Raw genomic sequence first — 119,724 nt, forward strand, 5'->3', positions numbered from 1 at the left:
CAAAATTAACATAAATCTGCGTTAATTTATGATTAATGTGATAATTTTTTGGGATTAATTAATCAGTTAACGCTTTAACTTTGACAGCACAAAAAAAACACACCCAAACAGAGCATTTTCTATTCCTTGAGTTACGAGCATGGACTAGGAACAAACTATAGGCCTTTTGGTTTGTTAGCAATTATAAAACCTCGCTAAATTATCATGGGAACAGGCTGCAATTTATTTTCGCAAGTGTGCCGCCGTACCTTTTGCCGACGATGTGAGTCGGGTTCAGGCATTTGGTATTACTTGTCTCATACCAAGACTTTCCATATGTGCACGTGGTTCGGTCGCCGCGCCCATAATGGGCCCCAAAGACAAAAATAACTTGTCCCGGATCTGGCATCAAGACGAGAGAAAGAATGTTGGTGATGGAAATTAGGTGAGTCAACGCATCAAAATAAGTATTCAAGAGCATTGATAGTGTTAGAGTAGACAATATTAAGTATTGTACTCTTTGCGTGTTCAATTAACTGAATGGTGAGATCCTGGTGAAGAAGTCCCTTTGCAAAGGTAAATAATTATCAGAAGCTTCTGATTGACAAAAGGCTGATGACACTGAAGCCGTGTTCTATCAGGTTGTCTGTCTCGTCCAACGTGGGGCATCAATACTTATTCAAAAGTGGGAGAATAGAAATCTCCGCCCATCAGCCCACAGTACATTTGTTTACAACTCAGTAAAAACAAGAGAATTCCTCTCTCCTCCCTTCTGCAGGTTCCCACAGCTATAAATCAGATTAGAGAAAAACAATCATACATCAGCCTGTCTCTTCCGACAGAGACAGGCACCAGACACATACTCCCTTATTTTCTCAGGAGTGTGAGACAGATAAGAATGCAATTCTATTCATTGAGCCATACTGCTATAACTAAATCCAAAACGGCTAAAATATAAATTGAAACTGAAAAACAATGTTAATAACTTAACATTCCCTCATTTGAGCTCATGAGAGCTCAACACATTAAAACATTTTTTTTCAATGGTTGTGTGGTAAAAATAATTATCCTTAAAACATCCCTTTAGCAGAAGAGGAGGTAGTTTAGCAATCATATGACATTAAAAAACAATGTGATACATTTAAAAGATTTTTAGTGGAATAAGCATAGCATATGTGAGGCTTAACATAAAATGTTGTTCATTAAAAAGTGTCGCAATGTATCGGCAGACGAATATGTGTTCTTTGAAGCCATCTTGTGATAAAGTTCTTTGTTGAATGAAAAAAGTGACGCAATAGTTTTTCTTTTCTTTAAGAATCTGGGGTAGACTACCCAAATTCTTCGATTTGTCACCGGGATTATTCTGCCCGAAAATGTGACTCTTCGTGGAATGATTGCCCAAGAAAAGGCACTTGACTTGATCCGTTGAATGATGTCAAAACGATGTCGAATGATGTCGAAACGGCCGCTCCAGAACCGAACACTGGGTCAGCTGACGTGGCTCCCAGGTCGGAGGTGATAAGATTGATGATCATCAGTTGATGAGATAGCTGAGCCTGGCACGTCTCCGGAAGCCTTGTAGACCAGATGTGGAATGTCCTCTCCAACCCCCTGGGGCCGTTCTCCTGAGTGCAGAAACTTTTCATTTTTAGTTTCTCATAAACTCACATAAATTTTATTTGGAGGAAAAACTCTGATAGTTTTTGTTAGTTGGGATTAGTAAATGTTATTTGGTTAAGATCCGTAGGTCCTGTGCTGTTGGAACAGGAAAATATCTATTTTTGTGACATTAAAATAGAACCCAGCCTTTGATTGAGTTGAATGACATTCGCTCATTCATTAATATAAGACAGAGCTTGTAAATATTTATTTTTCAAATAGGTTTTGTCCAATAATAGGATTTTTTTTTTTTTTTACGACTAAATTTGTTCTAAATTTGCATAACTGTGCCTTTCATATCTCTTATTCTCTTCCCAGAATCCCATGACCGGCCGAATCATGGCATGCTGGGAAAAACTCACATATATTCATATTATCTATACTCTTTTGCAAACACTGGGCTCCAAACATTACATTTTTCAAATGTGATTCTGAGATAAAAGATATAATATAATATAATTACCTTCATTCGGCGAATATGCATTATTGTCCTTGCTTGCTTCAGACTTACTTTGCGATCGATTTCCTCTGGTAGATTTCTTCATATTCAAACTGTGGATTATCACTTCAACACCTTTTCATATTCAAACTGTGGATTATCACTTCAAAACCTTTTCATTTTTTAATCTACTAATTCGTCTACATTGGTTAATTTCTTAAACATAAACTCCCTCATTTGACAAAGATCCACTGATTTTTTCAAACACGTCATGATAAAGGGAGGATAAAATAGAGGCCTCATAACTCAAAAGACGTCGTAAATAACACAACCCTCTAAATCAGGCTATGAGGTAAACAAAAGAGCACAAAACACTATAAAAAAGAGCACAAGCAGATACAATTTAAGACACTAATATATGATGACTTTAGGACCATAAAAATAGAGGTAACCATATTAATCTAATTCTCCTAGAGTTAAGCAAACTAAAAATTATTTAAACTGCTAATCAACCTCACCTCTTTTACAGATTAGTGGGGCTGAGGATAAAATTACACAAAATTTACAAATATCTACCATTACCTTGATTTAATCAAACTAAAAATTATCTTCAAACTGCTAATCTTTTACATATTAGCGGGGCTCATAAAAAAACACAGCACACAAAATATTTCTGGGATTTATAAATCACAGTGCTGTAAAAAAAAATCAAACTTAGCCATCAAACTCTTAGTTAGTCTTTTACTTGTTACTACTCATTTTATTCTATTATTTATTTTATACTGTAGCTGCAGCTGGACGAAGTCCAAAAAAGTTCCTCACGGAAAATAAAAGTATATCGTATCATATCATATTAATAAAATTCCCATTGTACCAATTCAGAAACTGATTCTCCCAAAAATATAGGCAAAAATTTAGTAGGCTATAGATTGAAATAAATTTTCTCAATCCCTCATTTCAAATTTACATATGTCGTTTTCAATTTCCTGAAATATCTTGCTATAGATCACAGTTCCCCACTCAACACATTAAAAATGCCCTGCATACACCGTGCAGCATTTTACTGATTGGGGGTCGCATCCCAGTCAGACCACCAACTTTCTTAGTCCAGTCCCCCAGCAGAAGGCAGGACGGCAGCTGTTGTTAATGTTCAGGGCGGGGCTGTGTCAGACAAAGTTCGATGAGAGGAGACATCTCTGTAATGAGGCTTGTACACAGTCACTGGGCATTGTGGAAGTTGAACATCATGTTTTTTTAGGCACAGGACGAGAAGACTGTTGCTCTGGGCTTTTGACCTTTGATCTCTGCCCCATCCATTCAGACGCTGTCTGCAATGTGGATCCGAAGACACACAGTCTTTCTGAGAGCTCACCTGACCAAAAAATGCACACTCGTTGATACAATGCATTAAAAATGCCAGATTGAGGATATGGGACCATAGCAAGACAGTTCACTTCCTGCTTTCTCAAAAATGTTTCGTAAAAAAAACAGACAGCCTCTTTTTTTTTTTTTCCAATACCCCTTCCAAATAGCTACTAGCCATACTTGCAAATACAACGTATAAGCAGCTGGGGCGCATCCCGTTCGCAGTTTGTAATCAGTGAAGGCCATCAAACCCTCATCTGCCTTGGAACTCAAACATCAGTTTCTGAAATGACACACTCAGAGAAAAAACAAATATTAAAAATCATTATCATTATGTCAATTTCAAAAACATTTATAACTTCTTATTCAACTATCTTACTTCTAGCCACAGCTGTACAGATGTAGGCATAATCATGTCAACTCAACACAACTCAAACAAAATGCCATTATTTTATCATTATTCTTTATACATTTGTCCCGAAAAGGGAAAGTTAACAAATTAACCATCTTCATCAATCATTAAAGTGTAAAGACTATTGGCTCAGTCACTAAAAAAAAAAAACTAAAAAAAAAAAAAAAAACACTAATATAATATTCTTCTACAAAAACTCAACAATATCTTTCAAATACTATTACTTATTTTTATTGTTTATCATTCCTCTCTTACCATTTTGACAAAGAAAAAGTCCCATTACGAGGACACATTATGCTCTAACGCACAGCCCCCTCCTTTTTTTCTAACCTAGAAACGAGGGGGGGGGGATCTTAACATTATAAATCGCAAAACCTATTTTATCCCATTCCCATTAATAAAACAAACGCCACTATCACAACAGTCTCATCTCACACAAAACAACACCAAACTTAGTTAAAATATTGAAGAAAAACAAACAAAATCCCCATATGCACATTTCTCACTCACAAACCCCCACCTTTTTTAAAAGCCAGGTCACACACTCAAATGCATACGCACACACTCTTTAATCATTAGAAAATAATAAACGGTTTTATTCTATAAATTCGTTGTCTACAAATCTTATGGCATTTAAACCGCAGTTTTATACGGTGATTTCAGTAAACGGGTTAACTTCGAACAAACCACCCGTAAACTGCTCCACAAATGCTGGAGTCATTTTAGCATCAAATTCAGCCACTACATCATTACCAACAAAGAAAATACGCTTTTTATACAATCGATCCATAGTTTGTTCGACGCTTTTTTTAAATTTATTTTTTCTTCTCCGCATGGCTGCGACTCACACGTCTATAAACCGGAAGCGCATTCAGGACAAACCATTCTGTATCCGGGTCGAAATCGCCTCCATTTTGTCTGTAGGCTATTTTTTACTTTCGGTTTCAATACAGTGACGTCTCACTTTTAATATAATAGTACAATAGGTTAACACATATGGCCACACAACAGACACACATAAGAATCACGTGACCTCTCGTTTATACACAGCGGTTATCCAATCCCGCTGAGCTAAACTGTTCTCCATATATTGCAAAATTTTTTACAAGGCGCTCATTTTCAAAATAAATTGTCACGCGCTCACGAATCTACCGTAGAACAAAAGGAATTCATACGGTAATCCTGACCCCAAAACTACAATTTGTAGGAGCGCCAAAATTTCAACTAAATCTTTCACGTAATCTCTCGATTGCAAATACAGTGATACAAAATCCAATCATCGCTGTAATCAACCTGGACCCCTCAATACTGTTCAATTTCAAACAGGCGCTTTTTCAAAAAACATATTACGTGATACGAGGACTTTCACACCAAGAGCCATGAACAATTATGATACTCGTCCTCCAATTCGGCCAAAACTGCTTAAAAAACAGAAGCGCATACCATAATCTTCGCGATCCCTAGTAAAAAGAAAGACTTTTTACGTCATCCGGCAAACCCTTTTATTCAATATATATTATGGTCTAAGGATTCTTCATAGCGTTGACGAGAAACAAAACAAATCAAAAAATTAACCGCTATTTCTTCCTGTACAAAAAAAGCTTCATCTCTTTGAGTCTGCATTCACATCACTTCTAAATGCACCACCCCACGACGTGTTTAGTTCAATATCGTCGGAATTATCAACTCTCTAACGACATCAAACTATAACTTGTTCACACAGATCTCATTTAAAATTTAGACAATTTGGAAGACGAAAAACCAGTTGCAGCGGACCCAAACAGACAGAACCTCTCTACGTGGATAAAAGTCTCCACTTACCGTACTTTATTTATTTAGGCCTAGAAGTTCCGCCTGTCCGTAAACGCCGCAGCTTGTTCTACGTCAGAATACCACCATCCGTTAGAATTCAGCGGAGGAGACCATTCGTTATAATTCAGCGTCGGAGGTCACCATTTGTTAGAGTAGACAATATTAAGTATTGTACTCTTTGCGTGTTCAATTAACTGAATGGTGAGATCCTGGTGAAGAAGTCCCTTTGCAAAGGTAAATAATTATCAGAAGCTTCTGATTGACAAAAGGCTGATGACACTGAAGCCGTGTTCTATCAGGTTGTCTGTCTCGTCCAACGTGGGGCATCAATACTTATTCAAAAGTGGGAGAATAGAAATCTCCGCCCATCAGCCCACAGTACATTTGTTTACAACTCAGTAAAAACAAGAGAATTCCTCTCTCCTCCCTTCTGCAAGTTCCCACAGCTATAAATCAGATTAGAGAAAAACAATCATACATCAGCCTGTCTCTTCCGACAGAGACAGGCACCAGACACATACTCCCTTATTTTCTCAGGAGTGTGAGACAGATAAGAATGCAATTCTATTCATTGAGCCATACTGCTATAACTAAATCCAAAACGGCTAAAATATAAATTGAAACTGAAAAACAATGTTAATAACTTAACAATAGCAAAAGCATAATAAAATGTAACCTATATCCGAATGCTTGCAATATACATGAATTCCTCTTTTGAAAGAAGTTGAATCTTACCACAATGCAAATGAGCCAAGGATGCATCACACGCCCCCACAGTAACTGTTTGAGTACGGTAAATCATAAAAGAAAGTAATAAATGCATGACTCAGCAAAATAAATTATGCCATTTATAATAACAATAACACATAAGTTTGAATTTCAGAGTGCTCAAAGTTGCTCTACTTGTATGACTTTTGGTTTAGTCCCTATTTAGTCAGGGGCTGCCACACCGCGTTACTCACATTATATGCCTAATAATGAAAATAACGAGTTCCAGCGGCTTTTCACTGCACTTTCAACAGAGATGGCGTTACCAGCGGGAACTCCGTGGATTGTTGTCGGGTCTGGCACGCGCCTTATGTGGCAGAGGCAATGTAAACGAGCCGATGGTTAAGCTAATGGCTAATATTGAGGATAAGTGGTTCAGAAAATGGATGTTTGGATGGATGGATGGCAAACTCTATGACACTGCACTGTGTCCTATTGTATACAAACGGGGTTAAAGTGCAGCTGTGTTGAGTTATATTTCAAATCATTTATTTTTGTTTTGGTCCTTGAAAACGGATGTGTGTGTGCGTGTATGTGTGCGTGCGTGTGCGCGCGCAATGTGCCTTGTTGAAATGTCACTGCTAGTTAAAATTAATTAATTTAAGCCTATTTCTATTTATTTTACTGTCATTTAGCTTTTAGCTCCTTTTATTGTTGTCTTTTAGCTTTTTTTTTATGATGTACCTTGGATGTATTAATTGCACAACTTAGAGTTATATGAAAATTGCTACAAAGTTTGAATAATAATAAGGTGAGTGATTTATTTTTTAAATCATCCATCCATTTACTGCCAATCAATCATTTATATTAAATATATATAAAACACTATATTAAATACGAAAATATGAACCTAAATCTAAACTAACTAAACGAAGCAAAAATGCTATGAATCGTCACCCAAATTCATATGCAATTGCCACAGTATTTTGGATTTTATGGGCATTAAGCCTTTCTCACCATACAGCGCGCTCATTATGTAAACTTCGTATTTGCTATTATAATCATTACCAGTTGAAATTGTCCATATTTTGACTCACACAGGCTTTTGTAAACAATTCATTAAGTATGTTAGATAGATCCCCCCCTCATTCATGAATCAGCAATTAACTTGGAAAATATTAATTTCAAAAGTGAATACTCACACTGCTGAGATGAGCCTGAAGCAGGAGGGCATGTTTCCCACAAAGGTGTGTAGCACTAATGATGCTAAGAGAAGGATCTGTATTTATACAGTAATGACCCAAAGACTTCAATCCAAATTGAACCACCTATTTCTCTGTTTTCCCCCACATCGAATGTTACAAAGGCATTTATTGTGATCTAAATATATATATCAGTAGGTTACATTGTGAGATTATATGAGATCTCACCCCAAGGAGACATCACTGAACACTTGATGACATCAGTCCAAGTCAGACCAGTTTGTGATGCACAAATAGTTATGTTTATTTGAAGATTTTCAAGAAATGGACATGTATTATATTACACCATCTAAAATAACCTGTAATAGTCTCATGATGGGGAACGGTACTTTTTAATGAGCTGATTCTAAAGATTCAGTTCACCTAAAAGAACTGTCATGCCATTTGCAAACACAAGCTGTAGGTTGCTATTTACATACGTGGGGGGGGGGGGGTCTGACACTCACAGTAACAAAAATATTTGACATTTGGTTTTAAACCATAAAAACGTGTTTACTGTACATGAAAAGCACCTGGTTCTGCAGAGATGGTGACACAGAAATGCAGATGTCACTTATAAATAACAACATAAGTGGTTGATTAAAAAGATCACCCTCTACCAAATTGTAAAAATGACACCCAGTCTAAAAAAATATTCATAAAAGCCTAAAAAGAAATGATACAAACAATGTACAAATTCACAAAAATTCCCGGTATTTATAAATTTATAGCAAGACACAAGGAATTACTGTCACTGTTGAAACATACCAGTATAAAAAACACAAGACACAATTATTTTTCAAATTCCAAAATGTTAAAGAAAATACATTACAATGAATTGCTGTCCTATAATTTATATATATATATATAAAAAAGAGATTGTACAGTAACATTTAATTTTGTCCCAGTGTTGAGGTTTGAAAGTAAAGAAGTTTGCGAAGGAAGTTAAACGACCCTGGCATTTGCTTGTAGATGCCTTTTGCAGAGTTCTGGGAAACGTCATTGTTAACCTACAAACAAAAAAACAAATAAATAAATGAATTAAAAATAAATAAATAAATATATATATATTTATATTATTTATGTGTATTAATGTGTGTGTGTGTGTGTGTGTGTGTGTAAATAATTAAACACAGTATGTGTTTACTTTTACATTGAGCAGAGCAGCTCACCATCATTAACATTGTGACCAAATCATCAGTGGCAGCATTTTCCTCAAGGATGCGATCCAGCGTCTCGATGTACCAGGAGCCTGACTGAGGGTCCCTCCAAGATACGTAACCTGTGTGGTGTCAATCGGTCACAAAATCATGAGGATGGCGTGGCCTTTGAGTTACATGTCAACAATTCATGCCTGCTTCTTCATACATGCCTTTGACGTGCACTACTGCCACCTGGTGGACCACAACGGCTACACACAATTCATTCAGAGATCATTCTGAACTCGGTTAATGGAGCATACCTGGAAAAGTAGAGTAGGACACAAGAATGTCACTAGGGGTGGGCAGTGAGGCGCCGGCGTCAGGTTCATCAGACGTGCTCAGTGAGTCGCTGCTGGAGGATGCGGGGATAGCGTCCGTCTGGTCGTCGGCTCCGCCGCTGCACGGTTCCGCCTCGTCAGACGGCACCTCGAAGCCTCGGTCTTTTTCATCTTAATGACGGGGGAAAATAACGGATATTACTACAAATTGTATCAAAGGAGTTAACAATCACCATTAGTTACCTCCTCCACAGGCCTGGATGAAGAAAAGTTTTGGTTTCCCTTGCAGGGAGGGGCAGTGTTTCCCGTTGAGGTAGTTTGTGATGTACTGCACAGGAACATACTGGCCGTCGACGCCATAAACAGCACCGGGGAAGCGGTTGTGACTCACCTGCAATTGGGGCACATTACGTGAGATTTATTGCACTCATTTGGGTGTGACAGGGGCACAACTGAAATGATTGGGCGGCGGCACAACTACTGTATTGACTGTAATATTAAAAAAAAATTACATCACTAAATTATCATTTTTAAAATCCCCCAAAATGTTAGCGATTTAATGAATACATCAGACAAATCCTCAATTAATCAACTTAGAGTTGCAGATGAGATACTTAAGGATCCACAATCCATTGCTTCTGCGTTTAATAAGCATTTTTCATCTGTTTGTTCTAATTTAATTACTAACACTACATATTTAAATTCATTTTGTGCTGGTTCTGGGCTAGATGGAATTGAGTCAAAGTTTATTAAATTAGCTTCTCATATTATATGTTATCCATTATCAGACTTGTTTAATCTTTCACTGTGCACATATGAAATACTTACTATTTGGAAATGTTCACGTGTTACTCATCTATACAAGGGTGGTGAAAAGTGAGAGCCTAATAATTATAGACCTATTTCAAGCTTATGTTCTATTGTGAAAGTATTTGAAAAAAATATCTTTAATCAACTTAATCACTATCTGAATACATTTTTTTTTCTCAATATCAATTTGGTTTCAGATCTAACCACTCCACAACCACTGCTCTCTTAAAGTTTTCTAATGATGTACTTTCAGCATCTGATCAGGGTTTACTTACTGGGTCAATTTTTGTTGATCTTAAAAAAAACGTTTGATCTTGTAGATCGTTACTTGTTGTTAGATAAGTGGTATGCTATTGGTTTATCTAAATTTCAATATTGTGGTTTAATTGTTATTTACATTGTAGAAAACAGTGTTGTTGTTTTTTGAAAGGATGTAAATCTGACTTATTAGTGCAACCTAGAGGTGTTCCTCAAGGATCTACCCTCGGTCCACTTCTTTTTTTCTATTTTTATCAATGATCTTCCCTGTATTTTTTCTGACTGTTTTGTTCAATTATTTGCCGACGATACTATTATAGAGTATATACGTCAAAGTCTTCTTCATTGGAAATTCAAGAATTGTTACAGCATGACTTTTACATTTTTCAGACTTGGCTTTTTGAAAATAGACTGCTTCCTAACCAAACTAAAACATGTGTTTATGCTCTTTGGTGTAAGAAAAAAATGAGTTCTGGTGCTAATGATTTGTTTTTGACATATAATGATGGTAGACCTCTTCAAAAAGTTGATAAATGTAAATATTTAGGAGTTTGGGTAGACTCAACACTAACTTTCAAATATCACATTGAACATATTTCAAACAAAGGAAATTTTGGTTTGGGTGTTTTGTTTCGTTCGAGGCATTGTTTTACATTTAATGTTAGGAAAAAAATGATTGTTCAACTTATTTTGCCCATTATTGATTATGCAGATATTGTTGATCAGATTGCATCAAAAAACGTTTTACAGCCCCTTAATGTGCTTTATAATAAACTATGTAGGTTTATTTTAGGTTATTCTTTTTCTACTCATCATTGTTTAATGTATGATAATTTGGGGTGGCTTTCTTTAGATCATTGACGGCAATTTCATTGGTTTCAGTTTCTTTTTAAATGTATTCATTTTAATTTCCCTTATTGTATGAAACAATATTTTGTTCCACAGTCAACCAGCTATACATTACAAAGTTCAAACCAGTTTTATTTTTCATAGTCCCCTCTGTCACTAAAGAAATAGGAAAGAAAGCCTTTAAGTCACTTGCCCCATCTAATTGGAATAGTCTACCTGTTAATATTCGTGTGTGTTGTCTTCGCTCCATATTTTTTTTTAAATATCTTAAAAACAGATTGTCAATGTTTTCAATAATGTATTGTCACGCTATATTTTTACTTTATTATTATGAAACAATTAGAAATTTGCTGTGTTGAGATTAAGGTTGTCTCTGTTAAGTGTTATTGTATTCTATATGTTTGTCTTTTGTTTTTGTATTTTTTTTCTTTTATTTTGTACTGCCTTTAATGTCTGGTGTGTCATTTTGATTGCCTTGTTGTATTTTTTTGTGCGGGACCCCCTCGTAAAAGAGATGTTGCATCTCAAGGAGCACGATAATTAAAAAAAAATCAACATACCATTGTCATAACGTAAATAAAGTGCTGAATAACCAAAGAGGCTAGTGACACCTTCTTTTACGGGGTGAACGTTATTGTCAATTGGTCTTAAGGCATCTTACCTCTGTCCCATGAGACAGAATGATAACCACACAGCAGTCAAATGGCGAATGGTCCTTCTTCGATAAATCGGACAGCTCGTGTTTGATCCGCTGTGACGTGGAGAGAACGGTTAGCATCACGTCCGCTACTTCAGCCTCACGCGAGAACAAAAAGTGATTCTTACTCGTTGTTTAAGGTTTGTCCTCACTTCCACCAGAAAGCCGAGTGCTTGGAATCGTCTCTCCAACCTGTCGCAGTCGATGTTGGACCCCGCACGATTATTCAGCTCGGTCTGTGGCTCAAAATCCACGTTGTTGATAATGAGGCAGTGTCCGCACGGGTTGGCATCCATTTTGTAGCTCTGGCATGCAAAGGGGAATTATGTAAGCCATGACATCAATGTGTTTACGCTCACAAAACAAAATATAAAAAAAGGAATTTGCAAATTTGAAGGTTGGTTCCTAATAGAGAAATTAAATATAAATAGAGATTTTTTTTTTTTTAATCCAAACAAAAACAACCACATTTCATGCAGTTACAGTGGTAGCTTGATTGACAAGTGTGTCCTAATGAGCGAGCAATTGCTTGGTTAATTTTTGTCTTTTTTTTGCCAGCCGAATTCTCTACTTTGCATGGATATCTGCTCACGACAAAACAAAATTAGTCCTCATTATTACCATTATTACATTATTACCATGGAAAGTTTCCATCCATCCATTTTCTTTACCGCTTGTCCTCACAAGGGTCGCGGGGGTGCTGGAGCCTATCCCAGCTGGCTTCGGGCAGTAGGCGGGGTACACCCTGAACTGTTTGCCAGCCAATCGCAGGGCACACAGAGACAAACAACCATAAACACTTATGGACAATTTGGAGTGTTCAATTAACCTGACATGCATGTCTTTGGAAAGTTTCCAATTTGGAATATTTCCAAATTCCCATGAAAATTTACCGGAACCTTTCCATAAAATTCAGATGAACTTTTCCACCCCATAATCTAATAAACAATACCCAAACTGTATTAAGCATTAAGGTGGATTTTTGCTTGCTTTTCAATACACACACTCATATTTTTTACAACGGACAGATGGACCATATAATTTGCAGGTGTGGTGATTTTTTATTTTATTTTTTAATGTGGTGCTACCAAGAGTGTAAAATAAGAAATGGCAGCTCCCTTACTCCATTGAACTACACAACAACTGCGGGTAAACGATGCTTACCTGAATGCTGTCTCGCCGTGTCCTGCCTTGCACGCGGATTCTGACCTGCGTCTGCGCTTGCAGGTTCTCCGAATCAGGTGCTGTGGCAGAAGCATCCGTTCATGTTCAATTAATAAGTCAATCACGCAAACTTCAGATCCAACACACATACGGTAACTTACATGGAGTGGGAGTCTGTATTGGATGGATAGGGGCAGCCTTTATTTGATTCTGGAAATTCACTGCAGAGGCTGTACAAGAGACAAGTTGAAGTTTTTAAACACATCCATTCACCATAAACATGATTATTCGTAATTACCGGTAAATGTACCGGAGTAATGTGCACTTACAAACTGGAAGAGTCCGGACAACAGGGTGAATGATGCGGTTGGACATTGACCCCTGAACCGCAGGTGCTCCACTTTGGAGGAGCTCTGCCAAACTGTGCTGCTCTGAATCTTTAAGACATTCCAGAAAGAGAGGGAAGGCCCGACTCCCACGGGTCGCCAGGTCCCGCGCCAGCTGCCTGGCTTGGTCCCGTCTAGTTCCTGAGCTCTGTTAAGATATATTGATTAACTAATTTCTGAATGCATATGTATATAACAGTGTGTATAAAACACTCATCCTTTTTTCTTTCATTCACCCATTTTCTTAGATTGTTGTTTTTAAAGGTGAGCCACGCCTATCGCAGCTGACATTGGGCGAGAAGTGGGGCACACCTTGGACTAGTTGGCAGTCAATCACAGGGCACATATAAGCCATTAAAAAGTTAAGGGGGCAAATTCCATTTTTGTCATTTTACAGCAGAGTGATTTCACGTTTTATGGCTGCAATAACATCTAGGAAAGTTATATATTGGTGATTTACTGTATATTGCCATGGTTATTACTGGAAATTCGTTTTAAAATACATTTTGGTTTTGGTTTCCATTCCAAACAACAATCAAGAGCTTGCAATATTTAATGAACGATGTAAAACAAGACTCAATTTCTCAGTGGCTTAAACAGACAATTACAACGTGAACGACGACTTATATTCACACTTGTGAGTCATCAAGTAACTTACAAACATATATGTTTAGAAAGTCTACGCAAGCATGTCCAGGACATTCACAAGACAGTAAGACGCCGATCCAAAATTATTTTAAATGGAAGAATCACAACTGTTTATCACTACTCTTTAAACTACAATACCCAAATGTCATCCTACCTTTATTTTCTCGATCATGTCTGGAGTGAAGACCCCTTTCTGAAGGAGACGGTCATACATACTTGATGGTTCCAAACTCGTGACAATATTTATCCTGTAGCGCTGAAGAATCTTCTGGTGTCCTTCCTCCATTTTCCATTAAATACTTTCAGACGGTCACAAACGCTATAATAAAACAAACAAAATAAGTAATTGTGGTTTTGGTGGGGTTTGACAACGCGTTGTGTTGACGAGAGCATCTACTTCCTGGTCTGGTTTCTCGATTGTTTTTGTGAATGACGTCACCATCTGGTTGGCACCGCCTTTTTTCTTATTCTACGACGTATTTCCAGGCAGACTTCGTACGGTTTGGTACGTCTTCTGCCTTTAATCGGCGACTTGCTGTCATTGTTTTAAGTATTTTCCATTTTAATCCTATTTATTAACGTTTTCTTTAACAAGTCTATCTCAGCAGCTTTCCACATCATGTCGGATTTCATGTCCAAATTCAAACCATTGGGTATGCAATGGTTTTCTCCTTAACCAGCTTTTGTCTCTGTCGTGCATTTAACGCTTCAAAACACAAACTCATTTTCAGCATATCTAGCTGACATGTGGATTCTCGCTCAAATATGTTAAAATTATAACCTAATATTGTAAAATACACGCTCTTTTAATTCATCTTATTTATGGTCGATTACAAGCGTTACTTCCTTGTTTACATCACTCTTGTTTGTGATTGGCCAACTCGCAGCATACATAAAATAAAAAGGTGCGTTTGATTTGTTTGACACCCAGCGAACTGTAGTCAACCACAGTTCAGCAAGCAACACATTGCGGTTACAGTAAAAGTCGGGGCGCGACGGCGTATAAAACCAATCAAAAATACATAAACGCGGATGGGTTTCTATGAAATACTCAACCTCCAAACAGTACTTTGGATTTATTGCATATTCGTAGATGTATCCGTGCCCTGGAGGAGCGAGGAATTGCTGCCGAACACACCTTGTGATTGTCGTCGTCCAGCATCCACCAAGACCCCGACGACCATCAACACCTGCCGTAAAAATGTGGCGTAGTGCTGGTTGACTGCAGCTGCTTAAGGTGCATTAGAAATTGACCCCTTTTTTTGTAGCAACGTGATTTAAATACTCTCAGTATCAAATTAAATGATGTACACTATATTTTACATCCGGTAGTAAACCGGTAAGAATGTAGCATGGTGACATAGTGGCACCGCATAACGGTGACATATTGTTTCTATTTTTGCTGTCTTGCCTCCTTTTATTCTGATCACGGCCATTGGTTCTATTCGCGTGAGATCAGTAATTCATTTTTTAAGATTTGAAAGTGTGTGAATAATCTGCGAACCCTACTGTATATGTCAAACGCCTGTTTGGCCTCTTGAATGCAAATGCATGGACAATTATTTAATACGACCAAGCAATTATTGGGGTTCCCAACCCACATCTGTTGTATATACAACAAATTACTAGGTAAGAGGTAGGAAGTGCAATAATTCACTTTTCAACCTTAAACTGTGACTGTTGCACTCATCCGTATCGTTCATTTCGTAAAAACAAGACGAACTTTTGATTTTCACCTGTGAAGCTGTTGATGTTGCATTTTAAATGCTACAAAATGTGTTCCAATGTGCTCAAAAGATAAACAGGTTTTTGCATTTTGTTACTTTAATTGTACCGATGTGAACCAAACTGTGACCTCATAAATAAGGCACATACAAAACCGTGATTTTTTGGTATACTACACCCTAGCAATAAAACATTTACACCTGTTAAAACCAGCCCTCTGAGATGGAGCAGTTGATGATGACAGATTCTCTTATGTTGTTAAGGTAACAGTGATGGCAGAAATAAAGATGTCACTGCCATTGGCTGTCATGGTGGTCATCTATGTGCTGGAGCTAGGAGCGACCCACGCTGGACCGGAGCTGGACCCATACAAAACCTTGGGTGTCACTAGAAGCGCAAGTCTGGCTGAGATTAAGAAAGTTTACAAGCGACTTGCTCGAGAATGGTGAGTATCTTTAAAACAAAAGTGGCTTAGGCTTGCTAACAGCTATGTAATAAATATGTTCTTTTGAAGGCATCCTGACAAAAATAAAAATCCGGGATCTGAAGACATGTTTATCAGGATTACCAAATCGTACGAGGTAAGTAAAGTTAATTGTCAGACAGGTCTTCCGATTGTCACAGAAACAAACACCTATGTTTTCCCCACTATCTAGATTCTATCCAGTGAGGACAAACGTGTCAACTATGACCGCTACGGACAGACAGATGACACCCAGCCGTATGGCAGGGGCCGCTATAGTGGTTACCGCCATGATAACTTCAACTTCGAAGAGTCCTTCTTTAACTTCCCATTCAACAGCAAAAACCAACGGGACTTTTCCGACAGCAAGTACTCGCTGCACTTTAACCAATATGTCAACGACGTGGTGCCTGACAGCTTCAGGAGACCGTACCTGATCAAGATCACCTCTGACTGGTGCTTCAACTGCATCCACATCGAGCCTGTGTGGAAAGAGGTGGTGCAAGAAATGGAGACGCTAGGTTCGGAATCAACACATTTTTTTTACAGGGTTTCTGTGGGCCATTAAAGCATTAAATGTTGTTAAATAGATTTTGCTCAAAATAAGGCCTTAAATATTAAAATATACATAAAATATATTAAAAAGCATTAACTATGATGTCAAGAGGCATTAAACGTAAAACGTAAAGCTTTATTTTACATCAAATGTGCAAAGGTGTCGCTATAACACAATTTACTAGAAATAATAAATGTGATAAATATCTATGTATTTGTAGAGACTGGTGACTAGTTGTAATTTACAGGGTTCATAATGGCCTGAAGTCCATAAGTTGCTTCATGTTCTGAATACCAGTTGCTCTGAACTTGAAAAGCAAAATGTACTATTCCTGTCCCCAATGTCCAACATGAAACACTAATGCGACCTAGTGGCAGAAAATTACCCCAACACAAATCTGACTCAGTGTTTCACACTCCTTTTAACTGTTTAGTGTATTTAAACCTTCAAATAACTTTATGAATGACTTACTTTAAATGGTGAAAGTCACAGGGCGTACATCTCCTCATCACAGGTGTCGGAGTCGGTGTGGTCGATGTTGGCTACGAGAGACGGTTAGCCAATCACCTCGGCGCCCATCGCACGCCATCTATACTCGGAGTCATAAATGGCAAAGTGACGTTCTTCCATTACGCTGTGGCAAAGGAGCACCTGAGGCAGTTTGTGGAAGACCTTCTTCCTCAAAGACTCGTGGAGTGGGTACGAAGCTCAGTTTTGACTACTCATGGATAACAAAGTAAATGCGGATGGCAGCGTTCATATCAAATCATAATTGTATCTTTTCAGGTCAGCGACAAGAACAACAGGCAGTTCTTGAACAGTTGGCATGAAGTCAACAAGCCACACGTGCTCCTGTTCGACCAAGTGCCGGTCGTTCCCTTACTTTATAAAGTGAGCCTGGGACTGACGTCACGATTGCTCAAATGTGTTTATTGGTTTTAATCTCTCGCTTTTTATAGTTGGCAGCTTTTGCGTACAAGGACTACATGCAGTTTGGCTATGTGGACCAGGGCCTATCGGAGACGGTCAATCTGCAGAGGCAGTTTAATATCAACACCTACGCCCCGACCATGCTGGTTTTCAAAGAGAACACAGAGAACCCCGCTGACATTATACAGGTGAGTCACTAAGGGAGAAAGGAGGCGAGACTTTTTTTGTAACCAAGCAAGGATACAATATGGCTGTCATTGTTCTTTGCAGACCAAAGGAATGAAAAAGCAGATTATTGACGAGTTCATGTCAAACAACAAATTTCTCCTGGCTCCCAGGCTGGTGAATCAGAAGCTCTTTGATGAGCTCTGTCCCGTCAAGCAGTTCCACAGACGAAGGAAGTAAGAGAGTGTGCGTTTGTCTGCACCTTCAAATCCCTCAAACGATGTGTTCATACTGCGTTTTTTTCCTCTCGTCTCAGGTACTGCGTGCTGCTGATTACACGCGACGACGAGAGCTTTTCTTCAGGGAACCAAGCCTTTCTGTCTTTTGCCTCGGGCAACACGAAGGACGTTGTGAGATTTGCTTACGTTTACCAACAGCTACAGCAGCCGCTTTGTAACATCCTGACGAGCAGTAAGGACAGCACTCAGACACCGCCACCGCAGGTGTGTCAGTCTACTCCGTCCGTCCATCCATCCATTCATCCAGAAAGTCCACCAAATGACCCACCTACCAATTTTTGTCTCTAAACCGACACAGCTAACAGCTAACGAACCCAATTAGCCACCTTCTCAATCAACCATCTATTCCACGTACACAACCCACCCACCCATTCATCTCTTCAGCTAGTCCATCAAATCGCCCACCCGCCGATCTGTACATTCGTCCAGATAACCAACCCAGCTTTCCACCCAACTGTTCCTTCCACCTCAGTTAATTAAAAAATCCTTTTAACTTTTTTTTACGCATGATTAATGACCACCCCTTACTTGGAAAGCCTGTACTGGGGGAATTCCAGTCGCAACGCAGCAGACACGCCCACGCCAAAATTTAGCAGTGCATATTTTTGTGGAGACTGGAGTCAAGTTGTATTTTACAATTTAAAAAATGTGTAGAATCTCACAAGTTACTTCATTTTCAAGATTAGATAACTCTTAATATGAAAATAAATATGCACTGAGCTGTCACTAATATCTTACAACTGCAATTATGCCATCTAGTGGCAGAAAAATGACCTAGAAACAAAACAATATCACACTCGTTTGTTACAGTACAGTACATTGTTTTAATTTTTACTCAATTTTATTGATTGTTATGAAATTACTTTAAAAGACACAGCCATATTTCTATCAGTTTAACATTTTTACTCTTTTATGTTTACAAGAGTATGAAAACTTATATAAAATATATTTTATTGTACATTTAGAACAGATATAAAATTTGTGATTAATTGTGAGTTAACTATTGAAGTCATGAGATTAATTACAATTAAAAAAAATAGCCTAACACCCTATATATATATATATATATATATATATATATATATATATATATATATATATATATATATATATATATATATATATATATATATATATATATATATATGAAAATAGGTCTTGCCAAATGAAAGCAGGATTGTACTAAAACAAGATCAAATTCTTATCCGCAAATGCTGAAGCCTGCAAGGTATTACTTTGAGATTGACTTTTGTATATGTACCCGCGCGTGCACCTTTTCCGCAGGTGGTGATCCTGGAGAGGCGCAATGCTGCCGGGAAGGCCTTTTTCAAGCCAGTAACTCCTTGGAATGGCAGTGAGGAAGACAAGCAGCTCCTTGTGGAGGAGTTGGAGCGACTCCAGAAGGACCCGTCCATTCTGATCCATGATGCCATGCTGCCTGAGCTCAACAACGAGTTTGCATCGGTATGCTATTTGACTGAAGAATATGATCTTTTTGGGGGTAATGAAATGAACTGAGCACTGACGAATGTTGTCTCTGTAGATGTTTGTTATCCAATGGATCTATGCGTCTTATGATTACCTCTCTGAAGTCATTGATGACATTCTGCACAACAACTGGTGAGTGGGAGTTTTTACAAACGTACAAAAATGATGCATTTCAGCGGTTGTAGAAACTAAACTAAAAAGTGTGAAAATGACACATTTGGGTAATTTAAGTCTTTGGTGATTTGCAGGCGTGAGATGATGCCTTTGCTGTCCCTCATCTTTTCTGCCTTATTCATCCTGTTTGGAACGGTGGTCGTCCAAGCGTTCAGGTGAACTTTTTTTTGTGCGCCAAAATCTGCTTTACCGCTGCACCTCCCTAAAGAATCACACCTTAACAGGTTAAATGCTAGACTTTGTAATCTCATCCCGCTACTACACGTGTCATCTCGCCAAGGCACAAATTACTTTTGATAGGAAAAAAATAGGACATTAAAATGCAGCAGTTTTAGTCTAACTTCTAGAGGCCCTGACCTATGGAATAAGCGGGATAGCAATATCAAACTATCTGCTGCCCTATCAATATTCAAAAGAAAACTAAAGACTCAACTTCTGGAGAAATATATTGTTGATTGATTTGTGGTACGGTGTTTGCTTTCTCTCCTCGCATGGAATCGAATTAAATCTTTCATTTATTCCAATCGATCTGAAATTATACCCATATATCACATTGTTTGACCACACGACAAGCTATTTAGTATTTTATAGATATATCTATAGAATGACCACTAGTCATTATGACATACATTATTTGTTAGTTAATATACTGCACTTTGTCATGTAAATTAATTCTTGCTCAGGGTGGTGGCCTGGACCCTCGTTTAATAAGCTCATAGCTTCCTGGGGTGTCCCTTTTCGCAATTCAAAATGCATATTCCGATGTGAGAAGACTTTGTTGAACGCACGGATATGTGATTGTACTCATGGCTTGTGTGATTTTGTGAAATTGTGAAATAAACAAACAAACAAACCTTAGATCATGTTGACTCTTTTGTGTGTGTCTTCAGTGACTCAAGTGACGAAAACTCCCCAAAACCAAAAGCAAAAGATGGAAGTAAAACAGAAAATGGATCGCCGGGTGGTCCATCAAGGTAGTATTTATTGTTTTTGATTCATTTGGAGTTAACATTCCAGGCGAGTGCAAGATGACTATCAACTTGATTACTGTCTTAGTCGGCCTCCCAAGAAGAACTTTGTGGAGGTGACGGAGTTGACAGACATCACCTACATAAGCAACCTGGTGAGGCTGAGACCAGGACACATGAACATTGTTCTCGCGCTCACGGATGCCTCCAAGAACATTCTGCTTAGCAAGTTTGCTAAAGAGGTCTACTCTTTCACCGGGTATGTTGAAATGGTCCCTTTTGGAACTTGATTTAGTCCATTTATCGCGCATGTCTTCCTTTCGTTCTTTTATTCGTTCCAGACATGTCAAGAACAACATAAACAAAACATAGGTATACACACATATGTTCTTTTCAACTGATATCGAACTGATAGTTACAGGGCGGTCATTTGTGCATGAATCAAATATTCCACTAAAAGTCAAGCTCACATGAGATCACACACTGAAATTAGACAACCAAGAAAATCTGTATGAATTTTGCTACATTGTGTCCATGACTTGTCAGTTAAGTGACAAGTGACAGCCTGACTAACAGTCTGCTACTACTTCTAGTAGCTAGGGCTAGTGCGAGAAGCTAACGTAGCATCTTCATCTTCACTCGGTGTTTCTTGTCAGATGTTACTTACCTGCATGAGTCACGGAAGATTCTAGTAAAAGTCTTTAGTTCACATATGTAAATGATAGTTTGAACTTTGGCTCATATTTTTCAGTAGGGCACGCGGTAGTCTAAGTAGTTGTTCATTTAATCCGCCATTTTTAAATTTAGTCTGAGATTTAGTCCAGTTTCAATCACACTTAATTTTTTATCATAGTCAGTCAACCTCATCCCATTTTTATGTAGTCCATTTTTAGTCGACTATAAATCAAGCATTTTAGTCTTTATCTTAGTACAAGAAAACAAAAAAAAAAAAACTTGACACACAACTACAGTAAATCAACAAGTGGCTACTATGGCTCCATGCTACGAGCTAGTAAATTAACCAGCATTAGTTAGCGGTCGAATTAACATTACTATTGGAACGTTATAGACGTTGGAATAATGTTATGTTATAACTATCTTCTTCTTCTTTTCCTTTCGGCTCTTCCCTTCAGGGGTCGTCACAGCGAATCAGTTGCCTCCATCTAAGCCTGTCCTCTGCATCCTCTGCTCTCACACCAACTACCTTCATGTCCTTTTTAACTCCATCCATAAACCTCCTCTTTGGTCTTCCTCTAGACCTCCTGCCTGGCATTTGGAATCTATAATTTACTTCTTTATTTTTATTTTTTTTTATAAACCTTTCACCTTGAATCCACCTCCTGTCTGTCCCATGTTTGTGCATGTTGCACTCGCTAGCTGCAGGTTTGAAAGGGGGGTGTGTGTCACATGACAGTGTCACACTGATTAGCAGAGACAAGATTTTACAAAATCATAGTCCAGTTTTTATTAAGTGAATTACATTTTCGTCCCGTCTTCATTAGTCGACAAAAATGCATACTGATTTAGTCGTTATTGTTTGTTAATGAGGGTTTTACGCCAGTGAAAAATGTGTGTTGACAAAATTATTTTTCTTAACACTATCTCCAAGAACCACACGAGTAGTCCGCAGGTCTGTTTTAAAAATAGCTGGGACATCATAATTTCCTCAGAATGTTGTAGAAGTGATCATTTGAAAATGTACACATTTGAAGACATTTTTTGAAACGAAAAGTGTTGCTGATAAATGTTGGTTATTTTAGTTTCATACCATGTTAAATCATTGCTGTTAAATAGTTTGTGAAATGATTAACATGATTATCTTTTGCACACAAATTCATTTTATTATTTTTTTAATAATAATATAATTTAAGGTACTTTGAGGAAACATGTTCTTCCAGATGTGTTTATTATCAGTACCAAATAGCAAAATAGAGTAACTACAAACTCATAATATGGACTGAAATTAATAATATAGAATGTAAATCCAATACTAGTTCCATCCGAAGACTAAAACAAAAAGATTAAAACAAAATGTATTGATTTAAAAATGTTATTTCTAAATCACATTCCACAGTGGGATAGTGAGATCAATGTTGAAGAAGCTGTGACATGTTCTTCTTCTCTGATGCACAGCTTTGAGGTGCTAGTGAGCGATGCATGCCATCTTCTGGTTAACACTGGTATTACACATTTTAATGGCTCACCACAAGTAAATATTCTTACAGCATTTTCAATAATTGAGGGCCACGCCGAGCTGCATACGTATAATGACAAAGGTTCTGCTGGGATGTGTGTGTGTGTTTGCTCACTTTATTGATTTGCAATAACTTTATTTATAATATCTTTGACTAGTGTCTTTCTATCAAGTGAAATTCAATCATCTTGAAATTTGATTCTTTGAAATGTTCTAGGAGCCTGACACTGCATTTCTCCTTCCTGAATACGGACAAGCACAGCGAGTGGATGCGCACGCTGCTGGCAAGCGCGCAGGACGCCGCGCAGATCTACGCATGCGAGCACAACGAAGCCAACAGCAATATGGACTACACCGGCTACGTGCTGGCACTCAATGGCCACAAAAAGTACTTCTGTCTGTTTAAGCCCGTCTACACCGGAGAAGACCCGGACGGTAAAACACCGGAGGACGAATCGGCCGCGCCGGTGAGGAGGTCGAGGGCGGCTTCGCGTGACGATCACCCTCCACGCAAATCGTCTCGCTGTCGCAGCACGTCCACACTCCAGATCCATCACAAGCTGGACCGCTTGGGGTTGTGGATGGAAAGGCTCATGGAGGGCACCTTGCCTCGCTACTACATCCCCGCCTGGCCAGGACTCCACAAGATCACCCCCAGTAAAAAGATGAGGGCGGCTTAGGAGGAGTTGAAGAGTTCACGTTGAAAAGGCTGCTTTCATGTTTTGTTTTGCACTTTTTTTGCAGCAGGGGTGTCCAAACTTTTTCTTCAAAGAAAAATCTAAAGTTGTGAGGGACACTATTTATTTATTTATTTATTAACACACACAAAAAAAAATCAGTGCAGGTGAAGATAGGCAATATAATATATATTATTTGATGTGTATACCCCTGTTCAAATGCCATGTTTTTGTGGTATAAAAAAAATGACATCAAGATAAATCATTTCAAAACCTGTACACTGATTTATGTTTTTCCTTTTCTTTTATGGAGTAGAAGCGTGGCATTTGAACAGGGGTGTGAAGACTTTTGATATCCGTTTGAGCCTGATGATGAAGCAAAAAAAGTCACGTTTTTAGTTGTCTTCATCTTTGTCGTATTCATATATCTAATCAACTTTTCCAATTGAAATGCAATTAATCCATTCCAACCCATACATCCATCTGTTTACCCCCCCCCCCCCCAAAAGTGCCTTTTTATAAGAAGAGCAGCAATGCACAGTATTGCACTATATAAAGACATTATAAAATAAAAAGTAAAAATAATGTGCCAAAATACCTGCTAAAAAAAACTAAAACAAATGCAAACCCACGTGAGCGCAAAGCTCAACCTTATTTGTGCTTTTTTTTTTCATGTCTTTTTCTATTTATTTTTTTAATTCTTGATAAGACAAACCTGGGGTTGAAGCCCAATTTCGTTTTATCTGTCCTATTAAATTTATTTTACATAACCAGCCAATGACAGCGGTCTTTCTCAGAACGTACAGGAAAAAACAATAAATAAAAAAAATGAATTGGCCATGCACCAGCTTGTAACGTGGAGAAACTCATCACTTGTGCCATTGGTAAGTCAAGTTGCCACACTCTATTTTGCAGAGTGCAAAAAAACCGGACAAATGGGCCATCTGCCGTAGTTTGGACACCCCTGCATGTCAGGTGTGTTGTTTTATTCAGCCACATGCTGCTGCTGCTGCTGCTGTGGCATTCCTTGTGAATCTTCCGTCTTCGCCGGTCATCTTAAATAGTTATGCTGGCACGTGAATATTAATGCATGTTTCGTCTTCTGTTCAAAGATTATTACTCTGGATACTGACTGACTCGTGAAATACTGCGTACTACTGTTGTGTTGTGACCTTTCTATTGGACCTCAGCGTAATTTTCCTTTGAGATAGAAACACTGGTTTTATTTTTTAGAGTGTAAATTGTGCAGGATTTAGCTGTGTTTGTCCAAGTAGCAACCATAACCCACAAGTAGCTTCATGTAGTCCAATTACAGAACTTTTTTTTTGTTCCATTTTGCTTGCTTGTTTGATTTGTCTTTTTACTGGCACTCTGAGTAATCTGAAGATTTAACTAAGAAAAAAAATATCTTTGTTGTATGTTTACAAGTTTGAGTGTATGTACTGTATAGATTTCATTACTATTGCACGTTAGAGTCAACAATGTTTGCTTATGTAAGTTCACCATTGGAGTTATCCTTTTGTGGGAAGAAATAAAAGTATTTATGGTTTTTTAATAGTGTGTTTTCAGCAGTCTTTTTCTCATTTCATGGGAAAAGTGATGTAACGAATTTTTGGCAATGCTACAGTAAATTCTAGGGGTGGGAATCTTTGAATGTCTCACGATTTGATTCCGATTTTTGGGCCTGCGATTCGATTCAGAATCGATTTTCATTTAAGAACGATTTTTGATTCACAATGATTTTTGCTTCAATCTATCGATGTGCAAGGAATCGTAATGATCTGCTCCAGTCTGACTCGCTAATGCTAATTAGCGTGCTACTCGCGGCACTTTTATCACTCAAAAGAACGGCTCCACACTGCAAAAAAACAACTTTTATTGGAGTAACTTGATCGAGACTTTTTCCTTCTACTCTCTAATGTGGCTACAACTTAACATTGTATTAGACCACGTGGAACCACATTGCCCCTAAGTGGCCAAATCGAGTACAACATGAACAGCGCTCCAAATAAAGGCACACACAGACAAAGGCAAGACAGTATAAAATAATTTAAATAAAATCGATTTTGGGACATTTAAAATCGAAGAGTTTTTAACAGTGTTTAAGAGTTTTTAACAGTGTTGTTAGGAGATATCTCAGCATGACGGAAATCATTACTTCACTAATCCCCAACAAGAAAAAAAATCCAACCAGACAAGACATTGCTGTGCATTCAAATAATTGTTTCAATTTATGAAGATAACAGCATTGATAGCAGAGTTGTCAGTCGAGATCTTTCAAAAATATCACTTTTGACAAATAAAAGCTCTTGTTTTTCCGCAATCACCATCATTGAACCGACCTGTGAAAAAATGTCAGGGCACTCTATGATTAATTTTCCTCTCACAAATGCGTACATCTCCAAGGTTTGGATTTTAAACAAAATTGGAAAATTGATCTTGAATGTCTAAAAAGTGCTTGAATTTGGTAATGAAAAAGGTGTACGAACATTGATACCAAAGTTATCTGGTTGCGCTACTCCCCATGGAAGTTCTACAAATGCAGAACCGTCCGTCCACAGCCAAACACCTTCCTAAAATAATTGTAAAAATAAATACATTAATTATGGATTAGTTTAATATAAAAACCAACAAACACCTTCAAAAAGAACATGAGAATATGCTGTGACACAAACCCAAAAATAAATAGGCTATACTGCATGTGCTAAAAAGCAGTGTTTTACTGAACAGTAGTGATGGGGAAATGAAGCTTCATGAAGCACTTGTGATATTTTTTGACTCCTCTAGATGGCACTCTTGGTTGAAAGATGCAGTGGAAATGTAATCAATTTCCTTTGCACTAGCCTTTATATTTAAACCAAGAGCACCATCTAGGGGAGTCACAAAATATCACAAGTGCTTCATGAAGCTTCATTTTCCCATCACTACTGAACAGTAATGTTAGCATCCATCAAGCTTTGTGCTAACACAACATGAGAAGTATCCTGGCCGGTTGCCACGGCGATGAGAGACATTGCTCTTCTCTTCTAGATTTTTTTGTGTTTCCTGAAAAATCTGAAAATGTGTCCGAATCTGTTGGAATTACGAGGGTTAATTACTTATAAGTAAAGCCTGCAGTTAATAACGATTTTATGATGTAATAGTTGGAACAAATTATTTGCGTTTACATAATTTTCTATGGAAAAAAAGAAAGATTCTAAAATTTAACACGTTTGGGGTCAGATTGTGTTGTGTCTGAACATGCAAAAAGTTCAAACATTGTTACACACTAAGAACTGTGTATTTTTTTCTATCTATCTATCGCTCTGTCCTTCTCTCTCTCTCTATCCATCTCTCTCTCTCGCTGTCCTCTCTCTTGCTGTCCTCTCTCTTGCTCTGTCTCTCTCACTCTCTATCTATCCTTCTCTCTGTCTCTATCCATCTCTCTCTCACACTTTCTCTCTATCTATCTCTCGCTCTGTCCTTCTCTCTCTCTCTCTCTCTCGCTCGCTCTGTCTGTCTGTCTCTCTCACTCTATCTATCGATCTATATCCAATGTTAAAGAAAAAGAAAACACGACGAAAATGAACGAGTTTGAAAATTCAAACATTTATTTGTGAATTCTATGACAAAACACAGTGGGCAGTTAGAATACAAGCTACATTGGTCTAAAAAAACTTTTTTAAAAGCCCTCTTGGGATGACTGGTCTTATTTTATTTTATTTTTGTGTGTTTTTCATTCGCTTCAAAATACACAAACACTATATACAGAGGAAATGCTCAAGTGTGGTCAGTAAAGGGAGACAGCTACATATTTCCACAGCGACCTGCATCTAGATCAGCTGTTGATATTCAGCTTTTCTCAAAAACAACAACAAAATACTCTATATTGATATACTGGAATTCGCTTCCTTTTTTTATTTTTTATGTAGCTTTCATTGCATTCTCCTTTTTCATGAGGCATTACTTCAAAAAGTCAAGCATATGGTTAAGCTAATTTACAGACAGTCTTTAGCAATAAGCCTAAATATGAGCTAATGCTATTGTACATATTGCTAATAGATGTAATGAAGACAAAAGGTTTAGGTAGTTTTCTGAACAGCTGGCAAATGTGAAACCTGTAAAAGTGTGTGTTTTCAATGAAATGAAAAAATGATGACTCCTGATTAAAGCAACGGACAAGCAATTACAATGTCAATTACAAACACTTTCAAAATGCCGGCTGGCAACGGAGAGAATGCTTGATGACGTAAAGGACCAAAGGTGCATGTTGACGCCAGCAGCTCATGTTCTTCTATTTATTAGAATCAAGTAAAGAAAGAGAAGAAAGATCAATTGTTTGATTTGTTGTCATTTTATGTTCCTTTCTTTTCGAGCAACAACATTGCAATCGAGTGCAATAAGGCCAAATGTGCTTCCTAGGTATGCAAACAACAAACATATTTTTACATACTGTATTCGTATTAGCAACAAATTCCACTAAAGATTATTTGAAAAGTAATGAAATCCTCATTATCCAATCAATGTCATTTGCTACTGCAGGGTGTGATATGTAACTTTCCTTTTAAAAATAATGGCCAATTAAAAACGGATAAATAGATGAGTGACACCAACCAAAAACAAACAAACATATACATATATATTATTTAAAAACAAGTATTTCCAGAAATACCCATAAAACGCGAACTAGACATCTCCTCCTATCCTAATGCTGTAAACCATTTGTTTGTTGTCCCTCTATTGCGGTACAACTTTAGCGTAGCTTTGTTTGTGCATAAAAAACAATCTTGGTCATTGAAATAAAAGGCCTGCTGGGTTAGTTTCGACATGGAGTCCGCAGCCAATGTGACAGGCACTTTAATTATCAGCTGATCTTCAGAATGGCGGTGACGCAATGGAATGCAATACATGCAGCAAAGTATCTTTCAGTCCATTTTTTGTCTTTTGAGTTGTTATTCGTTGTGGTTTGATGACAATGAGCCGAGAATTTTTTAAGCGGAACACTATCGGCATATGAGGGGGAAAAAAAGGATTATGATGAGAGGAAAAAAAAGTAAATGAATGTCTCAAGAGGATACCACACACAAATGTTTTTGCTAAATTTGTTTGATGGTTCGTCTAGAGTATTTTTTTTTCTATTAATATTAATTGTAATTTTAGTATTTTAAATTCTATTGATTTTAAAGCAAAAAAAATAATAAGATGCAGGCTTAACATTTAATCTTCAAAGGGCAACAATTTAGGGTCTTTTCATTTTTTCTTTCTTTGTCTTTTTTCTCAAGCATATTGAGTCATTTTCCCAGTGCCACGTCCTCACTTTACCTTTCTACTATTATTATTAATCCGAAATAAGCATAAAAACAACTGCTTTTCTGGACCCTACTTAACAAATAACCTTATAGATTAAGGTAGGCAGGCATTTATTAACTCATTCACTGCCATTGATGGCAATAGACTATTTCTAGTCATTTAACATTTTTTCCACTTTTGGTAACAAGAATATGAAAAACTAGATTTTTTTTTTTTACATCTAGATCTACTTCTACAACAGATATAACAATTTTTATTAATCGTGAATTAACAATTAACAAAAAAAGTCATGTGATTAATTACAATTAAACATTTTAATCGCCTGACGTGATAATTATTATTATTTTTATTAAATTAGGGGCGTCAGGCGATTAAAATTTCTAATCGTAATGAGTCGCATGACTTCATTAGTTAACTCACGATTAATCACAAATTTTATTTCTGTTCTAAATGTACAATAAAAAAAATCTAGGTTTTCATACTCTTAAGTGGAAACAAATGTTAAACTAATAGAAATAGTTCAAATTAATTTTTGACGTCTATAGCCGTCAATGGCAGTGAATGAATTAATAGTAAAGGAGACAAATCCGGCTCCCCCACTCCCTCATAAGTTAAACATTTTTCCAGATGTTTTTAATAAAAGATAAGATAATGAATTACAGAACACTTCACCTCAACTCTGGTTGAAATCAGTCACTTTTAGGGAGGGTTCAGCCTATGCAAATGAGCCAAAGCTCCGCCTTGCCCTTATATTGCTGGGCCATTGCAGAGTACAGCTTTTGTTACCACGGCAACTAGAGGTGGACCTACAGACTTGCAGTGAGGCTAACAGCAAAAGGCAAGCACACATTTGAAGATGGATTGCATTTTCACTCATGGAGGCAGCACTTCATCACCAAGCAGGCGAATTGGGAAATAGGCAGAAAACCAAAGCGTTGCTTGGTTGTGTAATTTAACACTTAATGTGTTGACAGGCTGTACAGACCCACGTATTTGTTGACAATCAATTAAAAAGTAAATTTTCCCTTTGACTTAATAATAAGCTAATGGCTTTGCTCAGAGAGAAAAAATGCAGCAGAGATCGTCTGACATCATGTGAAAAAAGGCCTAATGTTTGCATTGAATTGCATGAACTTTGACCCACATCGCGCCAAATCACTGCCACGGTTATCCGTGTGCATTTTCCAATGAACATCCCAGGAGGACGCACACAATCATCTGCATGACTGCCATCGTCTTGGCTCAGCTTTTGACATCAGTGAAGAAATAAAACAGGCACTTCACCTGTTAAGCAACACAAAAAAAATCTCTTGCAGGTAACATCTGATGTTTTTCCTTATAATCGACAAAGACATAGTTATTACATAACACAATGGTCCCATGTTTAGAGAAAAGGTCTCAGGATTCAAAGTATTGTTGAGGTCTTCAAATGGTAGGATTTTAAAAAGGGTGTCACCTTAAGAAGTGAACGCGATGTCGTTCGGGCCAAAAAACAAAGAAGGTCTCCCCTGTTTGTATACAAAGCAGCACATGCAGGTGGGTGAGACGGTGAGTGGGAGGGGACTACATTCTTTTGTTTAGGTCCCCCGAGACTGCTGTCATAGCTCAGTGGTGTAACATGACATAGAGTGAGGATGAGGGCTTCATTAGGTCCATAGCGGTATTTATCAGAATGTCCTGCTGGTAGTATTGTGATTGTTAAACGGGTATGACGGCCCATCATCCTGGCATAACAATTACTGACGCTGAAATATGTGACCTGAAAGTGTGTGTGCAACATGAATGTGTGCAGAGCAGGGCGTGTTATGTTTGGCAGTGCACGTATGTGGCAGGTTAGGTGATGGGAGAGGAGGTGTTGACATGGCAGTGGTGTGTGAGAGGAATCATGTGTGTGTGTGTGTGTGTGTGTGTGTGTGTGTGTGGGGGTGTGTGTGTGTGTGTGTGTGTGTTCAGCAGAAGCAGTGTTTTCATTCTGTCAAAGTTTCTCCCTTCTCTTCGACGGAGGCTGAAGACTCGTGCGGGCGGTGTTTGCACTGTCCCAGCGAGGTGCGAGGGCCTCGAGAAGGTCGGGCAATGCAGTCGCAGGGTCCGTCCTGACAAATAAAAATAAAAACAACTTTATTCATTCACGAGTTCAGCATCTCAGAGAGGGGGTGGTGGGGTGGCAATCATTTTAGAACTCATTCACTGCCATTGACGGCTATAGACGTCAAACATTTATTTGAACTATTTCTATTAGTTTAACTTTTTTTTCTGCTTTTGTTAACAAGAGTATGAAAACCTAGAAAAAATTATTGTACATTTAGAACAGATATATTTTTGATTAATTGTGAGTTAACTAGTGAAGTCATGCGATAAATTATGGAAAAATGTAATCCCCTAACGCTAATTCTTAATAATCTTTATAAAGAAACAAATATTCAAATTCCAAGTAAAGCAAAAGAATGAAAGGGGACAGAAAGAAGTAAAACTTGTTTTGTCTGCCCCTGATTAAAAAAAAAACACCTCACGATTAATCACAAACTTAATATCTGTTCGAAATGCACAATAATTTTTTCCCCCTAGGTTTTCATACTCTTAACAAAAGTAGAAAAATATGTTAAACTAATAGAAATAGTTCAAATGAATTTTTGACGTCTATAGCCGTCAATGGCAGTGAATGAGTTAATACAATCATTGGACAACTATGGTTTCTGTTATTGTGCTGCCCCCTGTTGGTTTGGAGTGTGAACAACAACAGGAGTTCTTGGTTCAGAGAGACCCTAATGGGGAGTTGCAGCAATTTTTTACAACATTTTGGCTGATTTTTCAAGACTGAAGACAGAATATTGTGTTCTATGATTATTTTTACATCAAATCTACCAAATGACATAATAGACTCCCTTATTTCACCAGAACAAAAAACTTGATTCTACCTTTTTGTTCTCTAGTAACCAGCAGCAGAACATAGGTACGTTTTAGGAAACTACACTGCTTTGCCCCAAATCCAGGGGAAAAAAGCTTTTTGTTTAAACAAAAATGTTAAGAAAATCTGTGACTTTTATGCTCATATTATTTTTTTTAATGTGTGACACCTGTAACATCTGAACATTGGTTCCCTTCTATGACACAGTTAATTTAACATTTAGGAATGGCTTTTGATGGCAAAATAATAAGCACGGGGGATTTACAATCCAAAATGGTGCACCAAATTCCTCTGCTGGCGATTTGGCTCATTACAACTCCTCAAATCACTTCCAATTTAAAGGGCCAAGACTCATATCAACCATTTCAGACGAAAAACGTTTTTAAAGGAAATCTGACTGTAATGACAAGTTTTCTCCATATGATTTATTTGGTTGATACTAACATAACTATACAACAATGGCGGCGTATGTACAAATAAAGTTTATACAAAATGTATTAAACTGGAAATGTTTTTTGAAAAATGAATGTTATGTTAGTAACAACCAAAAAATCACATGGAGCAAACTTGTCATTACAGTTTGGCTCAGTGGTCGTCTCCCATCCGTAAGGTTGTGGGTTCGATCCTCACCCCTGGTGACCACGTTGAAGTATTTGCTCCCAGTGGACCTGGCAGCGTCTTGCATGGCAGCACCCGACCACTGGTGTATGAGTGTGTGTGTGTGTTTGTGTGTGTGTGAATGGGGATATGTGAGGCTTAAATTGTAAAGCGCTTTGGGCACCAAATAGTTAAATATAAAAAGCAGTCCATTTACAGTCCGGGTTTCTTTGAAGTAGTGTTCATTTGATCCGCCATTTTTAAATTTTGTCTCAGTTTTAGTCCAGATTCAATCACGCTTGTTAGTTTTTATCATAGTTATTCAACCACTCACGCACTTCGAATCAAAGTCCTTACCTCTGTCCCAGATCCCGCAGGGCTACCGTCCTTCCCTCCTCCTCCCATGATGCTGACCATCTCCTCGCCGGCCGTCTGTCTCATGAACCGCTTGTTAACAATCCTGGTCACGTTGTCGTTGCCCCCACATAGCGCCAAAGCGCCGAGACCTCCTACGTCAGCTGGCAGACATTCTGACTTGATCTCATCCACGCAGTTAAAGCCCCCTCCAACAAGGGAGTCCCTTTGCATTCCCTCTCCCGGCAAGGTGACGCCTCCCTGGCTTCGGCCGCTGCACACATTCTGTAAGAACTCCTGGACGAAGCCTCCGAAGCGTGTGTGTGGGTCAGATACGCAGGAGGGTTTCCCCGCGGCGTGAGGATGTCGCACTGGACTGGCACCTAAACAACATTGACCTTCATGAGTTATGATCGACAGTTTGAAAATAAATTATTATTTTATTTTGGTAATTTCTTTGCCGATGTTGTGTATCGGCTGCAAATTTTAGAATGATATTTGTAGCTTGGACTTAATGGATGAAGAACGTACAAGCCCTCGCAACACTTTTTAGAGCAATGTCACGGCGGTTCAAGTCCAAAGGGCGTATTTTACCTCCATCTCCCCTCCAGAGTGTCTCAGTGCTTCCCGAATGTTCCACCACACTGAAGAGGCTGGAGAGGCCGTCGGTGAGGCCGCTGAGCACGGGGCTGTCCCTGGTGGTGGTTGAGCGGGCCCACGCTGAGCCTCCACTTCCACCGATGGCTCTCTGCTGGAGGCTCCACAGGCTGCGCTCTCGAGACGAAGGTGTCCCATCCAGTCTGGAGGTGGAGCCTGAAAACAAGCAAGATGGGTCAAACTTAAAAAAAAAACTAAGTTGATAATCGCAGGAAGCATTACAGTCTACTACTCTTACAAACACCTGAGGACACGCGGCGCTGGAGCTTCGGGGATCCAAACTTGGGTGAGCAACAGGGCCTCTCGATTCGGCTGTGAACTTTGTCCAGAGACGTTGATATTTGTCTCGTTCGGGCTGACGCTAGCGGGGAAGTGGTTGTAGATGAGGGCCACGGTGACCAGGCTTTGGCGTGCAAACCTGCGCCCCGGCTGCTGGCGAGGTTGTCAGTTTGAAGCCCGATGCTGACGTATTGTGCGGCTGTTTGCGTGGACCTGGTGGACATGCCGACCGCCTGGAAAAGTAGAGCAAAAAATCTTAATCTGGTTATATTTTTCATGACAAAAAGTCATGCAGTCCGATTGAGGATTGCTACCAATGTTAATAACAGATTAATCTATCAATTATTTTGTCAATAAATAGATAAATTGGATTAAAAAAAGTTTTCATTTCCATTCCTATATTCAAAAACTATTTAACTATTTAAATCATCAGCGTAGAAAAAGCACAAACATATGAATGATTCAGTTACTGGTTTGGTTTGTAACATGCCAGGAAAATGGCAAGAATGTTGATCATTGCTTTCCAAAGTAAAAGCAGATGTTTGCCATTGTTGGTTTTTTTCATTCACAAAGATAATTCGGCTTTCATGTGAGTGTTACAGAAATACGAGAATATTTATTGTTGAGAAGGTAAAACATTATTGATTAGTTGAACAATGAATTTGTTGTTCATCGATCGATTCATTGTTGCACCTCTACTCTGATCACTAAATACAATTATGGTTATGTACTATATTACTTCTGTGTTGGATGTGTGCCTTTAAGGGGCGTGGCCTAATGAGTGATATGAGTCTACAGTCGGGTAGGGATGTTAGTGTGTGTGTGAGCATCTAAGTGTGAGATGTGGCCTCCCAGCTCTTGTAACTCAAATGTTGACTTGCAACACAAAGAAAAAATAAAATAAAAATCAACCAAGCGATGGATCATAACTCGAAAAGATTTGTATGTTGGAGCACTCAAGTCACGATACCAATCCATAGCTAATATGTACAGTCAACAGGTTGCACATATTTCTTTGTCAATTAATATGCTCATTTTGTGATTTACTTTACAAGGTGGGATCACACGATCGTGTTAAACATTGTTAATTTGAATGAAAAGAAAACAGGAAGTGTTTCAAGATCAGCCTAATTTTTGCTGAAGATATTAGAGATTAATTGAATGATTCAATCCTTTCTAATCCAGCATTTTAAGACTATAAGATTATTTTTGTTTCATTCACTGCTCTTTCTCTTTTTCAATATCTTAAATGCTTTTTTATTGTATTTGTATTATTTTAAAGTGTGTTTACAAACCTGAAAAAAGTAGGTACCATAAATGCTATAAAAAATGCCTAAGTATCATTTAAATAGGGTAGCAATGAGTTGACTTACAGGTTCCTTGCCAGATTTCCTCTCCAGAGATGAGGAGCGAATGGCTTGGCGCACACAGTTGGTCATCTCTTTCATGTCATCGCTCAAGTTTGCTGAAATCTCCCCCATTTCCAAGTCGTGGAACGTCGGTGAGGTCATCCCATCAGCCAGGCCGTTAGCCGAGCCATTGTCGACCATAGCGGTGACAGAAGTGGCAGCGCATGCGCTCCTGCTCTCCAGCAGTTCTCGATGCTGCTTGGATAGCGAGCTCAGCCACTGCTCATAAGACGACGAAAAGCATGACGAGGGCTGCTGCAGTTCAGCCGGGCCCGCCTCGGAGACACTCGGACCGAGGGGAGAGCTACCGTTGGGGTTCTCGCGCGTCTCGTTGGTCTCCCGCTTACTTCGTTGCTGCTCCATGCGTCGGACTGCGGGGGGGCTGTAGTACATCCGGATTCCGGTGCTTTCTGGAGCTGTGTGGCTCCTCTGGACGGACCCCAGATCCAGTTGTGACCCCACCAAGTTGCTGCAGGAGACACTGGCGCTGGGGCCATCCCAAGTTTTACAGGTTTCCCCGACATCTGGAGTCTGAGAAGATCCATATCAGGGAAAGTCGTTAGAACCTCCACACTTGCATCTTTCAGTTGACAATGTCAATTATAGTGTATTTTCACACACACTGCAATTTTATACATTTGCTAAACTTCTCAATGTGCTTTCTTTCTGGTCCACTTTACATCAAGTGATCGCCTCAATTTGGTTTACATATGCCAAATGCTGACGAATGGACCGTTTGGACTGCTGAAAAAGACGGAGGGATGTAAACCAAGAGTAAAAACAGCTCTCTTTTTAGGTTCACGTGACACTTTCGTTTGAAAATCGTTCAAGGCCTCCGTCTATACAACACCAATCCAAAGCGTAGTCAACATCGCCCATTTTGTGTTCACATTGCACAGGTTAAGCAAAATTGGGAGTTCATTCTGTTTACAAACACAATCAGCTGATTTGGAACAAAGAAAATGACCTACAGATGTGAAAGCAACAGGCCAGATGATCTCAGGTTGAAAAACTATTCACAATAATTGTGTTATTGACCTCATCAGTCAGACAGGTCCAATTCTTCTTGTTGGAGTCACTCAGCTGTGGACAAATCACTTGAGGCGGAGCTGCTAACTGGACCAAGCCACTCAGGTCAGCCGTGGTCCAGAATTCGGGGTCATCTAGCTCTAGTGTGGATTTGGTCCTTTACATAAAAACACATTGCAATTCAAACGTGATGCTCACAAACACTCTCCATGTATTGATATGCTGAGTGCTAACCTGGGTGACCCTGCTCCATTGGTGACATGCGAGTCTGCAGAGGACTCAGCGCCTGAAGACTTTGACTGTGGACATAGAGAAAAACACACTATGTCAGTCTTCATGATATTTGAATGCAGTGATGTGCTGGCAACCAGTTTAGGGTGTACCCGTCCTCCCGCCAAAAGTCAGCAGAAACTGGATGGATGAATATTTGTTGACTCCATAACCTTTTTGGTATTTGTACTGTTGCATGCCGACACATGTGCGCCACAATCTCTCCAGCCTTCAAGTTTCATTTACACACACTGTCCAGATGGGGGTGTTAAAGTTCAAGCTTAAAAGAGGATCAAATGTAATGAAGACCATTCAATGGCGTGCACTAACTGTAGTGTGCACGTCATGTTGCAGTAGCTTGGCAGTTGCTCAGGCGGATGTTCAACATGTGTTTAACCAAACAAAACAATTACCATCCCTTCCTTAAGAACTACAACAAACACACCAATTTCTTTATTTTTACATGTGGGTTTTTCCATCAAAAAAATGATAAACATTTCGGCTTTTATTTGAAGGTATTAACATCTGGATCTGATACACAATTCGGAAACAGTTTCCATCACTTCAAGGTAAACCTTCGAGTCGGACTCATCAGTTCATTAAACTTTCTGCAACAATTTTCCCATTCCAGCCTGGTCTTCACATTCGACTGGTGTCGCATCTCCATCTATACTTCCGGTTACAAAAACCACCAACTTCACATCTGCCCTATTGAGGTTATTTCTGACGTCACAAAAACGTCTACCCTTTTGACGTTACTCAATACAGCAGTGGTTTCGTGCTTTTTCAGAACACTACAAACAGCTGTACAGGCTATGTTCTATGTTTGATTGATTTTCGATTTGTCATCGCTTTAAATGGCTTGCTTTTAGCCATACACAGCTCTCTTCTTTTTTTATTGTTGGTTACAACTCTCACAAGTCTTCACAAATCTGTAAATGTATTTATCGTAGAACACACCTGTCAATCACATGCACCAATATTTTTGCTCTTACGAAATATTATCATATTGAAAGGCGTATCCGATCCACATGTAAATGCCTGGAAATGATAGGTAAAATCTTTTGCTGTCAAACCTAAATGTTTTCACATTATTTTTTTTACCGAGTGTTCAGAGCCAAAACTTATGCCAAGGACAACAGAATTGGCAGGAACACAAGTCTGCAACTTGGCATCCATCTTGCTTACATGTGGCCAGTCATTTTTCCAATCAGGGTGTGGCTTTGATATGAAACTGAAATACTTGCACATTATAGCACTATTGTAGGGATGTAACGATATCCAAACGTCACAATTTTAATATTACCACTATATGACCACCATACCAGCATATGAACCTCACGATACGATAATTATCACAATACTGTGGGGAGGTAGGCAATATTAAAAAAAAAGCTTACTGTACTGTATAAAACTCATGATATTGTAAAACAAAACAAAACATTGGAAACCCCCCCACAATATTGTGTTTTTGTACACAACAGTGACAAAAATAGGCTTGTCCAGTCATTTTATTTTAATTGACTCGTGACCTCGTCTATAAAAAGCTTATTAGCTGAGGTCATAATTATACATATTGTTCAAATAGTTTAAGGTTTAATTGACCTTAATGCGCATAAACAGCCTGCAATCAATAACAACACTCAATATTGAGGGAGGCACTTACTTGCTAGTGCACACACACATTGTGAATTGAGTCAATTTGTGAAAGGATCTCAAACATGTTCGGTTTCCCTTCATGTGGCCATTAGCATGGTTCTTAAATGTAGATGGGCAAACACATGCCTAATTAAAATTCAACTGCACTAATAAACCAACCACCAGAGGGTGCTGGAACTGCACAAATGGAAAACAACAGGGACTTTTCAAATGATGTGCTGCTTTTTTGACAATATTGTGGAAATTGTAATATTGCAACATCATATCACGATATTGCCGTTATCGTTACATCCCAACTAAATTGATGCTATCATGTCATAGTATCAGTTTTGAAAAGCCATCCCACTAAAACGCAATTGACATAATATAAACCATCAATTAAATGACTAATGATTATTTTACTGATCCCTAAGCTAATGACTCTTCACTTTGTTGAGAAACTCCTGTCAAAAGATGTAAGCTGAAAAAAAGTGATGACTCTCCAATGGTGTCTTTTTCTGAATTTTCAATAAAACATCAAATATAGCGGGGAACTGATGTGACCCATGACAGAAACACATCTGATGGAAGGACTGCCAAGGAAACTCTTATCACGCCATCATCCACTTCCAACTCTCATCATCTCGAGGCACACACTTCTTATCTATGACACACACGCACACGCATACCTTGGCCTCTCTCAGCCTCTGCTTCCACTCTGCTCTCTCCTGGCTGAACCGCTCTAACAGCTCCAGCTTCTCCCTGCTCCAGTTTCTCTCTCCGATCTGAATCTGTCATGACAGAGAGACAAAAAAGAGGATCATTGAGCAACATGCCCTCTAAATAGTCTAATGATACCGTCTATCAGTCTGTCTGTCCACCTGTTTGGTCAAATCCATCACGGCTGCGTAGGACTCAGCGAGAAGGTGCTGGTGCTCCTCACGCTCCCTCTTTAGTGCCACCTTCAGGTCAGGCGGGTCCATTGCGTCGGCAGAGGACAGAGTGGCTGCTTTGGCTGCTTTGGTTTCAAGCTAGGAAAGAAAGAAAAAAATCACAGAATTGTGTTAAAGAGAGAACATTTAAAGATGTGGTAATTCATCCATTTCGCTAATGTCCCGGTAATCATGCAGAAGAATCCAAAACTTTATGGATAATTAATTAGCCCATTTTAAAGTGTCTTTCCCTCTGTGTGCTTTTTAACAGCTCTTTGAAGAATTATTTTTATTCGTCAGCTGTTCTGACACAATTAGACAACAGCGGGGAGTTTGTAAGACCTTCCAACGGCCAATGAAGGCTATGAAGTGTCATTTTATATGACCAATTAAGGCCTTCCATTTGGAAAATCTAATATCAGACTTTTTCAAGATCCACAGACACTGTTAAAATTTTGAACTCTATGAAGTCTATGATGTAAATTGTGCTATAAATTAAACATACGTGAAAAAAAATTCAATGAGCCATGTTGGAAATCAAACAGGAGGTCGGCCATTGTGGTTTGAAGTTACCATTTTGGGCAAATTCCAGGACAGCACTTTAATGAAAATTCCTACTAGCGAAATGAGTCTTAATTGGAAGCGCGTACACTTAGATCAATGAATTCAAACCTAACCAACTATGTCACGACACTTTAGTGTGCAATCATTATATCCAGTTTCACTTAATTGGTCCTAAGATACTACTAATAATATACTACATCTTTGTTTATCTATCAATGCCAGGTACGTATAGTGACAGGCTGCACAATTAAATGTTCGCCCAACTAGATGGCAGAGCTGCTGAAGAAGAACTCGGTGGGTGTGTCTTCAATTCCTGCGCTTTGCGTTCAACTAAACAGGCCTAGATTTCACAATAACATTTGTGATACGAGAGTATCATTTTTTCCGTATATGTACTTTGTGTTACATTTTCATTTGGTGGCGTCCTGTGAGACTTTCCAAATGTAAAATATGTTCCTTGGCTCAAAATAGATTAGGAAACACAAACCTAGACAGATGGGTGACATTCAGTTGCAAACCTTTTTACCTACCTATCTAATGTGGGCAGAGTGTGCCTTCAAAGTTTGGTTATCTTTTTGAGGGTTTGTAATTCCAAATAGCCCACCTGCGTAATGAGGCTTTTAAGTTCGGTCCTTTCCACTTCCCATGATGCCTTGGCCTTCGCAAACTGCTGGGTGAGTTCCTGGGAGCCTTGCTGCTCCTGCCGCAGCTCACCACTCAGGTCCTGCAGCGCCACCTTTAGGTCCGCCAGAGTGCTGCTCACAGTACTCAACTAAAGAGCGAAAAATGAATCCATGTTGAGAGTGTGATTTGGAAATAGGCAAGCAAGTGTTTATGCATGCATGCCACCAACCTTTATTGCTGGGCTAAGTGCTGGTTCGTCACCATCGGTCTTTTTCCCGGTTAAGTGCACGGGACTTGCCAGGTTGTCCTCTTCCAATAAAAGGTAGAGGTCCTTTAGGTTGTTCATCTATGTAACCAAACAAAGAGCAGGATTGCTTACTTCAGCCTTCAATGACATAAAACGCATGGTCTTCATTTTTGGATTTAGATTTATTTTGCCTGCCAATTCAGAAACAATTTCCCTTAAATGTTTCACCTTGAGTATGGCAGTGTAATTCTTCCAACTTTTTAGCTGACACCCCATGTTACAATAGCATACTTAAAAAGTTGTACTTCTTCCCCCGTACCTCCAGGATGTCTTTCCACTCAGTTTCCTTCTTGCATCCCATCCTCCAGTGTTTGAGGAAGCAGCGTAGCTTGAGGCTGAGGAGCAACAGCGCTTGTTTGAGGTGCTGTGACTCTTGTACCAGCAGTGTCCTCTCTTGGCCCCATAACTTGTGCTGCAGCCGAGCCTGCAGGCCTAAACTCTGAAGCTGGAAGTCCCGGCGGAGCAGAGCCTTCTGCTGCTTCTCGTGCAGCTGAGAAATTGGGAGAGTTTGAAAAAGTTACAGTACCTGGGCCAATTTTCATGCTCTTCATGATGATATGAAGGATCTGATTCCGTAACTAGGTGACCTTATTACAATATTAGAACGTGTTTGTTTTGCGGAACAACATCCATGTTGCCGGTGAACAATTTGATTATGGTGATCAGATACATAATTCAGTGAAAACACATCATTGCATGCATATTACAATTATTTGGCCTTGAAGTGCCATTTTACTTTTTCAGAGAATGATTTACCAATGTGCGACTGTGTGACACATGACAGACCTGTGAGAATTTTTGTGTCATTTCTCTCTGAGCCTCCGTCTCCTTCTCCAGCTCCTCTTGAGCGGGAGCATCTGCCTCGCACGGCTTGGCACGGGAATCACTGGGCTGGACAGATTTGGGGGAAAAGCGAGTTTGGATGCGGTTGGTAAGGGAAAAAGGAAAGATGCATGATGAGAGTGGACATGGAAGCAAACAGTATGGCAGGTATGCAATGAAAGGGAATGAATAAAAGAGTGGAGGAAGCGAGAGAACAGTGTGAGGAATGCACAATACAATAACGCAACACACCCTTATAGTCTTCTCACACACTCAAGCAAATTAACTGAACATCTTTACATCTTTTCAGCACATAATGCACTGAAAAAGAAAGAGTCATCTGCTGAATCTGGTGGGGCAGTGCTGCCATTGCCCCTCAGTACTTCCAGTAGTGTGCCTAAGAGTACAATGTACTCAAATTGCTATCAAAAGCCCCTTTCACACTGCCCATCAAACCAGGCTTTGCTGTCCTGTGTGAAAGCAGGGCTGTAAAAAAAAAAAAGTCTGTGCAACTCATTATTTGTGAAAAGGGCCGCTTGGATTTGTGCATCTCTCTCTAATGTGGTAAGATGAATTGATGGCCCATCCCTGCAAGAGACAGTCGACCTCCGAATTTGCTGGTAGCAATAGAGGCGTAACAGAGGTAACTTGGCTAATAAATAACATTCTTAGCATGTGATACATTGATTTAATTTGAGCTAAATATTACATTCATAAATTATGATGGCCTAATGGATGACTAATTAATTATACATCTATTTTCTATAGCGCTTGTTTAAGTGGAGGAGTCCAAGCATCTTGACGCCTTGTTCACAGGCTAGGGAAGGATGAAGCGGAGATTGTGCACTTCCAAATGTAAAGATCCAAATGTAAAGTGCACTATATACTATCTATTATTATTATAAGGTCAACTGATGAAAAACTGTGCATCAGCGCATCTGTGGCAGGGCACAAATGCCGGCGGATCCTGATTCTCGCGCTAGCACAAGCATTGTCTGCCTTTTGTAGATGGACTTACATCATTGGTGAAAATAGAGCTCAAATTCTTAGGGCTGGTCTGTGGATCATTCCAGAAAAGCTGGAAATAGCGCTATTTCATTTAGTGTGACTCAGACCAGCTCTACTGTTATGCCACTGATGTGGAAATTTTGTCCCAAAACAACAAGCGTCCTGTGCTAAATCAGAGTTGTGCTACTTACCAGTCCATCTTGTGTCTCCTCCTCGTCCTCCTCTGCTTGCTCAGTGTGCTTTTTTCTTTTCTTGTCATCGTCCGCATGACCGTTCTCCTCTGTTTCGCCTTTGAACCCTGGCTGCAACTGGTCCCTACAATCAGGCTGCTGCATTCATGCGTGGGCGAGTCAATGAAGAAAGAAATGAAAAACAAGTACACAAACGAAGAAATCATAGAGAACAAAAGGCGAGAGGAGGTGGAAAAGCAAGCCAAAACACAACAATAAAAAAACAAAACAAGGTAACAAATACAAAAATATCGATATACACACACATACAAAAATAATAATTGGTGGCTTTCACATAACAAAAAAAAGGATGTAGAGGAAAAAGATCTTGGTCAGAGAAGAGAAAGAGAGTGTGGAGAAAAAAAAGAAAAGCAAAACAGAGGAAATAATGAAAGGCTGAGGGAAGGACACAGACACAGAGGAGCACACAAGAGGGCAGAAGGAGGGAAAAAGGGAGAGAAAGGACAGAGAGCAAGAGGAGTACGAGTGAAAGGTCAAAGCGAGGGACACGACACGAAGCGTTGGAAGTATGATTGCAAAGGTGGAAAAAGAGATGTGAGGTGTGATAAAGATGGGGGGGGTGAAAAATGGCAGAAAGTGTTGTGGTGCAACAGGAAGGGAAAGGAAGAAAAAAGGAGGGGAGGGGTGTTTGGACTCAGAATTGGCCTCTAATGGAGTCTAAAAATTATTTCACTTAGCTCAAAAATCATATCACAATTGAGTTCAAGAAAAATGGTGAAATAGAAATGTGATGATCTTCTAAAGGGCATTTAACGCAAATTGTGCAGCATGTATTTCTTCCCAACCAAGGTTACTGTATTTTAAAAAGTCTGAAAATACACACATAAATATAAAAACAAAATAACTGTACAGAAGTGGGATGTTTCCATACTGTTTTGCTGTGAAAGGTTGGAAAAAATGTAGTCTACAGCCCATTTCAGTGAAAACTCAATTGGGATATAACTAATATCAACATCCCCTTAATGCAGTGATTTTCAATTTTTTTTTTTGTTAGCCCAAAAAACTGCTGTTCCTCTTCCTTTTTTAGGTAATTTTAAAAACGTATTCAACAACTTTTTGTCTTAAAAATTTGGACTCTTGACATTTAAAAAATATATATTTAAAGTTACTCTTTACATATTTTTAAATCATTAATTCATTTGATGAATATTTTATCTAAAAAAATACAAATGTTAAATATTAATTTCTAGTATTATTATTATTTTTTTGAGATCCACAGGAAGTCACAGGAGAGGGACTAAAAAGCCACATGTGGCTCCAGAGCCGCAGGTTGCAGACCCCCTGACCTTAGACTATAAATTGGATCAGTTGTCTATACGCCACTGCAGAGAAGCTAATCTACTTGCTCACCCCTCTGTAAATGAGAGCGCCACTGCCACCTAGAGTAGCGGATATGCAATTGCACCTCATTCTCGAACAGCAATTTAAAAAAAAAAGAAGGGCCCTCCCACTATTTGAGAAGGATCTTTGATACATTTTACAATGATGCTAATTAATATATCAGTGGCGTTGGGCTGAAACCTCCCATGTCCAAATTTAGTGAATATTTTGTTCCACAAATTAATACGAGTGGTCAGTCCTGATGTGGGTCTGCTATTTTTTTTAAATATAAATTACTCATCAATCTCAAGTGTTAAAAACGGCTTGCTCTCTTGGACGAGGTAATAATGACTCAACTGTTAAGCTGTTTTTTGTATAAAAAAAAAGAAGAGACGTTCTTAGGGATGTAAGGATTCCGCCCCATGCCTGCGATATGTAGCAACATCAATTCATCAGATACAAAAAAGAAAAAAACTCAAATGATATATAGTAAATATATTTTAACCTTACATACTGCACACAAGTAGATTTGAAAAGGATTAGAAGCAGCATGTACAACATATTACTATAGTTACAAGTACGGTATAATAAAATGTACTCCTAATTCATACTATGAAAATAAATATTAAACCAATGGCATGCAACAACAACTAGGCTCCATTTGAGGCCCACAGCAGTGTGTAAAAATTGGGTTAGGAGGTTGATCCAACTGCATGCAGAGGCCACAGAAGGAGGCTTACATTAGCAGCTCAACTCTGACTCATATAACTCTCGCAAAGCTTTTTTAATTTGAATTTTTTAAGGACATTGGTAAATCCAACCCCCCCCCAAAAAAATATATGGATCATTTTTATGGTAATGAGTCAGATTTGAATATGCATTGTAAATTCATTGCAAGAACGATGGGATTGGGGATGGTTAAATCAACCCAGAAAGTAGGACTTAGCAGAGCGCAGGGAAAATAACTGAAACAAAAAAAGCTTCAAAGAAAATAAACAGAATGAAGAAGAATGACGACAATGGGTGAACGTCATTTGTTTTACCTTCTCTTTTGCAGTCTTGAGTGCGTCATGCTCATTTTCAGCGCAGGATGACGAGGTCAAGGAAGATTGACCCTCACCGAGTGAGGATTTACCCAGGTTGTCGACACGCTCCACGAAGACCTGCAGCTGGCTGTGCAGAGCCTGGAGCCTGCTGGTCAGAGCGCCGACCAGAGGCCTGTCAGCCAAGTCAGAAAGCTCAGAGATCTATCGGAGACACAGATGTTCAATGACACTGTTTGTTATGCAAGTCAACGTTAGCCATGTGAGGGAGGAAGGAGGGGGGAGGTGGGGGGCTCTTCCATTCAACTTCTATGTGAAAAAAGTCCAGCTATTTAAAAAAAATAGTAAGTGTAGATCAATAGAACGAATTATACACATAACTGTGCAAAGCTTAAAATGTTGATATTCAAAAGCCATGTATCCATAAAGTCATAGAGAGTCAGTTTTGTTTTGTTTTTTGGCCTTATGGTTCACTGCGGCCATGGTAAAAATTGATGAGATCTCGACACAGCAAGATTTTAGCATACAAAGCACAACAATGCTGGACATCTGGCATTTTTTTTATTACTGTATTGATTTGACTTCAAGACAAGCTTTGTTGTCTTTTCATGTTTTCATGTTGTCATTTCATTACTTAGGTCGTACAATTGTGCATTGAGGATAGGGTGCCAAAAATGGTTTTGGGACCACTCTAAATCTAAAAATGCAACTATTGTTTTTGTGTTATAAATTGTACTGCTTGGAGGAGATTTTTGTGTGTGTTGAATTACTTCAAAGCAAACTTCAGAGGAAAAAAAAGAAAGACATACCTGGCAGTGAGGCTGCACTTTCTCCAAGTCACTCAATTGTGCCCCCTCATTGTTGCAAACGTTGTGATAGATAGACGGCGAGGACGGCAGGCAGTTGGACTCCGGGGCGGTGAGGAGCTGTATTGCCGTGGAAACAAGGCGAGCCTGGTCCCTCATGGCGAGTAAAGCGTCATGGTCCTTCAGCTCAAGGAGGCCAAAGGGTGAAGCTTTTGGCCTGGCAGTTTTGTCCACCTTGCCGTTTTGCTCCGTGCCCTCCTGTGAGGCGTTCTCCACCCCTAAGGGCTCTTTGCGCTGCGGTGAACTGGTGGAAAAAGGTGGAAAGACTGTTAAAAAATCAGTCATAGCTAATAATAACTTTTATTTTATGAATGAGTGAGCAAAAGGTGCAACGGGTTACTACTGCTAATATTTAACTCAATCACTCCCAGCCATTTTCACTGAAGCAACCCCCTTTTGCTTCCGGCTGTTTTACTGGATTTTGACTGATTTTGCAAGGCCCACAGAATATTATGTTCTATTGATTAAAATAAATAAAATAAATTGAACTAACCAAAAGAAAGATTAGAGTCTCTTCTTTCATCAGGAAAAAAGTACATTTGTATATGTTTTGCAGCAATTAGCATTATAATATAGCTAAGTTTAATCAATATTCACATTCCTGGTCAAAACACAGGGAAAAAGAGCTTGTTGCAACATGACCCTGGCGGATTTTTTTTTTTATAACTACCATTACTATAAGCCACCTCTTCATGTCAGAAGCTGCATCAAAGCCTTCTGGATGCTCTTGCATTAAAAAAAAACGTATAAATATGTTTTTGGGAGTGAAGGACAAAGCATTAAAAACGTATTTACACGTTTTTGGGTTTGAATGAGTTAATATAATCAAAACTCAAAGATTAAAGTACAAGTCATTTTGACAGTACCTGGTAGGGAGACACTCAGCCGAATCTCCAGCCTCTTCGTCCGTCTCCAGAGCCACTCGTAAAGATGATGAGGAGGCCGGAACCTGGTAGGAAGCCAGGTCACACCGCTGCAAGTTGGACAGGAGCACTCGGTTCTCATACTGCAGCTTTTTCACTTTCCCGCCTAGCTCTCCGATCTGAAGGCGCGCTACTCGAAGTTCTTCCTCATGGGGGGACGCATCCGGGCTAATGAGCACGGCTCCCTCCTGCGCGGAGTGAAGCGATCCATCATGAAGCAGCCTTTCCGTCAGCGACGTCACCGAACCGGAGGCGAGGGGCGCCGTCGGCGGCGGCAGCTCGGATTTATAGCGGTTGATTTCATTCATCAGGAGCTTGTTCTGCTCTTCCATCTCCATCAGAGACCTCCTCAGGAGCTCCGCTTCCTCCTCCACAAACTGGAGGTGTCTCTGAAGCTCCATGACGTTTTCAGATGAAGCGCTTACCCCGACGACTGGTCCTGTACTCGGACCACCTCCAACGCCACTAAGTTCTTGAGGACCATTTTAAGAAGAACAGGGGTGATGTTACGCATAAAAATATAAACATAAATTGGGATAAAGCACTACCTTGTGGCCCTTTCATATCGTCCATTTCAGCTCTGAGACCTCTGTTCTCCACCTCCAGCTCGACAATTCGCCGACTCAGCAGGTTGGCCTCCTCTTCTACAAGCTTCAGGTGAACTCTGACCTCTGCCTCACGGGTGTGGGGTGAGTCGGCAACCTGACCGGAGTCAAATAAAATGTGCTCATTTTGAAGGATTATTTTGTACAAATAAGAGTAACACGAAAAGCTCAACAATGAATACCTCCTCTACCGTGATGGAGGCATCTACGTCCCCGTAAAGAGACCTGTATTTGGCCAGCTCCTCCTTCATGGCCTCGCTGTCCTTCACCAGTTTGGTCAGCTTCTTGCACATCAGGACCGATTCCTCTTTGGCAAAGTGGAGCTGACACTTCAGGTCTGAGCTGTCCTCCTGCGGTGATGGAATAAAAGACAAGCATACAACGACACAGTGAGCACTCAGTCCCAAACACTTGGCAAGATTCCTATACCAAAAGTCTGTTATTTGCTCCCAAAAACGTATAAATACGTTCTAGTTTAAATGTTTTAAGTGTCCCAAAGACGTATTTTTTATGCTAGAGCATACAGAAGGCTTTGATGCAGCCTCTCAACTGCAAAGAACGGTTGAAGAAATGGTAGTTATTACACAAACGGCCAGCAGGTGGCAGAGCAAAAGAGATCAACCAGGGCCATGTTGAAAAAAAGCTAATTTACTCACAGTTCTAAATAGATTCGTGAATAATTATGAGACTTAGCTATATTATAATGCTAATTGCTGCAAAACGGAAACAGATAGAAATATATTTTTTTCCTGATGAAAGAAGAGACTCTAATTTTACTTTTGGTAGGTTTAATGCTTTTATAGCAATAGAACACAATATTCTGTGGGCCTTGCAAAATCTGTCAAAATCCAGTCAGCCAGGAGTGAAGGGGATTGCTTCAGTGAAAATGGCTGGGAATGAATGAGATAAGTAAGGTGACTTTAACATCACCGTGCTAAAATTGCATTCTTTTCAAAACCTGCAGTTCGACAAAGAGTTCATTTGAAGGTAATTCATAGGAAATTATGGTTTTGTAGCTGAAGCATATTTGCACGGCAGTTCATTGAACATTTTTAGCTGTGCTTGAATATGTTTTCATGGCAGGTTATGCATGGAAGAAAGAAAATAAATAAATTGCACAGACCCCTGTCAAGCAGCACCGAGCAATCTTAATTCACACTAAATCAGATCCAACTGACATCACATTTACGTAATTAATCATTAAGATGCATTTCATTTGAGATGTATTTTTTTTAAGGAGCTTTGATTAGGATTGTGATGTCAGTCCTATTCCAAATGTAAGTCAACCAAAAGGAGCTTTGAGTTACCAACGTGGATAAACATTTTCATATGAGTGGATACTGACCCGAGGTAAACCGGTTCAACCACACCTCCCTGGCAACTGAGTGGGTGTATTTGCGTTACAGCTTGGGAAGTGTTTCCAAACACATAAAGTGAGATGTGGGGCAGCACATTCACGACCATTTATGGCATGTGCTTTGGACAGGAAGCCCATGAGAGGATCAGCTCCTTCTTGTCTTGACATGTAAAGTCTGTATCTCAGTTAAATGCCGGTTTTATCTTTGCAATACAAACAATGTAAAACAATGAGTGGGACAAACATGTCAATCAAGAGCTACAAAGAAAGATGAAGGGCAGGAAATTGGCAGTGATGAGGTAAAAACAATAACGAATACAGGAGCCATGGATTTATCTGTGTACGTTGGTATTGGTTTGGGCAGAGTGAGACACTTGAAGGACAAAATGTGCACACTTATGCATACAGAAATTGTCCGCTCCGGTGTGTTGTAGGCCTAAATATAGTGCAAAACAAGAGCACAATGATTCCTATACTCCAAAACGCACTCATCCACTCTATCTCATATTATCTTAATTGCAATGATTTAAATGATACATGAACACTGTATACAAAATATACCACACTGTATTTGTGAACCTCTTCTCACAAGAGTTTTGCACTGTTTTAGTAGCAGTTTTTGGGGATAAATAATATGATTAGAATGGAAATGTAATCCTGATTTGTTTTGAAATGAAGGCAAAATGGCACATTTGCAGTACAGCTTGTCCACCATATTTTGTGGAGTGCATCACTCCAAGCGTTTTTGCATGTGAACTTAATTGCAGCGGCCTGTGCTATTTTCATACACATGCTGCTGGGAAATAGTCCATTTGAAATATGATGCGGTATTTAACTTTTTTGTATGATGTCATTCTAACTTCTTGTTCAATTACTTTTCCAACAATTGCATGCCATATTTTCCTTTTATTACAAAGTGATTATATTCCACAGTGTTCAATTTTAGGACCACTTCTCTTTCTTCTATGTGTAGATAACATACAAGGTGGTACATCAGATTACTCACAGTATCATATGTATGCTGACGATACAGTTTTGCAGTCATTTGCTCTCCCTTGACGCTGCTGTTTCAAATTTAGAGTCTGATTTTGTTTCCTACCTGCATGTTATTTATTACTTTATACAGTATAAAGATTATTAAAGATGACTTTTGGGACTTTTTTTCCAGGCTAATATCAGTATGAGTACTCAACTCTTGAAGTCACCAATACGACTATTGATACATAAAATTTGGCCAAAACCCCCCAATGACAAATAATTTTAAAGAAAAACCTGATACTGTATATACGGTATCCCAATATAGATATTTTCCTTAAAATAACATGGGGAAAAAAAGCCACAATACCAGTACTGGCTGTTGCGAGTACCGATACATTGAAATACTGTAATGCCCTATATCGGCTCGATACCGATACGTAATCTCTAAATATTATTGATTGCTAGAAAAACCAAAGCAATGGTATTTGATCCACCTAAGTCAACTACCTCTAACTTCTCTATTTACTCATATTGGGTTTGTTAAGACATACAAACATCTTGGCATCTGGCTGGACAACAATCCAGATTTTATATATCATGTCAGTGCATTAGTCAAGAACCTCAAGTTCACAGTTGGTTTCTTTTTATCGGCTAAAATTGATGCTTTTCTTCTTCTTCTTCTGTGGTTATGAGCCTTTTTCTGTCACAAATGGATTATGATGACATAGCTAATACATTTTCTTGTTCCACTGCCCCAGCTAAACTCGACCCACTCTGTCATGCAGCTCTAATTTATTACAAACTCAGCATGTAGGACACCTCACTGGCTCACTGTAATCTTTCCTACTTATTTGGTTGGTCATCACTTGCCAAACGCAAGCTGCAGCACTGGTATACTTTTTTGCATAAGCCAATTCCTAATAAATGTGCCACGTTATATCTTCTCCAATTTCGTGATTGAAAATTTCACAAATCTCAGATCCAGTAGCGTGTGTTTTAAAGTGCCATCCATGCGGACTGAGGCCAGGAAGAGAAATTATTTATTTATTTATTTTTTTTAAACTTTTGGTCCTTTGTCCTGGAAAGACTTTCAGAGTTGACTCATCGTCTTGGCCGGCCCACCCTTGAAAGTGAGACCTCAGTCACACTGGGTTTTACTTTCTGGTTAAGTAAAGGCTTTTTTTGATTGATTGATTGACATTCAATGCCAATAAATCAGCCTGTCTTTCTGCACCATTTATTTTATTGAGTGCGTTACCTGTGGGGCGAGCTTCTTGTCAGGTTTGTTGTTGGGTCGCGCTGCTCTTTTCTTCTGGGAGTTCTGAAAGTGAGAGTGGAAAAGTTATATTCATACTACTCATCATTATGTTTATGCACATGATCAGCAATGCACTTTGCACTCATTCTTTTCATTGATGACGTTTAACTATATAATGAATAAAATACTATTCCACTCCAGTCCTGTAGGTGGTGGTAATGCACAACACAGAACAGGGTGCTTTTGTCCCAGCAGCCCATTCTGATTCACTCTCCCACTTGACCCCAATGCATGCAGACGCTAACTAACCAATCAAACAACATAGCTGATCAAATAGAATTATATTTTACTAGATAACTGACAAATATTGATTTTAAACTTTGAAAATATATATATGTTTAAAACTGTTACTTCATTCATGTAATGAAGCATACAGCCACGAAAACAGTAACACACACACATACCCACACACAGAGCAGGCCTTTAGTTGTACAGTCGTCATTGCTGTGCACATAATCATCACCATGGCGGTGCTTATCACCAGGGCAACACTGTTAGGAGCAATAACATGACACAATACTGGCAGGAGGAACCACAGCTGTATTGCAGTTCTATCTCCCTCTGGATCATTGATTCAACACAGTTTGAAGTAGCGATAGAAGATGAAAACCAAACAAAAAATCTATTTCAAAGCCAGCTGATGAAATCTTACAAATACTGCTTCACGTTGCTAATGAACTACTCTTGTCACAGACACCAGCCTGTTCATCCAAGTGTCTGCTCAGCATATTACACACTCATAAATCATCATCCTGTATTCACTTCAGCAGCGCACACACACGCAACACACACACTGCCGAGTAAGCTTATCACGGCTCTCTTGTGTTTCCATGGAAACAAGCTACTCTGCAGTGGACAACAACAAAAGAGGAAAATGGTGGGAGGGACGGAAGGGGAGGATAGAAAAATAAAAATAAATAAAAATAATAGAGGTGTTTTTTCCAACCCTGTGTTTTCCCAAACGATTTGCTTCAAGTAAATGTTAGAGGAGTGTAACTTTTACATCGTCAGCATTTAAAGCATTGCCTTGTTTTTTGTTTTCTTTTCCACAGGTTTGATTAGCTCCTCGCTTCCCTCTTTTCTGCTCATTCTCTGCCCATCCCGAAGGTTCAATTCTCCTTAACCCTTCATCACTCTTTTGGCAACATGCTGACCTTTTCATTTTTTGCATCACACTGTTCTTCCCTTCCAATACGTTCTCAAAATTCCTGTTACCCCTTGTGCCCCCAAACCCACTTGACGCTATATTTATCACAATGCGGACAGTCTATGGCTCTTAAATGGCTCATCAATAAGCCTGCCTGTTAATGGGATCATCGATTCTGGCTAGAAGTTGAACTTGATCAGGCTTTCGGCTGAGTAGCGTTAGGGCACAATACTTGACACAAGACTGGCATCACGGAGTCTTACTCGTCCAGTTCTTGACTTTCAAACAACAAGGCCGGTTGGCTCATCTCTTTGAGTCTGTGCAACACATAAGAAAGTCAATTAAATGAATATAAATGATACTCACTGTGAATTTAAGTGGCTGCAAGGCTACGTGATTGTATAGCAGTGGAAACACTTGAAAATGAAATTATAATGCACATGAATGGATTATGCAATATGCTCTACTGTACAAAGTTACAGTACATGTATATTTAGAACATCTTCAAAGGATGTGCAAATCGTGCAATATTTATGTGCCGGGCAATTGGTGCAGCAGCAGAGACTACTGCATATGTATGTCCATATCAAGCTTAATATTTTTTTATGGAGAATTTAATTGAAGTGAGTCTATCAGTTAAATAATTCATCAGGATGCTTTAAGGGACCAGATGCATTTGAATTGTATATGGAATATTCTATGGAACACGTTTTACTATAAAAATTACATGAAGATCTTTATACTTGCTATATTTTAATGCACCTTTTCCTTCATCTTTTACTCAGGTACATAATATATTTAGTTTGTGGAGTTCTCATTTTTGCAAATTACGGTTTTCCGGCCTTTTCTCATTCCATTCAAGACCATTTTCAGTTTTGTGTGCTGATCTTCAAATTTTATCTAAGGATGAATTAATTATTAATTATTCATCACGTATAGCAACACATATGCAGTAGGTGATGACCCCATGCTGGTTCTCACATTGCCTTCAGGTCTACAGTTACTCTTTAAGTGATGAAGACAGCTTGATTTACATGAAATATGATAAAATTTTACTTTTTTTAAATTTCCCAGCAGTGCCTGGTGGTTTATTGTGCTATTTGGTCATATGTCATCACAGTACTGTTTATGGTCTGTTTATGGTTGTGAGTATCCCACTGGACCACCAGTAGTCATGTGGATGACTGAGCAGAAATGTTGCTGCTGTTGAGAGATGTTTTATTTTGGTCGTTCACTTAGCAGTATAGAAAATAGGTAGTGACTTCATTGTGAAATAGATAGAGACTTCAGGATGATTTGATATGGTGATATGTCTCTCTCTCTCTCTCTCTGAGTGCAATGAAAAGATCAAATGGGACAGAGGAAAATAAGGAGTGTAAGTTTGTACCAAGACTGTGTGGATTTATGTCAGGCAAATTTATGCAAAGTGTCGCACCTCGTCTCTGTGCAGTCTGAAGAGCTCGTCTCACAACATGTTGCATAACTAATTGTGTCACCATGTGCGTTTTTTGTGTCTGTACGCAAATGGAAGCCCACACAGAGAAAGGCAGGGGCGATGAGAGAGGCAAAGAACTTAATTTGCACCAGGGCGGCTAACAAAGGGCAACGAATGCTTGATTCGTTTCATTAACGAGAGCAGACAAACAAAACATAATTTTGTTCCCTTATTGCTTCATATTTTTAGGCTTAACAAACTAAACTCATCTACATTGTAATTACATTTTCTCCATTTAAATAGCTGTTTATACAACAAGGGAAGCAGTATATATAATTTTTATGTCATTTTTATATTATATTTATACTTACCACAATAGTTATTGCACTTATAGCTAATGTTTTTTTTCTTCCAGATATTTAAGCATTTCCATGCAGCCATCTTCAAGATTAGCGCCTTACATCTGGTCAATGGGATATTTTGCCAGTATATACTGATATTCAAAATGACTATTGCACCTTATCATGTGATGTTAAGAAGTTGTTTGGTGATAACATTTTAAGTTATAATAGCATGCTACAGCAAAACAATGTTATTTCTTCATTTAACAAGCAAACTCAATTTAAGTTCATTTTTACAATTTAAAAAGCACAATTGTAAGCACTTTTCAAGACTTGACTTTAAAGCACCAGCGGGTTAGCCTGGAAATCCACTCACTCGCGGCTTTGCCGGAGAGTGAGTCTGGTCAACCGCCCTATCAGTGGCATTTCTGAGGCGGGGGAAATCTGAGCTAACAGACAGTGGACTGAACCAATGAGCGAAGAGCGGATGTGACGTCAGAAACAGACTCGTTGAAGTCTTTTATTTATTTATTTATTGCGGAGACGGAGTAAAAATTCAATATGGTTACGAGCTGAAGAGAGACAGTAGTGAATGCCGTTGCGGGGAAAACTTGATGACTGAAGAACGACGTTGCTCACGAAGACGACGTCACGCAAATAGACGAATTTGATTGGGCCGTCCTGTTTTCGGACGGAGCCGAATCGCTTTCCATGGCCGACTGTCCAGACCCACAAAAAGAAAGTGGGTGTGGTTTGCTAGGCTACTTGCGGCTAGCCTGTCAGTAACATTAGCATGTTGCATTGCCTGCATGCAAATTCAGTGTTAAGCATGATATCTGTTGCAACAGCAGCCCTTTTAATTACAAATCCTGTTTGCTCTGCTTATTAGTGAGCGTGCATGCCGCTTAAACACAGTTGGAAGCAACCCGCTAGTGCTGAAGTGGGAAATTAACAGTTTTTTTTCTTTCCTTTTTTCTTTTTCTTTTCTTTTTTAACTGTCAACAAAGTCTGGTTGTCTCCCGCGACATTGTAATTCCTACAGATGCAGTTCAAAGCCAAAAGAGAAAATGTAAGGTCTATATAACAGCATTGTATTATAGCAATCTCCAGTCCCCAGATATTATGCAGATATACCCATTGGCCCGCTTGGCATCCTGTACTGTAAGGATTAGTATTCTGTTAGTGACCACCTTGTTCATTTTCACAGTGCGACGTGGATGCCAAAAATAGCATTTGTAACTGCCTTGACTCACTAGGATAAGTAAAGAACAAAAACAAACAAACAAACGACAACAAAATCTTCACTCAGTATGTTAGACTATGATTCTGCATTAATCCTAAAATTCATATTCATGCTCAACATGTACATGTACTGAGACAAATTCTAAAGGGAATGAGAGGAGCCGCTTTCGTTGGCTGGGAAGTTAGGACAGTCTGTGGTCTGATGAGACAAAGATTGAACTCTTTGGCATGACTGCCAAGCGTCATTTTTGAAGGAAAGGAAGCTCTGCTCATCACCTGACCAATACCATCTTTACAGTGAAGCGTGATGGTGGCAGCATCATGCTGTGCGGATGTTTTTCAGTCATAGAAACTGGGAAACTAATCTAGATTGAAGGATAGATGAATGCAGCAATGTACAGAGACATCCTGGGTGAAAACCTGCTCCAGAATGCTCAGGACCTCAGACGAAGGTTTACTTTCCAACAGGAGTACAATCCTAAGCACACAGCCAAGATAACAAAGCAGTAGCTTCAGGGCAACTCTGTGAATGTCCTTGAGTGGCCCAGCCGGCGCCCAGTAATTGTTTATGTTTTGAATTTGCACACACACAAAAAAATGTCACATTTTCATTCTGAGATGTTGTGTGTGTAGAATTCAGAAGGGAAAAAATATATATATTTCAATTTGGGATGACTCTGTAAAATAAATTGTGGAAAAGGTGAATATACGGAACTGTACCTATTTACCATACTGTAAATGTTGGGATGAAATAACACAATGATTAGCCTGCCTCCACATCTCTTAAGTGTGGCAATTACCATAGCATTAGCACACTACACACATTTGCATGCATGCCACACATGGTATGCAGTGTGTACGCTTGCACACATGTTCAAGAGCGTCACTACTATGCTCAGTGTTCCTTCTCTCTTTCCACCACCAATACTTATCACTTGTCTTTTTTATCTTGTTCTTTCACAACAAGAACAAGCACATAAATGAATAAAAAGACACAAACAAGAGTCTTCAGAGAGCGAGACGGAACAAAGGATGCAAGGTGAGGAAGAGGGGGACAAAAATAAGGATGAGGAGGGAGTAGTTGCAGTTCTTTGTTAGCATCTCTCGGTTCACTTTCAACCCCTTCTATTAGAGACAAGCTTTTGTGTGCCTGTGTGTTTGTGTGTGTGCCTCCAAACACTTCTTAATAAAGCACCATGTCAGTGACCTTGCACAAATGAACAGTCATTTCTACAATACTGACGTTGCATATTGATTGGAATTCTCTCTATGCCTTCCATAAATTGTCTCTTATTATGCAAAGTATTTATGTGAATGTTTTCTCGTGAGTGAACCCCACTATACGCCTACAATGCCAACAGAACTGTTTGCAACAAAGGACTGGTAATGAGGAGTCAGTATGCAGTATGCCCCACCTTTCTTCTTTCCACCTCAGGGTCCTATTGCTCCTTCATGTTCACTGCAGGGAAGATAGTCCACAAAACCAAAAAATTTTAATTGGTCTGCTTGTTTTGGCAGAGGGTTACACAAAGGGTCTCAGTGTTCTAATGACTTTGCATTTAGGCAAGGCAGTTTATTTATTTAATCAAACATTGGTCTAGATATAAGTTTCATTGCTAAGAGAAAGAAGGATTTTTTTTTTCTTATGAATGGTAAATGGACTGAACTTTACACCAGTGATCTTACTCCAGTCCGGGTGCTACTCAAAGATTCGTCTGCATCATGTTGTCAACAATCAAGTGAAAGTAAAGCCCATTAGGGAAAAAAATATAGCTGAAATGTAAACCTAAGCCCTGTGAATTCACAATATTGAGAATTTGAGATAATATACTTCGAATGGTCAATGCAAACAGTGACGTTCGCTCTCATTACTCCATAGAGGGAGCCAAGCGTAAAACATGCACCGAATAACAGCGGGGGGAAAATAACAAAAGTTATCAATAAACATGGCAGCGTAAGATGGCTTCCCTCCGGCTTGAGCCGCAAGGGTCCAATTGACAGTCCAGTCATATATAAGTCCATGGCTACAAGCCTACAACACACAGCTTTTACTTAGATTCTATCCGCATCTGTTGGATTTGGTGGATCACTGTCCCATGTGGCCTCCTGTAGCTGGCAAAAGGGGAAAATATATTATTTGGTCGACTCAACACCTGTGTCAAGATTTCCACTATGAACAATGTAACTAAGTAAGCAAGTAAGTAATAATCAAACTACAAAATAGCCATTACCTCTCACCTCACGGATGTAATAGATAGATATAATTCATTCAGATTTAATACTTCACTCTTTAAACTACCCGTACATGATAACGTGTTTATTCAGTACCTTTTTTCCTTTTATATATTTTCTGCTGCACAATATATACATAATGTTAGGAATGAGATCGAGGAAATGAAATAGAATGAAAGAGTAAATCGGAAGTGTGAAACAGCATCCATTTAAACCCCCAGCAGCCATGCACCAAATACGTTGCCACGGTGACAGCATCAGAAGCCTGTCACCAAGCCACCCAACGGCAGCATATTAATGAAAGTACAAAAAGGAAGCGGTAATGAGATGGGAGAAGGCCATGGAAAGGATGCATGCAGGGTCAAATGGGCGTGATGAGGAAGGAGGTCAGTTAGGCTACAGCTTGTTGTGCTCTATAGAAAACGTGTTATTGATAACTTAAGTGCTATATAAATAAAGTTGAGTTGAGTAAAGATAACCAAGCCCTCATTAACTCATTCACTGCCATTGACGGCTATAGACGTCAAAAATTCATTTGAACTATTTCTATTAGTTTCACATTTGTTTCCACTTTTGTTAACAAGAGTATAAAAAACCTAGTAAAATGTATTGTATGTTTTATTATTATTATTTAAACTCAAGATTAATCCATTTTTAAAATTTGTTCTGTATGTACAATACATTTTTTCTTAGGTTTTCATACTCTTGTTAACAAAAGTGGAAAAAAATGTGAAACTAATAGAAATAGTTCAAATGAATTTTTTACGTCCATAGCCGTCAATGGCAGTGAATGAGTTAAGTACATAGGTACATAACTTGGGAAGGATGTCCTTTTATGGGTGGACAACATTTCAAGTTTATCTATACCTGCCAAATAAGTAGTACATAAAAAACTAAAACCACCCTATTATAACATAACACTTTCAAATTATGGCAAAATCCAATATTTTCACAGTAATTTTGGTTGTAGTGATTCCCATGGTGCTGGGAAATTTTCCACATGCAAAGATAATAGCACTTGAGCTTTTATATGGTTTCCTATTAAACTCTCGTGGGAAATAAAACATTGTTTTGAAATGCTCTCCATCATCCTCCGCCCCCACTCTCATTATGGCAGATGCATGAGCTGCCAACAAACCATATGTGAGGGAGGACATCAGCACACAACAAAAGCCTTTCCAAAAACATACAATCTCCATCTGCTCAATGTAGATGCATGCACTTGTCACATCAATAAACAGTGCCTCTGCTGGTTGCAGTAAAGTTGTGCACTCCGTTTTGCGTCAGTTGTTTCAGATACATCCAATTAATAATCAATTTCTCACAATCAATGAGTCCTTACAGATGAATTATAATGCTCATCCTACAAGAAACTGCACAGCCTTGGAAATTGCGGGGAAAAAATAAAAATTCTGCTCATATTATGAAACTAGAGTATGAATTGTTGCTCCTGTGTTCAACTGTAAGTTGTTGCCTGAAATAAATGAAAATGAAATGAAATTGGGTATAATGAAACATGTTTATCAACTTGTCACTAATAAAATGATCATGAGTATGCCAATATGGCCCCTAATGGCGTTCACTAGCACTCTATAGGTAAAGACATCAGAGCCATCTGATTGGACGCTGAGGAAGCCTTAAGAATTTTATCCCACATTATGATGAGAGGCAATGGCTCACTTTTTGCTCTAGTTTGCTAACAGCAATGTCGTCTTGCGTGATTGTTTGCATTCATTCAATTAGTCCATGACATGGCAATTTAAAAAGTGCTCTATCACACGATAAGATGTTGCTTCTGTCTGACGTTATGACGTGGGAGCAGAACAAAGGGCGGCTCTGACGGAGCTGACAGACCACTGGCAACCTTTGGGCGAGGGTTTGATCTGTTTACAAAATAGATCAAACACTGCATAAGCAGGCTCACGTAATACGTGCGCCTCAGAGGGTCCTTCAGCAGCTTTATAGGAAACAATGGGAAGGTCTTGCTGTTCCTTCCTAGACTAATTAAGCTGAAGCGGCAGGATTAATAGCGAGCATCCAGCTGTTTTTCTACAGGGCCTACATTATAAATCGTAGCATAATTTCCTGCAATAGACAATGCAAGATGTGCTCTGGAAGGTTTATTCCAGCTATCAAGACAAATATGGAGGAAAAATAGGCCAGCCCCCCTGCCTTGGCATTTCTGAGACTGGAGACTTAATTTTGACAAATGCTGCCACCACCAAAGATCAACATCAGCCAGTTTTGTTTACTCTATGTGATTACCTGGTCTCAGCTAATATACATGTCAAACAGTCTGTATTAGATAAATAGTGGGAGTCACTGAATAATTCACATTTGAATATTATTATGACACTTTGTCATCAATATCAACTGTATCACAGTACAATGTGATAATCGATATAAAGTAATGAGTCGTAGCTCTGAAGCTGGGAGCTGCTTCAAACGTGTTAAAGTTTCAGTTGTTTGAAGGTTTATAAATACCATAAAATTGCTGCTAATTGTTGCTAGCCCATCTATGGTGTTTCACATTATATGTTAGCATAAAGCTACTGTAGCAGACTTTTGTTATTGTATGGTTTCACTTAACATTTGGGTGTTTATATATACAATGTTGAATTTTTTGTTTTAGTACGCAGTTTAGAGAGTTGTATTGTATCATGGATTTGACTTTTGTTCAGGTGGTGCCCCTCCACACTTGCTTGTTATTGTGTGGGGCCCGGGAAGCATTCAACATACAAATGTTTATTTTACAGGAGTGACAAATAGCAAACAGCTTGAAACAAGCACACTTTGTCCATTTTTTTGTTTGCTATCTTGGAAATTATGCAGAAGCACGAGTGCTAAAAATTTGGTATCAATGCATTTTACCCAGTACAGTATCACGTTACTTTTGGTGTACCAGTCTACCATGCAAACTTGTAGTAGGAATGATCTATTTTTTTGCAGTGGAAAAAATAAATGGACGCTGGTGCAGACATTTGCAGTATATATATCTAACTCTGATGTAGTGCTACTGCACCGTGACAGATAATGTGATACTCCACAATGTCCTGACTCCTGAGTACTTTTATTAGCGTGAATCTATCTGCCTTAATTTTTTCCTGAACTGTCTTTGTCTTTGTATGGCTACCACTGCCCCAGGTTGCCAAGGAAACAGCACAGTAAGTCCGAGTAGCCTTACTTTGTTGCTCAACAGTGGTTGGCATTTGTCTTACTTTCTTTCTTCAAGTTTATTTCACATTTCACAACAAATCCAGAGTCTAATTGGTTATTTGAGAGTTGTTTTAGAACTGAATGAAAATGAAAAAGTAATGAAGTCCACTGTTATTTAAAATGACATCCAAATTGGGAATGAAAGCAAAGGATGCACACACGACCTAGTTACAGTCAGACTGCAGCCCAAATGCAGAGTCAAAATAACACAGAAGCTGGCCTGCAACCACACACAATTCAGCACAGGCACATGTGTGCATAAATCAACTTAATGTGCTTTAAACCGGTCAGAGTATTGACATGTTGTCTGACTGTGAAAGCGGGAGATGTAAAACATCCCTGATTAAATACAAAAAACACTAACAAACGCTATGCGGCTGTTTATGGCTGCAGTTTCTTGGAGGACAATAACACACACAGAAAATTAGTTTTTTTGCAACCCGACGAAAATAAATAATTGTTGAAAACCCAACAACAATTCTAATAATGCATCATAAAGAAATTAGATATACATGGTCTGCTGCAAAACACAATGCATCTCACCTGACAGCTTCCAAAAACAATAGTAAGCCCAATTAAGAGTGCCGCATGCATGTCTACTTGGTAGGGAAGTTGGGGAATAATGCTATCAGCGTTTGACTACAAATGACAAAATACATACAAAGTCGAAGTAGAAGAAGGAGTTACATTTGGGCAGACATCAAATATAAAAAATAAGCAAACAAAAAAGTATAGAAGCAAGAAATGTCAATGAGAATGGATTTTGGGCCGATCACAGATCAGCAAGTTAAAAAACAAAATAAAAAACAAAACGATAACTGATCCCCAATCCGATCAGAAGATGGAGCAATATAGCTATTTACGCTGTGGAACCTCATATTATTAAAGTAATAACAAGAGGAAAATCTTATTGATGTGTTTTTTGTATTGTCTATTACTTTTCTAATTCATCTATTCTATTAATTTTCTAATTCATCGGTTGACAACAAAAGGAATCAGGGAAACTTGTCTAATGTCACGCTGTCATTTAAAAGATGAATTCATCTGTTAAGTAAATTTCCTTCACATTTTTTTCCCAATCACTTTTAACAATTTTTGATTGCCTCTGTCATCATCCTCTGTCCATCTAAAAAAAAAAAAAAAGTTACTCTGAGTGGGAAAATCCTAGTTCGTCTCACTATTAATAATGTGATCTCACTGGAATTGACCTGTGGTCATGGTTCAGTAGTGACCTCTACCAGCATGCGAAAGGAGATAAATCTCTTTTACTGCAGGTTTACAGAGTCATCCACTCAAGTGAGCACATTTGCAACATACCACACACACACACACACACACACACACACCATCACTGTACAGTATACTGTAAATGGCAATTGTGCAAACAATAACCTTTTTAAAGGACATTGAACTGCTGGAATACATTTCAATCAATGTTCCTGCTCCTGCAATACAATTTTTTAACAAAATCAAGACAGTCAATGAAACATTTTACTTGACTTTCAAAAAACAAATTGCATTGTGTCAAATTCGACCTTTTTTAGATGTTGTGCTTTGTGCTCTATTTTAGATTTTCTGCTGAGTACTGTCGAAGCCCAACAGAAAAAAATTCCACATACAGAAATGTTCCAGTTAACGGGTACATTCGTTCTTCCTCCTGATCCAATCAGAGTGGACTGTCGACCACTCAGCATCTTTCATATAATCTGCTCATCCGTGAGAGGAGAGTTAGAGTGCGGAAATAGAGGACGAGGGGCATGGAGAGAACAGTGCTTTTCTTTCAGTTTTTTTCCCCCTGTTACATAATTGAATGATTAGAAAACAAATGGAAGTGTATAAAGTGGATAGAAAGACACATTAAGGCCATAGATAGATTGTTCATCCAACAGACTATGTGGAAAATGTGAAATAAAAAAAAGTTTAGGGACAACTTTGGGACCTTAAAAATAGGGCTCCAGGGCTGAATAATTGAAGACAGGCGTATCGATAAGCTTCACCCTTAACCGTTCCGTTAACAGTCCTGGAGAAATTACTCAAATTCATTTTCGATTTATTTAGGCTACATGAATGTTATTTTGCACCTTGTACCTCTGTGATATCGTTTCTAACCAGCAATAAAACTAATATATTCACCTAAGAAGCATTTTTATGATCGGAGGTGAACCATCTCGCCCCACTCTCCAGCATCATAAACGAGAAAATGAGCTAGTCATGCCCTACACGGCTGTGTAGAGCTGTGCATCATATTACCATATGATTCATAGTACTATATAAAAACAACCACTCGTGCCATAACTCTATAGTTTTTAAACTGTTATTTTGATGTATGTGTTTGGTATCGGTGTAACAGTGGTGCACGTTTCATCTGGATTCATGTCACCAACATTTTGTGGGTTTCACTTTGACCATCCCACTAATTAACATTTTCGTTTTGGGTGAAAAATAGCCGATGGAGAAAGACATCGCAACTACGACATCAATCCCACCTTCTAAACAATCACACAAAAAAAGATAAATAGGATGTATTTAAATGAGAAATTATGCATGGTGAACCCCACAAACGACTGTGCTGTCTTCACTGTTATTAAGTCCTGCCTTACACTGAGCCTTTGATACAAATATAAACCAGTATGTAAAGAACATCAAGCGCATTATACTGAAAAGTACGTTCATGATACTATTAAGACAATTAAAATCAATAAATTAAAATCTGATTAACTTCCTACCAAAGCAGTGTAAGAAATCATTTAACAGTCTAGCGCAGTTCCCCTGCCAGCAGCTGTGGGACATCACACTGCAAGGTAACCATAGCAACAAACATGACACCGCCAGTGTACATGTAGCCGCCTTAGTAACTGGGCAGCTGCCAGACTAGCATTAGCCGGAGGTGCCAGCTCCTCATTTTCCACGTCTCCACTCTTCCCGAAAAGAGACGGGCGCACAATGATGATGTCACACAGCAGTGAGGGTAGGAGATGGCAGCAACATAAAGGAGGGGGAGGGGTGAATGGAGAGCTGGGGAAAGAAGACGAGAGCAAGTGAGGGAGAACGAGGAGGGGGATCGGAAACAAAAGATGAATGCAAGGAACTGAGGGAGTAAAATGATTGCAGTGTAGACTAGACAGTATATTTAATACTCAATAGCATATTATATAATGATAATCATTGGAATGAAAGCTTTTCATCCACAGCCAATAAACAAAGTCAATCACTTCCTGATCTATAAAAGCATCAAAACGTTGATGTTTCATTTCAATTAAAAGTGTTTTTGTATGCAGTATTTCTCTGCCGTCAAACAAATAATCAAGTTTACATGCTGTAAATGATAAATAAATAAGAGAGGGATGCGTGTATCAATCAGTTTACTTATGTGGGCATTTTTCACCTCCACCAATCTGCATCAAATTGTAGCTAACTTCTAAAGCTAATTTTATACTGCTCAGCTTGCTACTAAATGACCACAACTTACAACATAATCACCAGGCTTTGCACGAGGTTTAGTTGACAGGAGCAATTTTAAACGGCTAATTGATGATGATCAATTAGGCGAAATACATACACAGTCCCAACTATAGCCTCAGATAAGAAAGTGTGAATCCATTACATTTAACAGCACTGGTCTCTTTCATTTTAAATACTGCAAATGCAGTCACTGATTCAGCTCTATCCTACTTAGTTTACCGTCACAGAGAAAGCAGCAGTACAACACAGATGGCTGCAACATCTCATGGACAATCAGCCTCGGGCGTGAAGCACTAATGAAGATGGAAAGCTACTGAGTAAAAGTAATAAAGTACAAATGCAATAAAGCAGCTTTATCCAGGTCTGCACAAGTGTGAAAGGAATCTGTACATAGGCCTTGAAATACAGTATATAAAATCATATTGTGCCTGCTACCATGTTCCATCCAGAACATTCAATTTAGCAAAAAGCACACGCAGGCATCACACATGCACATTTCTGTAAAAAAGACAACATTTCACACGCAACAACAGCACTAAGGCACATTATGAAGTCTTAATCACAATCAATTAACCATCACTTTATTCACACGCAGGGAGTGTACTGTAAAGTGTGATGAACACGTTTTAGTGGGTGTGCTCAGCAGACACAATAGGTCCATAAGGAGACCATCGCGAAACCTTTTAAGTGAGCCCATCTGTCCTCCCACAGGTGAGGTAATCTGCACTCCAATCACATCTTAATGGCTACATTATAAAGTACCGTGTGTGTGTGCGCGCGCGTGTGTGTGTGTGTGTGTGTACATAATTATGTCCATGTGTATGTGTGTTTAAGTTAAAATGTCCCAAAATGTTGCAATACCTTATATCAGCCGACCAGTCCACTGTTATGAGGACTATAGGGAAAAGGGAAATACCCCTAAAATGACATTAAACCTGTAATTGTGTGTTTTAAGTCCCCATTTAAAGGGCATGCAGTAAAGCAGTGCCTTTTGTGTGTGTGTGTGTGTGTGTGTGTGTGTGTAGGGGGGGGGGGGGTGCAATCATACGGCTCGACTGCTTCATACTGCATGGTGATTTATCGATGGTGATTCATTGATAAAATGACAACATTTCTATCAATTTGCTTTTACTGCAAATGTGACAGGCCTTGATACTTCAGCCCTCAAACTACAAACTGATCAAACTTTTCCAAAAGCGATCAAGATCTGTATTTCTCTTGGTGGGAAATGGGATCATTTGAAGGCACGCGATTCTGTTCTGCTTGCAGCATCTTTAATCTAATCAATCACTCACTCTAAGCCACTTTAAATTCAGCTGCTTTGATGCACTGACCTATTTAACAACACACGTGTCCCTGGAGAGAGTGCACAGATTTAATTGCGGACCATGAGGAAAAATCACTGGTGCCATGACCTGCGTGCTGCAGACCAGAATAATATAAGCCCAAAAAAAAAAGAAGAGGAGAAAACAAACGAGTGATCTAATTGTTTCTTAGAGCTATTCTGGGATTAAACCACCAAACATCTATTCAATCAACACAATCACATATAAAGTAAAGGCACACAGCAAAGTTTGTAGCTAGCTACCATCTCTCTACAGCGCTCTATTCGCTCCAAAACAATAGGCAGCACTTCCTGAAAGTCTGAAATAGCAAGGAGCAGTTTCCTTCTGGAAGAAGTAAATTGCGGAGATGAACTTTAAGTAAGTTCACGTGTGTGAAGCACCTACAGTGACACATTATTCAGTGAGGTTGGAGGGAAATGTTTCCAAAACACAAAACTACCGAAGATAAAGATAAATACAAGCTCTGGATGAAGCTGTGTGGTCAGCATTAGACACATACTTTATTCTTTTAAATGGTGATGTAATGCATGATGTCAATGTGTTCTATTATCCATCCATCCCTTTTATGGTTTACTACTTTTTTCAAACAGTTACAACACGAGTAGTCACCCATACCGATACCAAGTACTGATACCAATTCTTTCAATTAGTTCCTGATATATATATATATATATATATATATATATATATATATATATATATATATATTTTTTTTTTTTATTATTATTATTATTATTATTATTTTGTTATAGTGGCCGCCAACCGCCAGGATAATATGGCTGTAATGTGTTGTGAACTTACCAAGCTTATATGCAACATTTTTTAACATGAACATCATGCAAATCAACTTGCGATTGTGATTGGTTAGTTATGATCCAATCATGAACCAGGAGTATTGACACCAACCAAATTATGCGTTTTATTGGATTAGACACACAAATAAGTCATGTCCACTGCAACCATCGATGGGTCTGATGGGAAACAAGGGCTGATATGAGAAGGTGAGATTTGTCAGTCAAATGTGCTCTTGGAAGTGACATGATTGGAACATGGTGAGAGAATGCAGCAATACAATGACAATGATAAATATGCAAGTGGACAGATGACCTTTTCATTGTCAATGGACTCATCTTAAATCATCATGCTCTCTCTTTCTCTCTCTCTCTCTCTCTCTCTCTCTCTCTCTCTCTCTCTCTCTCTCTCTCTCTCTCTCTCTCTCTCTCTCTCTCTCTCTCTCTCTCTCTCTCTCTCTCTCTCTATCTCTCTCTCTCTCTCTCTCTCTCTCTCTCTCTCTCACATACACACAAGGACACACACAGTACGACACTTCTGCAATGACCTTCAGCTGAGTTATGGTGATCATATGCAAAGAAGGAGCGTGAAAGGGATGATACATATGGACAAAAACTGAATCCTTAAATGCAGCATTTTTTTCTCTAATCATTAAGGATTAGTTTTTTCAATTAAAATTGCCCAGCCCTCCTGCCAAAACCCCACCTGGTACAGCCCCCTTTTGTCTCTTTTCTCCTTGCCCTGTACAATGTAATGTCTTTCTCTTTGTTTACCACCTTGTCTCAATTTTCTACTCCTCTCCTACTTCTCTCCTTGGAGGAACTCTTCCACATCAACCAGCCAATCGAGGAGCTGAGCTGTATGTCACCCATACACCTGACCTATCTGTCTATATAATCACTCTCCACTTCTCTATTACTGCATTGTTTGTTTGCCTTGAGGCCGAGGAGTGGCCACATACAAATGTACAAGGCTAGATTTCTATCGATGTAAAAGAAAATTTTCATACAACAAGAAAATCAAGTTAATTTAATTCCAATTTCTCTCATGTGCAAATTCATTAACATTTCAAACAACCTCGTCTAATGTCCGCTGCATTTGCAATAGACAGTCTTTATTGTTTCCTTTTTTGGGGGGGGAGAAGCACATGAACATTCCTTGCAGAATTGCCCTGCAAGCCTTTACTGCAAATCCCCCAAACTCAGCCTCATTATCTCCCCTAGCACCATCCTTTTCTCCGCTATACCTTCAATCAATCTTTTTCTTCAGTCAAGCTGCTTCACCTTCAAATGATGAAACATTTTCAAAAGATGCACCCCCCTGGAGCCTCGTTGTCCTCAAAAAAACTGCAGACTAAACCAGCAGCCTTCACCCTTTAACCCTCCTGCAATCAAATGTGACTTTGCCTTCCAATGTCAAGCAGCTGGGATGAATCGAACATTTTGGAGACAGGTGAGGACAGAGATTTGAGAGGTGGAGGTTTTAAAAAAAAATCCTAGAGGAAGCAGGGAAAAGAAAAGAGAGGGAGGCACGAAGAAGGGAAGTGAAAGAGGGAGCATGGGAAGGTGGGAAAAATACATCAGCATTCCTTGGGGTCTACTTTCCAAAGCAAAATCAGTACACAATCGAAATAAAATGCATGTGGCGGTGAACCACTCATGACTATGATACAGTGTATACTGTCCATCTTAGTCAAATGTAATGGTGAAATTATGTCAGTTATTTCTTCCATTTATTATCCAGGGGTGCTGCCTGGACTGGTCTCCACCAGTCAATCACAGTTACATGAAGTTGTATACCACAAATGAACAAACAGACCCATTTGTAAAAGTAAGATGCCAGGGAATGCATACTGTATGCTTGGTGGCCTGTAGGGGTGTAAATTGTCTAGTACCTGGCGAATCTATAAATTGATTATTGCGATTTTTTTACAATTCAAATTTAGAAAATACTAATCCGTAAACTTGTACATGTACACTGTAAGATTTGTATGAAAATATATTTATTTATCTGAAAATTCAGGCTTAAAACTGAGTCACTGCATTTAACAAACAGGTTGCAGTCTGTTTCATGTTTGAACAGCACTGAAATAAAATATTAAGGCTTAATGTTCCATTAATATAACATTCTTCCATGCTTAATGTGTGAATCCTCACCCTAAGTAAGACATTTTGTTGAATACTCCCATAAAAAATTGATGGTTAAAATCGATTCGGCCGCATATCGAATCGATCGAGAGTTGCGCGCTGTAATATCGCGATATATTGCCGAATCGATTTTTTCTAACACCCCTAGTGGCCTGTAATGGATGAGATGGGGCTGCTGTGGCCACATAGTGTCATGTAAAATATAGCCCTATTTACTGACACAAGGATATCAACCAGACACTAGTACTAATTCATATTTCACAAACACCTTTTGAATCACCAAAGCATGTATTGTCCTCTGTGTTTTCAGTGTCTTTTGGTCACTGTTAATTTATGGCATTAAAATAACACATTTGTTTCTGTATCTGTATTTAAAATCCTCCTTTAGTCTATTCCTAACAGTATTATGACTATAGTTGACCACAACCCGTTTCTGAATTCTATTCATACCACCCAAGGTGAGATAGAGATGGAGGGTGAGACATTCCAGTGTGAGTAAGTGCACACACACAGATCCCTAAATCATATCAGCAATGTGAAGAATTTTCTGGCATAGCTCATCACAATAGAGACGAATATGAAGCCAGGTCAGCCAGTCAGAAAGCTGTCAAATGGCCAGAAAACCTTCAGCAGCCTCATGTGTGCTGAGAAAAGCACACATCAAAACAAACAGCATTGCTCCGACTCTCAAGGGAATTATTAAAAAAAAATCTACTACCGTGAGAACACAGACATGCACCGATCCTTACTTTGTCTCCTTTGTTATTAATAGGTGAACATAAAACAACAACATATTGACATGTCAAAAACTAGCCTGGAAGTTAAAAACAAACTGACAACAATCCAAAACTAAATAAAACATGGCTATTTGCAGCAGACGAAAGACACTTCCATTTAAACGGGCCTCCTGGGGCATAAAAGCAAAGTGATTCAATCAGCGGTTAAGCCGCCTTCAAGTCAAGTGCCCACCTATAAGTAAACATGCAGTGGGGAATGCAGTGTTTTGGTCAACATTGTCGATTAACAAAAGGTTGGAAGTCAAATTCAATTACTTGTGAAGTACCATCCATGCACCCCACAGGTCTAATTAGTGGAGGAAAAGGACAACAAGCGAGCTTTTTGTCTCCTCTCCAATTGCACAGCCATATCAGGCAAACGGTCAATCAATAGTTTGGGAGTAGAGTGATGAAAAGCACTCAGACCCCCCCCCCCCCACCCCCCTCAGACATCCACAAACAACCAATTTTATTGTGGGAACACAGGACAGATCACCTGCCAGCTACCCGGCCAACCACCGAGCCGTGACCCACATCAGGTCTTGGGCCAGGACCAGAACTATGAGAGCCCACTCAAACATGGAGGACAACAGACAAAGAAGCCTGAACAGAGTGCTCAGAACGAGGCCTGCTGAAATGCCACTTTTTAAGCACTGAACACACGCACACAACCAACAACTTTTATTTAATGTGTTTGCCCAATTTAGTTTTCACTTCACTTCGGGGTCAAATTGTGCCTGTCCTTTAAACACAATGTTTTCAAAGCTCTACTCGGTCCCTTGTGTGATATCAAAATGGTGGAAAAGAGGGTCAACAAGAAATGTGTCCGGTGGCTGACCAAAGGCTTTCTTTTATGCACTTACACTATACCCCAGTTATGTTACCCACTAGTGTCACATCACACAGTAACTGCTTTTATGTCTTCCATCTTATTGCCTTATAAGTACTGAGCGAAATCCTGCAATCTCTCTTTGAAGGCAGCCTCGGACTGGCTTTGGAAATGACCACAGTGAATAGTCGAGTCTTACCTTGTCAATCTCCTGCTGCAGGACCTGTTTGGCTACCTCCAGATCCTGGAGTCGGACTCTGAGTTCCTCATTTTCCTCCTCCAGGCGAGCCCTCTTCTTCTCCCCGCTGTCCAGCTGACTGTGGAGACGGATGGACACATCCTTCGCCACCTGTGAGCACAAGGAGATGTACATGAAGCGTTTAACACTCATGTGTGTTATTTTGGGCTTTATTTGTTGGCTATTTCTAATAGTGACTGCAGTTGTATGGCTATTTTCATTAATAAATGCTGTATAGCAATTCAATACAGACTGTAGGTCTAAAGGAAGAAGAAATATAGAAATATGTATGGCTTATGTTCATTCCTGCAGATACTAGACCCTTTTTTGTGAGGTTTTTTTTAATGAAAGAATTTGAATTCATGAATAATCTAAAAATAACAAATCATTAATTCAGCATGAATTCATATTCAACATTTTCCCTGGGGTTAAAACCGTTGCTACATTCAAATAGTCAAACAAATTCAACAACTCACTGACGATGGCAGATCTGAATAAACACAGTTGGACAGAGAAAGTAGAAACACAGTTGAAATACTTCTAGTGTGTCAGGCAGGATGTCTGATCTATGTGACAGAATATCAAATTTAAAGATAATTCAATCAATAAAATTCAAAGCAACAAATGTGAAAAGAAAGAACAATATTGGTCCAATTTAATACAACTTTTTGAATGTAGTCACCAAAAGCAAAAAACGTCAACGTATTGAAATCCTCCATATATGAAAAAAAATACTTGCGTAAGGATGTGTAAAATTCACTAGCTTTAAATATGAAAGTACGTCTCCAAATGGCAACTAAAGTTTTCAAATCCGTGCTGAGTGAACTATATTGCGTTGTTTGTGTATGTGTGCTCATTTGTTACAAATAATTAGAGTCTCAATACTCATGTGCAAAATCTTGGCATGCAACCACAATAAGCAACTGTGTGTATGTCACTGTATGAACGTTTCCAAACCGGTGCAAGTGTGCAGCTGAGTGCCACAATACTCCAATTGACCACCCACGCGAAACAATGGCCCCCTGAACTCCTGCGTCACACACAGTCCCGTTGTGTGTACACGCAGACATCTACATCGTTCCTAGCGTATGCTTGTGAGTGTTGATCGAGTTTGAAAAGTGACGGTGATCTTGTTTAGTTTTAAGGTGAAGCTGAGGTCACTGAGGCCTGCCGCACACTGAGCCACGTGGCCGAACGCCACTCAACTGTTGCGGATTGCGCAGGTTCTAAAACTAAACTAGTTTTTCTGCGATTTGAGTTTTACCTGCAGATGAATGGTTTCACAAGTTCACAGGTCTAACAGCTAGCATGTTAAAACAATGCAATACAGTATACAGTGGTACCTCGGAGTTTGAACATAATTCATTCCTGCGAAGTGTTCAAAGTCCGAATTGTTCAACCTCCGAAACAGTTTTTCCCATAGGAAATAATGTAAATGCAATTAATCCGTTCCCAAGCTCCAAAAACTGAAAATTGCTGTTTTAATTTCGATTTATGTTTTTTATATTTACAGTACAGTACAGTATTTAAACAATAAAAATACCTTACTGTTGTGGTGTGATGGCTTCAGTGGATGATAAATGCTATGTTAATGCTAGCTTTAATTTAGTGCTGAGTTTGTGTATTTTACATTGGGCATATTGTTAGACTACTAAGCGGTCCTTGTGTGCGTTGTTTAACGACAGGCACGTTGTTTAACAGCTAAGGGGGGTCTCGTGCCAGTATTTACAGAAGTAGTTAGTTACAACGGCGCGATAATCTTCCTAATTCCACTGTGGTTCGTAGCACTGTATGTTTTTCTTTGCTGCCACTGGCACTGTTGTCTTTCTTTGGGCCCATGGCGAAAAAAACTATCGTGGAAAAATCAAAATGCACTCGCGAGTATGGAGCACCTCCGGGAGTATTCACGATCTGACTGGAAATCATCGTCTCAACTACCGCAACGTGAGCATTCGGCATTGCTCGGCTTTGCTCAGCTTCACTCAGCTACTCAAGGTATGTTCGGCTTAGCTTGCTTTGCTTGGGTGTTCGAACTCCGAAAACGAGTTCAAATTCCTAGGCATTTTTTACTCTGATTTTTGGGTTGAAGTCCGAATTGTACGAGTTGCGAGACGTTCATACTCCGAGGTTCCACTGTATATACAGTGTGTTTTACAATAATACTTAACTATAATTATAATTTCATAAGTACCTGTAGCTAAAAAGTGAAGCGTGGAGAGTCTCTGCCGCCATCAAGCTGTACCAATACAGTACTGCATACTCATGGTTTGGCAGATTTTTTTCAATGCATTTGCAATGGACACCAATTACAGTATACTCATATTTTTGCTATTCGTGGGTTGGCCCCACCCCGCAAATAGCAGGGGTGCACTGTATACATTTTGCAGGAAATAGTAAATGTCAGAAAGAAGCAGCCAGAGGGGTGTGACGGACAGAACGTCTTTGAACCTTATATTCAACGTGTCAAAGCGCGTGAATAGCGCACATAGAAAACAAATGTACTGTAAGCTGGTGCATACCGAGAAAAAGTGCAGAGAAAAAGTAATAGGCCTATAGAAAACTGTTCCTGTAAAAGTGGCTAGCTGTACTATTTGTATCATTGCAAAATAAAAATAAATATCGGAAGGTCTCTTCAAGTGTTGCAACCAGAAGCACATACTGAATAGTAGTTAGTCTCGTTAGCTTAGCTGGCTAAGATTGCTAGCAATAACAGCTGTTCTGTGCTGCGTCGTGAGGAGCCAGTTTGCATTACTGGGGTGTGGCTCAGCGACAAGGTTTACAGCCTTTTTGCAAACGATTGTTCTCTGTCGGGTTATTCTACAGAGACAGAGAGGCAGAGACAGAGACACAGAGACAGAGAGAGAGAGAGAGAGAGAGAGAGAGAGGGGGGGGGGGGAAAGAGAGCGTGTGTGTGTGCGTGCGTGCGTGTGTCTCAATGGACATACATCTGTGCACAGAATACAACTGAGAGCAGACATGCAGTGACCGATAAGACATGGTGGAATAAATCATTGAAGTCGGAGGGGACCTTTTTAGTTTAATGTAAGGCCAGGCCAAAATAAATGTCTCCCTTCTGTGATGGAAGCATCGCTGTGTTTGTGCGTGTGTTTGTGTGGGTTAAAATATGAAACAAGTTTCTTTATTATTCAGATTCTCTCTTAATTTAACTACTTGTGCTACAATTGTAGCAATGCAGAATATGCACACATTAGTGGTAAGCTTGTTAACAGACATTTCTAATTTTAAAAAGTCATGTGGCTATCAAACTGCCTTGTAATAAGAACAGCCTCAATCATTGCCATTGCAACCAGTCATCTTTTCCTCATAAAACATCGATGAAGAGTACAAGAATACGTCGTGTGGTTAAACACATGCACCTAGAAAACTACTCTCTTCTGTGCCTTTTGTTAATATTATCAACTCTTTAAATTATTACAACATATTACGATGTATTTTATTATTGTATTTTTTTGTTCCTGCAATGCAAGACTCACTCTACTGAATCAAAGATGAATTATCAAAGTTCCTAACAACACATGAAGTGAATTTATTATGTACAGTATTTATCACAATGGTGCGTTCATTGGCCATTCCATTGCCCTATTTTCTTCCTCCTCTCTTCACTTGGAGAATTTTCTCCTTTGTGAGCCATTGAGTGTCGGCAAATGCTGTTTTGTTCCTCTACGTGCAAGCGAACGTGATGGAATTTACATCCATTGGAGATTCGCTATAGGGTTTAATTAGCATTCAGTAAAGCTTCTGGTGAAAGAAGAACATGTTGGATTTAGTAATTTAGTACGTGTGTGTGTGTGAGTGTGTGTATGTGTGATTAGCTGAAGTCAAGAGGCAAAGGAAAATAGGCTGACAAAAGGCTGAGTTTTCTCTCTCTCTCTCTCTCTTTCACTCACTCACTCACTCCCTTCCTCCATCTTACTGCTCACTTCTTGAACCTAGCAGTGTGAAGCTCTCATGATAGTAATGTGTACTGTAGTTGACACTAGTCAGGCATCTGTTATTTTTAAACACATCATGTCTGTTTGTTTTATAATGTGCGTCAGTGTCAGGCGCCATGTGACTTGGCAAGTGTGTTCCCAGAACAAGACAGAATCTCCTTGCGGACGCCTGACATCATTTCCTGTCCCACTCACACACTGCTCTCATTCCCACAGACAGACGCACACATCTGGACACATACATACCGTAATTTTCCCCCTTTTTGTTAAGGTTTATCACAGTTCTGTCTGTCTCTTTAAGTCCATTTTGGATAAATAGGGAAAGAATGCAGCCTACTTTAGCAGTAGCCTAAAAGCAAGATTGCTGCTTACACTTTCCACTCACAAGATTATGTACAAATGCAAGACAGAATTAAACACTATATTTATTGCTGTTGTTTTAGTATGACACAATGCAGTTTTAAAGCACTGCAAACTACAACCACTATAATTAAAAGTAGAAGTAAAATTCTACAAAATATAATTTTCATAAATGTTTTTAAATATAATTTTTACTTATGCTCAGAGTTCAACCAAGATGCCATTTTATGCTTGTGCAAAACTGACTAGCATGAGTCACCTACCTTTAGCAAATTCTAAACTCTAGGAAATTATGCAAGAGGTGAGGTGAGGTCCCTGTGCCCAGGATCAAACGTTGGTATTTTCCCGTCTGTATTTTATGTTTGTGAGTAGCAGTAACAGTTGACTAAGTTTACATGCAGTCATTATTTGGGTTACGGTCATAATTCCGGTTTCTGAATAACCCGTTTACATGCGTGAGCGGACAGAGTTATTCCTATGCTAATGACCATTGTAATTAGTTGGAATATCCAGATCGAAATTGTGACGCACGGCCAAAGTTATTACGCAAATAGATGACTTTTCCACTTTTAACTTTCTAAGGTCAAATAAAGTCATTATATTCATGTCACTCACTACTAATAAAGTAGTTGGTTTCCTCCTTGTTCCAAAAGTATGGTTCTTTGCTGCGTCGCCATGTTTGTTTACTTCTGCTTGAATATTTCTGATGGGTTGCACTCCTGAAGCACAAATTTACAGTATATACACGTATATGTGTGTATAACGCAGTGGAGACGGAAAATAACTTGAAAACACCGCAGAGAAATCAATATATTCAAGTAACATTCGTTTAGCGAGTGAGACGGCTCTGCGCATACATAGTTCCTGTACTCAAAAGACAAAAGGGGCTTTTCCACCGCTGGAACTTTTGGAGAACTTTTCAATTTAATTACCCCGGTAATTGGTGGAAAAATGCGCAAACTGAATTTTAACAAGGTAAAATTCAGTTTGCGCATTTTTCCACCAACAACAATTTCCGGGGTAATTAAATTCCCCAGGGGGCATCCGAGTACTATCTCAGCAGCAGGGTCTTGTTGAGCCGGGCTGGAACTTTGAGGGGGCGGGCTGCACTTATGGAGGACCAAAACTGCCAAAATTTAAAATAAATGAATAAATAAATAAATAAATGACTAAAAGTGAAAAAAAATAAACGGATATAAAAAATAAAATAAAAATAAATAAAAAATATAATTAAATAAATGGAAATAAAAATAACAAAAAATACATATATGCATAAATTAAAAAAAAAGTAAAAATAAAAAAAAATAAAAAACGAGATTCCAAAAATTAAAATAAATATAAAAATAGTCGAAATAAATACAAAAATAAATAAATAAATAAATAATAATAAATAGAATTAAATATCAATGAATAAATAAAAACGCTCTGCTTTCACATTTATTTATTTCATGCTGCAGACGCTCTGCCAGGACCAAATGTTATTCAAATGAGAGGGCGGTCCTAAGCGTGTCTTGGGTTGGACTCTGCCGTTGCAAACTAACTTTCATTGGTCTAGTGAGCGGCTCGGTGAACAAGGAAGTCTTGCTGGCTTACATGGAGAGCTCCAGCAATGGACTTCTACCACCCAAGACACACTTAAGACCGCCTCCTCATTTGAATAAAAAATTTGAATTATATTTTTATATCCGTTTTTAATTTTCACTTTTAGTCATTTGTTTATTTATTTAGTCATTTATTTATTTTGAATTTTGGCCGTTTTGATCCTCCATATATATGCCCTGACCAAGGCTGATTGGATGGTCAATTTCGGGGTGGTGTTGTTTTTACATCGGCCGGGCTCATGAAACTCATACGTCATCAAACTCATTTGAATTAATTACCGAGAACAAATTCTAAATTCCCTGTGGAACTTTGACAACCAAGAACTCCTGTTACGCAGGACTCAAAGATCCTGGGCTTGTTGGTGGAAAAGCAGCTAAAGATACCTTGCGAACACAGCATTCAAATCAATGCCCCGTTCAATCCAGATACTCCAAATGCATTTATGTGAGCAAGAATACAGATTACGAAAAGAGTAAGCCAGAGGTCTTATTCGGGTTTATGCGCGTGTTTAATAACCTTTCAAAACCTGACTATTGCCAATATTCGGGTTTTGACTGACTGCATATAAACGTGGTCAATAATTTCCATCTGCTGCCTTCTTCCTTTCACATCGTCCTCTGCTATAGCACATCTCTTATGTGCCACAGTGTGGTCAGCATCATAAAATCATTATTAACTGTGTGTAACATTAGGTAACACCGCATTTTAATATTATTTATTTAACTGTTATAAAAGTGTCAATTGAAATTAGGTAATTATACACCAGGCAACTACTCCAGGCAATATTCTGCTCAAAACAACACAGACTGAAATAATCACATTCAAAGAGAGATATTCTCCAGTCCTATTAAAACTATCAAGGACGTTTAGTTTTTCCTTTATGTGTAGGTGTACCTAACTAACGTAGGGTCCGACAATAACTGTGTAACTGAGCTATTGTGGCACTGTCGGGCCACCACTTGCTGTATCTTACAGATGCTGCCATGACTGGGCTAGTACAAATGTCATGAATAAATATGATGGAATTCAACAAACACCTTGCGGTTTGCCCTAAATCTGTGGTGTCAAAGTCCGGTCGGGGGCCTGAGTCCTGCATGTTTTAGAGCTTTCCCACGTTCAACACAGCTGATTCATATGTAAGCTCATCAGCAAGCTTTGCGGGTAAAAGGAGCCTGATAATGATCCTGATCATTGAATCAGGTGTGTTGGAGTAGAGAAACCTTGAAAACATGCAGGACTTTGACATCTGTGCCCTAAATAGTTTGAGTTGTATTGATCAAACCATTTTAACGCACTGTGCATGTGCAAATTCATGTGTATTTTTCGTGCATGTCAGGTTAAAAGACCTCAACCATAGACAGAATTAGATACAAACAATAAATTGAACTAAGTTGTAACTGAACAGCCTCAGCGATTATGTTTTTACTCGGTGGGTGTTTGCATGCTTACCAATGCAGGAAGTAAAACGTCAACGTCCGTGTCAAACCTCACATCACTCTTGACAATAGGAAATATGGTTCAAGTCGATACTGGATTGCCTCTATTAGCAGCTCTTAAAATAGTAATTTATGACTTGATGTACAGAGAATTTCATGGCCTCGCATACCCAGTTGGGATGTAGCAAAACATGGACAGAATTGTGAGTATTCATCACATTCCGTCATCTTTCTACATCCTATCCAAAGATAGATAGATCAGCGCTTGTCCCGGGAACAGCTGTCGTGCCAGCGTCTCACTCTCTCTTTCACACATAATGGTTTTATACTGTATATATAGGCTTGCAGCAGATTAGTCATGATGTAACATCCTCTAAATGGGCATCCAGAGGACTGGGTTAGGCGGATGTCAAAAAGGTCAACTACCGTCACCACGGAACATAAACACCAGGGTCGCCCATGAAACCTGCCTTTAGATCCAATAGTAGATTTTTGTGTATCGAAATCGACTGTGCAAATGTTGGGCAGATTTTAAATTGCACTGGCCTTGACGTCTTTATGTTAATAGCAGGTGCAACTTCCAAATGTTTCTCTATTGGATGGAATTACTGATGAAAATGATCAGTTCCAAGGACAAAGTGTTGCATCATAACACCTGAATGAATTGTGCAGGAAATCCTAACCAGTTATATTGAACAAAAACAAGTAATTGTGTAGTCGTAGAGTTGTGAGTACTGAATAAGTGGCCATACATATTATTTGCATAAGACAACAAAACAAAAACTGACGGTTGCCTTAAAAATTAACAACAAATTTTCTTGTTAACGTTCTGCTCTTTTATTAACAGCAAAATTGTACTCTGCAGCCAGGACAGAGTTGTGCATGGCAATGTGCACATCCATTTCTGGTTCTATGGTTTTCATCATAGTTCTCCTCTTTGCCATCACTAGTACCCACAGGGAAGTGTTTCAGTATCACACAAATTGTGGTCAATGATAAAGAGGGGGGAGAGAAGGGGGACTTTATATGCTCACTGAGCTTAGTTTCCAAATAGTTGATATCCTGCTTCACTACCAAGACATTCCAATCCCAATGTGTTTGAATTCCAAATTGTGTAACCTTCGAAGGCTTGTAGTGTTATTATAATGTAACGATTGGGCTTCGTGAATTGTTTGCTAATTGTGCAATTGGTCGCAAAAGTGTAACCTGGCTCTGCATGCTGAATTATTGCGGTATTTGTGCGGTAACTCCAGAGAATACATTTTGTACCAAGCCCGCGGATTTTCAACGACCCGAACCTGGTTCAGACCAATGCGGATATGCAGTTGTGACGAAACCAGAAAGCGCCGATGCCATGGGGAACAAACAAACCTAACATGGATGAATGGACGCTGCAATTAATTCTGTTCTCGCAAAATTACTCACAGTTTCCTTGTTAAATGTTGAACAGCGAGAGGCGCTTCGTGCATTTTTAGCTGGTAAAGATGATTGTGCTCTTATTTTGTATCAAATGTTGCTTGTCTGTGTTGTTTAGTACCGGTACTGTACACTGCATTTGAAAGAGATGTTGAAATATATGGAATGAAAATAAGGGCGGCTCACATCGTTTTCATATTTAAAAAAAAAAACATTGAAGTGAACAGCTAGTTGAGGTTTGAACGACAAACAACTTTAGATTATTTATAGCACAAAAACAACAATGATGTGGCTCATGCTGGAAACAGAGGTACACAAACAGAAACCAAGGGAAAATATGTACACTGTCAGACCGTCAAAAACTAAAAATATCTCACATCATCCTCCAAGCTGTCATTATTTCACATGGATCATTAATTTTTCATCATTTTTTCAGGGCGAGGCCTACACTTAAGACCTCTTGGGTTTTTGTGGTAGAATGTTGATGGGGGTTTTTTGTCAGCTCAATCAATTTTCCTCCACGCAACACATTAACGCTTCAAGCCACATTTTTTGACAACATCCTAAGATCCTATCCTTTGCCATCCCCCAAGATGTGTGTGCGTGCGTGTGTGCGTGCGCGCGCGCGCTATCAAGTAGTGCATCCAAGCATAAGCAGTAGTTAAGCCAATTTGGTAAAGCCGATCAGCCCAGTTTTGTGGAGCTCAAGAAGTCAAGGTCTAGATGTCACAACTAAGCAAAATGCTGACTGGATAACAGCACCAACGTTAAATGAATATTTACTTTATATTGGGAAGCACATCCAATAAGAATGCAGGAGGGAATTGTCCAAAAAGTAAAACACTATGTCAAAATGGTACCGTTGGCCTCCACTAAGGCTACGTTCACTCTGCAGGGCGTGATTGTCCAATTCGGATTTTTTGTCAAATCCGATTTTTTTATGTACCGTTCACATCACAAAAACAAATGCGACATCTAATGTGAACGCAATGCGCCCGTGATGCGACTCGCATGCGCAAAGAGCACACGTCAAGTGACGTACACCTAAAATAACAACGTTGCGGTGTTCACGGAAGTAAATATTGTCCCGACTCGCAACGTTTTGCCGCCAGCCAAGCTACTGAGGCAAGCGAATTTTATCTGTGTCATATGCAAATTTAGCTGTGCCAACGCACGCTACAGAGTGGTGGACTGGTGGACTCGTTTTGCGGACGTGTTCGGAGTTCGATTCATGTGTCTTGTCTGCAGACATTATGCAAATTCAGCTGTGCGAACGCACGCGCTCCTGCTTGGTGGACTGTTTTCACGGTCGCTCCTGGTTGGCTGCTGTCCTCGGCTTCCTCGTGCGTCAGTGTTAAACGTGCTGTTTACAAACAGCAACAGAAATCCGTCTGACATTTTTTTTTCCATCTCATGTCTCCAGAGTAGCGAGGTTAGAAGAGGTAATTTGGGGGAAATAAGGGGACAAGATGTCTTCGCCGTTCGTGATGAACCGTCTGCAGGGCTGAATTTCTACTGTCACCACACATGTCAACTTTATGCTTCATGTTTCAAGTGTGATTAAATTAAAGACAAATAAAAATGTAACAGATGTGTCAGTAGTCTCCCTTCCAAGGACTCTCTCCCGCCCGCGCAGAGCGCATATTAGGCTTTTGATGACGTATGAATCGGACGCGTGCAGATGAGCGTTACAGTGCAGACGCATCGCATACATATCTGATTTATATCGACATAAAGAAAGAGGCCATGGTCGGGTGTGAAAAATCGGAATTGAGCTGCAGTGTGAACGCAGCCTTACTCGCAGTTTGGTGCCCGCGCATTTGCATTATGAAGCGCGACAATTTCAGCCCGTAATGGACTGGCTGAAATTGGGCAACTCCCAAAATTCATGATGGCCAAAACGGCCATGCACAAAATGCAATTCCCATGTTTAAGGTATTTAGGTTAGACAAAAAAAAAAAGAAGTCAATTTGGAGGACCATAGCCACATTTGGAACTATTTACAAATGATACTGTGTTGGTGGGATTACCTCTCCCAGTCCGGATCGAAATACAGTAAATGCTATATATGCCTATTGCCGAATGAAAATGCATCGTAAGGCATCAAGGAGGCTTAGACAAAGAAGAATGGAGGTAGTAATAAAGCATTTTGAAGAAAGAAATTAAACATATCTTGTAAATTGGATGAGAAGTGATTATCTCTTATGTCGAACACTACATAAGAAAAGTCAGAGGCAATTTATTCAATATTAAATAATTTTAATAGATTTTACTTGACTCCACTAAGACTTTTTCTCAATGATGATTTGTGTGGGAAATGTGGAGATGAAAGGTGCACACTTATTCATGCATTATGAGAGTGTTCTAAAGTACGCCCCTTAAGGGAGAATCTTATAGATGATAATGGAAACTGGTTGAATTGTGATCTTCCTAAATCACCAAGGCTATGTCTTCTTGAAGACAGAATCACGATAGCCCATTCCAACTAATCTGCATTTACAAAACCTACATACCCTCCACTCTGCCTGAATTAATGTACAGCCCATTTATTGTGTAAAACACAGGACTGCCTTTTTGCTTGTCCAATTTTTTAGGTGCTTGTTGTTTTTATTGCGATTCTGTATGTATAACTTTGTTCTTGCTGATGTTATTGTTTTTGCTGTGTTAATTCAATAAAAACGTTGAATAAAAAAAAACAAGTAAGTTAGTAAATCAAGTAATTCCTATTGTTGATGGGCATTCTGCCAATTATCTTATCGGATCATTTTGCAGTAGTTGTTGCCAGTTTTCCAGTTACAGTGTCAGCGATGAGAGGCAAGAGTGTCGGTCTGTAGGCAAATGACAACACTACCTTAAGTGTGAGTAAGCGCGTGCACGCACACACAGCACACCCGCACCCAGACAGACACGCACACAACACAATGGTGTAACTTGACCCCCGCCAGCGTTTGCCCCTGGCAGCAAGGCGACAATCATTCATGTGTTGTTGAGGGACACACAGCGACGTTATCTCCCACCAGTGTCGTTTTTCACCCATGATGTGTAATTTCTACTGCAGCCAAATGCTGCTTTCACTGAAGCTGTCTACATGAACATGTCATAAACAACTCTTTTTTTTTTTTACAGCAATAGTTCCCACACACCCACGTCTTCATATTTTTTACACACTTTCACAGGGTGTTAATGTGGGACCGCTGTAACATCTAACCGAACGGCCAGTGCAGCCAAACAGAAGAAGTTAATTTGAGAAAAAGGCACAATAAGAACAATGGTAAATTGTGGAACATTTTAATCATACACTGAGAAAGTATTTATCATGGCCACAGTTTAAAAAAAAACGTTTGTTTTACTGTTTTGCATGTTGTTGCATACACATGAAAAGCTAAATCACTCAGTCGCTTATACATACATGCTCATCCATAATATAATTTTTATGGTCATGGCATGAATAATTCTCTCTTTCTATAGTATCTTTCAATTTAAACCATTTCAATTCAAATTCAAGTCGAATCTTATTTCAAATCAACTCCATTAAAGTCACATAATCTCTCTTGAATTATCACTTGTCCTCTTTTCACTCCCCCCTCCCTGCTTCATCTCTCACTGAGTGGCTCATTTGAATTTTCAAACAGTCACCAGTCGCCCGTTGCTTTTTTTTCCTCTTTTTTTTTTTTCACACACACACAGGATGTACGCTCATCCCTTCCACTTCCTCTTTCCATCCTTCCTTCTTTCAGGACAACCAGATGGTGAGACAGCAGCTGAGCCGCAGACAGAAAAGGCAAGTGTGCGTGGGGGGGGGGGGGGGGTGCTGACGTGATATCACACAAACACACATATAGCCTACACGCACACACACACACACACACGCAACTATCTATTAGGGTATAACACTTTCTTTGTTCTCCATTTCATGGAAAATATTGGGGGGAATCTGATCATGTCCACATTCCAGAGACAGATGGACAGAAACACATACAAACAGACACAAACACATATCTTTGTGCTGTACTGTGAGCAAATGTTGGTCTTAATGTGTGGTTTGATTCAATCTATAAATCTGTGTGTATGCGTGTGCATGTCATTGAGGTCAGTTTCACAAACGAGTGCGGTTCACTTTCCCTAAGGCAGCTTGACAATCAAAGTAATTTTAAAGGAGGTTTTGAAGCCTGACCTCACCACAGTCTTTTAGACTGTGGAAGAACTAGGTCATCCATGACCAAGGTTATTTGAGGAAAATAAAATACATTATAGTTTGTGAACAAGTTGTATGTACCTTGGGTGTTTGCTATGCTTGATGGGTTATCAAATCAACAGTCATCCAAGTTCATATCTTAATTTCATGTAGGTGGACAATAGTTCTGAGCTACAAGACTTCATTTGGGGAGCAGCTTTTAAGTAGGGATGTTCCGATCCACTTTTTTCATTACCGATTCGATACCGATACCTTGGGTTCAGTATCTGCCGATACCAATCCGATCCATACTAAATTGTCTATGCACATAATTAATTACATTATTTGTTGTCTCGCACAACTCTGTTGCTGCTTCCCACACCGCGGCAGCAGCGAGGCAGGCCCCGATCGGGTGGCGGTGGACCTTTGCGAGAGAAAGAGCGGAGGTCCCCGCTTGGCCGGCGGTGAGACCAACCAGCCCCCGCTCTCTCTCGCGGAGGTCCCCGACGGCGGCGAGGCGGCGAGCCTGTGCCCAATATCTGGGCCGATACCCGATCCACATATCGGATCGGAGCATCCCTACTTTTAAGGCCTTGTTTCAACTTTCAACCAAACAGTTTGAACATTTGATTCTGTCTGACAACCAATCGTGCATTGTCAAAAATTGTGAAGGATAACTTGTATTGCTGATATGGACTGGAACACTACTGGGTAGCATTTAGTTAAGGGACCAAAAACGGTGGTAACTTTAGGGTGGAGCTTGGTGGTGGAGCTGTCTTTGGTTGAAATGTCACGTTACTGCGATAAAAAAAATGTAATGGGAAGAATGACACCTTTCCCCCAAAAAAACTTAAAACGCCACATCAACGGCAGTCTCTTCAAAAACCTAAACACAAAGTGTGCAGCTCTTTCTGTTGTACACACGAAAAACTGTTGAGTCAAAAAGACAACAAAAAAACAATTTGGGTCAAAAATGGGTCAAATGGGTTGAATTATACAAAACGACTCAAATTGTTGGGTTATTTAGTAAAAAACAACCCAATTCTTAGGGTCAAAATGATCCAAGTAGTGGAAAATAGAGTGTGTCTATTAACTGTCTATCTCACGTGACTTTCAAGTGTTCAGCAGCTAAATATACCAGGAGAGAGTTTGGAAGCAAACGCTTACTTTGACGTCTTGCTCCAGTGTCCGGATCAGTTCGCCATCCACTTGCCCCGTTTGGGCCACCCGGATGGAGCGCCGCTCAGACTTCCTCAGCCGGTACTGCAAAATGCGGCAGGTCTTGTTTGCCTGGCAATTAAAGACACACACAGGATCAATACATTTTTGTAACAGAAAATGTTAAAAAGGACTATTTGAAGTGGAACTTTGTTATGACACAATGAAGGACAACTTGAATGCAGCCAACTACCGATAATTCTGATCTGAGGTTGTACAACTTTTAAACTCAAACAAGAAATAAACTTTTAAAGTCGAAAAAGTGCCTCTGTCTTTCGTAACTGTACTTTAGAGGCATTTTTCCCCCACTGAAAAACTTGAACCCGAATTAGAGGTTCCACCACATGGCTTAAAAGCATTCTGCAGCACTCTGATTCACCCCTGTTTTTTTTCTCAAACTAAGTGAACAAAGAAAATGAGGTTGAGTGAGAGGCTGAGCTCTCATTTAGTCATGCCTGCCCGCACACACATAGGCACACACACATACCTGCTCCAGCTGTTGCCGCAGTTCTTGCAGCTGGTAGACGTCATCCTCCATGTACATGTCCCTCATCTCCAGCATCTCAGATCTCAACTCTTCCATCTCATCCTGGAAACAGAACGGAATACACGAGAGTGAATCAGAAAACCCTTTTCCACTAATCAGGCTCACAATTGATCTGTAAGTGAATGCCAGCTAATTTTGGGCAATCAGAGGGCACATATAGACAAAGAACCATTCCTACTCACATTTACAAGCAATTTAGTAGTCTGGGTTTACACTACGAGGCACAACATTTTACTGTGAGGTCGATATATTAACCAAATACTCCACAGTGCAACCAATAGCAAATCATTGTAGGGGAAAAGTTATCAGTCTAAAATTCTTATTTAAAAAGAAAACCACAAAATCAGCCTGCTTGAATAATTTCCATAATCACTGCCTCTTGACATTAGCTAACATGCCTTCCTCGTGATCACCAATTATCAGGATGACTCTTACGACATTACATTTGCAAGTTGAGCCCTTAGACGAACGATGTAATGTCATTTTCAGTCGACAGCAAGGAGCAAAATGGCTGCCCCCTGAGATGGATAAAAATTGGTGGATTTTACTGTTTACTGACCCAGGAAACCAAAAAAAACCAAGTTAATAAAAGCTATTCTTTGTTGTGAGTTGATCTATATTTTTAATTTTGTTCTTTAATGTTAAAAAGGATACAGTGTTATACAGAGGTGTACAATATTATAGACAATACTATATAGAGTTGTGGTGGAGAGAAAACTTATTCCTGTGGGGGGAGGGGGGATGAAAGAAAATAATTGAGAAGCACTGACATAATATGAAATAAATTATTCATTTCAGTGGAGAAGCATAAATCAAATCAGGTCACTGTGTTTAAAATTGCGTGCCTGGCTCCGACAGAGATTGGATCAGTTGTGTTTGTGGGACACCGTTAGGCAAGTAGAGTGATTACCAGTGTGTCTGTGTGTGTGCATGTGCGTGCGTGCGTGTGTGTGTGTGAAGCCAAAAAAAGGATGATTGGCTGCAGTAGTAAATAGTGTTGTCATCATTTACTACACTGGAAAATGTGGGTCAGCAGCTACTGCTTAAATTCAACCGTTGCAACAAAAAATCTCTGTACGTGTATAATAAGATGTAAAGAAAGGCCAGCTGTGGACAGGGTGTGTCCGCACTTTTGGAATACAAACACTGAAGTTGAGGGAACATAGGTCATCACCAATAAAGTGTCATATGGTAACAGATACCTTGGAGTCAAGGGAGACACATTTGATCTGAAAGGAACCCGAGGGCAGCTAAAAAGCTAACTACCGGAGCAAAGTGCAGACGTGAAGTTTTGATACTGCTGCTTCCAAAGCAAAGGCACAGTACGGTACGCGTGTGTTAGTTGTACTACTATTGTCATTATTAGCCTCAGGCTTTTTGTGCTGCATATCTAAAACTGGAGAGAGGAATAAGTCACTATCATATCAAATGAATAATTAAACCCAGGAATATGAAAACATACTAGTATCTAACTTCCTTGCAGGAGGTTACTATTGAGAGAAGATAGCGGTGCAATTGTGAATCAATTGGCGCCACACGGACTAGAGTAGAGCGCAACACATTTGTAAAGAACAGAGAGGAAGAAGTGAATTAAAGGCCAAAACAGGAAATAGTAGCCCAAAAAGGCAGGAAAGGTGGGGAATAGGAAGGATAAACGCTAACGGAAAGGGGAAAAGGTGGAGAAAACAGAGCATGAAACACGTGCAGACAGTGAGGCGGAGAAAACACGACCGCAGAGGACGAAGATGTGAGGTCACGGAGCTGGGGAACACAAGTTAATGTGCTGAGAGAAAAATGCTCCACTGACCCGCTTTTCACAGCTAACGAGGAAGAACAACAGGGAGGAGGTTTTCTCAGTCATGTGATCAGCGAGCAAGTCAGGAGAAGGAAATGAGCCAATCAAAGACCAGATTGCAGTCTCATTGTCAAAATTAGAGCTGAGCAACATTTGGAAATCATGCTTGTAGAGCAGAGTTTCCCAAGCTAAGGATTGCATGTGTTTTATCTCCAAGTATTTTCTAGATACGTTTTAAAACCAAAGGGGAAATATTATTCGCATATGCAGTACACTGCAAAAGGAACCAATTCACGATCGAGTAAGCGGGAGACATAATGGCATTTTAGAGGAAAATAATGTTTATTATGTGAAAATGTAGAAAAGACCATTTAACCTAAATTGTCTTTGTTGCTTGTTGTTAACTTTCATCATTTTTTAGAAGAATCTTCACAACAAAAATGTTTAAGAGGGGGAGGTGAGGATGATGGTAATATTGCACATACATGTATATACTGAGATTTATTTTTATAATGGAATTTACCATATTTAATTGCATCTATAAATAAACAGGACTATATTTATCATGGGAGAGCAATGCATGTCTGAAATACTTCTATCCAAGTCCTCTGTATGTGGTTTTCATGCTCTGTTCATTTGCACCAAGCACGTATTTCACACAGCTGCAACAACAGCTACCATTTGGAATTTTTTTTTTTGAGGGGGGGTTACTGTGATCACATGTAATCACATATGCATTCCAAGATCTAGTTTGGCTTTTAGAAAGCTGAGCAACCATTAATTATTTTGCAAGAATGGAAATTTAATTCTGTAGTTATGTTCATGTGATTTTGTTGTTATAGCCAAATTGTGTATGCTACGTAATTGTGTCGATTCTAAAACAACCTGCTGTGCTAGCGGACGTTAACGCCCTTATAAGTGTTAATATTTCTTGCCATTGACAAATCCTTCGGCGCTCTCCGCCATGTTGAAACTTGAATAGTTCTCTCAACTCGAAAACTCGGGTATCGAAATAAATTCCCAATTGTCCAGTAGAAAATAGAACATAAGGGAGTGTTCACGTGCAATTTTTTACTCAACATGTGGTATTTACCATCATTTCGATACCACATGACGGCAGCAATCAGTCCTGTTACTACATCTCCTCTAGCCTCACGATTCACAAGTGAGTGACAACAAACTAACGTTACATGTGGTATATCCTGTCTCGACACTTTTTTTTTCTTTTTAAATATATTTTTCATAGAATTTCTGGAAAACTTCTTGGGTGGTGGCCAATTTACTTGGGTGGCCCACCCAAGTATTAACATGGTGTGGGAAACACTGTGCTATAAATAACTTATAGTAGTTAAAAGCCATGTACAACAAGTTTTAGATAATGTGTTGCTTGTGTATAAGTTTCAAGATAGTTTCAACTGTATCATAGTAATTTGCATCAATTAAACAAATATTTAATAATTATTATTTCTAATGGGATTTATAAATGATCTCTATGCATGAATTCCTGTTTCAATGCCAGTACTACAAGTACATGAGGAGACTAATTATTCCTGAAAAGGTTAGCGTAGGTCTACATACATTAGATGTAGCTCAACTTCTACATGATATGTTACTTCTTTAGACAGAAAACTAGAGTTGAGACTAAATTAGCGGTATAGAATCCAGTGACGGGAAGATCGGCATCTCAAATCCCAGCTCCGACATGTCTGAGAGCCGTTGAAGTTAATGTGTGTAAGACTGGGTCAACATGAGTGTCTGTGAAGCGTTATGGGCACTGTAATGGTGTAGTTTAAGCCCTATGCACTCCATTTACGATTTAACTGACTGAATTATGATTATGCCAATCAAAATTTGGCATGGTGTAAATGCTATGATGCATTTAAAACTATATGACTTACCATACAATCTACAAGAAAAAATCAACTTTAAAAAAAAAAGAAGAAAAAAAATCAACCACACTCTCTCCCATTAGATACAAAATTAAAATGGTAACATAAAAGCACTGTTGCCATGCCATTACATCTGTGGATGAGTCAATCACCTTCCCCAATCAGACACAGCAGGATCATTGTTGTGTCTCAACTTTTTAACTATGATAAAATGAGGAGACCACTGCAAAGTACTGATGTTGGATTTTTGACATTGTTGATGTCTGGTAACTTCGGACAGCTGTTGAATGAGACTGCACATAAGCATGATTCCTTTAAAATGTTATTACAGTATGAGTAAATTTTACTTTAAATTTGATGCTTGATTTAAGATCTAATGCTGATGAAATAACATAGCCTATAATCCAGTGGAAATTAAGATGTGGGGCCAATCGCTACTTTTGAAGGCCAACAGATTAGAAATGCTCTTCAGTCTAGATACATTAATACGGTATGCATAGCAGCTCTATATCGACAAGATTTCCTCAAAGCCATGGGACTTGTAATCAATAGCTTTGGGTGCTGTCCAAACAGAACTTGCATGTCTGAGTCAATTGTACCGTAAACCGTAAAAGCACATTAGGGAGATTCCCCGAAAAAGCCATAGTAGCTTTCTGGGTCTCTTGTCACATAAAGACCAATAATATTAAATGGCCAGTGTTATGACATTAATGGGCACTAATATTTCAAGGAGCACCCTTGTGTGGGTCAGGCTCAATGATAATGGAAATTATTCTAAGTAGTATGCTGTATGCAATCAACACAGAGCAATATTGTGATCATCTCTTCAAAAAGATCACGTGTTAACATAAACCTGGGCAGTACATTAAGCAACCCCCAAATCCAGAAACAAACAAACACATTCATATATGTGACTTACTTTGAGGTAATCGTTCTCAGATCTGAGCTCCTCGATTTCCCTCACAAACTCCTCATGCATACCGTCCACAAACTCCTCAGTGAAGTCAGAGAAGGCCAGAGATGTGCTGGCTGGCATCCGGCTGTCCACCGAGGTGACCGAGCGTTCCTCAGCCGGAGAAGCGCTCTCCTCCCCGGCTTCAACGCCAATGGACAGTCGGTCCTGATCGCCCCTCTCCGTGGAGGTTTTATCAGCGGCTAGTCGTCGGCTAGTTCCATTCTCCAGCGTGTTGTCCCCGTCCAGCCCGCCGCCTCGGCTGCTCCTCGACTCGGTGTCACTGCTGGGGGCGTCTGTGGAGAGTTTGTGCTCCTCGGAGGCGCAGTCAGACAATTCGGAGCTGCTGTCGGTGGTGGAAAGCTTCCCAGGGGCGCAACCGGAATCCTTGGACAAGTCGTCCGATCCAATGCTGGCGTCCGACACCCTCCTCCGTGCACTGCTGCTACTTTTGGCCATCTTGGCGGACGAGTTTTTGGATGACGCGTTGGCGGAGGAAGCGGACGACTTGCCCGCCGATTTCACACCACTTTTATCGTCTTTTCCGTCTTTTCCACTTAAACCTCCTATGGGACTCCGCCTGGAAACACGGCTCCCCAGGTGGATTGCTCCCGGCTTCACGCTCAGACTAGGGGCTCCGATACCACCGCGGATCTTCGTGAGGGACCACCCGGGGACATCCTTGGGTCTGGCCGGTGACGGAGCGCGATTGACTTTCTTCTTCCCCCCCTGAGCTAATAGTACAGCAGGCAGCTCCGCGTGCTGCGACTGCCCGCTGTCCAAGCTCTCTCTCCCGCCTCCGCTTTCCATCTTCTGCCGGAGATGGAGTCTCCGTTCCTTAGGCGAGGCGAAGGAGAGGTGAGCCGGGCTGTTGTGGACATCAACCTCCTTTGACTTTGTCATTCATTCCTTATGAACCGAACCCGGAAACAGAAATGAAAGCTCTGGTTGTTGTAGGGTTGTTTTCCACCGTGTGAGGCAGAAGTTCGACTGAAATGAATAAACAACAGCGCGCAGACAAAAGGAGCGAGATCCTCGCTCTGGCTACAATGAAAAGCTCACGCGGTGAAGCGATACAGAAAAATGCATGCGAGAGGATCCGATGAAAAACAAAATGCGCTCTTTAATGTGGTTAGTAATGCTTAAAATGATCCCAAGATTTTGTATTTATATAAAATGATGCATTTCCTATTAAACCCGCAGCGGTTGTCGTCCAACGGCTTCTGCCTTCCAGGTCGAGTTGTGCGTGGAGAGTCGGAGGCGGAGAAGAGAAGTCGTCTTCTCTCCCCGCCCACATAACGGAACGTGGGGCAGGAGGGAAAGACGCTTCTACCACAACAATGTAGCCTATGTCAGGTGAAAAGAACCCCACAACAGGACGTGCTTTATTTAAGAAAAACACAATTCAACATAAAAACAAAAATTCAACCGTCAAATAGTTGCTCATCAGTAAATATTGTTCATCCCATCCAAATCGACAAATTCTTGTTAATTGGCAAATATTTGCAAGAGATGCAAAAAATACTTATGCTTATTAAAATAAAAATAAAAACACTTACTTGTAATTTACATAAACTTGCATGTATTATTATTTTTTACATATGAATAATAATAATAATAAGACAGAGAGGGAGGGAGAGAGAGAGAGAGAGAGAGAGAGAGAGAGAGAGAGAGAGAGAGAGAGAGAGAGAGAGAGAGAGAGAGAGAGAGAGAGAGAGAGAGAGAGAGAGAGAGAGACAAGGATGCACAGCTAACATCCTTTTACATCCGGTGTACCCATGATAAAACTCAATAAAAGTTACGCAACTGCAAGTGGTCATCATCATCATAATCCCTTTTCCATTTGAAATGCAAATACAGCACAGTACTTTCTATGGTGGTGTAATGAGGGCGACTCAATGGACATTTCTGAAGCTCTCTTTCGCCACCTGCAGACGATTATGTGACTCTACACAAAGACTTGGTGATAGATAGATAGATAGATAGATAGATAGATAGATAGATAGATAGATAGATATATAGATAGATAGATAGATAGATAGATAGATAGATAGATAGATAGATAGATAGATAGATAGATAGATAGATAGATAGATAGATAGATAGATAGAAAGGGTAATTGTATATTATTTATAATGTATTTATTTTTTACTACTTATGTACATTTACTTATTTTATTTATGTATGTATTTAACTGTATGTGTTATTTAAGCAACATTATGCACCATTTAGTTGATCAGGAACTTGCCTGTAATTAAAACGTGTTATCTCACTGCTAAGTACATGTCTGCATTACGCCATGATTAATTCAGCTGCTTTCTATTGCAAGAGGTGAGTATGTCACCAGACACCAAACACCAAGCCCATGCAATAACAGTAAAGTGAACTTCTTCTCCAACTTCTGGTTGACAGACTTGCTTCAGCAGTCATTCCAATGGTGATAAACTAATCAGAGATAGAGAAGTGGTCAGTGGGTGTAGTTCTCTTTGTATGACATGTCTTTGATGACACCAATTAAAGTATTGTGACATACCATTCAATATCACAATTTGTGAGCAACAGCCTGCAAGTCTCTATCACTTTTGACTTTTAATCTTGTGTATCATAGAGACCAATAGTGAACGCCGGTCAGCAGTAGCCAAACAGGACAATGAGAAGACATAAGATCAACAAAATACGGAGGTTTCTCAAGCTGGGGTGCACATTTTGATCTTAAACAGGTGTCAACTTTAGGAGCCAACCTGTTTGGGGCAACAACTTAATACTTCAGGTTCCGTTGCTAAAGCAAGGTGTATAGCAGTCGAGCAATCATGTGGTTCACTTAACTCATCATTCCAAGACCTTATTATATGAATGTTTCTCAGTCATATAAGGAGCTTGACCTCAGTACTTTTAGCTTTTGATTGTGTACTGTATGACTACATACAAACTCCAGTACTTTAGCTTAACAGAAATAGTCTGTCATCATCCATTAGTGGTGACTAATTATTACATATGGTGGGTGTAAACATTACTAAAAAATAATAATAATACAGGACCACTTAATTTTCAGTGTGTTTTGTTGGAGGAGGTTTAATAATTGCAACGTCTGTGTCAAGCTCGTGCATGGTGCGCGTGCGAGTATGTGCGCTTGAATGAACTCTTTGTGGTTGTTTTTGTCTTTTGGGATTCTCTCCACACTCAATTGTCATTTTTGTTTTGCTTTGCCTCATGGCAATTTACAACTTTTATGTATCAATTATTCATGCATATCAAAATAATATAATAAATTTTCATTCAAATTGCGGTGATTGAACATCTGCACATTTTCCCTCTGAGTCAGACCCGAGGGGTTCCGAAGCTGTCTATGTGACTCATAGAGAATGCGGCTCCCACAAGATAAATAAGTCTCATGTGGCCTGTTTTTATCTGGAAACACAACTTTGTACTCAGTGCTCCCTCCCTTGGTGGTACAAAAAATTGGCCTACATACTGTATAGTGATAAAAAATGATATAATGAGGGAATTTAGCCTGATTACAGAGATAATACATTTAAAGGAATACTAGGTGCACTCTCGGTTGGGTTAGCGTTAGAGTAAGATAAAGGTACAGGGTAAGGGTTGGATTTCATGGTTACCAGGTGATATAAGGAAAACAATCCTTAAAAGCTTCCGCACATTTGGATTCCATAACAGTATCCTATACAGTGATTCTCAACTGGTGGGTCGAACCCAAAAGTGGGTCGCGGACAACTAGTAAAAAAATACACATATTTTTATTTGGTAGGCATAGGCCTACCAAGTAAGGTAAGCAACAGGAAGTGTCGCTGCCTCGCATTTGGCGTCATTTGGCGGTACATCCAACTAATTTCAAGCAGCTTTTGAAAGTATAATAGTCTATACACGTGTTGTCAAAGGCTGTTGAATGTGTTGTGTTTTTATTTTAAATTGCTCATAGTGTCTATAAAAGTAGGTCGCTAGTCACTAGTAGTTTATATGATTATGGGGTTGGTTGGGTTGTTGGGTTGGGGTCAATTTACGTCACATTTAAAATTCACATTATGGTAAGTCCATTTTCTACTTCTTGTCCCAGCTGACATTGGTTGTAAAGCAGCCAATTAAAGAATGCATATAGACACAAGAACATCATGTTTTTCTGAATTTGAATACACATTTAGTGAATATTCACATCTAGTATCTTCAATTAACCTGTATGCATGTTTTTGAAATGTGAGCAAAACTGCCTGTTGAAAACCACCAGAACAACCCAAATATAATATGCAAACTTTGATGGTCATCCACTGATTCGTCTTATTTTAGTGATTGTGTCCCTTTTGAGCTTCATTCCTTTTATTGTGGTGATTTCCTGTTGAATATTCCTGCTTGTCATTTGTGTTCTTGTTTCTTTCTGGGCGGGGTCACTTGCAGCTGGTCAGCAATAAACTCAGTTTAATGCTGCATTCGAGAAAGGTAAGAAGTTTGACTGATCCTACTCGGATTGTCTCGGTTTCGACTTCAAAGTTGTTCTGGTTAACAAAGTCAGTACAAATCAAGTTGTATTACATGTACTTATGTCAAATAGCTAAATTAAAGCAATAATAAATATAGATGCATAAATAAAATACCTATTCATAATCTTATAAATTATATTTATTTCTGAGTCTCTATGTGGGTCGCCATTGTCGAGTGACGTCAGATGTGTTTGAGTGTCCATCCTATGGCCTCACAATAGTTGTGTGGTGACTCACAAGGGTGAGACCATCGGCCTGACCCTGTTCCTTTAAGGGATGGTCAGTTCAAAGGAATGATGGACATGAAAGAGATGATGGACATAAAAGTGTGGACATTCAGACACAGCCGAAGAACTGAACCTACTCGCTGCCAGCCTGCTGAGCGCTTAGAACTGTAGGTTTCTCATCTTGTACATAGTTTGCCATAACACAAACTGCACATAGGAAGGCCAGAGCTCCTAAATGAACCCAAAACCTCCGAAATATCAATCAGTGCCATTGATGGCTATAGACGTCAAAAATTCATTTGAACTATTTCTATTAGTTTAACATTTTTTTCCACTTTTGTTAACAAGAGTATGAAAACTTAGAAAAAAATGTATTGTACATTTAGAACAGATACAAAAATTTGTGATTAATTGTGAGTTAACTATTGAAGTCATGCTGTTAATTTTAATCGCCTGACACCCCTAATTTTTAATAATCTTAAACATTTTTTTTTAAAGATTATTTAAAAAATGTCTAGGTTTTCATACTCTTGTTAACAAAAGTGGGGAAAAATGTAAAACTAATAGAAATAGTTCAAATGATTTTTTTACGTTTATAGGCGTCAATGGCAGTGAATGAGTTAAGCAGGTGAGCGTTTATTTATTTATTTATTTATTTATTTATCTATCTATTTAATAGAAACGACACGAAGGAAGGCCAGAGCTCTTAAATGAACCCAAAACCCCAGAAATGTTAGGCAGGTGGACATCTATTTATCTATTTATCTATTTATCTATTTATCTATTTATCTATTTATCTATTTATTTATTTATTTAACAGCACAACGGAAGGCCAGAGCTCCCAAATAAACCCAAAACCTCAGAAATATTAAGCAAGTGTGCATTTATTTATTTATTTGTTTAATAAATAAATACAAACTGCATGAAGGAAGGCCAGAACTCCTAAATGAACCCAAAACCTTAGAAATATTATTTATTTATTTATAAAGAAGCTGGGGGTTACCAGGCCCTGACTTGTGTCCAAGTCAAGCATTGTGACACACAACCCCTCTTCTCAATCAGAGTCACCGTCAAGCCTTTTCAACAGCTTCTTCTCACGACTGTAATTCAAGATAAGATAAGACAAGACCTTTATTTATCCCACAGAGGAGAAATTCACAACGTTACCAGCAGCAAAACAACCCGTTTGTATGATATACAGATATTTTTCAATGTTTTCCAATAAAACAAGATTGGAACACTGAAGTTGTATGCTGCTTGTTATGAAAAAATCGGGATAGGCAAAAAAGGGATCGGCAGGTCAGACTTTTTAAAACATCGGGGATCGGTCGGGAAAATTGTGATCGGTGCACCCCTACTAAATGTACTCACAAATTAGCTTACTCTTAAATCTGACCTTATTTAGTTGAAAACAAACCGATTATTCTGTTCAATGATTGACAATAGGTGGCTCCACAAGTGGAAGAACATTTAGCTGATTTTGATCCAGCCATCCAAATCTAAATTATTTTCAGTAAATGAATAGTACTTTTTGGTACATGAGTGAAATAGGATAATTTTCTGCGGCACACCTGATAAACTCTCACGGGCCACGGCACACAGTGATGCTGTGCTGGTACAGTAGTTGGGGAATCACTTGTCTGGAAACAGTGGTTTTCCTTGGAGTTCCATGTTGTGGTGAATATTGGTATTAACAGTGAGTCAATTAATTCAAACTTGTTTGTATAACTGAGATAATTGTTTCCTTTTCCAATCGTTGTATTATTCAAGAGGTGGTGCACATTCAAACAATCATGTAAAGACAGAAGCTTAAAACCTACAAGTCCCTTCTAATGACGCTCATGATGTAAAGAATAGGCTATTTGTCCATTCTGTTCTGAGGCAGTTTCTTGCAATAGAATTCCTCATGACCATGTTTGTGTAAGCATCTGCATGTATATGTATTGTGTGTGACTGCCTTTGTGTGTGTGTGTGTGTGTGTGTGTGTGTGTGTGTGTGCGTGTCTTTGCATGTTTCTGAATGGAGACCATTTATTCCTCTGTTGTCAATGTTATTTGCCTCCTAATGTTCTGTTCATCCCATTCTCTGTTCTCTTTTCACTTCTTCTCATCACACCATAATGGTTGTTATATAACAGTTGTTGAAAGGAAACCGCTGATTGTATTTCCTTGGCTGCCTACAACAACAGATTGAACTACAAAACCACTCATATAACACAAGATACAATGCATTGTATTTATTCAGACATACAACTAAGCAGTAAGCACCAATAATTAATAGAAAGTCTGATGTAAATAGTCCATGAATAACATCAAATGTGATCAGTTGACATGTTAAACCTATTAACATGACTATGTTATCTGTAATATGATCATTGTAGGTTACCAATAGCAACTCAAATTTTTAACAATATCTCAGTGAAGCTTTGTTTTCAAGCAGGAGCTTATGGATATAATGAAGTTTTAAACAAACAAACTAACAAACAAACTAACAAACAAACTAACTAACTAACTAACAATTCATCCATGGTCTTAAACGTGTGTGAGTAGTCTTCCCAAATAGAAAGTGGACATTTTAAACCACAGCTAATGAAAACACCACAAAATCTTTCTTTCGTTCTTTCTTTTCTTTCTTTCTTTCTTTGCAACAAATCCACCTCGCACGCACAAATACAAAACGAAAGTGAAGATCCCATCTCTTTGGGTCATAGCCATTTTTTTTGTTATACAGTACATGTGCTTACCCAGTCACTGACTGGAGGATTTATATTTGATTATAAAGTTTTTTTTTTAAAAAACAACGTTTTTCATAAAAGGCCTCTGCACAATCCTATCAAATGCAACACATCCGGAATTGCTTACATGCAGTCTTGTATAAGTTCCCTAATAGCAATACTTGATTAAAAGTCCAAATACGTAGATTAACATAAAACAGCTTTGGTGGAAGTTAACATTAGTTGAGTAAAGGTCTTAAACTATCTGATGTTTGCTGCATTTATGTAAATATAAAAAATCTTTTTCTGATATTACATCACTCTAGTATTGAAAGTATTCTGAAAATTGAATGGTTCATGTTTTGATTTTTTTATTTAAGTAAAATGAAAGTTGAAAGAAAGAAATGTAAACAACAACTAGCACATTTTGACTTAGTGGTGAAAACTATTATTTTTATAATACATAAGGAATATTCATTATCATCTTCAGAATGTCTTGGAGTTTGTCAGTACACTCTGACCTGCATACTGTACAGTACACTGTATTACACCCAGCATGTCGGTCCCCACCCCCTTCATTATGTCTCTCCACCGACATATATTGTCATTGGACAATGTACTCCCACCCCCACACTTGATTGGCTGTCAATTATGTCAGTCATTCTTCCATTCCCGTCCCCGCGGCTAGCCACTTCCGCTTCTGTGTCAAACCCAAAGCTCCAGTGCAAGTTCCTTTTCTGGACTAGTCAAACCGTTTACACTGCCCACGCTATCCAGGTAATACATGTTTTCATGACGTCTCTTTTTCATGATTTTATTTTACTAACGGGTGTAATGGCGGAACATTTCAATGGCTATTTTGTCACATGTAGGAGTTCTGTGCTAGGTAGCCCTCATCCCTCTTAGCCGAAACACTAAAATGAAGGCTAGCTGTCAATATGCTCCTTGGTGACCTGTCAGTATCGGATCGGATATTTGGGTGTCCAATATCGCTATGACGAAGAATAAATCCTAAGTATTTCGCCGGGATTAAATTTAACGTAGACCACTGAAATTTGTTCGGGGTGGTAATGTGTTAGCCAGATCAATTGTTGTACAGTACGTGCTAATGATAGCAGCCACCTCAGCATTTGGGACAGTTTTTTTTTTTTTAGGCAACACTGAATGAGGGTAGTTGGCCGCTAAAACGAACGATGGTACACACATCGGCAGCTGTGAATAAGATCCCAACTTCAGTAAATTTCCGCCTCGATCGACGTAAAATGTGAGATAAGACCTTGGAGCTCAGCCAAGTTGGAAATGGGACAGAATGTACTGTTGATTTATGATGATTTTCGTGAATCGCGTAGATCCGCGTGGGAACATCTGTTGTTGTTATCTTAAACTCCGTGCTGGTTACCTCCCATGGAATTTAACTACTTCAACAATGCTCCCATGCCTGCTCAACGACTGACAAAATCTACACCTGACCCTTTCAGCAAACACTGTTTCCCCTAATTTGTTAATTGTGGGTAATTGACACTAAGGTTCATCACGTTTGTATATATATATATATATATTTTTTTTTTTTTTTTTACGGTACCTATAAACGCGTTCATGCTGTTGCAACCAGTTTGAGTGTTTAGTACTTTGAAAAGGGAGGCAAGCACTGTTTTCTTTTCTTTTAATGAACTACGCGTTTACTTGTTATCAATTCAATAAGTACATTGTAGTGTTCTTGTCCATTTGTTTGTTAGTTTTAGCAGACTACTTCCAGGTTCACAAGAGTGGTGAACAGATATGATTCCGGTGGGGTGGACAGCGCCATTAATGCACAGCGACTCCAATATTAAAATCAATTCCTGTATCTGCTTTAGGGCTGCAGCTATCGAACATTTGGATGTTTGGATATTCTAAAAATTCCATTGAATAATTGAGTATTCAGATAAAATAAAAACATATACAGTATGTATTTTCCTTAGGTAAAGAATATCAATGAATATACGAGAAGATATCATAACACATTTCACTTAATGATGAATGTTTTTCATTTTTAGGTAATAAATTATTTTTGGCAGACTGTATACTGTCTTGGAACACTGGTTAGTGCTTGAGTGCTTGAGCATTTATTCTCCAATTGTTGTTGACGTGTGGTTAAAATTCTGCCACAGGAAAGACATTTTGCAAACACGTCCTCAAGGCCACACATTTCAACAGATTTGAGAGGAATGTTACAGAGGTGACCAAACGAATGGACATTTGTGCGACAACTCTGTCAAATGTTTTGATTTATAATCTATATAGTCGTGTGATTGAAGTCTTGCTTGAGTCCTGCACTGGTCACTTTACATTGATAATGTCTTCTGCTGAGAATATCCTGTGCAATAAGACCATTTCAACGTCAACTTCGCCAAACTCTCTTTTTAATCTGGTATTAAAACTGGCCAGGTGTCATTAGTTATACGTTATACAGGGCAGGGGGGGATCAATTGTAGGATGATCAGTTGAATTTGGTTGGATCTGAAAGGGATTTTTTCCCCCACCGAAATTCAACTTACTGCATTTAGCAGCTTTATTGTGCATTGTTCTAAACACACACACGCACACAAAAATGCAATTTATTGGCCAGATTATTTTGCTGATCTCAAGATACCATTCACAGACTCCAGTTAGTCCTGGGACCCCAGTTTGAGAGCCTCTGTAGATCAAGGCACACACAGTTTAGAGTTCAGTTTGATTTGATGCACTTACATATGTAAGTAAAGAACCGATTTTCTGATTCAAATCAGTTTTTATAACACATCTATTAATTTAGTTTTCTGGGAATAGCTAAATGATCTAACAGGCAACTTTGTGAACAATCAGTTCATCTTGTTTGTCCCAAATTTGCTGTGTTAACCACTTTGGTATAAGGGAGTTCTTGAACTTGATAAACATCTAAGCAACAGAGAAACAGTACACTAGTAGCAGTTTCGTGTGAAATGAGTCCCCGACTAATTCAAGTACCTTGGACCCGAAAAAAAAAATGTTTGAGGCATTTTTTCCTGTCTCGGACAATGGGTACCCAAGTGTACACAGTCAAGAAGACAAAGTCAATCAAATAGCAGCAATGATTGTACACATGCTATGCATGAAAGTAACACACACCCTGAGTGCAGTAAGGCCAACTTCAAAATTAGTCTTACCTTACCTCAATATATGAACAACAATGCCTTGGTGTACACCTTTATTTTGAAATTGTTCCCTGCAGCATAACGGCTGACTTGGCTCGTCTTTGAGACTGTAGTTGAGGGGTTTCTATTGCCGTCACAAACTGTTGCCACCAACATCAACAGCTCAAGTTCAATCGCTATTTAATGATGCTATAATTAAGCAACTTAATTATGCTATATTATCTAAACCCCTGGACTACTTTGAAGCTTTTTGTCACACTCTGTAAAAACACAGTCTAGAAATAAGTAGTCATCAGAATAGACTAGCTGTGGGATTCAATTTCCTGGAATAGTGTTTAAAAAAACTGCTTTTTTTTCATAGTTCAATGCAAGTTGGAAGCCACGGTTCCTTCCAAAAAGATGGGATGTGCTTGGAATAAATAAGACACAGTTTTGGTTGAAGCTTGCTTAACAGTCAAACTCTATCGTGTGAGGTAAACTCTCTAAATCAGGGGTGTCCAAGGCTGCGTTCACACTGCAGCTCAATTCCGATTTTTTTTTCACAAGTATCTGATTTTTTTTCATGCAGTGTAAAGAGTACAATTACGATATTTTCACACCTGACCTGGGCCTCTTTTGTATGTGGATATAAATCGGATATGTATGCGTCTGCACTGTGAGCAAAGCTAAATGTCCCTTGCTTTTATTTCTATAGTTAAGTTGATACTAGGGATGCACGATAATATCAGTGGCCGATAATTATGTTTTATTTTTTATTTTTTTAAGATTATATTTTCAATTATTAGTGCCCAACTCCTCAACCCCTCTTCTATAGTAGTGTTGCATATTTGTGACGTCATCATGCGCGCGACCTCGTGTTCACAGAAGATGCATCATGGCGACATGGCAATCGCCAGGGTGGGCTCTCTTTCCCCAAGATGTTACTCTCACATTTTTTGTTTCATTTTTAAAACATGACTGTTTTGTTTTGGCAAACTCAAAATTAGTTACTTGTTGTCTTTGAAGCAGAGATATCAATAAAATTCAGCTTAATGGTGCTTAGACTTGTAGTAGGACTTATTATTTATAATTAAATTGTTTGTATTTCAAGTTAATTTTGCAACAATTATTGACTTACTTATTGGTTTTCGACATCGGCACTTTCTAAATTATTAGTTTAGTGGTATCGGTTGAAAATGGCATTCTCGCGCATCCCTAATCAAAGCAGGATGAAAAAAAATCTTTTAAAAAGAATATTCAGCTTTCAAAAAAAAAAAAGCTTATGTTTTTTTTTCTTTATAAACTCAAACATTTGGTGTACAAACTGAAGGCTACTTGAAGATGTTTGCTTTCCTGTATATCACTGGTGTAGTACTTGGTTATATAACAATTGTTTCTGAGAAAATGCTTCACAATTGACCAACTTCTAGTAGCTGATAACTGATATTCCAAGTCATTGGACTACATCTCTCAATTCTTATGCATTTATTGGTTTATCCTTCTGAGTAGCCATTTTAATGTCACCCAAAAAGTTCTATAATAGAATAATGTTGGGTATTGGACTGACCTCTCCATAAAAATAATCTTGTTGCTGTATATTCTGGTGTGTTTGACTTGTTGAAACAAGGGCATAACCTCTTCGGCACAAGGCTGCATGACCTCCGCAAAGGATAAAAAGCCCCAAATACCAATGTAGGATAAACATTTTCCACCGTCTGTCATAGTGAGTGTACTGTAGCTTAGTTACATTCTGTGTTTCAAGATGTGATCTAGTACAACAGTTGCACAACAGACAATCTTGCGTTGATCAGTCTGCACAATTTTGCGGCGTTTGGCCAGCCAATGTGTTCTCTGTAGAATTGCAACCTCTTCAGCACTTGGGGACTTTGTGGGGTCTTGATGCTGATGGCTTCACATACTGCAGGTCTCTTAAGAAATGCAGAGGAGTGTGGAATGCTGTTGCATCGTCCCGTATCAGGTCACAATTGCCAGAAGTTAGTCTCCTCAATGCAATACAGATGTGAAGCAATTCTCACTAATAGTGGTTACTCAATACACATTAAAACAAAACAAACAAACATCCTAAAACATCCTAAATCGAGAGTGTGTGTTAAACACGCAAAATTCTGAAAATTTGTCTTGTATAGACATTTACCGGTACATAGGGGTTGTGAAAAATTTGTATTTTCATTCCTATAAAATATATCATGTCTAATGTTACATATTCATCAAAAGTGGATTAGTTGTCTGTAAATAAAAACAAACATGTCTTACCCGATGTTTTGTATAAAAGTAGGTTCCGCAGATGCCAAGAAGTATTTTTCAAAGCAAGTTTTTTTTTCACCACATCACCATTTCACAACGCTCTCACTTCTGACACGCTTGGTAAAGGTCGGCTCATGTCCTGGACATTCTGCTGTTCTTCGGTTTTGTGAGAGCATGTGTAGCCAGTCACTGCATGAAGTGTCGACAGCTCCAACGAAGGGCCGAGTGTTAAAGGCAAAAATGTATGCAAAAAAAAGAAACGTGTCTGAACACAAGAAATCCCAACATATAAAATATTATGCTGATAATACTGACAAATCCAGCAAATTGGTGAGCATGTAATACATGAGTACAAAGGAAAATTTGTACAAGAAGGAAATGAGTAGGTGCGGCCCACAGGGTCAGAAGAATGTTGGATGATGATGGTAAAATAATGCTGATTATTTTAATGACTGTTCATACTCATGAGATCACGGGTACTACCCTCTCTACATCATTGGAAGCAGGTCCATCAATATAGTCTGAATTTGAACTAATTTATTGGTCCTCTGCCTCCTGCTTGTTCAGATTTATCAGTGGAAATAGTGTTTAGGTTTTCCATTGAGTGTTGTTTTTTAAATGGCATAGTGAAAAATCCTGAGATATTTTAGTATTGCATAAAGCAAGGCTCAAAAGGCTCTTTTTTTTTTTTCTATGCGGAGCAGTTTTGCTAATCAATTACTTTGTCTAAAAATGTCAAATTCAGATGTTTGGTTTGTTTAATTCATTTTTTTCTTTCGGACACATCATATCATTTGCAACATTAACATCTGAAAGAAGGGCTGACGGGGGTAGAAGCCATGGCTTATTAGTAACCCGTCCCCATCGATTCTTATTATACTCATCAGTCATATACATTGATTATGAAGGTTATTGATTCATATCGTTATCAATCCCAGACTTAAGTCTGCACATTCCTCGCTCAGTTCATCTTGAGTAATGTCCGTGTATAAGTTGCAGCTAGTACCAATCATTTGGAATTGGTAAATCAGTTCCCGGACGCCACCAACAGGCCCACCCAACCAGGCAAGTAGCCAAGGCGAGAGCATGCTCCTTCACCAGTAGCGTCTTCGCTGACCTTGGATCAGATTTCACACGTTGTGGCTTTCAGAAGAGTAGATCGGCTTGCATTCTGCCCATTGCGTCCACAGCAATGTTCACTCCATTCTGGTCAGCTCAGCCACCACTGTTGCCAGCATCCGATGATGCTTAGATCTTGATACTCCTGAGTGCTCACCGCACAAGGCCAGCCACCAGCTGGGTAGGCTCCATCCCGGAACCATGTTTACCAACCCATTGCAAATATTTACAGCAGATACATTACAACCTCATCACGACAGCATTGTTACATCAAATGTCCAAACAGAAATAGAGCCAGACAATGTTTACATTCTTACAGGAACAGAAATACATGTTATCAATGCAGGTGTATAAACAAGAATTAACCTTTGCAGTGTCAGTAATCATATGCTATATTTACATTATTAAAATCATAACAGCTCCAGTTTTGGGTTAACTAGTAATATGTTACAATAATTTCATTTGGGTAAGACATAATCCACAATTTAATGATGTGAGTTACTTATTGCAGTTATTGTGTCTCAAACTCCGCCAATTCTTCCACTCTTTTCACGATCCATATTTTTATGAAGATCCGACAGTCTTTTGTTCATGTGTTCTCGATAAATCCATTCTTTCTCAATTGTCGCACCCTTCTGGCAATGTCAGCATTTCGTTTTGTGAGATTTTCATTGACGTAGACATGTTTACCTTTAAGCTTGTAGGAATCTCTCAAAAGAGCAATTTTTTTTCTTCCTGTCAACAAACCTGAACAGAACTGCCGGTGGTTGTGTCCCCCCAGTTGGAAGCGAAAAGCACATCTATATGTGCACTGGATCCACAATTAATAAGTTGATTTGTTACTTGCTGTTCCACAGTCTCGTTCGCTAAAGTTTGGTCAGAATCAATTGCACTTGTGCCGGCCGCAGCTCTTGCTGGAGGGCCGCGGTGCGGTTTGATCTGAATACCTGTAACTATCACATCTTTGATTCGAAGATTCTGTTCCAAATCATCCACTTTTTGTTCCAAGGCGACAATGCGTCGATCTTTTTCTTGTCTCTTTCTTCAACTTCCTGCAGTAGTGGATAGATGCTCTTTTTCATTTCAAGTATTTCGGTGACCATTTATTTGAGTTTTGCAAGAGAAGATTTTATCTCCTCAGTCTCGTCAGTTTTTTTCCCCACCAGGCATAATGCAACAATGTAGTTAAAAATCCCAATGTCAACAACATAGAAGTCACGAGCAAGTGCAGGAGCGAGTACAGATGCGTCCTTCCTCAACAGATGCGTCCTTGATAATTTTATTTTGAACTATTATTTCTGAATGGGTTGTATGCTCTTATAGAAAAGCTGACTTGATATTAAAAAAAAATTTTTTTTTTAAAAGGGTAAGGAGACTACTTTAATGTAATTTTGAGAACGTTTATTGTGCAGACTTCTGTGAAAAGTGTATGCTATATCGGTTATCCGGTAACCACTTCTGAGCATGTGCATCACAGACAGACGGACAGACAGAACAGCGGGAGACAAGGCAGTTTTGAGAGAAAGATCAAAACTGTTAAAAATAATGATGACATGGACTATCAACTTAGCAGTCGACGGATTTAGTTGTCGACATAGTTGTGAATGACTACTTGACCAATCTTGGTGTAGCCCCAGTTCTAATCACTTTCCTTTCATAACAATCTGCCCTGAAAGTTTCAGGTTAAGCAGTATTTAATTTTCCACTCCAGGAAGTGTTTTACAAGACAATCATTCACACTGTTTATTGATTTCATTAGGGAAAGGAACAACCCGCCCTAGCTTTCTTGGACATGGTCATTTTGGTTAGAAATCAACTGCCAAGAAGTGGGGCTTTTTTTTTTGTCCTTATGATTATTTCTTGTGCCCACTGCCCATCTTTTGTCCATTACAGCAGCATTTATGTCATTATGTAATCACCGTAGCTTGTGGTTATAATAGAAGAAGTAAGAAGTATTTCTCTGGGTGTTTCATTGGACAACATTTTTGAATTAAGAATTCTCATCAAAAGTGATAAGAAAACATTATGTTATATTAAAATGCATCCGATTCTTGAGCGTCAGTCTACAAGTGCCTGAATTATGTTTTTAATCCCCCCATCTTTGTGACAAATGATGAGTCAGAGTATCAGTCAACATTCCTTGTGTTTTTGTGGCCTGTGTCACAATAAAAATGCCATTGCACATTTTTTTGCTGCAAGGTGAGTTCAACAATAATATAACATCAGCAACATTAGACATACATTAGACAATGTATACAGTAGCAACCTAAAATTAATTAATTCTAATGCAAAACCCTAAGAAAATGAGGTGCTTTCAGTCTAGTAATTCGCTTTCTCTGGTCCAAAACAATTGAAGGTTTGTAAACAGGACTGCACCTTTTTAACAACTACATACATCAACAAATAGTGCACATGTGAACGGTATCCATCCCTATTGATTAACTACTTCTTTTGTCCCTACATATTTCTAATTTGCATTAGCAAAAAGAGAATCAATGTGTACAGCAACATCCCATCATCTGACATCCAGCTTTGTCTATTTGTCAAACAGCAGACAAACAGCATTTGCTGGCGTCGTTCTTCTTCCTCCATAACCATCCATCCTAAGCATTTTGTGGACACCAAGCACAAATACTGTGCTGTTGCTGTGGTGACGATCCAGAGGGAACCTTGACTGACAGGACTCTCCGAGGTTGTCATCAGAGGGAACATGTGTTAGAGGTTGAACAGTCAACAGTCAGATTTGTCAGCGTTGACTTCAGAAGATGAGCAATGACGATGAGTTCTATGATGCCGTTACAGGTTAGTGCTTTGCGTTTGTTTTTGCTCTCATATTACATTTACACAGATGTTTAAAAATGCAAATGGTTGATTACTTGTCATAACAAAAGTGCTGCTTCACAGGCCTGGATTCGGACGAGTCATATGAAGGGGTGTCAGAGTCCAGTTACAAAGATGCACTGGTGTATGATAGCAGCAGAAACAATGGATCAAAGCCACAGGAGAACGGTGTCAAGAAACACAGGTACTGCTGCATTCCTTCAATACCTTTCAGACACGCTAGTGTATTTAGCTATACTTTTGGCTGATTGAACTCAACCAGACATGATTTACACTCTGAAACAAGCTTAACGGTTGGTTTTGGGCATGGTTAGAATTGTCAAATATAGTTACTATAAATTAAGAAGTCAAGATAAGAACATTTTTCAAGTAGTTTTCCATTCACTTTCAGTGGATATTGAAGATTTTGAGATTGCTTGTGGCTCACCATTGCTAATAATGCATCGGATTTATATAGCGCTTTTCTAGACACTCAAAGACGCTTTACAGAGGAATGGATACATGTTCAAGCACTTACACATTCACACTGTGGTAAATGTAAGCTATTTAAGTAGCCACAGCTGCCCTGGGGCAGGCTGACAGAAGCGTGGCTTCCAGTGTGTGCCTACGGCCCCTCCGACCACCACCAAACATTTGCACCTTCCATACACCAGGGTGATTAGCACTGGAGGCAATGTGTGTGAAGTGCCTTGCCCAAGGACATGACACATGACTTGGGTAGAGCGGGGAACGAACAGCCGACCTTCTGGTTACTGAACGACTGTCTCTACACCCTGAGCCACGGCCGCCACGTAGTACTGTACTTGCACTTGACTTGGAACCAGTCCAGGATGTCTCCTTTTGTCTACAATCAGTAGGTTATGCCTTAACCTAGTCAGTCCCAGACATGACCCTGAATAGGCTTGGCGGTACAGAAAATAGGTGCATGGATGGAGATGCTTGCAGGTTCATACTTTGTGTTCTAGTCTGTCTCAGTCCAGATAACAAGATACAGTAGTAGGTGAATGTTGTGGCATAGTTTCTTTTTATTTGCCACCTCATGGACAAATAATGTTGCTTTTTCTGATAGCAGACCAGTTGGACAACATGTTCTGCTTATCTACAAACTTTGTACCGATGCTTTCTTCACACCTGAGTGTGCTCGATCAGATACATTTGTACAAACACGCAATGCAGTAATCCAACGCACATTTTTGAACCGAATTGTTGTGCTCTTTCTATTAATGATAGGCGAGTACCGATACAGGTATCGCTACCAGCCTTAATTCAAGATATCAAGTACTTGTCTATTTATTCTGTTTTCTCACCACTTACATATGGTTATTTCATTATTATTATTTTTTTCACTCTAGGACGTCATTACCGGCACCCATGTTTTCCAGAAATACTCTTAGTGTCTGGAGCATCCTTAAGAAATGCATCGGAATGGTAAGGATGTGAATTCATCCCATCTTATTCTTTTACTCTTTCTACTGTATATGCTCATTGTTCCCAGACTCTTTTTTTCTGCTTCCCTGCTTTGTTTATATATAAAAGTTGTGCGCACCTTCCCGGGCTCCCTGACCCCCAGACTGGACGAGAAACTTTTTCCAGCCCACTCCCAAAACTCGCACCACTAAACCACATACGCACATTATGAACCCTCACCAATTGGCTACTTGCACCTATCCGCGTATCTTTATGCTCTTCCTATAATATCCTAAGACAGTGGTGCCCAAGTCCGGTCCTCAAGAGCCCCTGTTCAGCCTGCTTTCCATGTTTCCCTCCTGTAGCGCAGCTGAATCTAATAATCAGCAATCTTTGCAGAAGTCTGATGACGATCTATATTAAAAAATGTTTTTTACTTATTTGTGTGCTGTTTGTTTTAAAATACAGCATCTTTTTTTTTTTTTTCAGTTATTTATTGTTAAAAATACATTTTTTGAAAGAATGCTGATGTGATTTTTTTTTTGTATGTCTATAAGAATAACCGTAAAACTGTTTTTTTTCTCAGACTATAACTGTACACCAAAATCTGAAACTGTTGCACCATGATTGTGCAAGCAATTTCTTTCTGTTTCACAATGCAGCACTGTCTGTTGAAGCAATAAACCGAGTGGTCTACAAACTTCATGTCTTCTATTTTGTCAGGAACTCTCCAAGATCACAATGCCTGTCGTCTTCAACGAGCCCCTCAGCTTCCTGCAGAGAATCACAGAATACATGGAACACACTTACCTCATCAACAGAGCCTGCTCGCTTTCTGGCTCCATAGAGCGCATGCAGGTCAGACACTGAGACTCCTCTTGAGTATTGAATTGACTGTGTGAACAATAGCAGAAATTGCTGCCTTTAGCAGGGCTATTTACCTTGAAATAAGGCCTGATACAGATACAGTATCTCGTATTGGTACTCGCCAATCCCTAGCTAAAAGACTTACTTGTGTACTGTACATCATACCTCTCGCTTGAGATTCATCTTTGATGCTTAAATCGAGACTAAAGTCCAACAATGAAGCTATTGATAATGAGCAGTGAAAAATATACAACAACAACAATAAATGTTAGCTATCAGCTAGACAAGGGCCATTTGGACCATCTCCCACAGGGGGAAAAGCACTGAGAGCCACAAAACCATATTGTCATCTAAGGAATGAGGATGCCACTGCATAGTGTGTCCATAAAGTCTGGTTACATAGTAAAACAAAACAAAAAATTCACACACAATTGAATACATTTGTTTTGTTGCTGCTGTAGAGAACACAAAGTTTTACTTCTGCAGTAACAAAAACATGTTGAAAAAAATATGCTTGGTTGAAGGCAAGCTTACTTTAAAAATAAAATAGTGAATGTCTATTTGAGTCTGCCTCATATTCACCTCCAGTAAACCAAAAATTCTAACCAAAAATGCCACCTCTTACCTCTGTATTCCATAATCATTTTATGTGCGGAGTTTGCAGTCAACTGTCAACTTGAATTGAACAAAACTATTTATCTTAACACTATAAAATGTACATTTGCAAAATAATAGGCAATTAAAATATTAGTTTTACTTGATGATGTATGTGATTTTTGCATATGAGCCTCAGCGTATTACGGAGGTGTCACATCAGGGCTGTAAACGCCACCTTCATTTTCACATACGATTGTAAGCTGTCGTGAGTGAGGAGGGAGTGATGTTTGTTTTTAACATATTCATGTAGCATGTAGCATGTAGCATTCAATGTTTTGTTTTCTTCAGAGACTCTTCTCTTGGACTTATCCATGGTTGACGTGCTGGCCAGGTGTCTCACATCAGTGGTTGTGATGCATACATTGTACTTTATTTAATCTTACAATAGCACCATAATCTTAAAATTCAGGATAGCATTTGACAATCAAACAAATTTTAATTTAGAATAAATACTCATCTGCTTTCCAAAGTCCTGAAGAGCTACAGCAGAAGGATGGAAAAAGCCACGGTTGCTTACCGCTGAGCTCGACTAAATACCCAAACTTGAGAGAGAAGTCACTTTTAAAAAGCATTTACGCGAGTGACGTGAACCTGAAAAAGAAAACACACTTATGTTGTCTGTAATTGTTTCTTCAGGCCGTCGCTGCGTTTGCTGTGTCAGCGGTTGCGTCTCAGTGGGAGCGAACTGGAAAACCCTTCAACCCTCTTCTTGGGGAGACTTTTGAACTCACCAGGTACCCACATGTCTTTTTCACATTACAGTATGTATTTACTAGGGGTGTCAGGCGATTACAATTTTTAATCACATGATTTTTATAGTTAACTCACGATTAATCGCAAATTATGTATCTGTTCTAAATGTACAATACATTTTCCCCCTAAGTTTTCATACTCTTGTTGACATAAAAGTGGGGAAAACATGTTAAACTAATAGAAATATGGCTGCATCTTTTAGTCATTGATACAGTCATTACAAAATAATTTCTTAAATTGAATTAACATAAAAAAGATGTACTGTAAAAAACGAGTGTGATATTGATTTGTATTTTTGTTTTTTTTGCCACTAGATGGCATAATTGCATTTGTAAGACATTTGTGACAGCTTAGTGCATTTTTCTTTTCATATTAAGAGCTATCTAATCTCTTGAACATGAAGTACAGTAATTTCTGGATGACAAGCCGCTACTTTTTTCACTTGCATTCGAACCTGCGACAAATACAAAGGTGTGGCTTATCCATCAGATCACAAGGGGGCGCTCTATAAAGGATGCGCAAAAGCGTCAGGCAGAGCAAAACAAACCAAGTGAGCCCAAATACAGGAGGTGAGACAGAACGAGAGCAAGACAATTTGCGCCTTCATTATGGAAAAGAAAAGTAGCGGGAACCCGGGGCGGTAACATTAAAGCACCTGCGACTTACAGTCGAGTGCGGCTTATATGTGTAACAAAATTGAGTATTCCCCAAATTTAGCTAGCGCGGCTTATAGTCAGGTGCGCGTTGTATTCCAGAAATTACTGTAACTTAAAACGTAACGTAATTTTTTTAAATGATAAAATACAACTTGACCCCAGTCTCCACAAATAAATGCATTATTATTAAATGTATTACTACAAAATGTTGACGTAGACGTGTCTGCTGCGTTGCGACTGTAATTCCTCCAGTACAGGCAAGTAAGGAGCGGTCATTAATCGCACATAAAAATAAATAGTGGCGTTTAAGGAGCTTTAAATAAACTCCAAAATAATGCACACATTTTGACACCCCTAGTATTTACCCTCCATGCTCTTCTGTGTCTATGCAGAGAGGAGCAGGGTTTTCGGCTGATAGCAGAGCAGGTATCCCATCATCCCCCGATGAGTGCCTTCCATGCTGAGAGCCTGACGGGAGACTTTGTATTCCATGGCTCAATTTACCCCAAACTCAAATTCTGGGGGAAGAGTGTTGAGGCAGAACCCAAAGGGACCATCACTCTTGAGCTTCTAAAGTAGGTCAAAGAAATGCGGGGGTTACTTTTGCCATTTCATGTAAAAGTGTGTCCCTCCTGCATCTTCTGTTCATGTCTTCTCTTCTATCCAAGGCACAATGAGTCATACACATGGAGTAACCCTCACTGCTGTGTGCACAACATCATCCTGGGCAAACTATGGATAGAGCAGTATGGCTCAGTAGAAATAGTCAACCACAGGTACGATACACTCGAGTCTCCATATTTTTAATGCACTTTGTTATTGCGATAAGCGTACAGTTGTAGACTGAAATAAAGTAGCAAGAGATAAAAGAAAGGGCACATAATGTATCACTTCTTAAAGTGATTTAAAAAAATAATAAAATGCCCTGCTCATAGGCAATGACACACCGAACCAATCATTTTCGTTCACTTTGTGTACGTTTACGTCCGGGATACCGATGATACACGTAGCGAGATCCAGCAAATGGAAAATAGAGCTTCTGGCAGATATTGAAATCATTGTACAATCAACAAAATGACTCCTCCTATGGAAGGTTATTAATGGAAAAAGCTGACACCACGCTGACCGAGCTGACATGAATGGAAAAGCTGACCTTTTCTGGTACGAGTACCCGGTCAGCTGGAGTTCTAAGCATGGCAAGATGTTACCAAAGGCTCTTACTCATTAAGTCACTAAATTCTTATAATATTTGACGTATTACTAATATATTCTCAAGTGAACAAGTTATTTGGTACTCCACAGTTTCTACTTTGCTGTATCGGTCCCTATATTTGCTGGCCTCTCTTGAATAAAATGTCTCCTCACCAAGAAGTAAATACGAGAGACCCTCGTTTTATTTTTTTTGTCTCCGTTGGCATGTCTTGTTCCTATTGATGTGTTCAATGCAGCGTGATTTTGGCTGTTAAACCACAGTACGATACTGAAATGGAAAACTGTGCTAACAACCCTTCCAAAATGCTTCTCAAACAATCTCAATCGATTCAAGTGCTCCTAATCAAACAATAGTAATAGTTGGACAGATTTTAAGGGTCTTGTGTCAATGTTTGTGTTATCGCAATCAAATTCATATTCACAATCGGCTTGTTTTGAAGAGCAGGGTCACGATCAGCTTTTGTTTACACTTCATTGGTATACTGTTTTTGTTGTTGTTGTGTGTGTGTGTGAAAGGACGATGTGTAACATTTAGGTCACATACAGTTCACCATAGTTTATGAAGAGGTGCTAAGTGCTTACACTCTTGTCTACACAGCACTGGAGACAAGTGTGTGTTGAATTTCAAGCCTTGTGGGATGTTTGGCAAAGAGTTGCACAAAGTGGAGGGATACATCCAGGATAAAAGGTTAGCCTTCAACGCTGTGTTACTTTGTCACCCATGATATGATTTCTGATATATTGTGTCAAGTTTTCCAAGAAATTTTCCTCTGCAATCCGATCCTCCTCTCATGTTTGTCAATGTGCAGTAAAAAGAAGCTTTGTGTCATCTATGGGAAGTGGACAGAGTGCATGTGGAGTACTGATCCTCAGTCCTACGAGGCTCACAAGAAGGCTGAGAAGAAAGGAGACAACAAGAAGCACAAACATGTAAATTGATTAGTCAAGTCTGAATCTTTTCCCTTGTGTTGGTGTGAAGCTTTCCTCATGAGCACCTTCTTGGTAGAATGTGTTATGTGCCGATTAAGCATGTGATTTCTCACTCCATTTAATCCCCCTGCCCCCAGGAGGAGCCAGTGGGATCAGAGAACGATGATGCTGATGACATGCCAGAGGTCCAAGAGACAGTCTCGGTCATACCAGGAAGTACTCTACTCTGGAGGATAGATCCAAGACCGGTTCACTCCGCGCAGGTATAGAACACACACACACACACACACACACACACACACACACACACACACACACACACACACACACACACACACACACACACACACACACACACACACACACACACACACACACACACACACACACACACACACACACACACACACAGCAATGTGCATAAAATCAAAAAATATATGTATTTGTACTTCTCTGTTAAGATGTACAACTTCACCAACTTTGCAATGTCTCTGAATGAGCTGGAGCCAGGCTTGGATGCCATTTTGGCCCCGACGGACTGCCGCTTCAGACCTGACATTAGAGCCATGGAGAATGGCAAAATGGGTAATTGTATTGTCCACCATCAGTGCTTTGTGCACTTCTATTTTGGCATTATTTTGCAAAACAAAAACACGTGGGTTGGAAGCTGCGATTAACTGGCGACCAGTCCACGGTGATCACTGCCTCTCGCCCTAAGTCAGCTGGGATAGGCTCCAGCCCCCCTGCGACCCACATGAGCCCATCCACTATAGAAAATGGATGGCTGATATTGGGAAAACAATGAAACCCTGTCGCCATCTGCTGTTTGTCTGTGTAACTGCCTCATGTGAACGGCACAGACGCCTTCACTGTGTGACTGCTATGGTTTTGCAGAAGAAGCAAGTCAGGAGAAGGAGAGGCTAGAAGATAAACAGCGAGCAGCCAGAAAGCAGAGAGCCAAGAATGAGGATGAGTGGTCTACAAGGTTCGTCATTTGCTTTCGCGTTCACACACTCGCTCGTTTGCTCTATGGAACGCACTCTGTCTTTTTCTCTCACACACGCTAAATAGCAACGTGACATCCACCTGTGCGGAACTTTCTAACACTTCAAATACTTCTGAAATCCTCCATAACAAATAGATTAGCTAAAGAACAAATTACCACTGAAGCATGTGACTTATTCAACTGACCACACTGCTCTGCTCAACCAATAATCTTCCATTTGCGCCAGGTAAGTCCATTTTGGGGCCAGTGTTGGTGTTTGAAATGTCATGGTATGTTGATCCATTGGCGTACCGGATTTCAGACGTTTTCTTGGGTTAAAAACAAAAGAGTCGAGGAGAAATAATTAAGTTATTAGCATTTTGCTCCGATTTAAAGGTGTTTTTTGGCTAGATTTTCTATAGGCCAAAAACAAAAAGGCTATGTCCTCCAACACACACACACACACAACAAAAATTCTCTGGAACCTATTGTGCGATTTAAAAAAAAAAAATTTTATTTCTTGGTGCGTTATACGATTGAAGTGCCCATTCCAACCACACTCGGCATTTCGACAGATTGTCATTTTTGGGAAATGTTGTCACATTGCTACTCTCTCTCAATTTCACACACTCACCTACCAATTTAAGTCTTTTTCACACACCACTCACTGAATGTGAAAAAGTCACATGACAACATGACAGCGTTCCCAAATTTGAAAATGCTGACGTAGCAGCCTACCAGGAAGTAATAATGGAGATTTTGCTGCTTGTTAAACTGCACCTCAGCAAGATGTATGTTTCATTGTTGCAAAAGAAAGCCCTGACTTTGCTCATTTTTATAAGGAGGAAGAGACGAGGAGCAGGGAAAAACCTAATGGCTTGATGGGAACTTGGATAGTTTTCATGCTGTAACCTAAAATGTCTAAATTACTCTGCCAGCTCCTCTCCTGGCATTTCCAATTTGTGGCAGCTTGCCGTCAAGGCAGAAGTCCTCTTGCCACACCGCGCCACTACATGCCGCCCAGCAATGCTCCATTCCGTGTTCCCAGCCCCTCATCACCTACACGCTGATTGGGTTTGATGGTGTGTTAAATGCAGTGCAGGGCTTTATATGGTGGGCCACCTAGTGGCGACAAATGATATCCTTTACATTTTAATATACTGTGCTCGGGCCCTTAGAACGGATCCGACTGAAAATGTGTCCAAAAAAGCCTCAAGACATGACAAGACATCAAATATTGTGAATTCTGATTTGTCGCAGTTACAAAAAAAACAAAAAAAAACTGCTGTAATTTTACCCAGATGATCAACTATTAATCTATCTTTGCAAAATGTAACACATTTGACATGTCCAGGCCTGAATAGTTATTTTTTCATCGTAGTGGTGGCGCCACCTACTGGCAGAAGGAAATGCATCTTTTATTTTTATTTTTTCTCCTCGCGGGTTGAAGGGTTAAATGTGTGAAAACTCATCAAACTTTGCTTAAGTCAACTTCTCTTCTAGCGTTTCTGGCCCATGGTGAAATGCAAACTCATTTTTGTATGTTGGTGTGTGTGTTTTTTTTTTAAAAAGGTGGTTCCAAATGGGCACCAACCCGAGCACGGGCTCACAGGACTGGAACTACTCTGGTGGTTACTTCAGTAGGAACTACCAAGACCTGCCTGATATCTACTGATGAGACTGCTAGCTTTCACGTTCCACCTCTTCCACCAGCCTCGTCATAACTTGGAGGGACACAATCAAAACTTAACCCTTCATTCATCATTGCACACATCCAGCGCAGATAGGAAAGACTTACACAGAGGCCTCTGTTGAACAGTTGCCTCATCTTGACTCGCTTGCTTCTTCCCCATCAAGGATTTTACATCATCTTTAGTTGCGTGACCTGTAAATGTTTTCCATCGCTCATTGTTTTTTTTCCATATGACACCATTTGAACGGCCCATGACGGAATGTGTGTAGAATTAGTCATTAATGCAACATTCTGTAGAAAGCTTAAGCAACAGAATGATGACTATAAAGTCTTTAAAAAAAAAAAAAGAAGAAGAATAAAGTGTCCTTGCCTACCATGCTGTTAAGAAAGCACCTGAATATTTGTTAAATTCCACAATGATTCCATTCCAATGTAAAAAAAATTAATGAATTGTGACTATATTGGTATGTAAAGGCATTTGAGATCGTCATCGTAACAGGACAAGAGAAACACCTCAATCGTGTGTGAGGGTAATGTAACATGCCTTCTTAATTTTCTTTACAGTTAGATCAGTTTTGTAGCACATTGAGTTTTTAATTTTCCCTCAGCTGTCATGCTGACCGCGGTAGTGACAATGCAAAAATTCCAAACCGCTAAAGCAAGAAAATATTTGGGTTGCAGTTGTTTTTGTTTGACTGTTACAGGTTGTAAAATGAAAATGTTTGAATTCTGTTGAATGGTGGCCGAACTCCAGGTCTTTTTTCTTTTTCCTTTCTATTGTCTGCCTCAAAAAATTTTTTTTAAAGCACTTAACACATACACCCATTAGACTTATTTGTACGTGTTGTCTCTGTGTCTGCTAACATTTTTTTCTTTCTGTTAAGCCTAATCTATGTGATCTAGATAAAACACTAAAGTCAGGTGCAGCGTTGCGATGCACGAGATTTATTTGTTTGAATCGCAAAACGGTACAATGCTCTCATCCATTGAGACACATTCCAGCAAAAGGGCATACAAGGTCAAATCCTTTTGTTTTTGTTACTTCTCCCAACATGTCCTGAGTTGAATTTTAGCCTCCGCCTCCTCCATTTCTTGGACTATCTTTGTGGTTGTTTGTGTACAAGTGTTACACAGAGGTAATGACACGCAAAATAAATGACACATTATTTTGTGCAATTGATTTATTTTTATAGTATTTAAAGCATTTTCTTTGGTGAGAACATAACCACCAGATGTTTTATTTCTTTGGTTGGGGGCTGTATAGGCAAACCGTGAACAGCTTGATAGTCATGTACAGGAAAATGACTACTAATAAAATCTTTAATTTCAAATTTGGATGATGCCTTTTTTTGGGGGGGAACCAAATTTTAACATCAGGTGTTAAAAAGGGACTAATATTGAGAGTTCTTTTACAAAATGTATTAAATAAATTTTTTGAAAAATGACATTTACCCAAGCCTGAAAGTTTTACAAACATTAATGATATTCCAGTTCATTATCTCAGTCTGAATATATATATTCAACAGTTTAGAAGAAAAAAATAATGCAAATACGTGATTATATATTTTGTCACCAATGTTTTGTGTAACGTGTACTGTATATATTGTGTATATATTATATAAATTCTAAAAAATAAGTGGTCTGCATATATTTAAATACTGTAGACGCAAAAAGGTACATTTAAATATGAAAAGTAAAATTTTCAGAAGAAGCGAGCGCTTTTTTTCTTTTTCTTTAAGTTGATCAAAACCATGAAGCGCTCCTTAAGAACCCGTAACGTGGTCCAATAAAACATTACAATACAGCCAACTTATAGTAAACGAATAGGAGTGCTGGATGGCCTGCATCAGTATGATTGACTTCAACTGCTGGGATTGTGGCTGACCCAAGTGTTAAATGGACTTGACTTCAGCATCCTTAGCCAGATACAGTATCATGTCAAGTAGCCTATAAATATTTAAATGTACAGGTCTTTACTATATGACCATGCTTGGACTACGACTATGACATTTGACTTCAGCTGCCTCAGCAAGAGATCATGTCAAGTGTTAATTATAATGAACTAGTAGTACAATCAAGATGAATACGATTTTTGTTGCAAAGGTGGTTGTAGTTACAGTAAATTTAAAACTAATGGCTACCCTTAAGGGTGAGCAATACTTAATAAATCACACACACAAAGATAAAACAATTGATGTTTGTTGGTGGTCACATGAAGATTACAAATCATGCAAAAGACATTTGGAAAGTCACAAAACCCAATTCCAATGAAGTTGGAATGTTGTGTAAAACTTAAATCAAATTTTTTTTTTGCAAATCCTTTTTAAACAAGATTCAACTGAATATGCTGCAAAAACCACATATTTAGTGTTCAAACCAATCGTGGCCAGTACAATGAACCAATGCTGCTGTAACACAGTCAGAATGTGGCTTAGCACTGTCTTGCTGAAATAAGCAGGGATGTCCCTGAAAAAGATGTTTTGTGAGCGGCAGCATATGTTGCTCCTCAATTTCACCGCTTTGCCTATCCTCAGTCGCTCAGTTGCTATTGGTCTATCAGGCCAGGCCAACCAATCGCTACTCAATTGGCCTGTGCTGCTGTCAGTCCACATCACGTGTTTCCCATCATTGAATTAGGTTCAGCCATATTCAATTAACTCAATTCTACATGCACGTAAACTTACTCAAAAGGCTGCACCCAAAACAACAACACAACATGTTAAACACATCTGTTAAACGAAAACAAAACTGACAGGAAGCATCTGAACTATTAAACTCAAATCAGTTATACAACATACATCTAAATTACATTGTGACTGATTGAGTTTGAATGGACTGCATGACTCTTGACCTTTCACTGAGAGGGCTAAAAATAGCAATATCAACTTTCCGCCCAAGAGCATTGACAGTCACTTTGATGAAAAGGCCATGATTAATATACAGTATATTCGCAAGGTGGTGTTAGAGTAGACAATATTAAGTATTGTACTCTTTGCGTGTTCAATTATCTGAATGGTGAGATCCTGGTGAAGAAGTCCCTTTGCAAAGGTATTATAATTATCAGAAGCTTCTGATGACAAAAACTGACGACACTGAAGCCGTGTTCCATCAGATTGTGTGTCGTCCACTCCGGCACATCATTATTTATTGAAAAGTGGGTGAATACGAAAAGTCTCCTCCCATCAGCCCACAGTACATTTGTTTACAACTCTGTTCCCATGGGTATAAATACAAGAGAATTCCTCTCTCCTCCCTTCTGCAAGTTCCCATAGCTATAAATCAGATTAGAGAATAACAATAATCAGCCTGTGCCTCCCCTCTTCCGACAGAGACCGGTACCAGACTTCCTTCAAGATAGCAAATGTAAAAAACCCGTTGCCCTTCTTCTGAGAGTGAGACAGATAATACAATTCTATTCATTGAGCCATACTGCTATAACTAAATCCAAAACGGCTAAAATATAAATTGAAACTGAAAAACAATGTTAATAACTTAACATTCCCTCATTTGAGCTCTTGAGAGCTCAACACATTAAAACATTTTTTTCAATGGTTGTGTGGTGGAAATAATTATCATTAAAACATCCCTTTAGCAGAAGAGGAGATAGTTTAGCAATCATATGACATTAAAAAACAATTTGATACATTTAAAAGATTTTTAGTGGAATAAGCATAACATATGTGAGGCTTAACATAAAATATTGTTCATTAAAAAGTGTCGCAATGTATCGGCAGACGAATATGTGTTCTCTGAAGCCATCTCGTGATGAAGTTCTTTGTTGAATGAAAAAAGTGACGCAATAGTTTTTCTCTTCTTTAAGAATCTGGGGTAGACTACCCAAATTCTTCGATTTGTCACCGGGATTATTCTGCCCGAAAATGTGACTCTTCGTGGAATGATTGCCCAAGAAAAGGCACTTGACTTGATCCGTTGAATGATGTCAAAACGATGTCGAATGATGTCGAAACGGCCGCTCCAGAACCGAACACTGGGTCAGCTGACGTGGCTCCCAGGTCGGAGGTGATAAGATTGATGATCATCAGTTGATGAGATAGCCGGCAGCCTTGTAGACCAGTTGTGGAATTTCGTCTCTCCTTTCAACCTGAGAGCGGAATATGTTTTTAGTCTTCTCATAAACCCACATAAATTTTATTTGGAGGAAAAACCCTGATAGTTTTTGTTAGTTGGGATTAGTAAATGTTATTTGGTTAAGATCCGTAGGTCCTGTGCTGTTGGAACAGGAAAATATCTATTTTTTTTTTTTACATTAAAATAGAGCCCAGCCTTTGATTGAGTTGAATGACATTCGCTCATTCATTAATATAAGACAGAGCTTGTAAAT

At 39.2% G+C, this 119,724-nt stretch overlaps 4 protein-coding genes across 7 annotated transcripts; 2 read left to right on the plus strand and 2 right to left on the minus strand.

The window, feature by feature from the left end:
• Window positions 1–7,861: 7,861 nt before the first annotated feature.
• On the minus strand, window positions 7,862–14,506 carry casp9 (caspase 9, apoptosis-related cysteine peptidase). Its single transcript, XM_086068429.1, has 11 exons — window positions 14,305–14,506; window positions 14,062–14,226; window positions 13,203–13,407; window positions 13,035–13,103; window positions 12,874–12,953; window positions 11,838–12,014; window positions 11,674–11,763; window positions 9,339–9,486; window positions 9,078–9,266; window positions 8,788–8,897; window positions 7,862–8,625 (listed from the first exon to the last, which is right to left on the minus strand). Exons 2-11 carry the CDS (start codon window positions 14,191–14,193, stop codon window positions 8,509–8,511), a joined length of 1,317 nt encoding a protein of 438 aa, XP_085924555.1. The 5' UTR covers window positions 14,194–14,226; window positions 14,305–14,506; the 3' UTR covers window positions 7,862–8,508.
• dnajc16 (DnaJ (Hsp40) homolog, subfamily C, member 16) lies at window positions 14,351–25,095 on the plus strand. Of its 2 annotated transcripts, none has more exons than XM_086068427.1 (16): window positions 14,351–14,412; window positions 15,001–15,144; window positions 15,896–16,077; window positions 16,147–16,213; window positions 16,289–16,616; window positions 17,166–17,350; window positions 17,438–17,542; window positions 17,611–17,769; window positions 17,852–17,982; window positions 18,063–18,249; window positions 19,330–19,509; window positions 19,589–19,665; window positions 19,782–19,862; window positions 20,598–20,681; window positions 20,764–20,934; window positions 23,087–25,095. In XM_086068427.1, the coding sequence occupies exons 3-16, from the start codon at window positions 15,905–15,907 to the stop codon at window positions 23,547–23,549; spliced, it is 2,391 nt and encodes a 796-aa protein (XP_085924553.1). In that variant the 5' UTR covers window positions 14,351–14,412; window positions 15,001–15,144; window positions 15,896–15,904; the 3' UTR covers window positions 23,550–25,095. The 2 variants fall into 2 exon arrangements, with proteins under 2 accessions (XP_085924553.1, XP_085924554.1); XM_086068428.1 differs by lacking the exon at window positions 14,351–14,412 and adding an exon at window positions 14,416–14,560.
• A 2,020-nt stretch (window positions 25,096–27,115) lies between these two features.
• mtcl2 (microtubule crosslinking factor 2) lies at window positions 27,116–90,682 on the minus strand. Of its 2 annotated transcripts, XM_086068410.1 has the most exons (25): window positions 89,404–90,682; window positions 84,741–84,842; window positions 84,203–84,325; window positions 70,056–70,205; window positions 50,832–50,894; window positions 47,421–47,588; window positions 47,182–47,335; window positions 46,577–47,105; window positions 45,654–45,954; window positions 44,845–45,048; window positions 42,422–42,559; window positions 41,187–41,291; window positions 40,660–40,890; window positions 40,323–40,439; window positions 40,074–40,241; window positions 38,855–39,004; window positions 38,663–38,764; window positions 36,300–36,364; window positions 36,075–36,222; window positions 35,001–35,567; window positions 33,593–33,860; window positions 33,286–33,504; window positions 32,695–33,074; window positions 30,761–30,928; window positions 27,116–30,730 (listed from the first exon to the last, which is right to left on the minus strand). In XM_086068410.1, exons 1-24 carry the CDS (start codon window positions 90,337–90,339, stop codon window positions 30,803–30,805), a joined length of 5,514 nt encoding a protein of 1,837 aa, XP_085924536.1. In that variant the 5' UTR covers window positions 90,340–90,682; the 3' UTR covers window positions 27,116–30,730; window positions 30,761–30,802. The 2 variants fall into 2 exon arrangements, with proteins under 2 accessions (XP_085924536.1, XP_085924535.1); XM_086068409.1 differs by having other exon boundaries at window positions 27,116–30,928.
• Window positions 90,683–97,507: 6,825 nt separating this feature from the next.
• On the plus strand, window positions 97,508–116,713 carry LOC147178570 (oxysterol-binding protein-related protein 2-like). 2 transcript variants are annotated; one of them, XM_086069254.1, is made up of 14 exons: window positions 97,508–97,643; window positions 105,936–106,183; window positions 106,286–106,406; window positions 107,575–107,650; window positions 108,353–108,487; window positions 109,790–109,887; window positions 110,955–111,137; window positions 111,231–111,338; window positions 112,373–112,462; window positions 112,584–112,704; window positions 112,842–112,967; window positions 113,166–113,289; window positions 113,599–113,689; window positions 115,262–116,713. In XM_086069254.1, exons 2-14 carry the CDS (start codon window positions 106,147–106,149, stop codon window positions 115,362–115,364), a joined length of 1,413 nt encoding a protein of 470 aa, XP_085925380.1. In that variant the 5' UTR covers window positions 97,508–97,643; window positions 105,936–106,146; the 3' UTR covers window positions 115,365–116,713. The 2 variants fall into 2 exon arrangements, with proteins under 2 accessions (XP_085925380.1, XP_085925379.1); XM_086069253.1 differs by having other exon boundaries at window positions 97,545–97,643; window positions 105,933–106,183.
• The last annotated feature ends 3,011 nt before the right edge of the window (window positions 116,714–119,724 follow it).

Source organism: Leptonotus elevatus, chromosome 2, assembly GCF_054856555.1.
Source record: "Leptonotus elevatus isolate MCC_2025b chromosome 2, RoL_Lele_1.0, whole genome shotgun sequence".
Lineage (NCBI taxonomy): Eukaryota > Metazoa > Chordata > Actinopteri > Syngnathiformes > Syngnathidae > Leptonotus > Leptonotus elevatus.

Coding starts and splice junctions, on each gene's coding strand:
- mtcl2 (XM_086068410.1), bottom strand. CDS start 90,339: ATGACAAAGTCAAAGGAGGTTGATGTCCACAACAGCCCGGCTCACCTC. Junction 47,589..50,831: donor ACAAGAAGCTCGCCCCACAG/GTAACGCACTCA, acceptor CCATCACCGCAG/GAGGACAGCTCAGACCTGAA. Junction 36,223..36,299: donor AATGGAGCAGGGTCACCCAG/GTTAGCACTCAG, acceptor TTTTATGTAAAG/GACCAAATCCACACTAGAGC.
- dnajc16 (XM_086068427.1), top strand. CDS start 15,905: ATGGCAGAAATAAAGATGTCACTGCCATTGGCTGTCATGGTGGTCATC. Junction 16,214..16,288: donor GGATTACCAAATCGTACGAG/GTAAGTAAAGTT, acceptor CCCACTATCTAG/ATTCTATCCAGTGAGGACAA. Junction 19,510..19,588: donor TCAACAACGAGTTTGCATCG/GTATGCTATTTG, acceptor TTGTCTCTGTAG/ATGTTTGTTATCCAATGGAT.
- LOC147178570 (XM_086069254.1), top strand. CDS start 106,147: ATGAGCAATGACGATGAGTTCTATGATGCCGTTACAG. Junction 108,488..109,789: donor GCTCCATAGAGCGCATGCAG/GTCAGACACTGA, acceptor TTGTTTCTTCAG/GCCGTCGCTGCGTTTGCTGT. Junction 111,339..112,372: donor GTAGAAATAGTCAACCACAG/GTACGATACACT, acceptor TTGTCTACACAG/CACTGGAGACAAGTGTGTGT.
- casp9 (XM_086068429.1), bottom strand. CDS start 14,193: ATGGAGGAAGGACACCAGAAGATTCTTCAGCGCTACAGGATAAATATT. Junction 12,954..13,034: donor AATACAGACTCCCACTCCAT/GTAAGTTACCGT, acceptor CTTCTGCCACAG/CACCTGATTCGGAGAACCTG. Junction 8,626..8,787: donor TGGTCACAATGTTAATGATG/GTGAGCTGCTCT, acceptor TTTTGTTTGTAG/GTTAACAATGACGTTTCCCA.